This window comes from Heterodontus francisci, chromosome 11 (genome assembly GCF_036365525.1).
Source record: "Heterodontus francisci isolate sHetFra1 chromosome 11, sHetFra1.hap1, whole genome shotgun sequence".
Classification (NCBI taxonomy): domain Eukaryota; kingdom Metazoa; phylum Chordata; class Chondrichthyes; order Heterodontiformes; family Heterodontidae; genus Heterodontus; species Heterodontus francisci.
The window spans coordinates 50,924,312-51,068,490 of record NC_090381.1 but is presented as its reverse complement, the minus strand read 5'-3'; the positions used below and the strand labels follow the sequence as shown (position 1 = coordinate 51,068,490).

General features: G+C 42.3%; 2 protein-coding genes across 4 annotated transcripts in view; both read left to right on the top strand.

Moving 5' to 3' along the window:
* The window catches only part of serpine2 (serpin peptidase inhibitor, clade E (nexin, plasminogen activator inhibitor type 1), member 2), a 25,042-nt gene extending 7,836 nt beyond the window's left edge, over window positions 1–17,206 (top strand). For all 3 annotated transcript variants that reach the window (XM_068042139.1, XM_068042137.1, XM_068042138.1), the window contains exons 4-9: window positions 1–133; window positions 1,173–1,371; window positions 1,676–1,776; window positions 1,862–1,948; window positions 10,728–10,817; window positions 15,902–17,206. The exon at window positions 1–133 is cut by the window's left edge and continues 62 nt beyond it. In XM_068042139.1, the coding sequence (XP_067898240.1) occupies window positions 1–133; window positions 1,173–1,371; window positions 1,676–1,776; window positions 1,862–1,948; window positions 10,728–10,817; window positions 15,902–15,939 (648 nt within the window). In that variant the 3' untranslated portion in view covers window positions 15,940–17,206. The remainder of the gene's footprint in view (window positions 134–1,172; window positions 1,372–1,675; window positions 1,777–1,861; window positions 1,949–10,727; window positions 10,818–15,901) is intronic.
* Window positions 17,207–64,148: 46,942 nt separating this feature from the next.
* wdfy1 (WD repeat and FYVE domain containing 1) lies at window positions 64,149–131,571 on the top strand. Its single transcript, XM_068042136.1, has 12 exons — window positions 64,149–64,327; window positions 71,122–71,189; window positions 77,116–77,189; window positions 87,663–87,717; window positions 98,349–98,499; window positions 100,309–100,421; window positions 104,043–104,169; window positions 109,937–110,042; window positions 116,179–116,280; window positions 124,008–124,138; window positions 126,101–126,209; window positions 129,198–131,571. The coding sequence occupies exons 1-12, from the start codon at window positions 64,191–64,193 to the stop codon at window positions 129,255–129,257; spliced, it is 1,233 nt and encodes a 410-aa protein (XP_067898237.1). The 5' UTR covers window positions 64,149–64,190; the 3' UTR covers window positions 129,258–131,571.
* Window positions 131,572–144,179: the final 12,608 nt, after the last annotated feature.

The window sequence follows — 144,179 nt, the reverse complement described above, 5'->3', positions numbered from 1 at the left end:
AATGCTATTTTTTTCAAGGGTTTATGGAAGTCCCGGTTTCTACCAGAAAATACTCGCAACAGGGATTTCTATGCAGCTGATGGAACTGTGTATCAAGTTCCTATGATGTCCCAAAGATCAACATTCAATTTTGGTAAGTCTGGCATCATTACAACACCTGTGGCTTAGTTGGTTGGTCATTGGATTGGTGAATACATTTGGAAACGGTCCAATAAGTGTAGCAGCAACATGTGCCAGAGTATTGACCTGGTTTCATTCTTGCATTCTGCTGCATTCCTGGTTTTAAAAAGTGTACTGTTCAGTAACAAATTGGTAAGTTGTACATTGGGTCTGATCATATTTTGTATGTCCTCTCAAAAGACAAATTCCAAATGTTATGTCATACCTTAGTACAGTTAACAATTCACGGCATAATGGCTTCAACATCTGGTTCCTGGCTCAAATGCTGAGCAGGTGAAAAATGGAATTGAGAGAATTAATCTTTGAAAACTTGGGTGTAAGATTATTGAAGTCTATATCTTAGTATATTGATGGTGTGGAACATTAGCATTATTCCTGTCCCTCATCCTGGCATTCTAAGGTTACTTGTTGTGCTGTTACTGCCACCTTAACTAAGAGCAACTCAGCACAGACCAGCAATTGAGCTTTGGGACCTTTCTGATCTATGACTCAGTGACTAACTGTGATAACTAGTTGAGCAAGGGGGCTCGATATAAATTTTTAATATATTGATATTTTAGAAATGATCAGTTCTTCATCTCTGCAAATCTGACTAGCTTAATTGTTCAATGCAAACACCATTGTACTTTTAATATGAAAGGTAGTGATGGGTATCTTAGATAATGACAGTAATTAGTAAAAAAGATTAAAAACTCATTGCCATGAAAGTCACAATATTAAGAAAATGAGGATCGCTGATCTGTTCTCATTCCTTGCTTTGATGGCTTGAATGTTGCTGATTATTGCTTTATAATCACTGCTCATTCTGTCTAATCACCATCTATAAATTGAATGAGGTTAATGGCCAGTAGTATTTAATATGACCTTTGCTGTTTTTATAACATGAGATTATAGTGCATGCTAGCTTTGGCAAACCAAGTTTTGGACATTAGAATCCTTGAGTGCAAGAGATGTAACATGTCCAGTGGTTTAAATATGTTTTTGTTTCACAGGTATGGCCATCACACCAACTAACGTGAAATATTATATCCTTGAGCTGCCATACCATGGAGGCACTATCAGCATGTTTATTGCTGTTCCAGAGGAAATCGATATCCCACTGTCGGCAATAACTCCTCACGTGAATGTGCAGTCCATAAACAGCTGGAAGGGAATCATGCGAGAAAAGAAACTGGATATTGCTTTACCCAGGTAAGCGTGAAGTATTTGCTTTGAAACATGTACGGCAGAATACAAATACATTCCAGTTTTAATGCTTCTGTATTTGAAGCTTGTTATCCGTTCAGAGGCATAATATTGGTTTACCCAATAGATAAGTACTTTTTTGTGCACTACGTGAGATCTTTACATAAGTTAGCTGCCTGTCTAAAGATTTTTTAAAATTCTGGCTGCCCTTTCCATTTTTCTGCAATAAATTGACTGACTGTAAACATTGAACTAATTTACTGGCAAGCGTGTTTTTTGCGGACTTTTGCCTGACCGCTTTGTGTTGTAGATTCACTGCTGAGGCAGAGACCAACTTGGAGAGACCCCTTTCAGCTCTTGGAATTACTGACATGTTTGATCAAACTAAGGCGAATTTTGGAAAGATTTGCAGTAAGTAAGCTTTTGTGAAGAGAAGTTTTTTTTTCTAGAAACATTTTAAGTGTACATTTATTTAACTGGCTTTAATATGTTACAGGATCTGGTCAACTGTATGTTTCGCAGGTACTACAAAAGGCTAAGATTGAAGTAAATGAAGATGGAACTAAAGCTTCTGCAGCAACAGGCAAGTCTGTCAGCATTGTAAATTTGAACCATAGAAAGTCAAGTGCTTTTAGGTATATTCTCTAGTGATACTAATAATACACTTGAACTGAACATCACTCAACTGCAGTTGTATGATTGCCCTCCTCATTACACAGTGAGCTGAATATTTGACTTAATTTGTTCCTGGTGACCGTTGCAATGTATGTGTTACATAAACATGAAGTAACAGTTTACTCTCCAACACGTCCTGTGTTGCCAGAACAGACTCTCTTGGAGTAGAGTTTCTGTTTTGGTAATCGGTAAACCAAGCACAAATTGTGACCAAAAATGGACTAGTTTTGAGAAATTTTTTTTTTTCCCTCTAATTTCCACTCAAGCTCATTTACATATCGCCGAATTTAAAATCTGCCATGAGTCTGTGCAATCGGGCAATGTTGTAGATTTTTAAAAATTTTCTCCTCAAAGATATACTTTTGATATATTTGAGTGATAAAATGGTGCAACTTGATTAATACACCTGAAAATTGGTACATCAAGAAATAAACACTAATCAGTGTCTGGGCCACTATCAGTGAGTAACCCAATTTTAAATAACTGAAAATGACTTTTTAAAAATCTATACAGAGCTTTTTGCTGGTTATATTGGGGCACAGTAGTCAGTTTCTTAGTAAATATTTTTTGAAACTTGTATTCCAAAGTTTTTTGAAGTGTATATTTGTGCCCCTGTGCCTTTTAAAAAAGAAACTGAAAAACATTCCACAAATAAGCAAATTCAGCAGAAACTTCCAACAGTGGGGACGTGGTAAGTTTTATGGGTGGGGTTGGCTTTTTTTTTAAACTAGCGCAAGTGATCTCAAAATTAATTTGTATTAAATTCCACAATCCTTTGTGCTGGTTTTGCTGATTTTTGGGCAAATTGCACTGAAGGAACCAATGCAACCAACTGGAAATCCCAGGTCTAAGTTTTTTTTTTTTCCCCCCTCCCCATAATGACCAGCTTTTTATGTTCTCTGATGCAACATAAATAAGATGCATGGAGTTCAGTTGATTGAAGATCTCAAACAGGTTTATTAACAGCTAACAATTATATACAGTGCAGAGCTATCTATTTACATGACTTGCCTCTTGGTGTTAAAGTAGCAGAGAGAGACTGGCATGTAGTCACATGACTGCATCCTGGTATTCAGCTCATTAGCACACTAAGATCTTAAAGGGACATCAATCTTAAAGGTAATCACACAACATCCCCCTTCTTTCCAAAGATAAGTCTTGGATGCTAAAAACAAAAACATATAAAATTAGATAACATCAAAATTATTTACAAATGGAGAGAAATTGTGAAATTTTACGAATATAGAGGCTTAGGAGTCCATATATTGTTTCGGTGGTTTGACAACTGTTCCTGATCTGTTTGATATAACTTTCTGGGATATGGGTTTCGTCCTTGTTTGACCTGGGTTTGCAAGCATCTTGTTGCATTGGCTGCCGTCCTGTTGATCTGTCTGTCACCCCTACCGTCATCTCCATTAACGGAAAATAGATCAGTGATGATTTTGGACCAAGGGACTGATGGAATCTCGTGAGGGTGTAGAGGTTCTTTGCGTTATTGTCTGGTGGCTCTGACCTGCCTCGCACATCCTCACTAACCTTTCAATGTCATTATTGATCTCTGGCTAATAAACTGTCTCTTGCCAGTCATCCTGTTTGCTCTATGCCCGTATGGCCTTGAAGCTGTGACCAGATGTCCCCTCTGAGAATTCTGGGCACAATCAGTTGTCTTCTCTTGAAGGTGATGTCTCTCGAGATTCCGAGTTCATCTCTAAGGCCAGAAGCATCTGAGCCTTTCTGACATCTTTTACTGTGTCAAGCCAGCCTTCCATGATGACTCTCAGTTGCGGGTCATTTGTTGTTTGTGATTGTAATTGGTCGCATGTGTGCTGACCAAAATGTAATAAGTCTATATTTTTTTTCAATTAGTTAGTTAGAGATACAGCACTGAAACAGGCCCTTCGGCCCACCGAGTCTGTGCCGACCATCAACCACCCATTTATACTAATCCTACACTAATTCCATATTCCTACCACATCTCCACCTGTCCCTATATTTCCCTACCACCTACCTATACTAGGGACAATTTATAATGGCCAATTTACCTATCAACCTACAAGTCTTTTGGCACGTGGGAGGAAACCGGAGCACCCGGAGGAAACCCACGCAGACACAGGGAGAACTTGCAAACTCCACACAGGCAGTACCCAAAATTTGAGCACATCTTCCACCTCCATATCCATGCTGTCCACTTGTAGATTCAGTAGAACTTCTTCGTTCTTGCTTGGGTTTGGCAATCAGCTCAGCGTATCCGAGGTGACCATTTTGGGACCCAGTTTGTAGCAGACGTCGAAGTCATACCCCTGTACTTTCACTAACAGCCGCTGTAATCGGGGTGGTGTGCTTGTCAATGGTTTGCGCCAGATCATCTCCAGTGGTTTGTGGTCAGCTTCCACAGTGGACTGCTTACTGAACAGGTAGGTGTGGAACCTTGTGATCCCAAACACCAGAGCAAGTGTTTCATGCTCTGTTTGAGTAATTGGATTGTGCTGAGGATAAACATTTGGACTCAGGTTTGCCATCCTGTAGGATGCATGATCTGTGAGGTGTGTACTTCCAGGATGGTCTCTTTCCTTGGGTCATAATACGGCAGGGTACAGGTTTCTGCTGATCATGCTTGTTTGAGTGACTCGGACATTTGCTGATGGTCCTCCTGCTATAGAAATTGTACGTTTTTTTTTAAGAGCTCTCTGAGGTTTTGTCAGACAAACTTGAATGTATAGTGCCAAAAAATTGAAAAATCCAAGACCTCTTCTGGAGGTTTTCCTTGTCTTGTCATATGCCTTACATCTTTGATTTTGCCAGGGTCAGGATGGATTCTGCAATCTGAGTAGATGGAGCCAAAGAAATTGATCTGACTTGCATTCACCTGGCACGTCTTGCTGTTAAAAATGAGCCCTTCCTGACTAGCTAATACCATCAGGAAATGGAAACTTTGATATGTTCTTTGGTTTTGCACATTACCGCAATGCATATGCAGCCAGGCACATTTTTCTATAATTCTGTCCATATGCTGCTGAAACAGGTCTTGACTGACATAAGCCTAAGGGTAGTCTCTGGAAGTAGTATCTTCCAAATGGTGTCCTGAAGGTGGTGGAGAAGAATTTCACTCCTGTGAAATTGGGGTTCAATTCCTTTAATGTTGGGATCTTGTGGGAGCATCTCTTTAGGGAGAGGTTTAGATGCTTCAGATCTACACATGCTCTAATTTCTCCATCCTTCAGTACACGTAATTGAGATGCACCAGTCTGTGCTGATGCACATAATGGGATTATGTTGTTGTGTTCCATGTCTCCTAACTCGTGCTTAAGATTTTTTTTTTGTACGTGCATGCTGCATTTTCTGGGAGGTTTGGTTGACTGAACTGCATCCTCCTAAGGTGCAGTATAGCATCGCCTTCGAAATTTCCTGTGGCATCGAACCTATCTGGGTCCATTTGTTATAGGTTGTGGGCTGACTCAATGTAGGTACCCATGGTCTCCTGCTATAATGGTGACCTCGTGAATGGCTATGATGAGATCCTTCCACACTGGTAGTCCTGCCACTGCTGGTCTGTTCATATCTACTAGGTAGAATGTTTGTGGTTTACATGCTGACTTGGCATAGCTTCCTTGTATTGTTGTTGTGTCACTGCAATGGCTGGGTGACCTATTTAGATAGCTTGGCAGATGTCGGTTGAATCATTGACGTCCAACGACTCTGGTACATATCGTTGAGGGTATGGACTGGTAGGATATTTCTACTAGCGCCGGTGTCAGTCTTGACCTTGTGTATGCAAGCCAGCTTTCTTTGGGCACATGATAATCGTAGTGAAAGCTTCCAGTTGTTAGACTTCATTGTGATGTGGCAGGTTCACAATGTGGAATACCTGTTCATCATCTGTCTGAGAACTATTTTTCTCTGAGCCTTGTCTCAGGTCTGCTTTGCTGTGGAACCTGTGTATCAGCTAGCATTTACGCAGGTCTCTGATTCTTTCTTTGCTGCTGTTGCCCCATTGCTGCACCTGTCTTCTGTTGGCTCATGTCCTACCATGGCTTCTGGCTGTCTTTGGAGGCAGAATTCCTGCATAGGCAGGTCCAGTGTCCTTTGTACCGCATGCTAAAAGCCTGCTACACAACCCGAACCCGACAATGTGTGTTGGGCTCGGGTCAGGTCGCACTTCTGGGTCCGGCATTCGGGCTCGGGTCGGGCCGGATTGGACACGCTCTATCACCACCTCAGGTAAGTGACTCTAATGTTAATTTACTTTTTGGACTTTATAGGTGGTTTTGTTAGTTATTTTAAGTGTGTGCAGGTAAGGAACAAAGTGAAAAACGGAAGGTAAGTTAACTGATGGACGGGTGCGTGAAAAAATGGAAGGACTTGGGCCGGGCCGGGGTCGGATGGGGTTCTGTCAGGCTTGGCTTAGGTCGGGTCTCATTTGCAGACCCGGGCAGGCCTTTACTGCATGCCTTGCACAGATCTCCATGCAGAGCAATTTTGCTGTGAGTGGGACAGACTGCACTTAGCACACAGTTTGCTTGCTCTTTTTGACCTGGCTATGTTGCCGATACTAGTGCTTGCAGGTGCTGTTGTCCAGCTACAATGACTTCATACTTCCTGCCATCTTTCAGCAGTGCATCGATGCTGTGACCTTTTTCCCCAAGAGGTCTTTCTGAAATGCTTCAGTGGGTGTTGATACAATCACCAGCTCCATTATTCGGTCTGACAGCTCAGCTTCTGAAAAGTCTCATTCGTTCCCCTTACTATGTCATCTGCTGATGAACTGGGGTCTATTGATTCATGTGGTTGTTGCCTGGAGGATATCAATTCTAGGCAGTGAATTCTAAAATTCACTCCATCAGGGCTGATCTTCCAACACTTTCCATATCTTTGCAGGATCTTTCTGGTCCTGTTCAGATATGCCTGAAGTATTGATTCTGTGTAATCACTCATTTCCAATGCTATCATTATTTTTACAGTTTGCTTTCCTGATTATGTAATTACTTGGTCTGTGAAGCATAATTGCATTCTTTGTTTGAACAATTGGAACTCAGGTAGGATATCAATGGCGTTCAAGTTCATGCTGGGAAGTTTGGTATCCATCTTCCTGCTGTTTTGCTTAGAACTTGCTTTAAGACTCTGCAGTGTTTCATCTTTAAGAAAAACTGTCTGTTGTCTGGAGCAGCTGCTTTGATAAAAGGAAGTGTTTTGTAGTGCTTGTATGTTTATCAAGCTTCCAACCTCTAGTCTGTTTGCACAGCTGTGCAATAGGCATTTCAAAGGATTTTTTCTTTTAGGGCTTGTTTATGCAGCCGTTCAATTGGCAATTCTTCACGGTTGAGTGGTTTGAGGTTTTTTTTCCCAACTTCGGCCGAGTGAATGAAAGCTCTTCACGCTGGAATGGTTTAATGGTTTCTATTTATAGCTCTATCTGCAAGCTGCGTGAATGGAAAAATTGCACGCTTTTTGCTGTCGGGTGCCTCCTGTAATGGTACGGACCTGATTAGCATGGGGGAGCATTTGAAAACCGTCAATCAGCCTGATATAGGGATTGGGTTTTCTCTGTTCTTCTTTTACTGATACTTTTTTTTTAAATTGACTTTGCAAGCACCTCAAAGCTTTTTTTTAAAATTGGGGTTCCTGTACTGACGGTGCACTGACTCACCCGCTCACAGTGATTGATTTGCAGCCTGTCCTTCAGCTCTATCTTCTACAGCTGCAGGTGTGTTTTTTTTTCTTTACTCTGTTTGGGCCAGTGTTTCTTTCAATTTTCTGTCTTTTAGTTGTAGGTAGTTTATAAATCTGTTTTCCTATGGTCTTTAATCTTGGATTCTGTCTTCTCACCAGAGCTGCTACCATGTAATGAGAAGCTTTGTATTTTGTCTTATGCAACATAAATGAGATTATGGAGTTCAGCTGATTGAAGATCTCAAACAGATTTATTAACAGCTAGCAAGTATATACAGTGCCAAGCTAACTATATACGTGACTTGCCTCTAGGTGTTACAGTAGTAGAGAGAGACTGCAATGCAGTCACATGACTGCATCCCAGTATTCTGCTTATTAGCATACTAGATCTTAAAGGGACATCACTTAAGGCAATCACAGCTATCGGGCTTGCTTCGCCACTTCCCCTCTATTTCCCCTAAAAAAAATTAAAAAAAAATCCCTTGGTGCTTGGTGCTCTCGGAGGCACATAATGTCCATGGCCCCAGGTTGGAGAGGGTGTTTCCATGAGTGATGGGAATGGCATGGGAGGGGTGGATAAAATTATGGAATTAGTTAAGTATGGCAAGGACAATTATTTGATGCAACACATTACTCGAAAGCTATTGTTTGTGCTAAAATGATTCACTGCAATTGAATAACATTTTTTTAGAAAAGCTGTGAGTTGAATTAAAAGAATTCTTCAGCATTGATTCCATAGATGAATAAGCTAACAGTCAAAACCCTCCAGAGTTTCTACACTTGCTAACTCCAGTTGGCATGACACCACACAAACCTTAACGTGAGGAAAGAGCAGTAATAATGTTGCTTCGAAACTTGAATCCTAAACAAGGACTTTGTCATGGAACAAGATTGGTAGCTAGGAATAAAAGCGAAATACTGCGGTTGCTGGAAATCTGAAATAAAAGCCAGAAGTGCTAGAAATACTCAGCAGGTCTGGCTGCATCTGTGGAGAGAGAAGCAGAGCTAACTGTTCAGGTCTGTGACCTTTCATCAGAACTGGCAAAAGTTGGAAATGTAATGGGCTTTGAGCATTGGGCTTTGTGAAAGTGGGGAGGGAGGGGGAGAACAACAAAAGGGAAGGTGTGTGAGATGGGTCAGAGGGCAGGAGAGCTTAACAAATGATACAAAATACAAGGCAAAGGGAGTGCTAATAGTTGTGGTAAAAGACGAAGCGTTAGTCCAGAGAGCGTGTCAGTGGCAGAATAATGAACAGATTTGTCCAATAGCAAAAACACGAAAGACAGGTTTAAGACAGCCACATCGTTTAAAAAATGAAATTAATTTTTTTTTTTTAATTACTTAAAGTGGTTATCATGCTCTGTAATTCTTGAGTTCAGAAGGCTGTAAAGTGCCTAATTGGAAGATGGAAGTGTTTTTCCTCAAGCTTGCGTTGAGCTTAATTGGAACACTGTAGCAGGCCAAGGACAGAAATGTGGGCATGAAGAGCAGGGTGATGAATTAAAATGACAGGTGACCAGAAGCTCAGAGTCATGCTCGTGGACTGAGCGGAGGTGTTCCTCAAAGCAGTCACCCACTCTGCATTTGGTCTCCCCAATGTAGAGGTAGTTGGGAAGCCGTTTTCTTTGATGCTGAAATTACAACAGGCAGATTTCAAGGTAATAGTGTTTATTCCTCGAATAATGAGCCCATCAGATATAAACCTGCCTTTCGACTCTGGAGAAAACAGTTCCCAATTAGACAGTCATATTCCATGATAATAAACAGGTCACAAGCCCAGACTTTTAACAAAATTTGTATTATATTCCTAGGTCCGTTTTTACACATGAACAGCTTTATGTAGCTTTTCCCAAAGTGAGAAGTTTTGATTCTCTTGAAATCTTTGGTGAAAAAATAAACTAGAAATCCTGTATTTGAAGATCTATTGCAATAAGGATACTAATTTGACTGTAAATGTTTTGCAGGTCTCTATTAGTGTGTTTAATTTGCATGTCAAATTTTGGGATGTTATTTGTGCAGACTGCAGTGTAATCTCTGATCTAATCTGGGCTTCCATATTTAAAATTGGAGGGTCTCCTGATGACTCAAAGCATGCGCAGAGCGATCACCAACATCAGCGTGTCCGAACATTTGCCAGTATGGGTCCATGCATAAATGTGCCAATGTCACCCATGTAATGATGTCAAAGCGTTGCTTCACCCCTCAATGGCTGCGATCGGCATCTCCATCCCCTCTAACAGTACCCTGCTCCCTCCCACAAACAGTGCCTGCATTGCTGCTTCTCTTCACTCCCCCTCGCCGTTTTCTCCTACGCCTGCCTGCTCGAGACTGCTCCCGACTGTTGGCCGCTTGCTTCCTGCCTGGCCGCAAGCAGCCCAGTCGCCCGCATCCTTCCCCTCCCCCCCCCCCCCCCCCCCCCCCGCCCTGTGTCGCCAGGAGGAGTGGCAGGAAGGAACGGTGAGCAGACTGATGCAGCGGGAAGGAATGGCGTGATGGATCAGAGAGCAGTCCGGAGCGGTGAGAAGGCAGGTGCCAGGGAAGAGTGGGTAAGAGGAGCAGCAAACACAAGAGGGAGCAGGGTACTGTTGTAGGGGGGTGGTTTTTGTATGGAGCCAGCAATCACAGCCATTGTGGGCTAAGAGGATTTAGGTTCAATTCATTCTTTGTCAGATTGAGCAGTGCCATTTTTATTACTGGCAGCTGCCTGAGACGTTGCAGACAGTGACGTTTCTGTCAGAGTCTGCATTTGCGCATGTGCCAGTAGTGCACCACCTAGTGCTTGCATTGTCAGCAAACGCAGCCAACTATAGGCTAATACTATTGACTAGCTTCAATAAGCTGTTGCAGGTTACTTTGAAGAATATGGCAAGATTTCAGAGCTTTAGCTCGACCAAAATAATGTGAAGCAAAACCATTTAAAATAAACAATATATGGCTGGAGCAGTGATCTGCTTTGCAATACATTTTTGTTGACTAAGTGTCTAAAGTGCTGGGACTCTAACAGTTTGTTTCCATTACAGCTGCTGTTATTATGCTAAAATCATTCAGGATTACTCCTCCATTTGTAGTGAATCGACCTTTCCTCTATATTGTATGGCACAATCCTACAGGTAAGTAACTTTTTTTTTAAAAAGCTATGTTGAGTTTGCCACTATCAGAATCTTAATACAAAGTAGTCTGCTCAAAACATTTATATTAAGATTATTCATTTTAACACTTAATTGACAAATCTTGAGTAGATTACATTAAACTGAAGGAGGTTAATGTTTGGGAGCAGGTCCAATGGCCCATCACCATACCTAACTGCAGATTTTGTAGTAGAATCAAGTATTGGTTCTTTGCTATGTTTTTTGAGTTAAATATTACATAACATATGAATTAGGAGTAGGCCACTCGATCCTGCTCCACCATTCAACAAGATCATGGCTGGTCTGATTGTAACCTCGACTCCATTTCTGCCTACCCCCGATAACCTTTCACACCCTTGTTTATCAAGAATCTATCTACCTCTGCCTCAAAAATATTCAAAGACTCTGCTTCCACTGCCTTTTGAGGAAGAGAATTCCAAAGACTCACGACCCTCTGAGAAAAAAATTTCTCCTCATTTGTCCTAAATGGGTGACCCCTTATTTTTAAACAGTGACCCCTAGTTCTAAATTCTCCCACAAGCGGAAACATCCTTTCCACATCCACTCTGTCAAGACCCCTCAGAATTTTATGTTTCAATCAAGTCACCTCTTACTGTTCTAAATTCCAGCAGATACAAGCCTCGCCTGTCCAACCTTTTCTCATAAGACAACCCACCCATTCCGGGTATTAGTCTAGTAAACCTTCTCTGTACTGCCTCTAATGCATTTACATCCTTCCTTAAATAAGATGACCAATACTGTACACAATGCTCCAGATGCAGTCTCACCAAAGCCCTGTATAACTCAAGTATAACCTTCCTCCTTTTGTAATCAATTCCTCTTGCAATAAACTATAACATTCTATTAGCTTTCCTAATTACTTGCTGTACCTGTATACTAACCTTTTGTGATTCATGCATTAGGACACCCAGATCCCTCTGTATCTCTGAGCACTGCAATCTCTTGCCATTTAGATAATATGCTTTTTTATTCTTCCTGCCAAAATGGACAATTTCACTTTTCCCACATTATACTCCATTTGCCAGATCTTTGCACACTCACTTAGCCTATCTATAATCCATTTGTAGCCTCCTTATGTCCACTTCACAACTTGCTTTCCTACCTACCTCTGTTTCATCAGCAAATTTAGAAACCATACCTTCAGTCCCTTCATCCAAGTCAGTTATATAAATTGTAAGAAGTTTAGGCCCCAACACTGATCCCTGTGGCACGTAACTCGTTACATCTTGCCAACCAGAAAATGAGCCATTTATGCCTACTCTTTGTTTCCTGTAAGCTAGCCAATCTTTTTCCATGTCAATATGTTACCCCCTACACCATGAGCTTTTATTTTCTGCAGTGACCTCTGATGTGGCACCTTATCAAATGCCTTCTGGAAATCTAAGTACAGTACATCCACCAGTTCCCCTTTATCCACAGCACATGTTACTACTTCAAAGAACTCCAATAAATTGATTAAACATGATTTCCCATTCACAAAACCATGTTGACTCTACCTGATTACCTTGAATTTTTCTAAGTGCCCTGCTAAAGGTCTTTAATAATAGCTTCTAACATTATAAACTATTATGTCACCTTCAAAAAAAAAAGTCAGAACTAACTAAATTTAAAGTCAAAATACTCTAAGTACTCTAACAAAGCTAGTTCCAAGGTTACATGGAATATCCAGCTTTCTCTTGGAATCAGTTTGCACTTCCTAATACGCCACTGAATGCTCTTAAAACAGTGGCTTTGGAAATATTGAGGTACTGCTAGGGATTCCTGTCCTCTCTTGCAGAAGAGTGTGAGCTACCTAAAGGAAAATAATGCTGCTGAAAAGTATTATTGATCTACAGCAACAGAAGTAGCATGTTATTAAATCATCAAATACAAAATCAGACTCCTGGAATTCCCTTACATAAGTTCCATTATCTGGAGCCCTCCAGCACCTGAAAGTCTGTCTCTCAAAGTAAGCATGAAATGAAGATCTTGGTAGCTTTGCAAGTGCCACCTGTATAACTCCCTCTTGCGTGCAGTCTTTGTAATTCTACCACAAAATCTCATTAAACTGCATAAGCACATTGGCTAACTAGGACATCCAGTGACAGGAAAGAGGTACTGCACAAACTCAGATGGAATTTAAGAACATATCTTCAGTACTTTTCAAAATTTATACAAAAACAATTGCCTTTCCCAAAAATTAGAGTTGAGGTATTTCTGAGCTGAATTGAAGAATGTTTCAACACTGAAACTGGTCATCTGGTTCATCAAGTTTGGTGTTTTTCTTTTGATTCATCTGAGGCCATTCCCATTCTTTTAAAAGAATTTAAGGAGTTTGCTTCAAACATCAGCTTCTGGTAAACAATGCCACATTTTTACCAACCTTTTTTTTGGAAATTTTGCTCATCTCTCCTTTCATTCTTTTTATGGTCATCCAAAATTAGTTCCCTCCTGTTGTCTCACTGACCAGTAGAAATAATCCATCATTAAATACTCCTTACCATGACCCTTCATAGAGACCTCCATTATCATGTTAGCCTTTAACCTCTTCAGCTTTAGTGGAGATGGGAGCACAAACTTCTCATGTTTGGATAACTGAGCCCTCATCTCTGATAACCATGCTAGTGAATCTATGCACATCTTTCCGTATAATGGTTTGCCCATTTGCAGTATTCAAACTACAGCCTAACAATTTGCTAAAGGAGCTCAATGATGTTTCAAAAGCATTTTGCGGAATTCAGTTATTGGAGGAATATCGCAGCATGGATAGAAAGTTGGTTACATGCACGTGTGCATATATATTCGTGAGAGGGGGTACAAAATTTGAATTTACTGATGCCTAAAAATGCAGGGATTGGCAATAGCAAGGAACTCTTGTAAAAGATTTCAGGAGGACAGCTTTAATGTGAAGTAATGCAATGTGATGCATTTTAGAAAGAGAAACACAGAATGGGAGTACACGCTAGTAAAAAGGCACTGAAGGTATGGAAGAATAGAAAGATCCAGCAAATACATAATTCCCTGAACCTACAAGTTACAAAGTTTTATATTTTTTTTTTAAAAAGCAGTTTGGATTTTATAACAAAGTAAAAAGGCAATTGTAACTATACACAAAGCATTGGTTAGGTCATAGTTCGAGTACTATGTGCAGATACTGAAGGGTAGAGCGTACAGTCAGTTACTGCTATGGTCCTCAACTTCAATTTTAATTATTACTCTAGCTCCTCTTTTTTTTTTCTTGTCTTTCATTGATTTACATGCTAGTTTGGATTATCTTAGTTTAGTGAGTTCATTTTATTGCCGCCTTGCATCCTGTTTTTGTAAATCATTGTCCTGTAACTTTTCTCTATTTCCTTATTACATGTAAACTTGGGAACTTGCTTTCCTTTCCACTCTGTCTATTCTATTTTCTCTCCCTCTATTTCCCCCCCCCCCCCTCCCCTCCGCCCTACTACCATATCATTTTAAACCTTTCTCCCCAGCTCGACAATTTGTCCACAAGGCTGTCCCAGAATCCTAAACCCTTGGGGCTGATTTTGGTTTGCTGTGGTGAGGTTCAAACTATATTGGTTGGGCCTCATTACTATGCAGTCAGCAAAGGTGGGTAATCACTGACTGAGGAGGGTGGGAAATCTGGCAGCTGCTACACTGAGCCAGCCAATTGTGGGCCTGGATTGAGGGAAGGCAATCCTGAGAGATGGGGGCAAAGTTCCTGCTCCTCCTCCTGGCCCCAAGGCAATGAAAAGATAAAATTCTGCTGTTTGTAGAGCAGCCGGGAGCAGTCCCTTTTAAGGGCTGCTGACTTTGGAAGCTGCACGTCAGGAACTGATGGGTGGGACATGCACACAGCACAACCTACCCATTAATCTGCAAAAATAGTGTTGAAGTTGTATAATTGATACCACTAATCTGTTTTTAAAGTTGATAGCAGAGCTGCCTGCAAGTTAATTTTTAAATTACAACAGCACCATTCACGACTCCTCAGATACTGAAGCAGTCCATGTAGAAATGCAGCAAGACCTGGACAATATCCAGGCTTAGGCTGATAAGTGGCAAGTAACATTCGTGCCACACATGTGCCAGGCAATGACCATCTCCAACAAGACAGAATCTAACCACCTCCCCTTGACCTTCAATGGCATTACCATCGTCAAAGCCCCTAGGATGTTGATAGTGGGGGATACCATTGACCAGAAACTGAACTGGAATAGCCATATAAATACTGTGGCTACAAGAGCAGGTCAGAGGCGAGGAATCTTGCGGCGAGTAACTCACCTGACTCCCCAAAGTCTGTCCACCATCTAAAAGGCACAAATCAGGAGTGTGATGGAATACTCTCCACTTGCCTGGATGGATGCAGCTCCAACTACACTCAAGAAGCTCGACACCATACAAGACAAAGCAGCCCGCTTGATTGGCACACCATCCAAAAATATTCACTCCCTCCACCACTGCACAGTGGCAGCAGTGTGTACCATCTACAAGCTGCACTGCAGCAATGCACCAAGACTCCTTAGCCAGCACCTTCCAAAGCCACAAACTCTATCAACTCGAAGGACAAGGGCAGCAGATGCATGGGAACACCACCTGCAAGTTCCCCTCCAAGTCGCTCACCATCCTGACTTGGAACTATATCGCTGTTCCTTTGCTGTCGTTGGGTCAAAATCCTGGAACTTCCTTCCTAACAGCACTGTTGGTGTACCTACCTCACATGGACTGCCGTGGTTCAAGAAGGCAGCTCGCCACCAGCTTCTCCAGGGCAATTGGAGATTGGCAATCAATGCTGGCCTAGCCAGCGATACCCACATCCCATGAATGAATGAATAAATAAGATACATCTAGAACAAAAGCAATTCTAGCTCTAAGGTATATAGACTTTCATCATAGGCCTTTTACTTTTGTGGGAAAGTCAAATGCCTGCAAAATAAATACTCCAATTTGGAAGGAAAATGTTAAACCCTAAACAACTCTTAAACCATATTTGAGGTCTGTTTGACTAAAAAAGAAGCGATAATGTAGTATGATTTGCACACTAACTGCTTTTCTCTTCTGAATTGCTTATGCAGGTACAGTCCTTTTCATTGGACAAGTTTCAAAACCATAAGCCAATGCCAATGGAATGTTTCAAAATGGTTTTCCAATATTAATGGAAGAAATGGCAAATTGCTGCTTTCAAGTAGCTTGGTGATGAAAAGCAGTGTTATTATGTACAAACACTGACTTTAGGAATGGAACGGATATAGCCTTATAGTAATAAGTGCATTTTTGCCTTACATAGAATGTAATTACAATGTTTCATTGTAATTCAAGTATTAATAATCAGTATGCAATCATGTCTTTTTATACAAGTTTAGTATTGTACCTGAAAGGGACACAAAGCTTCTGAGAGTGTTTGGTCAAGTATTGCTATTGGAATCAAAAAGAAATTCTGAAATTTTGCATGAAAATGCTCAATAGCTGGCTGTTTGGAATGTGATTTAATTAGGGTTCCTCAATTTGGAAGAGGGAATATGCTCTACTTGGAGATAACACTAAATAATGTATTTAACACTTATACTGTTTTTTATGCCTCATATTCCCTTTGTGTCAAACTACTCTCTTGTTTGATTTCCTGGGAAATATTATCTACCGTTGCATTCACGGTGGGGCTTCGACACATAATTTCTTGTCAACAGTTTTTCAAAGGCCTGAAACAGGAAAATATAAATGTGTAAACCTCTACTTAAAATTATACAACACTTCAGAATACTCTCGTCGGGTTAAATTTTTGCCTAACTGGGGTTAAATGTTTTGGGGTGTAAATCCTAGAATTTGCAGAATTGCCTTGCTGTACAAGTTGTTGCATTGTATTGTGCGCCCAAAGGAAAATTCCTTTCAATACTTAGCAGCTCTAACTTTGAGAAAAGCCATTCAAATTCCTTCACTAAATGCTGGAGTAATCATGTATTAATATTTATTGACCAGCAAAACAAGGAATTGAATATAGTTTGCTCAATAATTGTAGTAAAGATCTTTCTCCATTTGAAGATCATGTTATGCAATTTGATTTATTTTTCATTTATGTTTAAGGAAAGGTTATTGTGATAGCAGAACTGGTGCTCTACCTGAATGTAACTGCCTCATTGCTCACTTGTTAAAGCGCATAAACCACAGGGAAGTATAATTTGAAGAAAGAAATGTAGTGTGAAGACTATTAAATGCTCTTCAAGATTTGTTTAATTTCAAATAGGAATACTGGTTCAAGATGTAGGTTATTTCTGTGTGACTGTAACCTATAATTTTGAAGGTGAAGTGTAGGACATTTACCATAAACGGTGGACACTTTTTAAATGGTTATTTTAAGTGTTTTAATAAAATGTGAATTTAGTCTACCATATCTACTTGACTGTCTTTTCTTGTCAGCCAAACACTATTTTAAGAAAAACAAAATTTTTTGAAGCTTATTCATTGCAAATTTTAGTGGAATTTTGAATAGTCAAAGCCAATTTTCTATCTGATTTGAGTCCAGTGTCCAAATTCCAATGTACAATGTCCAAATTTAAGCCTCCTTTTCTGGCACTGCTCCATTGTTTTGGAGGATAAAATGTATACAATATCAAAGATTACATTTTAAAAACTTGATGCATAGATACCCCAAGCTTAGAGTGGCATGTTACATTGTGGCTTTTTTGTCAGAACTTTGGAAAAAGTAACTTTAGTGTTATCAATGCCTGGGCATGCAGAAGTTCTGCATGCTAATGGTGCATGAGATTGCAAACTAGCATACAATCTGCAGAGCAAATTCCCTTTCTGACACCTGTTCAGCGAGTTGCAAATACTTTCGGACATCGTTTAGTAGTGCACATTAAGTGATGTCAAAGTAACTTGTAGATTTAGATTTTTATGGAGCTTCTTGCTTATGCCACTTGCACCAAAAGATAATTTTTTTTTAAAATGGAAACTAGCTCTGAAATAATGCAAAAGCCATTTGTGGTTTAACTTTCCATCCTTTTTGGTGTAATCTAAACCTACCTACCTTAAATGTGGATTTAAGAAGCAATAGGGGTCTAAATTCTTTAGCACCCAAAAACTGGCATAGGGGTCTCCGTGAAAGATTAATTCATACCTGTTGATTGCAATGAAGGCAACATGCCAATTTTGTGCTGCCTGCTCATTTCAATGATTTCACTGTCCAACCAGTGCTAACTGTTGTTGATTTGGCTGGACACATCAGGGAGCCAATATAGTGAGTGCCACTTAAAGCTAGCTGCACCTCTTAATGGAGAATACAAACAGAAAATATTGGAAATACTCAAGGACTGGGAGCATCGGTGGAGAGAGAAAGAGTTAACATTTTGGGTCAACAGTTCTGGACACTTCCGCTTCTCTACCTCCTGGTCCACAAGAGGTGCTGTAAAAGTTTCTTGCCACCTTGAGATGGAAGCTCCTGCCTCCATTTCTCAGGATGATGGCATTAGTGCTCCCACTTCACCAGTGCCCTAGCTGTTGCCTGTCAGCCAGCCTGCCAAAGCTGTTGCACCCATGCCAAGATGGTTCAGTCCACAGCCCGGCCTTTCAGGCCTAAAGCTGCTTGAGTTCATTCTACAAGGCCATCTGCAGTCTCCCCCACTGAGCGTCAACAGCCTGCCATGCTGTAGCCACTGGGATAGCACTGCATAGGAGCACTATGACAAGGAAGAAGGGTGCTAAGGGAATGCACAAGGGTGATTATTGACTTTTGTGTGCAGATGACATGATTTTCATAAATTTTGTTCAGAATGTTTATTTTGGGGTGGCTTTTATTTTTGCATTCTGGCCAAGTGGAAGCTGTGTTGGTCAGTGACCAAGGGAAGGTAAAGTGTGGGACTGTTGGTGAATGGGGAATTGGGGTTGCAGTTACTGGATTTGCACTTGAGTTTTTCATGGGCAGCCCAGCCAGAAAGGAACTCTATAGGTTGCCTGCTCCTCAAGTTTCTCAGCAACTTGCTGTATACAGTGGCAAAGGCTGTTCCCTTGTGATGGCAAAATTGTGCAGCATGCATGACACCGGCTCTGATTATAGCCGGGCTCCTGCAGAGCGGTTCAGGTAGCAGAAGCATTATTTAAGCACACCAATACTCTGTCACATATTGTGGGGCAGTATAACTTTCATTGCATGCATGCTGTGTATGTGGGTTGTGGATTGGAGTCATCAACCATGTGGTCAATTAATTAGCCCTTGTCACCCAGCAGCCACCTTTTGGTTTGCCATGATGACTCATGCAGGTGGTACAGCAGACTGTCACAGAATGAAGGCACCCTGATGGCTGCCAGGATACTAAGCATTGACCTTATGATCAGGTGAGGAGGGGTCACTAGGCTCTCCTTTGTCCCTCTCCTCATTTGACCGCAACAGGGTTTATTCCTTTTTAAAACGGCGGATGTGCTTACCACTTCAGTGAGTATTTTACCTTTTGATCTTTGTTGTGATCGTAAAAGAACCAATTGGACAAGTTTTCTTGAATTTAAACAAGAGGTGAGTTTATTGTACTTTTTTTTAAAAAAAAAACTAAAAATAAATCTACAGTACACTTTCACAGTCATGCACACCAGACTTGCACACAAATAGAGTACAGAGTGATAAGAAATAGTTTGGTTTGCATTAGAGTCTAGAACAAGTTTTTTTTTAACAGTCTGGGGTTGAGTAATTTTGTTGTCTTTTGGCTGAAGTTGTGATCTTGAAGTCTTTGGCTGGTAGAAGTGTGCTTTGTGGCTCACTGATCTGGTATAGATTTCTCTTGGAGATGGAGTTGTAGGTGGCTTTCCTTCCCGGGGTCTCTGTCGCAATGGTAGACTTGAGGATTCCACAACTACAGATAGGTTTCAAATTTTCATTGTTTTCTAGAGAGAGAGACACACTCACATACAGTCCCACTGTCATCTGGTCTAGTTAGCACTCAAAGCTTGTCTGCTTCAAAGTCTCAGGAGCTTGTCCTTTTCCAGAAGACTTTCAGTTTTTCCAAAGTTTGGGGGGGGGGGGGCAGTCACATGATTGTCCTGTGTCCTCGTTTGCAAGTGAATTAGATTAGGCATTTTCAATCTCTCTTGAGTATCATTGTTTCAATGTTCACCCCTTAGAGGTATGATTTCATTGTTAATGTTCCAAGATGACTTTGAATGCTTTGCATTAGAAGCAAAGCTGTAGCTGTTTCCAAATTCATGAGGCATTGTCCTGGATGCAACCTTGTTAGACATGTGTCTCTGGTTCGATGTCCTGGAATGTCAGGTATTTCAATGTAAATTGTGGCCATCTTGGCTGCCAGCATTTTAAAAAAAAAGTTAACTATAGGACCCCACTCTTTTTTTAAAAAAAAAGTTTAATGTAGGTTCCAACCGATGAATTAAAAATCCTCATTTGGTATGGCATGTTTTCTTGACAACCTGCATGATTTGCTGCCTATGGTTGCACACCAGCTGGATGTTGAGGGAGTGGAATCCCTTTTCAGTTTCAATACAGGGTAGAGTAGACATGCAGTGTATGAAAAGTGATGAGTGCAGTCAGTTGCATCCTGCATCGTGGGGAAACCTGCAATCCTCCATCTCATCCTTGCTCCACTTGCTGTCTGAGATAGAATGACATGTAGTCAACTCTCACTGGATCTGTGACTTCCCTTATGCAACAGTGGATAGGTGGAGTTGCGGCGATTGTGGGAGGGAGCAGGGACCATGAACAGGAGGGAGTGGAGAGGCAGAGCAGAGGGTTGGAAGCGGCAAGGCTGGCAGCGAGTGGCCCACAGGTGGGAGGGAGGAGAAGTGGCAAGTCAGGGAGTGAGTTGTCCACAGGTAGGTGAGGGGGCTGAAGTGAGGACCGAGTGGTCGAAGGGGGAGAAGTGGCGAGGCTGGGAGCGAGCGGCGAGCAGATGTTGCAATATGCGATGACGTTTTCTCACGCATGTACGAATTAGTTCTGGCAAGCCAGGTGCTTATGTGCATGTGCCATCCAATGCTGACAGCAAGAGTCTATTCTGCGCATGTGTGAAGCTGGGAGTGCTCGCATGACGTCAGCACTGGTCTGCGTTATCAGGAGTCACTTTGTATTTTATAAAGTGCAAGATAATGTACAATTCAGCATTTGTTCTTCAGTTCCTTGATAAGTACACTGTTTTACATATGTGGAAGTGATCCATTTATCTCTCCAAATTTCATATTAAAAAGCGTTCTTGTGGCTTTTGAACAACTCTGCATCCAGCACTTTTACTTGCTGAAGTGTTCTGGCACATGTTGCAACTTGGGCCCACATTTCCTCCTCCGTATATGTGCAGGAACTAGATTTCCTTGTGTTAGCAATTTGCACTGTATACTTGAATAGCTCTACCCATTAAGACCATATCACATTATATTGAAAAGTAATCACAGTATATATTTTTCATTTGTTACATAGTTCTATGAAATCTGTAGAAAATGATATCACAGCTAATACATTTCTAGAACTTAATGATTCCATGTAGGTTCATTTCTAGTAGACGCACGGCACACTTCTGAGAAAATATGAAAGAAAACACTACAAAGCATTAAAACTGTATCACATTCAATTTGAAATGAATGTTTAGCATGTACCATGCCACCCTCCCCCCACACCCCGTAAAAATTGAGTTCTGTAATTTTGTAATTTACCGCACAGGTGCCAATTCAATAACATTAGGTCTATAAAAAATGGGGGAAAATCTAGTCATGCAACAGCTAAAATTAGCATTAGTGTAAAGAAAAAAACTAAAATATATTGAAAATCTTGCATTCATATTTAGTGCTTTGTCGTCAGCATATTTCCGGCATTTTACAAACGATGGATTATTTTTGTCGTGCGCAATATTGCACTGTTGGCAACAATTGTATGACAATTTTATCACAGATCTTAGGACAGTTATTCAATATGTTGTGTAACTGTATACTTGGAAAGGGGATTGTCTTTGTTTTGTCAGCAGCTTTATGTCCCAGTAACTGTCAAGCCATATTGACTGCATTGCTTACAACACCTCTTTAACTACCACATGTCTTTTCGAAAAGATTTTGTTTATATAGATACTTTATGGTTGTTTGTTGGAAAAAGTCCACAGGCTTTTAAATACACCAAGGCTGTATGTGGGGAACATTCTAGCTTTAACTATTTCATTTGAAGTTCTTAGTTTTTTCACAGTACAACACACTTGTGATGCTCAGTCCAAACTGTATTATCCTATGTCACTTTTAAACTTGACTTTCTTCACATGATCTCTGTTTATTTCAAGTTCAAAATGAGATGTATTCGTACTGTCTTTGTTTATTTTACTGTGCCAAGTTCAAAAAATAAATAAGTCGTGAAGAGGTAATAATACGATTGGTTCTAGTCTGATGTCGGCAACAAAATCAGAGTCTCAACTTCAGTTAAGCTCTTGGCCGAGTGTTTGGAGAAGTGAATTAAAATTCTTTGTTATGTAATCAATGAAGGATTATAGGATTATGTCTTTTCGGCAATACTCAGACAATTTTATTCACAAGTGCTGTGTGTGTGTAATATATTACAGTAAGGCCAAAAAATGGGTTCATGTGAGCGTTTACAGGATGCACGGGTTTGGTCCTCTTCTCTTGGTGACCCAAAATTATGAAAGGCTTCGGTAGATTACGCAGAGAGAGAGAGTGTTTCCACTTGTAGGGAAGAGCAAAACTAGAAGCTATCATTTCAGAGAGTCACTACTAAATAGGGAATTCAGATGAAATGTTACCCAGAGAGTGATAAGAATGTGGACTTCCCTACCACAGGGAATGGTTGAGGCGAATAGTATAGATGCATTTAAGGGGAGTAAAACTATGTAAAATTGAGGGAAAAGGGAATAGAATGCATTACACCCCACCCCCGCACTGCCTTGTCATACCTGCCCCATCATATCACATCACTCCTCGCACCCACTTGCCTTGCAAGCACACCCATCCTTTTTCTGTGCACTTCCTCACATCCTGATCTATCAATCTGCTCTGCCAATCACCCTCATCCTTTTGCAATTTGATATCTCTCCCTCATAGTCACCCTCACCAAATGCTCTCCATCCATTCGGCGAACAAATGCCATTACAGTCACTCATAGGTATGTTCTTTCCCTCATTGCAGAAGACAGCAGAACATGCAAGGTGGTGGGGGAGAACCAGAGGTGCTCCTCCACAGATCTGCAGAGGAGGAAACGCTGGAGATGTTGTCTCTGGCCATTGGAGATAGGGACTCCACAGCTACCTGGTGATGGAATAAAATATAATGTGCACACATGTCATGCAACATTCAGTCATGTTGACTTGATTTTAGCAGCAAGTACAATACGATTTTCATAATTTGCAACATTCCTTCCTAGTATTCATATCATTTCTCTCTGCCAGGTCCTTCATGTGTGCAGCACGAGTCCACAGATCTCACGTATGATGAATCCTTATGAGGAGCTGATTCCTTCTGAGGGTGCACTGTTAGAGGACTCATGCTTAACACACACCAGTTCAGATAGTCACCAGTTAGACAGATAGTTGGGTTTTCATCTATTGACTCAAATTTCACAAATAAACAAGAACACATAGTGGTGGCAGGGACAGCTGAGGAAAGTCTGTGACAGACAGCACAGCCCTCTCCTCCAAGCTCTGCTCCACTGAAGACAGTTGGTATGCCCTAGGGGTCATTGCTGAAAAGGATAATCATTGAGGAGCACTGCAAAATGTGCGATGGAGAGACAGTGCTTTCCAAGCAAGCTGTCCACGATTGAAGAGGGAATCGAGGAGTCTGTCTCGAGCATAATTGGGTTGATGTGGCAGGGCATTGTGATGATGACTTCTCGTGTGGATAAAGTGGCCAACTCTGTCGAACATCAATCGCAGCAATCAAATGCAGGCCTTATCCACAGCAGTGCACACATTGAATGCTTATATGATGCTTTAAATAGGATACCAGATTGCTTAACCTTGGCCTTAACATACCTCACTAATCTGCATTGAAGTGTTCTCCAGCAGATTAGTAGCAGTTGGTCTGTAAGAGGGATTATGACAAAAGGGGACATGGAAGTAGGGACGCTGGTCAAAGTGCTTCCACTCCTCACCTGTTGCCTTCTGACCTTAGTCAGTAGCCAACATGCTGTCCCCTGACCCGATGGCTGAGTCTTCTCCTATTCAGGCAGGGTCCTCACAGGCTCCAAAACCCAGAGGTCATTGGCCAAGAGCATTTAGGGAATAAAAGCAGGGAACTGAGCAGCCTGCTTCTACCTCTTCTGAAGTCACAAGGATTGCACCACATAAGAGTGGTAGGAAAAGGGAGAATAAAGCTTTGTAGTTCACTAAGGGTATACATATGGTTGTATGAGAAAATTGATAGGGCTGCAATCATAAGCTCCATTGAAATAGTCTGTCATTCTGGTATTTGAATTTTTCCACAAAGGCTAGGGGGTTATGATCAGTATATACCAGTGTCTCCCTGTAGACGTAGGATACATATACTTCAAAATGTTTAAGAGCTAATAAGCCCAGGGTTTCTTTTTCCACTGTAGAGTATCTCTTTTGGTGTCAATTTAGTTTTTTGAAAAAGTATCCCAGTGGCCTTTCTATGCCCGATTCATCATCTTGTAACAGGACAGCACCTGACCCCCCAGGTCATTAGCATCAATTGCTACCTTGAAGGGCTTAGTGAAATTGAGGGCAGTGGTTTTTTCACTTGGCCTTACAGCTGCAGTCAGAGCTGCAGCTTGCTCTGTTGTACTCTCAGTCGGGGCCCCCTTCTCTGCATTGGCCTTGTGTACCCTAATAAGTCCCTTGGGTTTACCCCATAACTTCCTGCAATCTGCACAAATGCCTCCCACCTTGTTGTGATGGAAACACTGAGGCCTCTGGACCTCACTCCCACCCTCAGCGCTTTCCTTTCTTGCCTGAGGAGGAGATGCCGGTATGTTCCCAGCTGTCCCTTCTCGTCCCTGGCTACTTGCCTTCCTTTCACCCTTCCACCTTCTAAACTTCTTGGGTTTGTGGGGGTGATGGAAAAAGAGTTTGGACTTGTGGACAATTTTGTAATTATCAGCCCTCTCAGCTGCCTGTCTGGCTGTTGAAACCTTCTGGTTCTCTACATGGATTCTTACTAATGGAGGGAGTGAATTTTTAAATTCCTCCAGCAGAACTCTTTCTGTAAGGGTCTCATACATTGCCTCTACCCTTAGTGTCCACATCCAACGATCAAAATTAATTTGCTGTACCCTTTCTAATTCTATATATGTCTGCTCAGGCCGCTTCTGGAGGTCCTGAAATTTCTGCCTGTCAGCTTCAGGGACCAACTCATAAGCAGCAAGAATAGCCTTTTTTGCCATCTCATATTCTGCAGAAGCCTCCTCCGAAAGCATAGCATAAACTTCATGAGCTCTGCCTATCAACTGCTTTGCATGAGCAGTGTCCAGTTTTCTTCCGGCCACCTCACCTGTTTAGCTGGCTTTTCAAAAGAAATGAAAAATGCCTCTAGGCCCCTTTCCTCAAACTTTGGGAGGTCTCGCACAAATTGAAACAGCTCCCCACTGTATCCTGGGTTGGAGTCAGATTCTTCCTCATCCGAACTTTTCCTGAAGTCAAGGCCACCCTTTTGTTTTAGTTCCAGCCTTTTTAATTGGAATACTCTTTCTCACTCCCTTTCTTCTCTTTCTCTTGCCCTTTCTCACTCCTGCCTCTCTTCTCTTTCCCTTTGAAATGTCCTTTCTTTCACCTGCCACTCTGCTTGCTCCCTTTGAAATGCTCTTAAAGAATCACAATTTATTCCAGACTGCTGCACAATGCACTTGCATCAAAAGTAGCCATTCCAGTGATATAAGCTTTACACCAACACACAAGAAACCTAGTGGTTTCCTTCTCCCCTTTTCAATTATTATTACCCCACTTACAATTGTTGTTCATCGGCTTTGGGTTATCCTGACCGAGCACCCAATTATATGTTATGACTGAGGTTGGAGGAGTACACTGTCTTCCTCTAGTCCCACTATTCCACTGGTCACAACATATATTTGAAAATATTTTAACCAGTTATGGAAATGGCCAATTATATATTTTATCTATCCATTTCAGAATACAAATCCACCAACGAGGTTTCTTTAATAAACTACAAAATTATTAATTTATTATATAACAAGACTTATTCAATAAAGATGAGGCTCCAGCTGTTTACTTAGCTTAAAATATGTGACTTCCAGTGTTGGTTTTTAAACCAAACCCCAAGTGTCCTTCCAGTGACTTTTTAAAAAAAACAAGTTCAACATCTCCTCAGATATTTCCCACAGTCTTTTGAACACAAGTCCTCAAAAAATATTAATAATGGAAGCACCTTCATGACATCTAGGCATCAGATTTGGACATGGAAGAAATCTTACCACTGGATAGAATCATACATAGCACAAAGGAAGCTGAAGAGTCAGCCACTCACTGCAAAATACCCTCTGACCTACTCTTGTAGCCATTGTTTTTACATGTTTGGTCTGGTTAAATTTCTGTTCAATGGTAACCCCCATGATGTTGATGGCTGGGGGATTTGATGATGGTAATGCCCTTTGACCAGGGGTCAACTAGCTTAGTTGGCTAGATGGCTAGAGTGTGACACAAAATAATGCCAATAGTGTGGGTTCAATTCCCATACTAGCTGAGGTAATTCTTGCAGCCTGCTTCCTCAGCTTGCTGCAAAGTAATATCATGGTATAAGCCATGATTAGCAACCCTCAGCTAATGAGGATGCTACATAGCGAGTGAGAGAGACTTTGAATATCAAAGGGAGGTGGTTAGACATTCTATCATTGGAAATGGTCATCGCTTGCCACTGCCTGAATGTTGTCCAGGTCTTGCTACATGCAGGTACGAACTGCTTCATTACCAATGGAATTGAACACTGCAATCATCAGTGAGCATCCCCACCTCTGACCGTATAATGGTAGGAAGGTCATTGATGAAGAAGCTGAAAATGGTTGAACCTAGGACACTGCCCTGAGGGCTCCTGCAGCGATATCTTGGAGATAAGATGGTTAAACTCCAAAAAACACAGCCTTTGTGTTAGGTATGATTCCACCAGTGGAGAGTTTGCTATCCTATGCCTACTGATACATCTGGTTTTATTTTACCTTTTTGTGGCTTTCTGGGCCATTTATTGGGTCTGGAGTCACATATTCAACAGACCAGGTAAGGATTGCAGGTTTCCTTTCCTAAAGGATATTAGGGAACCAGTTGGGGTTTTACAACAATCTGGTATCTTTATGGTCACCAATACTGATACAGCCTTTTTATGCCAGATATATTATCTGAATTCAAATTCACAAGCTGTCATGGTGGGATTTGAAATCACATCTCTAGATTATTAGTCCAAACCTCTGGATGACTGGTTCAGTAACATAACCTACCAGTTTACAGAATTTATCTAAGGTGCAATTAATGTAATTTGACCTTCTCTCCCAAACCCTCTTATTTTTAGTTATTTGCATTACTCCTTGAGCCTATTGTAATAAGAAGTGTATGTATTAAATATTTTTTTATTTTAAAAACTATTCTGAATCAACACTTTTTTGTAACTATTTAACATTTTATCTGCAATGTAAAATGTGGCATATCAATTATCCTTTTTTGTACAAATTTAAATGATCACATTAGTAACCTGGGGAGCGAAGTTTATCAATGAACCAATCAGATGACTAATGCAGCAAAATTGAAGATGCAGTTGTGTTATGATGTTGGCTATATCTGTTCACTGAATATTGCTTTTTCTACATATTTTCTATTTTTACTTGAGGGTAGATTTAAAGAATTCACGTTTCCAGCATGGAGCTCCACATGCTGAGAGTAAATATGGAGAATTCAAGTGTGAAGTTCCGAAGGTCCCATAGGATTTCCTGTCCACTTGTTTTAATCAACAGAAAAACTCATCTTTTCACCCAAATTCCCCATGTGCACTTCCAGCAGGTGCAGCTCCATGTTGAGTGCAAATTCATAAAACCTACCCTCATGAGCACAAAAGGAACTGAGTGAAAAGTAACACCTGTGGAACTAAGACAGTGGTGTAAATAGTGATCAAAGTGAGGCAGACTTACTGCAGATTAAAGTGATGCACCATATTATAGATGTGACATTTCGTCAAAGCAACAAATTGTCTAAAACTCATGGGTTCTGCAGCTGTTATGATTGCCAAGACTGCAGAGACTGTTTAATTGATTACCTCAGATTCACTGCGAGTATGAATGCTGCAGGAACATTTTTTACTTAGCCTGGAATTTTCTGCAGCACCACTGTAAGGAAACACCTGTTAGAATTCAAATGTTCTGCACATTCTGAAATTAAAATTGTACCTTGCGGGTGTTAATCTCCACAGGAAAAACAATATAGCACTACATAAATTGTGTCCCTTACTGAAGATCTCTGTCACAAAGGGGAAAGCAATGCCACACTGATATATTTAAAATATATATTCTCATAGTTTAAATATATTTCTGCATGTTTTCTTTACATGTTTTTTTTAATTCTTTCATGGGATGTGGGTGTCGCAGGCCAGGCCAGCATTTATTGCCCATCCCTAATTGCCCTTGAACTGAGTGGCTTGCTAGGCCATTTCAAGGGCATGTAAGAGTCAACCACATTGCTTTGGATCTGGAGTCACATGTAGGCCAGACCAGGTAAGGACAGCAGATTTCCTTCCCCAAAGGACATTAGTGAACCAGATAGGTTTTTACAGCAATTGACAAAGGTTTCATGGCCATTATTAGACTAGATTTAAATTCCAGATTTTTTTTTATTAATTGAATTCAAATTCCACCTTCTGCTGTGGTGGGATTTGAACCCATGTCCCCAGAGCAATACCTGGGTCTCTGGGTTACTAGTCCAGTGACAACACCAGTGCGCCACCGCCTCCCCTATATGTAAATATGTTTTTATATATTTATAATGTTAGGCAAATCAGATGATTACAAATATTGACTGAATAATACTCAGAAGATTTCACAAGTAAATGCACATAAACGTTCCTCATAAAACCTTATTTAAATAGCAAAGAAATTCCTGTCACTATGACTTATTGGATCATAAATATTCACTCCTTCAAGGGAGATTCAATTCTTTGTAAATGTTCAATAATATCAATGTTTATTGATTCAGTCCTTCTAAATATGAGAATGGTAATTTAATTACATGTACAGGTTATACAGGAAAATTCAGAAATTTCGGTCGAAAATACTATCAAATCCTACTGCATGTTGTAAATTACTGCTAAAACAAAATCTTACAACATAAAATCATAGAATGGTTACAGCACAGAAAGAGGCCATTTGGTCCGTTCTGTCCATGCTAGCTCTCTGCAAAAGGAACTCACCTAGTCCCACTCCCCTGTCTTTTCCCTGTAGTCCTGCAATTTTTTTCTCTTCAGAGAATTACCCAGTTCTCTTTTAAAGTCCTTAATTGAATCTGCATCCACCACACTCTCAGGCAGTGGGCATTCCCGATTCCAACCACTCGCTGCGTAAATAAAGTCTTTCCTCATGTCATTGTTGCTTCTTTTGCCAGTCGCTTTAAACCAGTGTCTTCTGGTTCTGGATCCTTTAGCCAATGGGAACAGTTTCTCCCTATCTATTCTGTCCAATCCTCATGATTTTGAACACTTCTATCAAATCTCCTCTCAATCTTGTCTTCTCTAAGGAGAATAGATCCAGCTTCTCCAACCTATCCACATAATCATCCCTGGAACCATTCTCATGAATCTTTTCTGCACCCTCTCTAATGCCTTAAAAATCATTTTGAAAGTGTGGTGCCCAGAACTGGACGCACAAAAAAAACTTCAGTTGAGGCCAAACCAGTGTCTTGTACAGATTTATCATATATCAGAGTGACAGAGCATTGTAAAATCAAGTGTGCTTTTTATCATTTGACACCATATCTAGCATCAATAAACTTTATTTCTGTTGCATGTGGTGGAAAATTGCCAGTCTTGAGGAAGATCAAAAAGGATTCATCTCTCAACACAGCTGAATTAGTGCAACCAAAGAATCTGACATTATAAAGGGGCAAAAACATATTGGGGGTAATTTTGACTTTGTATGATAGTGTAAAATGGGCAATAGCAAATCAGCAGCCCCTCTACCATCTCTCCTGATTTTCATTTTTATTGACTTCAATGGAAATTACAATCAAGAGAGATATTAGAGGGACTGCTGATTCACTATTCCTCATTTTACACTATCACACAAAGTCAAAATTGCCCCAGTGTGCCCATTGGTAGTGGATTCTGTAAATATTTTAAAACAGTCCATTAGAATTTTTTAGACAGTTGAGACTGCGAACAAAAGTTTTGGAATTCAAAGTGCATTTACGGATTTGTGAAGCTTGATCTTTATAAAAATAAATTCAAACTCTTCTCCTGTGTATCAAGTATTTCCTTAGAATAGTCTGTCTACATGGAATTGACCAACCTCTGTTTCAGTGTTGAAGTAGGAAGTACCATTCCTGTTGTGATGCTGATGTTTGGAATTACTTTAATGTTGCTCATATCAGACTGTAAAAAAAAAACCCAGATCTGTAACATATGATTATTCTGAAATAACATAACATTTTCCATAAAGTGTTTAGAGATTTGAAAGCAATTGCAGTCAGACTTTGTGAAATGTTGTAATTTATAAATGATGGAATCAGGAAATGGCTTAGTTTATGGAGGAATAATTAGAGACAGCTTAAGGACAACTAAATGAGGGAACTACCCAGTTAGGATGAACAGTTGAACTTTGCTGGCCCCATGAACATAAATTATTCAACATTTGATTGCCGTATTTCAGATTAAAGTGGTAAAGATATGTCTGTACATCCTGCATTAGACTACAGTAATGCAAACTGTTTCTTTGACAATACACAGTTGTCGTTTAGCATCGACTCCTGAAATAATTCAATGACAGACAGTGACATCAGGCAATTGATTGTGGTTGATCATTAGTCTGTCTTAGACATGTACCAAATCGTTGACTTCACTGAGTGTAAAATTGGGAAGGGTGTAAAACAGACAATTGACCTGAGCCTACCTTGTTCCTGACAGGCAGGTAAGGTTAAAATTGAGGCTGAAGAAACAAAAGAATGTGCAAATAGCTTGACAGTGAAAACACATAGGAAATACCAACACCAGGAAACAGGCAAGAAACTGAGGAACATTTTGAAATGAAAATAGAAAATACTTGAAATATACTGTAGGAAATAATGGGCTATATCAGTAAAGGAAATTCTCTAGACATCACATATATAGATTTTCAAACATCGGTCAATAAGATGGGACATGGAGGCTTATTAACATGATTAAAGGACGTTGAAGGCAAATGGAAGTATGGATAAGAGGTTGCCAAAAGAAGAGTAACAGAGAGTAATGGTTTGGACACTTTGGGCTGGATCATTTTCTCCTCCCAATGGCCAGCTTCTTGGCGGAGTGGGGGGTGGGGCTGGGGAATCGGAGCGGCAGTGGCCGACACAGAACTGATGCATGAATTGTCGGTTCTGATCTTCCCAGGGGTGGTGAAGCTCTATGGCGGCACCTCCGCCGCTCTGGGCAGAACCCGAATTTAAATATGGAAGTACCTCTTTGCATCTATTTAAATGTAATTTGCTGCTATCCTGCCAGCAGTTTCCAATCTTGAGCTTAACATGCGGCACTCACATGCCTTCACCTTCCCGTCCTTGAACAGCTTGCCCCACCGAGGTGAGGGTCCTCGGTGCCTGCAAAGGTTGGTAAGTAATGTTTTGCTTTCCACCATTTTTATTGCGAACTCCGACACAGCAAGTTAAATCGTCAGAAGTAAGGGGGGGGTTGGAACTCTGCTTTGGTCTATTGTGGGGGGTGGGGGGGGGGTGGTGAAGGGATCAACTCTGCATTGATCTTTCATAAAGGGGAGGAGGAGTCAACTCTGCATTGGTCTATCATGAAGGAGGGGAAGGGGTCAACTCTGCAAGAGGATAAACTGTTTGCGTGGGGGTGGGGAGAGGGGGGCACAACTGGGAAACTGTTGTCAGTGGTCCAGTGCAGGCAACTCAAATGATGTAACGATGGTCAGGCTGGCTCACACTTATTTAAAGTTTGTGTGGGCAACGTCATGCCATACCATACAGCTTATGCTGGAACACTGCTGAAGCAGGAATTAGCATAACTCTCATCCTAGATAGGTGTACTTGACCTTTTGAAGGAATCTGAAGTTACTAGGAGCATAGAGATGGGTATGATCCACACTGTCTTCCTGGATCCCCTTGCTGTGATGAGGCATCTGCGCCAGAAGCGGGCCCAAGAGGCAGGTGCAGCCCACGAGGAAGCTCCCGGATGCGAGCAGCAGCTACCAAGGCGCAGAGTCACCCAGATACGCCAGCAAGTCTATAGAAATCGGATGACACATATCCAGATGTCAGAGCGCCAGTGTCAGAGACGACTGCGAATGTCCAGAAAGACCGTCACACACCTCTGGGCACTGCTGAATAATGACCTGCAACCAATGGGCTATGTTGGTCTCCCATATTCCTATGACCTCAAAATTACTGTGGGCCTAAACTTCTACATTTCTGGATCATTTCAGGGATCCACCAGTGACATGTTTGGGGTCACTCAATCCGCAGTGCACTGCTGCATCAAGGAGGTGACTGATGCTTTGGGCAGGAGGGCCAGCATCCACTTCAGAACAAACCCTGAGAGGGCCATTGGATTAGGAGCCATTGTGGGATGCAAGGAGTCATCAATTGCACATATGTGGCCATCAAGGCTCCCACAGAACAACCAGCCACCTTCATAAACAGAAAGGGCTTTCATTCCATTAATGTGCACCTAGTGTGCGACCACAGAAAGTGCTTCCTGCAAGTGTGTGCCTGCTTCCCAGGCAGCTGTCATGACTCATTCATCCTGTGCCAGTCCCAGGTGCTGCTTCTTTTCACTCTCCTCACTCACCTTCAGAGGTAGATTCTTGGGGATAAGGGCTACCCCTTGATGACATGGCCTCTGGCACCAGTGATGAAGAACGCTACAACGCCTGCCCTGGCTTTACCTGAGCTACCATCGAGCAGGCCATTGGTATGCTGAAGATGCACTTCTGCTGCCTCAATAGATCTGGTGGAGCCCTCCAGTATGCACCAGACGAAGTTGTGCGCATTGTTCTGCACAACATCACAGTACAGAGGGGGGAGGCCTTGCAAGATGAAGAGGTACGGGAGCAGGACATATCCTCTGATGATGACAACACAGAGGGCCACCAAGAACAACCACTCGTGGGAGCACAGAAAGCAGTGATGAAGGGCCGACATGGCAAGCAGTGAGCAAGGGAGGCAAGGTAAAGACTGATTATTGAATGTTTCCACAATCCCTGAAGTTCAACAAATGTTCCTCAGAGCATAACCCACCATCACGCATCTCGTCTGAAGTCTTCTGCCTCTGTACATCCATCTTTCCAGCATGACTGGCAGCAGCTAACTGAGCCATTGCACATGTGACTTCACTCGTGCAGTGTCACATCATGCAAATTGGCATGGCAATGATGTTATTGCTTACATTGGCAGTACTGTCAGGCTTATGATGTAATTGAAAGACACATAATCAGTCCATGGTAGCCTGAGTTATTCAGACAATAAAGGCTGTTGATTGGCAGGACAACACATTTAATTAAAATAAACATGACATATCCGACTCACCCATGAATACCCATATGTGTCAATGTGTCTTTTTAATACATTTGCGGGGGCTCCTTCTCTGCACTAGCAGCTGTACTGGAGGCAGGCTGCAGATCAGGACGCCCTTTAGCCTGCGATGACTTCGGCGGTCGTCCTCTGGTGCCTGAGGCCTGGAGGGCCCCGGCTGCCTGATGGCCTCCTGCACCAGTGCAGGGCTGTCCTCAGTCATCGCAGCTGCTGGAGCTGGACTCACTGGTGGAGAGGCTGAGGAGCCAGTGTCCACACTCGGATCGCCCTGAGGGGAGGCCACAGGTGTGGAGCGCAGCCTATCCTCCTTTCCCTCAAGGTTTGTTGGAACCTCCCTGCTCTCTGGTGGAGGACCAGGGTGGGAAATATCTCCATGCTCCTGATCCTTCGTTCGCCCGGCCACTGCTGAATTTCAGTCATGCCTAAGGCGAGGATTTGCAGGTCATGGTGCATCTATGGAATGTGGCTCTACATGAGGGTCGCCAACCACTCAGTGGTTCAAGCCATGCGCTCGTATTCCTGGGATATGGCAGCAGTCATTGCATGGATGGGCCCCTCCATCATCTGCTCATGGCTGTGCATGAACTCTGACATCTCTGTCAGATGTTGCCTTAGCTCTCCCTGCAACTCCAGCATGTCCTTTTCTGCTGACACCAGAGGTTCATCATCAGCCTGGGGCTCAGCATAGGCTTGGACACCCACAGTCCTCCAACTGTCAGAGGTCTCAGCTGTCTCAGTCTCAGCCAGCTGCTCAGGTATGTGTGTGGTGCTCTCACCAGTTTGTGACCCAAATCTATTGCCAATCGCATATCCACCAAGGTGAGAGCATTAGCGCTGGTGGAAAGTGCAAGAGTGTCATGGGATGGTGCATCCTCTGATTGTATCTCTTCCTCAGAGGTGGTTTTCATTCTGTCGGTATCCGGCGGCATTGGCGAGCATCGCCCTGCAAGATTATTCTTCTTTGGCCTCCTTATCTCGAGAGACAATGGGTAAGTGCCTGGAGGTGGTCAGTGGTGTGTGGAGCAGTGCCTGGAGTGGCTATAAAGGCCAATTCTAGAGTGACAGACTCTTCCACAGGTGCTGCAGAAAAATTTGTTTGTCGGGGCTGTTACAGTTGGCTCTCCCCTTGCGCTTTTGTCTTTTTTCCTGCAAACTGCTAAGTCTCTTCGACTCGCCACACTTTAGCCCCGCCTTTATGGCTGCCCGCCAGCTCTGGCGAACGCTGGCAACTGACTCCCACGACTTGTGATCAATGTCACAGGACTTCATGTCGCGTTTGCAGACGTCTTTAAAGCGGAGACATGGACGGCCGGTGGGTCTGATACCAGTGGCGAGCTCGCTGTACAATGTGTCTTTGGGGATCCTGCCATCTTCCATGCGGCTCACATGGCCAAGCCATCTCAAGCGCCGCTGACTCAGTAGTGTGTATAAGCTGGGGATGTTGGCCGCCTCGAGGACTTCTGTGTTGGAGATACGGTCCTGCCACCTGATGCCAAGTATTCTCCGGAGGCAGCGAAGATGGAATGAATTGAGACGTCGCTCTTGGCTGACATATGTTGTCCAGGCCTCGCTGCCATAGAGCAAGGTACTGAGGACACAGGCTTGATACACTCGGACTTTTGTGTTCCGTGTCAGTGCCCCATTTTCCCACACTCTCTTGGCCAGTCTGGACATAGCAGTGGAAGCCTTTCCCATGCGCTTGTTGATTTCTGCATCGAGAGACAGGTTACTGGTGATAGTTGAGCCTAGGTAGGTGAACTCTTGAACCACTTCCAGAGCGTGGTCGCCAATATTGATGGATGGAGCATTTCTGACGTCCTGCCCCATGACGTTCATTTTCTTGAGGCTGATGGTTAGGCCAAATTCATTGCAGGCAGCCGCAAACCTGTCGATGAGACTCTGCAGGCACTCTTCAGTGTGAGATGTTAAAGCAGCATCGTCAGCAAAGAGGAGTTCCCTGATGAGGACTTTCCGTACTTTGAACTTCGCTCTTAGACGGGCAAGGTTGAACAATCTGCCCCCTGATCTTGTGTGGAGGAAAATTCCAAAAAGTGTGGGTGCGAGAACACAGCCCTGTTTCACGCCACTCAGGATAGGAAAGGGGTCTGATGAGGTGCCGCCATGTTGAATTGTGCCTTTCATATTGTCATGGATTGAGGTGATGATACTCAGTAGCTTTGGTGGACATCCAATCTTTTCTAGTAGTCTGAAGAGACCACGTCTGCTGACGAGGTCAAAGGCTTTGGTGAGATCAATGAAAGCAATGTAGAGGGGCATCTGTTGTTCCCGGCATTTCTCCTGTATCTGACGAAGGGAGAACAGCATGTCAACGGTCGATCTCTCTGCACGAAAGCCACACTGTGCCTCAGCATAGACGCGCTCGGCCAGCTTCTGGAGCCTGTTTAGAGCGACTCGAGCAAAGACTTTCCCCACTATGCTGAGCAGGGAGATTCCACGGTAGTTGTTGCAGTCACTGCGGTCACCTTTGTTTTTATAGAGGGTGATGATATTGGCATCGCGCATGTCCTGAGGTACTGCTCCCTTGTCCCAGCACAGGCATAGCAGTTCATGTAGTGCTGAGAGTATAGCAGGCTTGGCACTGTTGTTTATTTCAGGGGTAATGCTGTCCTTCCCAGGGGCTTTTCCGCTGGCTAGAGAATCAATGGCATCACTGAGTTCCGATTTTGTTGGCTGTATGTCCAGCTCATCCATGACTGGTAGAGGCTGGGCTGCATTGAGGGCAGTCTCAGTGACAACATTCTCCCTGAAGTACAGTTCTCGGTAGTGCTCAACCCAGCGGTCCATTTGTTTGCGTTGGTCAGTGATTATGTCCCCTGATTTAGATTTGAGGGGGGCGATCTTCTTGATGGTTGGCCCAAAAGCTCTCTTAATGCCATCATACATTCCTCTGATGTTTCCGGTGTCTGAGGCCAGCTGAAAATGACTGCACAGGTATTGCCAGTCGTCATTTGCGCAGCGCCTGGCTGTTCTTTGTGCAGTGCTTCTGGCTGCTTTAAGTGCTACGGATGTTAACTCGCTGGGGGCTTTCTTGTAGTTCAACAGTGCAATGCGCTTAGCGGCTCTGACAGGTTCCAGCTCTTCATTATGAGATTGAAACCAGTCTGCATTTCTCTGCAAGATACAATGTGAAGAACAGACATTGAGATGTTCTGGTACACATGTCACAATGATGACAGCATAGCATCTGCATAGGAGATGTAATTTTGAATCATTCTGTGTTTGGCAATAATCAATCTCTTCAACTGCGACCCCGAGCTCCATGTCCGATATAGCACGTACTCCTTGGCTCCCGGCTAACTCCAGCGCTTCCTCCTTGGCTTGCGACAGAGGCCTCAGGTCGGGCACCCTGCCTCCAGTCCTCCACGCCTCCCTACTGTTTGGGCCCTCTTCTCCTGAAAGAGCAAGGATGCAGATATTGAACATTGCCAAACATCAACATCACGGTTGTACCAATATGTGCACTTCATCAACACCTGGGGGATGCTTAGTCTGGCATACTGACTCACCCTGTCATGCGTCTGACGTGCTCTGAGGTACTAGCAAGGGAGACCTGATTCACATATGCAGTCAGTCATCTGCCATCAATCTTCCCTGACCTCCCTGTCTCTGCAATGGCAGTATTACCCATGTGCCATACTGTAGTGACAACCAGATCACACCGAGCAATTTTGAAATGTTCCACTTACTTTTGATGAATAAAGGAGGTCATTAACCCTTTTCTGACACTGGACCCAGTCTCATCAGGTGACCCCCCTATGGCTGCTAACCTTCCTCTACGATCTCCATTCAGGCTTGCTTGATCAGGCGGGAGGACCTCTTCTTGCCATCTCTGGGGAAAAGGACCTCCCAACTGTTGTGGAGCAAATCTAGCTGCTCTCACGTCCACAAGAAGTCCCACTTCATGCCTTTCTCTTGCAGCCTGGAAGAGAATATGCAGGGACCGTCAGTGAACCGTAGGCCAACCTTATCCGGACCTCTGCCATGACCAGAGGGTTGCCCAGTGGTGCCACTGCTGACTGTTAGATTTTTGGAACACTCCTGAAATGTTGCTCCGAAAAGCTTCACTGCAATGCCGGGAGAAAGCGAATGCAGGGCTGGCAGCCTTTTTTAGGATGGCAGCAACGCCTTCTCCTGCATCAGGTGACGCCATTCACGGCGTCGCCAATGCCACCCGCCACGTGATTGGGAGGGGGAGCGGCCACTGTCAATATGTTAAGTGGCCCCCCTCACTGCGTAATTGTGGTGGCGCGGCTGTGTGGATCACGTGTGGGATGGCGCCATGTTCCACACCTGCTGCCATACCTGGTAGCGGGACTACAAAATCCAGCCCATTGTGTGACCGACCCTGAATTGAAAATGGTAAATCCTTACCTTTTCCATTTATGCCTGTCATAAATACCTTCATTGATCTTCTGGAATTAACTAAACATTTTAGACACAGAGGGCTGGATCTTGTCCTCCTCCTGACAGAGAAGCGGAGTGGCAGTGACTGCCACGGAACCCGATGCCAATTCCAATCATCCCAGGGGTGGCGAAGCTCCGTGGCGGCACCTCTGCTGCTCTGTGATGGGACCCTACTTTAACTATGATAAGTAGCTCTTTGCATTGATTTGAATGGAATTTGCCCGATCCTACCAGCAGTTTCCAATCTTGAGCTTGACATGTAGCAATCACGTGCCCTCACTTTCCCGTCCATGAGAAACTTGCGTCACTGAGGCGGGGAAGGGGTCAAATCTGCATTATGTGTTTGGATGGGGGGGGAGGGGGAAGGGGCCAACTTTGGATTGTGCAATTAGATAAGGGGAAGGAAAAGGCAGCTCTGCATTTGGATACACTTTTTGCAGGGCTGACAGCCTTTAAAGATGGTGCCAGCACCTGCTCTTGCATCAGGTGACGCCATTCACAGCGTCGCCAAAGCCGCCCCCACCATGTGATTGAGGGGCACGGCCACCGTCATTTTGGGAAGTGGCCGACCACCACATAATCACGATGGCGTGGCCGCGTGGGTCACATGCCGGACGGCCACCATGTTCCATGCCCACCACCGCTCCCGGCAGCAGGAGCACAAAATCCAACCCACACTGTTGTCATCTGGACTGAATTTAACAGCATATCTGTGTCTTATACAGGAAAGAAACATGGAATATAACCTCCATGAGGACATTAGAAACTGAGTGCAAACTGCTACCCACTTGCTGACAAAACATAGAAAGATGAGTGAAAGAAGTAAGCAGCTGTTGCTTGTTCTGTAGAAGTTAAAACATGTTGGAACTTCTTATTTTTTTATATAAAGCCAATATTTGGAACAAGCAGCATAAAGAAAGAAATTTTCACTCACTAAGTGACAGGACTGTCAACTGCCTTAGACTTCAATGATGAGTAAAGATGAGAAAAACCATGACTCACCTCCTGTCCACCATCTACAAGGCACAAGTCAGGACTGTGATCGAATACACTTTACGTGCCTGGGTGGGTGCAGCTCCAACAACACACAAGAAGCTCAATACCATCAAGGACAAAGCAGCCCACCTGATTGGCACCCCATCCACCACCTTCAACATTCACTCTCTTCATCACTGACGCATAGTGGCAGCAGTGTGTACCATCTACAAGATGCACTGCAGCAACTCACCATGGCTCCTTCGACAGCACCTTCCAAACCTGTGACCTCTACCACCTAGAAGAACAAAGGGAGCAGATGCATGGGAACACCACCACCCGCAAGCTCCCCTCCAAGCCACACACCATCCTGATTTGGAACTATATCGCTGTTCTTTCACAGCTGCTGGGTCAAAATCCTGGAACTCCCTTCCTAACAGAACTGTGGGTGTACCTACACCCTAAGGACTACAGCGGTTCAAGAAGGCAGCTCACAACCACCTTCTCAATGGCAATTAGGGATGGGCAAGAAATGCTGGCCTAGCCAGTAACGCCCAAATCCGACGAACAAAAAAAAATTTCAGAATTTTCTGAATAATAGAATCTATGAATGTATTGACCAACTTTTGGAAATATAAAGTAAAGGTTGTGTTCTCTCACTAGCAGACTGCTGACAAGGCAAAACTTCCTGGCTCAAACTAGGAAGGCATATCTATAGGTAAAGAAGTGCTTCAGAATGTGTACATGTATAAATAGGATGTAATTTACACAATATTATTATATAACCCAGGAAGGTGGCAGAATAAACAAAGCTAACATGAGCATTACATATACAAAAAACTTCCCAGCCAACTTCTCAATGACAGGAAAGGCAGACAAATCCTTGTGAATAGTCATTGTTGTTGCCAATTGTTCTTATTGAAGATAACCTTTTGTAATAGTTCAAAATGGCATAAAACCTCTGCTAATACAAAGCTATGTAACTCTAGAAGAGCTATGGACACATCATCCTGATAACAAAAGGAGGTTCCTATGATTAGACATTCTGGAAGAAACTTCCCTTAAAATACAACTCCTGCCTTAGAATTTTCAGACAAATTATGTATTACCATCTAATATGTTAAGATAGTGCTCCAAATCACTATTTAATTCCACTTGTGGGTAAACATGCCCACATGGAGTTCAACCTATCCTCAAATTATTGAAAAAGAATTGGAGCACTTCAAGTGGAGCACTATTATTTCATATTCATACTTCTAATATATACATATTACACATGTGATACTGAATGTCATATTGCTGAAAACAGAGACATTTTGTCGAAGCTTTTCGTCTTGCAGGCATCAAGACAATTTGCAAGAACACCAATGTAAGGGGAAGCAAAAATTTATACTGTATGAGAATAGAGTGCTGATTGGTCGGCAAGTGGACTCTAATTGGTAGATTGGTAAACTGGTGCACTGGAAAATGCACCAGTTTATGCTGACTGACAGTTAACTGCCAAGCTTTGTTTGAAATTTAAACCAGGCAGCTTGACTCTGGTCAAGGCATTGCCTTGAGGAATGAACGAGCGATAGCTGTCACTTATTTCGTTTGGCTGAAACAGACGCAATGTGTGTACATGTTCTTTCTGTCTGCAAAGAACAGGGCCCTGTGTACTAATATATGCAGCTTCCAGTACACGCGAATGCGCCGCACTGCGAGCCCGACTGACAATCTTAAATTGGTTGTAAGCATAATTCTTAGCGCACTGAGGATTATTTAGCAAATCTGAAACACAAACAAGAAATGCTGGAAATACTCAGCAGGTCTGGCAGCATCTGTGGAGAGAGAAGCAGAGTTAACGTTTCAGGTCAGTGACCCTGCATCAGAATTGGCAGATATTAGAAATGTAAAAGGTTTTAAGCAAGTAAAGCAAGGATGGGGCAAGAGATAACAAAAGAGAAGGTGTTGATAGGACAAGGTCACAGAGAATAACTGACCAAAAGGTCATTGAGCAAAGGCAAACCATTTCCTTTGTTCCATGACCTTCTGGTCAGTTATTCTCTCTGACCTTGTCCTATCAACACCTCCTCTTTTGTTATCTCTTGCCCCATCCCTGCTTTACTTGCTTAAAACCTTTTACATTTCTAATATCTGCCAGTTCTGATGAAGGATCTCTGACCTGAAACGTTGACTGCTTCTCTCTCCACAGATGCTGCCAAACCTGCTGAGTATTTCCAGCATTTCTTGTTTGTGTTTCAGATTTCCAGCATCTGCAGTATTTTGCTTTTATATTATTTAGCAAATGTTGTTCAATCGCGGAATCACATCTAATGTTGGACGCTGTGTTTTGAGTTTTGCAAGCACAGGCTGGTTGGGTCTGGTCTGTACCTTGCCCGTTGCGAACAGCGGAAGGGACATGTTGTTTGATACGATCCGCCTGTCTTTGGGACGTACAGCCTATATAGCTAGCATCACACTGGTTCTTTTGGGCCTCCTTATCTCGAGAGACAATGGATACGCGCCTGGAGGTGGTCAGTGGTTTGTGAAGCAGCGCCTGGAGTGGCTATAAAGGCCAATTCTGGAGTGACAGGCTCTTCCACAGGTGCTGCAGAGAAATTTGTTTGTTGGGGCTGTTGCACAGTTGGCTCTCCCCTTGCGCCTCTGTCTTTTTTCCTGCCAACTACTAAGTCTCTTCGACTCGCCACAATTTAGCCCTGTCTTTATGGCTGCCCGCCAGCTCTGGCGAATGCTGGCAACTGACTCCCACGACTTGTGATCAATGTCACACGATTTCATGTCGCGTTTGCAGACGTCTTTATAACGGAGACATGGACGGCCGGTGGGTCTGATACCAGTGGCGAGCTCGCTGTACAATGTGTCTTTGGGGATCCTGCCATCTTCCATGCGGCTCACATGGCCAAGCCATCTCAAGCGCCGCTGACTCAGTAGTGTGTATAAGCTGGGGATGTTGGCCGCTTCAAGGACTTCTGTGTTGGAGATATAGTCCTGCCACCTGATGCCAAGTATTCTCCGAAGGCAGCGAAGATGGAATGAATTGAGACGTCGCTCTTGGCTGGCATACGTTGTCCAGGCCTCGCTGCCGTAGAGCAAGGTACTGAGGACACAGGCCTGATACACTCGGACTTTTGTGTTCCGTGTCAGTGCGCCATTTTCCCACACTCTCTTGGCCAGTCTGAACATAGCAGTGGAAGCCTTACCCATGCGCTTGTTGATTTCTGCATCTAGAGACAGGTTACTGGTGATAGTTGAGCCTAGGTAGGTGAACTCTTGAACCACTTCCAGAGCGTGGTCGCCAATATTGATGGATGGAGCATTTCTGACATCCTGCCCCATGATGTTCGTTTTCTTGAGGCTGATGGTTAGGCCAAATTCATTGCAGGCAGACGCAAACCTGTCGATGAGACTCTGCAGGCATTCTTCAGTGTGAGATGTTAAAGCAGCATCGTCAGCAAAGAGGAGTTCTCTGATGAGGACTTTCCGTACTTTGGACTTCGCTCTTAGACGGGCAAGGTTGAACAACCTGCCCCCTGATCTTGTGTGGAGGAAAATTCCTTCTTCAGAGGATTTGAACGCATGTGAAAGCAGCAGGGAGAAGAAAATCCCAAAAAGTGTGGGTGCGAGAACACAGCCCTGTTTCACACCACTCAGGATAGGAAAGGGCTCTGATGAGGAGCCACCATGTTGAATTGTGCCTTTCATATTGTCATGGAATGAGGTGATGATACTTAGTAGCTTTGGTGGACATCCGATCTTTTCTAGTAGTCTGAAGAGACCACGTCTGCTGACGAGGTCAAAGGCTTTGGTGAGATCAATGAAAGCAATGTAGAGGGGCATCTGTTGTTCACGGCATTTCTCCTGTATCTGACGAAGGGAGAACAGCATGTCAATAGTCGATCTCTCTGCACGAAAGCCACACTGTGCCTCAGGGTAGACGCGCTCGGCCAGCTTCTGGAGCCTGTTCAGAGCGACTCGAGCAAAGACTTTCCCCACTATGCTGAGCAGGGAGATTCCACGGTAGTTGTTGCAGTCACCGCGGTCACCTTTGTTTTTATAGAGGGTGATGATGTTGGCATCGCGCATGTCCTGGGGTACTGCTCCCTCGTCCCAGCACAGGCATAGCAGTTCATGTAGTGCTGAGAGTATAGCAGGCTTGGCACTCTTGATTATTTCAGGGGTAATGCTGTCCTTCCCAGGGGCTTTTCCGCTGGCTAGGGAATCAATGGCATCACTGAGTTCCGATTTGGTTGGCTGTATGTCCAGCTCATCCATGACTGGTAGAGGCTGGGCTGCATTGAGGGCAGTCTCAGTGACAGCATTCTCCCTGGAGTACAGTTCTAGGTAGTGCTCAACCCAGCGGTCCATCTGTTTGCGTTGGTCAGTGATTATGTCCCCCGATTTAGATTTGAGGGGGGTGATCTTCTTGATGGTTGGCCCAAGAGCTCTCTTCATGCCATCATACATTCCTCTGATGTTTCCGGTGTCTGAGGCCAGCTGAATATGACTGCATAGGTGTTGCCAGTAGTCGTTTGCGCAACGCCTAGCTGTTCTTTGTGCAGTACTTCTGGCTGCTTTAAGTGCTGCGGATGTTAAATCGCTGGGGGCTTTCTTGTAGTTCAAAAGTGCAATGCGCTTAGCGGCTATGACAGGTTCCAGCTCTTCATTATGAGATTGAAACCAGTCTGCATTTCTCTTCGCACTTTTGCCGTAGGTGGTCAAAGCTGACTCATAGATGGCGTCTCTGATGTGGGCCCACTTGGTCTCAGCATCCCCTGTGGGAGTGTTTTGAAGGGCTGTTACAAGTGAATTTAGAAATTTTTGTAACAGCTGTGGGTGAGAAATTCTGCTCGTGTTGATGCGCGGGTGGCCCTTCTGCTTGGAATGATGCAACTTCTTTGGTCTGAGTCTAACCTTGCTGCACACCAGGGAGTGGTCGGTGTCGCAGTCCGCACTGTGGAAGCTGCGTGTGATTTGAACACTGTTTAAGGCGGCTCGCCTTGTGACAATGAGGTCTAGCTGGTGCCAACGACGTGATCTTGGGTGCCTCCATGAAACCTGGTGACAGGGTTTAGTGTGAAAGAACGAGTTGGTGATGCAGAGGTTATGATAGGTACACAACTCAAGCAGTCTCTGCCCGTTCTCATTCATCCTTCCAACGCCATAGCGCCCAAGGCAGGAGGGCCATGAGTCATGGTCGGCCCCAACCCTGGCATTAAAGTCCCCCAGCAGGAATAGGTGTTCGGTGTTGGGGATGCTGCTAATGATGTTATGGAGTTGTTCATAGAACTGGTCTTTAGCTTCAGGTGCGGAACAGAGTGTTGGAGCATAGATGCTGAGTAGGTGTACTGGACCAGAGGTGGTGAGCAGTCGGATGGACAGTATGCGTTCCGAGCCATTTGAGGGAGGCTCTATCATGCTGAGCAAGGAGTTTCTGATGGCGAAGCCCACTCCATGCTGTCTTGGTTCTTCAGGATCCCTGCCCTGCCAGAAGAAGGTGTAGTCTTGCTCTGCTAGAGAGCCACTCGCGGGGAGGCGAGTCTCCTGAAGTGCTGCAATGTCCACATTGAGTCTACTGAGCTCGTTGTTAATGATGGCGGTCTTCCGAGAATCGTTGATTTGTGTAAGGTCTTCCGACAGGCCAGGACACATAGTTCTGACGTTCCAGCTTGCAAAGCGAAGGGCTGGTACCTTCTTTCCTTTTTTCATGTTGTTTGGTGCGGTGTATCAGTCCACCTTTCGGGCAATGACCCTGAGCTCCAAGCACCCATTGAAGCAGGCAGACTGTGGCGGGACAGAACCTTATTGACCGGGGGCTGCCCGGTTTGAGGCGGGCGGTAGCTGTCCAGTGAGGTGCAATGACCTCTCCCACCGACAAAGGCAACCCGTGGCGCCCAGTTTCTACGCCAATTTATCTGGACTTATAACCCGTAACTGCTGCCTTCCGTGTTGTTTCAGTCGCTGTGAGGCAACTATGGAGTGACCTCTCCATGGCGCATGCCTGGGCAAATTTATGGAGGTTGAGAGTTGCCCAGTCGTCAAAACCCCCCTCTCGGCCTTTCTGGTGGGGTCCAAAGGAGTGCAGGACACGACGTTTGGCACCAGTATGGCTGCAGGAACTGCCGGAAACATGCCAAAGGTGACACATGACCGCCTACGGGGTTCCGCTCCGGATTTTCTGTTAGGGTTTACTCCCTTAGCCTTGGTCTCTCCCGAGACGCCCACAAGGCAGTTGGGTTGTTGGGGCCCCTACACAGGTGTAGGATGGTGCCGGTGGGAGGAGGGGATGCAAGGGGGAGGGGTAGAGGGAGGGGGTGGGGGGGGTGCAGGGGAAGGGGGTGCGGGGTGAAGATGGTGCGAGGGGGGGGCGGGCTGGGACGGGGTTGTGAGGGGGTGAGCTGAGAGGGTGGAGCAGGGAAGGGGACGGGGGTGGGGGGGGGTGGAAGGGGGGTAAAGGGGGGGGGGGAGGGGGGGTGGAATCTGGTTATCAAGGTTTTCAAGATGGCTCCTGGGCTGGAAGCTCCCTTGCTGTTCAACTCTATCCATGGCCATCTGCTCCCATCCCTAACGTTTTCTCCCCCAATCTGCCCTCTTAAACTGTTTAAATTCCCCTGGCTCTTTAAATCAGTTCATTTTAGCCCTATCTAAAAGTTAACAGTTAGTTTAGTGTATGTTACCTGGGCCCACTGCCCTCCCCCAGCCACACCTGCTCTTTGTTTTCTCAATGAAATTGATCCGGATGAAACTGACGAGAACAGCTGCCGATACTTTAATCTCCGATCCTGCTGTCTTCACAGTCCAGAGTGTCTGCAGCCACGGCATGCGGTAAGTCCATTGAGGTGAAGAAGGAGCTGCGGGACCCGAGAGAAGTCCTGTGAAAAGGTGCCCCGAACACCCAAAACACACACTGGTATTGAAATTCATATATCACATTACTCATTTATGTGATAGGCAGGATGTCTTTTTGGCTTGACGGGAGCATCCTGTTAGTGGCAAACATCACACGTGTTGCTACTGCATAGTAGCAGCATGAAACAGCTAGCTTCACCTGTTGCTCAAATATTTGGGATACATTAACCTTCCAGGATAATTTGAGGTAGACTGGGCACTTTTCACAGAATCACAGAATCATTATAGTGCAGAAGGAGGCCATTTGGCCCATTGTGTCTGCATTGGCTCTCTGAAAGAGCAACTCCCTCAGTCCCATTCTACTGCCTTCTCCCCATAACCCTGCACATTCTTCCTTTTCATATAACTGTCTAATTCAGGGCTGAAAATGACGGCCTTAGGCCCGTTCATAGGTTTGCGCGATATACGGTGAGAAATGATCTGATCAGTGTAGCCATTGTTAAGCAGGATGCCTTTGATTCACCTTATTTCAGCATCAAGCTTGTATGGTGAGCAAATGGCCCTGACCCTATTTGCGAGAGGGAAATTACGCTCTGATGATGATGATGGCAGATTCTTTGCAGGCAAGGATCGTGGGAAGACTTGTGTTTGTGGTAGTTGGCATGATCATTGATGACTGAAGAGGCCAACTCTTGATCTGTAGACTCTTGAGCAGTTTGGGCACGAGAACTCCTGGTCAATGTTGGTCAATGTCAGCCAGAGAGAGCTGTCATTTCAGATGGTCTTTAAACTGTTTGCAAGGTGCACCTTAATCTCACTTACTGGAGCATAGTTCACCATAAGGCACTGCTTTTGGCATTCTGGAATCCTCCATGCATGACATATCTCTTGTCGACAGCAATTGGCATTGTAAGAGAATTGGCATTCAAGGCTAGGCATATTGGCTCTGTTGAGGACTTCATTGTTTAAGATAATGTTCATGATGGATCGAAGACAGCATTGATGGAAGCACTCCAGCAGAAAATTTGTTTTCTGTACAGAACCCATGATTCTGATTCATAACAGAGGGTGGTGATGACAACCACTCTGTATACTTGAATTTTAGTAGAGATGCGTAATAAATGCTTTCACCAGGCATGCTTTGAGAGGTGGCCAAACTCCAGAAAGTCTAGCAGTAAAAGTGTATCAGTGAATTGTAATATAAATTCAGTGAGCTATTAATATAGAATGAGGATAGTAGACTTTGGGTCCAAGTAACAGGAGTTTATTTACAGGGGTCTTCTCATTAAGGTATCTACATGAACACTATGTCCTTGTTGACAGCAGCATCCTTTGAGATAATGCTACCTAGTGTCATGAAGGTGCTTCCGTTGTTAATATTTTTTGAGGACTTGTGCTTAAAAGACTGTGGAAAATACCTGAGAAGGTGCCTGGACTTGTTTTTTTTTTGAAAGGTCACTGGAAGGCCACTTGGGACCTTTTTAAAAAGTCACATGTCTTAAGCTAAGTAAACAGCAGGAGCCTAATGGACTTTGAAACTGTTTGGACTTAGAGAAGTCACATGTCTGGATTTATGGCTGTCGGGAGTTTTAGTTTCATTTTTGGATATTGTTTGGAGTTCCCATGCTGTTGCAGCCTGCTAAGAGAAAAGCCACCCAAATCCTCCTTTTTTACCTGCTTTGAAAAACCTTCTGAGAATCCAGTGTGATAGCTGAAACCACAGATGCAGTAATTTTCCCGAAAAGCCTGCAAGACTACTCCTCAAAGTCTCCTGAGCAGAACGGCTCCAGAAAGGTCCCAGTGACAGCCATCTACGTGTATCCAATGTTAGGGTCTGAAGTTCTGTTAATGGATGATAAATACCTGTTAGTTCAAGATAATAGGTTGAACAGGTGTTGGGTGTCAATTAGTTAATTGTGTTCAAGTGTGTCTATATAAAGAACAGCGAGCCAGCACTGCTGGTGGGTGTTGTTAGGAGTACAGAAGTAAGCTCTGTGACAAGCAATAAACAAACTCCATCAAACATCCTAGTTTCAGTGTCTTCTTCACAAACAGGTTTGGAAGTTTTGGTAGCAGAGGATGGTTGCCTAAAAGTAAAGATTGGTGACAAAGATTTGTTTTCAGACAGGTGATAAGAATTGAAGTCTTTTTTTTGAGAAGGCTGTAATTGGAGTTTTTTTTTGAAGAACGATGACTGATACCAAGTGTAAGGTGTCTGGATATGATTTTTGACTGCTGTTTTGTGAAGCCGAGCCTTACGATCATTGGAAGAATGATGTTGATCTATGGACATGGGTTAAGCCTTTACAAAAAAGGAAGCAAGGAATAGCCCTTGCACTTTCATTTCCTGCCAGAAGCAAGATCAGGGGCAAACTGTTCTTGGAGCTAGAGGCTCATCATTTGGACAATGAGGAAGGTTTGGACAATCTCTTGAAATTTATGGATAAAATTTATATGAAAGTCGACTTATTGAGCACCTATGAGGTGTGGTTGGACTTTGATAAATTTAGAATAATGGATGGTTCTTCCATAGAAGAATATATTATGAAGTTTAACCAACTATATGCAAGGTTGCAGCGATTCTACTTGGAAATTTCTGTATCGGCACTTGCCTTCAAACTGTTGGATTGTGCTAGGATATCAAACATGGATAGGCTCTTGGTATTAACTGGAGTTAGATTCAAAGAAAGAGATATGCTTTTTGATCAGATGTCTGATGCCCTAAAAATTTTTTTGGGAAAACCTTCCTTTCCGGCCGCTTTCATCATGCAAATGGGCTCTTCAGCGGTGACACTGAAGGTGGAGGATACAATGCTAGCAGCAGTTCGAGACCGTCTAAGTATGGGGTCCAAACATCAGTATGAAAGGAGAAATACACACAAGATGAATGAGCATAGAGACTCTTTTGGCAGCTATAACAAATGGCAGGAATTGGGCAATTATGGCAGAAGGATGATCCCCAGGAATAACCAAGGGGTGGTCAACAGGTATTTCCGATGTGACTCAAAGTATCACTGTGTTGCATTGTCCAAAAAGGAATAACTGGGTTTTTGAGATGACACATGAAGTGGAAGGTTTGGAAGGCAAGGTTGACACTACTGATCAATCAGAAGGAATTGTACTGGTCATGAGAAGCTTCAGACCAGTAATGAGTGTCCTAGTCGCAGATTCGTTCAATTGCGCAGTACTAGACAGTGGGTCACAGTATGTGGAGTGGCTACATAAGGTGTTACATGTCTTCTTTAAGTAAGGAAGACTGAAATAAGGTCAAAGAATATGACAGTTCTACCTGTTTCAGGTTTGGGAATGACAATATGTTGAAATCACTAAAAAGAGTGGTAATTCCATGTAAAATAGCAGGGGTAAACCATTTTATTAGTATGGATGTAATATCCAATGATATACCTTTGCTGTTAAGTAAACCATCTATGAAAAAGGCTCAGATGAAATTGGATATGGAACATAAGGCGATTGTCTTTGGGAAATCTGTAGCTTTGCACTTTACACAATCGGGACATTATTGTATTTCTTTAGCGAGACCTAACATCTCTAAGCAGGATGTTAAAGAAGTATTAATGGCATCCAGTGGTGGGGATTTAAAGGAGAAAAGGCAAATTAATTCAAAACTACATTGACAATTTGCACATCCATCTTGTCATAGGTTGAAGATTCTGTTCAAAGATGCAGGGGTAATAGATGATGACGACACCTAAACTTATCTAAGATATCAGAGAAAAATGTGATATCTGTTTTTAAAAAAAAAGATACAGGAGATGCCATCGTGACCCATAGTGAGTCTCCCATTAGCCAGGGACTTTAATGAAACCATAGCAATGGACTTGAAGGTATGGGATAAAGACAAACCTTTTTCTTCTACACTTTATAGACGTAGCGACGAGATTCAGTCTGTCGATGGTAATTTATAGTAAAGACAAAAAAGTAATATTGGACAAGATAATAGAAAGGTGGGTAGGAACGGGACTGGGAGTGCCAGCTAGGTTACTAACTGACAATGGAGGAGAATTTTCCAATGATGAATTCAGGAGTATGTGTGAAAATATGACTATTGTAGCAATGCACACAGCAGCAGAAAGTCCTTTTTAGTAATGGGATTTGTGAGAGAAATCATGCCATGGTTGATGAAATGCTTTGAAAATTTTTTCCGACCAGCCATATTGTAAATTGACTACTGCTCTGCAGTGGGCAGTACATGTGAAAAACACGCTTCAAATGGTTGGGGGCTACAGCCCCTATCAATTAGTTTATGGCAGGAATCTGAAAATACCTTCGGTAATGTGGGATCTTCCCCTGGCTTTCGAGGGGACTACAATTAGTTCAATTTTTGTGGAATGTTTGAATGCCATGCATGCAGGGAATAGAGCATTTATTAAGGCGGAAGTTTCAAAAAATCAGCAGTGCTTTGAGGTATCTGATCAGGCCATCTGAAAAGAATTTTGATACCGAGGATATGGTGAATTACACAAGAGAAGGGCAGAAAGAATGGAGAGGCCCAGGAAAAGTTATACACACTGATGGCAAAATGGTAATTTTGCAACATGGCAAACAAACTGTTTGAGTACATTCCTTGCGGCTTATTGGCACTGATTATGCATTGACAGAATCTGAACAAATGATGGGCACTGATGATACACCATGTACTTCGCATGCACATTTGTTGGACATTTGTGAGCAACAGATTGTGACAGATATGGGCTGACTGAGCGTGGACCATGATGAAGATCCAGATAAGGCCATTAATGCCAAAGGTCAAATATCGAAAGTTGGGACTACAGTGACATATGTGCCAGAAGGGACTAGTGAGTGGAAGGAAGCCACCATTATAGGAAGGGCAGGAAAGGCCATAGGGAAATACAAACATTGGCTGAATGTGCAAGACAAGGGACAGGATATCAGGCCTATAGATTGGCAGAAGGAAGTGAAAATGTGGAAGGCCAGACAGGTTCAGACAGTGGGCTTGAAGATGATTATAGTCCAAGGAAAAGGTCAAGAACTTGTGAAAGGAAGTCTGGTTGTAGGAGGGAAGGTCGAGTAGCAGTAGTCCAGGAAGGGATAGGAAATCTAGTAGGGGATGTAGTTTCACAAGAGCAAGGACCAGAGAGCAGGTGAGGGGTGCCACAAGAAGTAGGAGCCCTCACGATAGAGAAGCTCTCGTGGCTATTAACAAGTTAGATGGTAAATTGATAAAGGATGCCAAGCAAAAAGAGCTTGACAGTTGGAGAGAGTTTGGTGTATACACAGATGCCAGATAGAGGACAACCAGCCTTGTCCCATAGATGGATCTGTACAGAGAAAGTACTTCCCGATGGTACGTATAAAGCAAAGGCCAGACTCGTAGCTCGGGGATTTGAGGAATGACTAGGCGACCAGAAAGTTAGAGTGGACTCCAACAGCAGGAAAAGCAAGTTTGAGGATTTTCTTAGCCTTTTTAGCGACACACTCATGGGAATGTAAGTCCATTGACATTAAAACAGCATTTTTGCAAGGGGAGAAATTTCAAAGGGAAGTATTTTTAAAGCCACCAAAAGAAACTGGAGATATAGAAGGGAAATTATGGAAGCTAAACTGTGTTTATGGGCTAAATGACACATCCAGGGTGTGGTATTTTTCAGTTAGGTCGTCCTATTAAATGCTGGTTGTATTTAACTAAAAGTGGATCCGGCAATGTTTTATTGATACAATGAAGAAAAACTAACAGGCATTTTCTTGATGCATTTGGACGATTTTTTGTGGGGAGGATCTGAGGCATTTGAGAAATTCTGCAGTAATTTAAAATTGAAGGTCAGACTTCCAGAGCTTTGAAATATATAGGGATGAAGATTATGCAGACTAAGTTGGGGATAAACCTAAATCAACAGTCTTACTTACAGAATGTTAATAGGATCCCAATAAATCAGGCCAGATCCTCAGAAAAGGAAGGTTCTGCAACCAAGGAAGAAGTAGACCAGTTAAGGAGCTTAATCGAGCAGTTGAACTGGTTGTGCACACAAACTAGGCGAGGTGCTTGCTATGATGTGTTCGAATTGAGCACCATGCTGAAACATGCTACTGTTGGGGAAGTGCAGAAAGCAAATAAGATGTTGAAGAGATTGGATTTTGACAAATGTATACTGAATTTCCAGCATTGGGTGACTCCGAATAAATGAAATTAGTCATTTTTAGTGACGTCTCACATGCTAATCTTCCGGATGGTTATTCATGCACAGCAGGGCTCATTAGATTTTTGGTGGGAAGAAATGATAAGTGTTGTCCGTTAGCCTGGGAATCAAAGAAAATAAAGAGGATAGTTAAAAGCACCTTTGCTGCGGAGACACTTGCACTGATGGAAGTGATAGATATGGGTATGTATTTTAAAGGAACTCTTGTATAAGGGCAATCAGAGAAAGGGTTTCCTATAGAATGCTACATTTTCTCTGGGACAATGATCATTCGATAAGAAGTATCATGGAAAAGAGGTTGAGGATTGATATGAGCATAAAAGAAAAGTTGCAAAGAAAAGAAGTTTCCAAAATAAAATGGATTGACGCAAGTCATCAGTTGTTGGATTGTTTCATGAGAGGTTCTTATACGAAAAAATTGGATGTCCTTGAAGAGGGCCATCTTGTGTTATGACAAGTTAGGAAAAGGTGGACATTTTTTATGATCTGTGTGTGTGTGTGTCTTCATTACTGGATAAGTCTTGTCTGATAATTTTATTGTTTATTAAAGAAACCTGATTGCATTTTATTCTGCGATGAAGAGTAGAGTATATGATTGCATTAGTCATTTAACACTTAAATATATATTTTGACCTGTGGAGAAGTGGAACTAGAAAAGACAGAGCACTCCTCCCACCTCGGTCATAACAATCAACCTGCTTTGCATGAGCAGTCTCCAATTTTCTTTTGGCCACCTCATCTGTTTAGTTAACTTTAAAAAAAAAAGAAAGAAAAATGCCTCTATACCCTATCCTCAAACCTTGGGAGGGCTAGCACAAATTTTAAACAGATCCCCACTGGGCCCTGGGTTGGAGTTAGATGCTTCCTCGTCAGAATTTTCCCTGGAGTCAAGGTCACTTTTTTTTTTAGTTCCAGCCTTTTGATTTGGAATACTCTTTCTCACTCCCTTTCTCTCTCCTGACTTTTTTTTCTTTTTCCATTTCTAGTTCCAGCTTCTGAAATGCTCTTTTTCCTTTTTCCATTGCTCTTTCTCTCTCTCTCCTGCCGCTCTGCTTGCTCCTTTTGAAATGTCCTTTCTTTTTCCTTTTTCTCCCTCTGAAATTCTAACTCTAACTTCTTCCTGTCCAACTGAATCTGTGCCAGTGTTACCTTTTGTCTTTTTCTGATTCTACTAGTCCCTCTGGCTCTTTCACTTTAATCCTCAGCTGTCTGGCTACTAGTCTCTGAATTTCAGATCTCCTAGTTTTTGATCTAATATCTACCTTCAAGTGCTCTGCCACACTTAAAGGCATTGTCCCCTGGCGAGCTGTTAAAAGAATCATAATTTATTCCAGACTGCTGCACAAATGCACTTGCATCAAAAGTAGCCTGTTCCATAATATAAGCTTTACTCTAATGCTCAAGAAATCTGGCATTTTCCTTATCCCCTTTTCAATTATTATCCCACTTACAATTGCACTTCATCGGCTTTAGGTCATCCCAGACCAAGCCCCCAATTATATGTTACGACCAAGGTTGGAGGAATGCACAGTCTTTCTCTAGTTCCTCTACTCCACTGGTCACAATATATATTTAAATGTTTTACCCAGTTAGCGATATGGCCAATTATATACTTTATCTATATTAGTTTCAGAATAAAAATCTACCAAGCAGGTTTCTTTAATGAACAAAATTATTATATTATAAAACAAAAAACTTATTCAATAAAGACACACACTCTAAAGAAAAAATGAAAAAAAGCTCTACAGAGACCAACTTAAAAAAAAAAAAATTGGTCAAGTTATTGTCAAGTCTTGAAGTAAAAGCATAAGATAGGGAATGTTCCAGAGGTCCTTTGGTTGGGCCATTGGATGTTACAGAAACTGCCAAGCCTGTTTGTGAAGAAGACAGTGAGACTCGGATGCTTTGGTGGAGATTGTTTACTTGCCACAGAGTTTACTTCTGCACTCCTAACAACACAAACACACTCTCTCTCTCTGCAGAGGTCTATTTAAAAAAAAAAATGCTTTGGCCAAGTATTTACTAATTCTTGAAGACAGGAGAAGATATGGAAGTTGTCCCGATTGATCTGTTGTCTGGGTATACAGAAATGGATTACTGGGATCTTTTCAGAATCAATTCGTTCTTCAGCTGTCGAGAAATCATCTGGTAGGCTTTCCAGGACATGTGGCATCAGGAGTTTCAGCCAACACACACTTGAAATGTAGGGTTTTCCCAAAGTCAGGAGGAAAGAGGAGCTGACACACTGGCCTTCTCTGGATCTCTTAGAGAGGTGCAGATAAAATGAGCTGGGGTTTCTTTTTCGTTGGCAGGCAAAACACCTTCAAAACAGTTCACACCCCCACTGAACTGAAAACAATATCCGAATCACAAACAGAAAGTCGAGCTCCTGACCTCATTAAACCTTGCCACGTGGCTTCTCTGTAAACATGTTCCCCAGGTCACCAAGGTTTCTGTTATTTACTGAGCTTAAAGCACATTATTTCTAGCAAAGGTTGTTTTCAAACAAGTTCTCAAGTGTCATTTCAGTGAGCTTTATAAAAACAAAACACGTCCATGGAAACTTTTCAGTTTTAAAACACAAATCCTCAAAAAAATTAACAAAATATGGAAGCACTTTCGTAAAAATCGACAGAGCTCATAAAGTTTATGCTATGCTTTCTGCTGCAGATTGTGAGATGGCAAAAAAGGCTATTCTCACTGCTTATGAGTCAGTCCCTGAAGCTTACAGGCAGGAATTTCGGAACCTCTGGAAATCGCCTTGACAGACTTATTTGGAATTTGAGGGGATAAAGCAAATTAACTTTGATCGTTGGATGTAGGCACTAAAGGTACAGGCCATGTATGAGACCCTTAGGGAAATCGTTCTCCTGGAGGAATTTAAAAATTCACTCCCTCCATTAGTAAGACCCATGTCACGAAACAGAAGGTTTCAACAGCCAGACAGGCCTCTGAGATGGCTGATAATTATGAGCTTGTCCACAAGTCCAAACCATTTTTCCATCACCGCCACAAACCCGAGAAGGATAGAAGGTGGGACGGTGAAAGGAAGGAAGGCAAGTAGCCAGGGATGAGAAGGTACAGCTGGGAGCATACTGGCACCTCCTCCTCAGGCCAGAAAGGAAAGTGCTGAGGGTGGAAGTGATCTCCAGAGGCCTCAGTGTTCCCATCGCTACAAGGTGGGAGACCTTCGTGCGGATTGCTGGAAGTTATAGGGTAAACCCAAGGGACTTACTGGGATACACAAAGCCGATGCAGAGAAAGTGACCCTGACCAAGACTACAACAGAGCAAACTGTAGCTCTGACTGCAGCTGTAAGGCCAAGTAAAAAAAATGCTGTGAGTGCTGGGAGCATGAACAAGATACCTGAGAATTATAGGGGATTCTTGTGAAAAGAAAAAGTAACTCATTATTGCTCAAATAAGGCAGGTAAACCTATCGTTATACTTAGAGATAGAGGAAGCCACCTAAACTCTTTTGCTGGGGAAAGGCATGACTTTTCCACCAGAGAGCACATTGAATGCCAAGTTTTTAGTGAATAGTATTGGTGGGGAGTATATACCCATACCTTTGTATCGAGTGCACCTAGTGTGTGACCTAATGTCTGGAACAGTAACTGTAGAAGTTGTCCATAGTTTGCCTGTAGACGGAGTTGACCTAATCCTGGGGAATGATTTGGCTGGAGTGAAGGTAGTTGCTTCTCCAGTAGTCATGGAAAGACCAAGTGAAGTCCAAGGAGACAGAGCAGTTGCAGGAAAAGGTTCCAGGAATTTTTCCTTCATGTGTAGTCACACTGTAGGTGCACCCGATACAAAGGTATGGGTATATTTAGCAATGGCTAAACAAGTTCCATTGTCAGAGGTCAAATCTGAAATTTTTTTTGGCTGATTTGGATAATCCAAAGGAAATGTTCAGTAAGTCTTCTCTGATCGAGGCTCAACAAACCAATCCAGAGTTAAGTAACATGGATCAATTGGCTCAAACCAAAGCTGACACAAAGGGAGTTCTGGAATGCTACTATATTAAAAATGGGATTCTGATGAAGTTGGGACCTCCTTACAGACCTGCGGATGAAGAATGGATGGTGGTTCACCAGATAGCGGTACAGCCCAAGTATCACCAGGAAATATTAAGGATAGCCGATGAAATTCCTATGTGGGACATGTAGTGATGCAGAAGATCCAAGCACGTATAAGTTGACATTTTTACTGGCCAGATCTTCACAAGGATGTTGTGCAGATTTGTAAAACATGTCATGCGTGCTAGATTGTGGGAAAGTCGCAACCTGCAATAAGACCGGCACCTCTAATTCCCATACCAGTTTTTGGGGAACTATTTAGCAGGGTGTTGGTAGACTATGTGTGACCTTTACTGAAAACAAATGCAGGACACCAATATATACTCACTATTATGGATATGGCACTCGGTTCCCAGAGGCCATTCCCTTGAGAACAATTTCTGCTAAGATAGTGGTAGAGAAGATAACCCAATTCTTCACTAGATATGGATTACCGATTGAGATTCAGTCGGATGAGGGTTCCAACTTTTTATCTAAAATTTTTCAGGCTGTTATGAGTAATCTGCATATAACACAATTAAAGTTCTCAGCATACATAGACACAAGGGACTTTAGAATGGTACCATCAGACCCTCAAAACGATGATCAGAGAATATTGTCATGAATGGCCCCATGATTGGGACAAACAGCCTGAATTTCTTTTGTTTGCCACCAAGAATTTACCTAATGAGTTTACCGGTTTTAATCCTTTTGTATTAGTTTATGGAAATGAGGTAAGCGATCCTCTGAAACTAATCAAAGAAAGGTTTCTGGAACAGAGGGTTGAACCTTCTGTTTAAGATTATGTATCCGTGTTCTAGGAGCAGCCCACGAGAGCCTGCAAAGTGGCTCAGGAACACCTTAAAGCTTCCCAAACAACCATGAAGAAATAGGCAAACAAGCATGCCAAGACCCGAACATTTCAACCAGGGGATGAGGTGTTAGTATTTCTGCTTTTATAGGGTAAACCGCTGAAAGTATGGTTCAGTGGTCCATGTAGAGTAGTCAAAAGGATTGGTAAAATAAATTATTTGATTGACACCCCAGATCTCCGAAAAAAGAATCGACTATGTCACATCAATATGTTAAACAATACTGCTGGGAGGGGGATAAGCAAGCACAGGTATGTCAGGTAGTAAGGACAATGAAGGATGAAAGGGACAGGAGGATGAGACAGAAGGAGGCCTAGACAAATCCCGGATTGAACCTCCGACTAGCCGGTTAGCTAACACTGAATTGTTAGGGTGATTAGATACTATGCTTTCATATTTAGATACGGAACAAGAGGAGACCTAACAGGGCTACCCACAGCACTTAAAGGAGTAGGGACAACCCAGAATGTACAACCTTAGCCATAAATGATGCGGATGTAGGAGAATCCTCTTCCATAAAACAGCATTTTTATCGCTTAAGTCCAGAGAAACCGACACAGGTGAAAGCAGGCATCCAATACATATTCAAAAACCACCTAAGTGAACCAAGTCAAAGCAGTTGGAGCTCCCCAGTCATGTTAGGTGCCTAAGCCTGATGGTTTAACTAGATTCTGCATAGTCTGCAGAAAGGTTATTGCAGTAACAAAGGCAGACTCCAACCCAATTCCTTGCTTGGAAGACTGTAATGACAGAGTAGGCAATGCCACGTTTCTCACCAAGATAGATATGTTAAAGAGATAAAAGCAAAATACTGTGGATGCTGGAAATCTGAAATAAAAACAAGAAACGCTAGAAATACTCAGCAGGTCTGGCAGCATCTGTGGACAGAGAAGCAGAGTTAACGTTTCAGGTCAGTGACCCTTCCTCAGAATTGGCAGATATAAGAAATGTAAAAGACTTTAAGCAAATAAAATGGGGGTGGGGGAAGAGATAACAAAAGAGAAGGTATTGATAGGACAAGGTCACAGAATAGCTGACCAGAAGGTCATGGAGAAAAGGCAAATGGTATGTTAATGGTGTGCTGAAAGACAAAGCATTAGTACAGATAGGGTGTTAATGGACTGAAAACTGAACAGCCACAAGCACAAACATGAAAAAAAACACAGTGGGTAGGCACAGTAGAAACAAACTGAACAAACTAAAATAAAATAAACACAAAAAATAAAAAAAATAACTCAAAATAAAAGTAAAATGGGGGGCCTGTCATGCTCCGAAATTATTGAACTCAATGTTCAGTCCTGCAGGCTGTAGCGTGCCTAATCGATGAATGAGATGCAGTTCCTCGACCTTGCGTTGATGTTCACTGGAACACTGCAGCAATCCCAGGACAGAGATGAGAACAGGAGGGTGTGTTGAAATGGCCAGCAACCGGAAGCTCAGGGTCATGCTTTCGGACTGAGTGAAGGTGTTCCGAAAAGCGGTCACCCAGTCTGTGTTTGGTCTCTCCAATGTAAAGGACACCACATTGTGAGCAGCGAATACAGTATACTACATTGAAAGAAGTACAAGTAAATCGCTGCTTCACCTGAAAGGAGTGTTTGGGGCTTTGGATAGTGAGGAGAGAGGAGGTAAATGGGCAGGTATTACACCTCCTGTGATTGCAGGGGAAGGTGCCGTGGGAAAGGGACGAGGTGGTGGAGGTAATGGAGGAGTGGACCAGGGTGTCGCAGAGGAAACAATCCCTTCGGAATGCTGATATGGGAGGGGAGGGGAGGGGAAGATGCCTTTGGTAGTGGCATCATGCTGGAGGTGGCGGAAATGGCGGAGGATGATCCTTTGGATATGGAGGCTGATGGGATGGAAAGTGAGGACAGGGGGAATCCTGTCGCGGTTCTGGGAGGGAGGGGAAGGGGCGAGGCTAGAGGTGCAGGAAATGGGCCGAACATGGTTGAGGGCCCTGTCAACCACAGTGGGGGGGAATCCTTGGTTGAGGAAAAAGAAAGACATATCAGAAGCGCTGTCTGGGAAGGTAGCATCATCAGAGCAGATGCGTCGGAGACGGAGAAACTGGGAGAATGGAATGAAGACCTTACAGGAGGCAGGGTGTGAAGAAGTGTAGTCGAGGTCGCTGTGGGAGTCGGTGGGCTTATAATGAATATTAGTAGACAGCCTATCCCCAGTGTTGGAGACAGAGAAGTTGAGGAAGAGGAGGGAAGTGTCGGAGATGGACCGTGTAAAGGTGTGAGTAGGGTGGAAATTAGAGGCAAAGTTGATAAAGTTTTCCAGTTTGGGGCGGGAACAGGAAATGGCACCGATACAGTCATCAATGCACCGGAAAAAGAGTTGGGGGAGGGGGCCTGAGTAGGACTGGAACAAGTAATGTTTGACATATCCCACAAAAAGATAGGCATAACTAGGGCCCGTGTGGGTCCAGCCAGGTGGAGGAGGGTGGCGGTGGATAGGTACTGGTTGGGCCTCTGCTCAAGGAAGAAGTGGAGAGCTCTCAAACCATCCTGGTGTGGGATGGAGGTTTAGAGAGATTGGACGCCCATAGTGAAGAGGAGGCAGTTGGGGTCAGGAAACTGGAAATTGTCAAAATGACGTAGGGCGTCAGCAGAGTCACTATTACTTAAAGATTATCCACATTGCAGAGAAAAACAATATAATTGCTGATGCTTTGTCTAGAATTTAACTCTGCTTTGAGTTATCTGAATACGAAGATGGTACAGGGCATAACTGTATTAGTTACAGGTAAAGAGTGAATGAGAATGAGTGTGTAAATGTGTTTTAATATTTGTTTATATTTTGTTTTTTTGTCCACACTTTATCATGAAACACATTTAAAAATGGTGTTTCATTCCTCCAAGTGTGGAGGTGTCATGAAAGTGCTGCCATTATTAATATTTTTGAGGACTTGTGCTTAAAAGACTGTGGAAAATACCTGAGAAGATGCCTGGACTTTTGTTTTAAAGGGCCACTGGAAGGACACTTAGGACTTTGTTTAAAAACAAACACTTACTGGAAGTCACATGTCTGAAGCTAAGTAAACAGTTGGAGCCTTATGGACTATGGAACTGTTTGGACTTAGAGAAGTCACATGTCTGGATTTATGGCCGTCAGGAGTTTTGGTTTCGTTGTTGGATATTGTTTGGAGTTCAGTTGCTGTTGCAGCCTGCTAAGAGAAAAGCCACTCAACTCATTCTGTTTCACCTGCTTTGAAAAATATTCTGAGAATCCAGTGTGATAGCTGAAACCATGGATGCAATAATTCTCCCAAAAAGCCTGCAAGACTACTTTTTGACCTCTCCTGAACAGAACTACTCCAGAAAGATCGCAGTGACAGTTAGTTACATGTATCCGGACGCCAGACCAAAGGGCCATCTGGAACATTCCATATCTTATCCTTTTTCTTCAAAAATTGACAATAACTTGGCCAAAGTATTGTTTTAAACTTAATCTCTGCAGAGCCAGTTTTTTTCATTTTTCTTGATTCTTTTTTTAACGTGTGTGTGTGTGTTTGTGTGAGAGAGAGAGGATATTTCAGAAGGGTTGATATTTATACTTTCATATTTCCGTCTATGTGTTCATAAGCTTTGCATCTTTATTGAATAAATCTTGTTTTATAACAAATTAACAATTTTGTTGTTTATTAAAGAAACCTGGTTGGCAGATTTTTATTCTGAAACTGATATAGATAAAATTGGCGATATCACTACCTGGGTAAAACATTTAAATATATGTTGCGACCAATGGAGTAGTGGAACTAGAGAAAGACAGAGCATTTCTCCAACCTCTGTTGTAACACTAGATAGGAAAATTGTTCTGCTACATCGATGTTGCTATTGTCAATGCTGATCTGTGTTTGATTGTAATTTCCTCAGAGCCGTGGTTGGTACACCAGTTCTGTTTTCTTTAGGCTAATGGTAAGGCCAAAGGTATTTGCTGCGCTGTATTACATTCTCTGTGTGTGCCAGAAGGGCACAATCATCAGCCAACAGAAGCTCCACAACAAGCTTTTCTGTGGTTTTGATATGTGTCTGTAGTCATCAGAGGTTGAAGAGACTATTTGGAAGCAGATGTATATGCCCTCTGTCAAACCTGTTGAAGCATCATACTGAAGAAAATAGAGAAAATGGTTGGTGTGAGAACACATCCTTGCTTAACACCATTGGAGATAGGGAAGCTGTCTGAGAGGGCTCCATTCTGCTTGACCTGCCTGACCTTTCTGGCCTTTTGTGCAATTGGTGGAGAATGATGAGGAACCTTAGAGGGCACCCCAGTTTAAATAGTATCTTCTAAAGTCTGTCTTGGCTGACTCTTTCAAACATCTTGATGAGATCTACAAAGTAGCACATAGGCCCATGTTTTGTACTCTACACTACACTTCTCCTGCATCTGTTTCAATTCAAAAATCATAGTTTAGTTTAGAGATACAGCACTGAAACAGGCCCTTCGGCCCACCGAGTCTGTGCCGACCATCAACCACCCATTTTATACTAATCCTACACTAATTCCATATTCCTACCACATCCCCACCTGTCCCTATATTTCCCTACCACCTACATACACTAGGGGCAATTCATAATGGCCAATTTACCTATCAACCTGCAAGTCTTTGGCATGTGGGAGGAAACCGGAGCACCCGGAGGAAACCCACGCAGACACAGGGAGAACTTGCAAACTCCACACAGGCAGTAGCCAGAATTGAACCCGGGTCGCTGGAGCTGTGAGGCTGCGGTGCTAACCACTGCGCCACTGTGCCGCATCATGTCTGTAGTTCCCCTATTGAGTCTGAATCTGCGCAGAATTTCAGGCTTTCTTCAGCTATTGTTGGAACAAGGCTATTTTGAAGCACTGTGGCCAAGATTTTGCCTGCAATGGAGAGTAAGGTGATGCCTCTGTAGTTTGAACAGTGAGACTTCTCTCCCTTATTTTTGTAGAGGACCACAATCACTACATCTCGAAGGTCCTGAGGCACTGTCCCTTTCTCTCAGCATACTGTAAACAGATCTGTAAGCCTATGAAGGATAACATATCCTTCCTGTTTACAGACCTCAGTTGTTCTGATAATGCACAATTTATTTTCTATGAGGGTCAGGGGTTATGCATCTCCCAGGAAATTTGACTTTTCTTTATGCACTTTGAAACATTGTCCAGCATTTTGAAGCATATGGTGATTCTGAATTTGAAGCTATTAATTTATTTTTGTGTTTTTAATACACAAAAAATTCAACAGGCACTTGGAGAGGTTTGAGTTTATTAAGGAGAGCCAACATGGATTTGTAAAGGCAGATCGTGCTTGACTAATGCAATTGCATTTTTTGATGAAGTAACAGGGAAGGTTGATGAAGGGAAAGCAATGGATGATGGATGTTGTGTATATGGATTTTCAGAAAGAATTTGACAAGGTACCACATAAAAGGATGGTGAACAATATTGAGGCTCATGGACGAGAAGGGTCAATGTCAGCTTGGGTAAAAATTGACTTAAGGACAGAAACAGGTGAGTAATGTAAATGATTGTTTTTCAGATTGGAGGATGGTAGACAGTGGTGTTCTCCAAGGGTCAGTGCTGGGACCACTGCTTCTTTTGCTATATATAAATGACTTGGATCTTGGAATACAAAGCATAATTTCAAAATTTGCCAATGACATCAAACTTGGAGGTGCGGCAAACAGTGAGGATGATATAAACAACCTGCACCTGGGCATAGATAGGCTAGCAGAATGGGCAGACAAGTGTCAGATGGAATTTAATACAGAGAAGTGTGAGGTGATACATTTTGGCAGAAGGGACAGGGAGGGGGAGTATAGACTTAATGGCAGAGTTCAAAAGAGTGTACAGGGACAGAGGGACCCGGGGTACATTGACTAGGGGATGCAGATGAAGAATTTGAGCAAGAGATGCAAGGGGGTGTGAGGAAGAACTTTTTTACACAGCGAGTCGTAATGACCTGGAACTCTCTGCCTACGAGGGTGGTGGAAACAGAGACTATGAATGATTTCAAAAGGAAATTGGATGGGGCACTTGAGGGAAATAAACTTGCAGGGCTACAGGGATAGAGCCGGCGAATTGGATTGATTGGATTGCCCAACAGAGAGCCGGCATGGATTTGAGGAACTGATGGACCTCCTTCTTTGCTCAAATAACTCTATGAATCTCTATATTAAATGAAAGTAGTTGTAATGAAGAATGATTGAAACCTGATTTTGGCTTACTTGCATCGTTAAAAAAAATTGAACCCATCAATAGTCGAACATTTTGATATAAAAGCATTGATCGAAAGAATATAACAACTTGTATTTCTGTAACACACCTGGTGGAAAAAAGATATCTTATTGTTCTTTAAATTGAGGGACAGGACGTTATCATGTAAACATTTTCCACAAACATTTGAGCTAGCTCCTGTTTTTCCTTTAAGCATTTCACAAATCATTCTACTGCTTTTATCTGTGTGTGTCTGTTTCCACTCTCACTTCTGCTTTTCTTTTTTAAATGCTGTTGATCTGTGATTTCTTTCAGTTCGGATGAAGGGTCTACATGTGAAAGATTCATTTATCTGTTCTCACTAAAAATGCTGACTGACCCGGGGCTTTCCAGCATTTCCTGTTTTTTGCTATAAATCCTTGCCATTAATACCAAATGCCAAAGTTCATTTGTTGCAAACTGGAAGCATAGCTTAATAGTGTTGTCATTGAATAGTCTCTGCAAACGTTTTTTTTTTGGTTGATGTCCGTCGATTCGCGCTGAAACATGTCAATGTGTGTTAAGGAAATGTAATTATGTCACACAGATATTCTAGCATGACAAAATTAACACTTCCCTGGCGAGTTGGTGAGCCAATTCTAAATAAGTATTTAAATGAGAAATAGCTTGCACCTTAAATAAGGGCAAGATTATGCTGTGCTGTGGCATCTGGAATTTTTAAATTTTAATATGTTATTCACTAACTACGATTCCCGTATTAGCAAAAAATAATGTGTCCTGTTTTTTCCAACACCATCTTTAAAACATAATTGCATATAATTTCAAACACCGTTATGGAGGTGGAGGGTAGATTTAGAATAGGGAGAAAATGAATAAATGGGAAATTGCAAGATGTATTGGAAAATGTGTCTAAAATAGATGGCGACGTGACTATTGCTAAACTTATTATGAGCTTTTCCGGTCCACACCAAATCTTTATTCCGAAAATAACACATCTGTTGTACGAAACGAGCTGCCAATCATCTTCTAAGCCCATCCCTTGCAAATGCTGAATCCCGACCGTCTCTATTTCAGTGAATACGGTAAATACAAAGTAAAAACGGAGCGTGTCAGCTGATTGCTTTCCAAAAAGCAGAAAGATGGCGGCAGAAATCCACTCCCGGATGCAAACCAGTCGCCCAGTCCTGTTGAACAAAATCGAAGGGCACCAGGACACGGTTAACGCGGCCGTCCTGATCCCGAAGGAAGATGGGGTGATCACAGTGAGCGAGGACAGGTAAAAAGCAGCGCTGCCCCCGCGGGCAATCAGTATATATATGTTTCTGCAGATATGCTGCTGGAATACAATGTTTCCTTTAAAAAAAAGCAAGTGTTGAAAGCTATAACTCTGGTAACAGAAATGTGTGTGTTTCACTGATGGGGGAATTTCTTTGTGTAATGAACTCGGTCCCTGCAGCGACTTCGCCGCTTTCATTGGGGTTTGTTTACATGTTCGTTCGCATCCGATGACCCAAAGCTTTCAGCTCCTCAGGGTCCTGTGAGCAAATGTGGATGAAGTTTGCTTTTGTAAGAAGCCGATTTACATGGCAAAAGAAGGCTAATCCTCTACATTTTTGTTTTGTGTTTATGTCGACTGTAAACTTTTTCATGGGGTTAAAGTCAGTTTTTCGAGCCTAGAATGGATGTAATAAAGAAGTTTGACTAGGAAGCCAGATTGCGTAAGCAAGGTTCATAAGCAAAAAACAGTCTTATCAGAGTGCTAACCATAATTTTGAAAATAACATTACATATTTTACAAAACAGTTCTGGTTAAGTATGTGGTTGTGACATTGTTTCCCGGGGAGAAGAAATGCTTTAAGAAAGAGTTATTGTATCATTTTTGACGGCAGGATGACATTACATCAAGAGCTTTTCGTGTTTACACTTTTAGGAAAATGCTGCCCTTTTTAAAATCATAATGATTAAAACTCCATGGAAACTGCTATGAGCAGGTGGAATGAGATTTACAAAGATTCATCATATTTTATCTTCATTGTTGAAATTAAACAACATACATTTTTTGGCAGTTACTCCTCCACATACGGAACGTTCTGTTTTACACTCCGATTTTTCAACACGCTTAAATCATCTTTTGAGATGTTTGAGGGATTATGTAGAAGTAACAATGTATTTGTACACTGTCATCTTTTGAAATGTTTTGACATTTTGGGAACTCTTTAGTACAGTATAAACTGTCTAAAGGACACAAATGTTAACACCATTTCACTAGATCAGACTGTATACATTTATCCCAATTAAACAATATGTTACATATGTGAATTGTATAAAGTTTCCACATAAAAACATAGAAAATAGGAGCAGGAGTAGGCCATTTGGCCCTTTGAGCCTGCTGCACCATTCATTATGATCATGGCTGATCATCCAACTCAGTAACCTGTTCCCATTTTCGCCCCATACCCTTTGATCCCTTTTAGACCCAAGAGCTATATCTAACTCCTTCTTGAAAACATGCAATGTTTTGGCCTCAACTGCTTTCTGTGGTAGCGAATTCCATAGGCTCACCACTCTCTGGGTGAAGAAATTTCTCCTCATCTCAGTCCTGAAAGGTTTACCCCGTATCCTGAGACTATGACCCCTGGTTCTGGACTCCCCCACCATCGGGAGCATCCTTCCTGCATCTACCCTGTCAAGTCATGTTAGAATTTTATAGGTTTCTATGAGATCACCCCTCACTCTTCTGAACTCCAGTGAATATAATCCTAACTGACTCAATCTCTCCTCATATGTTAGTCCTGCCATTCCAGGAGTCAGTCTTGTAAACCTTTGCTGCACTCCCTCTATAGCAAGAACATCCTTCCTCAGATAAGGAGACCAAAACTGCACACAATATTCCAGGTGTGGCCTCACCAAGGCCATGTATAATTGCAGCAAGACATCCCTGCTCCTGTACTCGAATCCTTTCGCTATGAAGGCCAACTTACCATTTGCCTTTTTTACCACCTGTTGCACCTGCATGCTTACCTTCAGCGACTGGTGTCCGAGAACACCCAGGTCTCGCTGCATATTCCCCTCTCTCAGTTTAAAGCCGTTCATATAATCTGCCTTCCTGTTTTTGCTACCAAAGTGGATAACCTCACATTTATCCACATTATACTGCATCTGCTATGCATTAGCCCACTCACTCAACTTGTCCAAATCACCCTGAAGCCTCTCTGCATCCTCCTCACAACTCTCCCTCCCATCCAGTTTTGTGACATCTGCAAATTTGGAGATATTACATTTAGTTCCCTCATCTAAATCATTAATATATATTGTGAATAGCTGGGGTCCTAGCACCGATCCCTGCAGTATCCCACTAGTCACTGCCTGTCATTCGGAAAAAGACCCATTTATCCCTACTCTTTGTTTCCTGTCTGCCAACCAATTTTCTATCCATCACAATACACTACCCCCAATCCCATGTGCTTTAATTTTAAACACGAATGTCTTATGTGTGACTTTGTCGAAAGACTTCTGAAAGTCCAAATAAACCGCATCCACTGGCTCCCCTCATCAACTTTACTGGTTACATCCTCGAAGAATTCTAGTAGATTTGCCAAGCATGATTTCCCTTTCGTAAACCCATGCTGACTCTGCCCGATTCTACCACTGTTCTCTAAGTGCTCTGCTATAAAATCTTTGATGATGGACTCTAGAATTTTCCCCACTACTGATATCAGGCTGACTGGTCTATAATTCCCTGCTTTCTCTGTACCTCCCTTTTTTAAATAGTGGGGTTACATTAGCTACCCTCCAATCTGTAGGAACTGTTCCAGAGTCTATAGAATCTTGGAAGATGACCACCAATGCATCCATTATTTCTCGGGCCACTTCCTTAAGTACTCTGGGATGCATACCATCAGTCCCTGGGGATCTATCGGCCTTCAATCCCATCAATTTCCCCAACACCATTTCTCTACTAATACTGATTTCCTTCAGTTCCTCTCTCTCACTAAGTCCTGTGTTCCCCAACATTTCTGGTATGATATTTGTGTCATCCTTTGTGAAGACAGAACCAAAGTATGCATTTAGTTGGTGAGCCATTTCTTTGTTCCCCATAATAAATTCCCCTGTTTCTGACTGTAAGGGACCTACGTTTGTCTTCACCAATCTTTTTTTCTCTTCACATACCGATAGCAACATTTACAGTCAGTTTTTATGTTCCCTGCAAGCTTGCTCTCGTACTCTATTTTCCCATTCTTAATCAATCCCTTGGTCCTTCTTTGCTGAATTCTAAACTGCTCCTAATCCTCAGGTCTGTTGTTTTTCCTGGCAAATTTATATGCCTCTTCCTTGGATCTAAAGCTGTCTCTAATTTCCCTTGTAAGCCATGGTTTGGCTACCTTTCCCATTTTACTTTTGCACCAGACAGGGATAAACAATTGTTGCAGTTCATCCATGTGCTCTTTAAATGTTTGCCATTGCCTATCCACCGTCATTCCTTTAAGTAACGTTTCTCAATCTGTCATGGCCAACTCGCGCCTCATACCTCCGGAGTTTCCTTTGCGAAGATTCGGGAATCTAGTCTCAGAATCAACTACGTCACTATCCATCTTGATGAAGAATTCTATCATATTATGGTCACTCATCCCCATGGGGCCTCGCACCACTAGATTGTCAATTATTTCCCTCACATTACACAATACCCAGTCTAGGATGGCCTGTTCTCTAGTTGGTTCCTCAACATATTGGTCCAGAAAACCATCCCGTATACACTCCATGAATTTCTCCTCTGTGGTAAAGTGACTAATTTGATTTGCCCAATCTATATGCTGATTAAAGGCACCCATAATTACAGATGTTCCTTTATCGCATGCGTCTCTAATTTCTTGTTTAATGCCATTCCCAACATCACCACTACATTTTGGAGGTCTATATACAGCCCCCACTAACGTTTTTTGCCCCTTAGTGTTTCTCAGCTCTACCCATACAGATTCCACATCGTCAGAGCTAATATCCTTCCTCACTATTGCGTTAATTTCCTCTTTTTAACCAGCAATGCAACTCCACTGCCTTTTGCTTTTTGTCTGTCCTTCCTAAATACTGAATACCCCTGGATGTTCATTTCCCATCCCTGGTCACCCTGCAGCCATGTCTCCGTAATCCCGACTATATCATACCCATTTACATCTGTTTGCACGATTAATTCATCCACTTTATTGTGAATGCTCCGCACATTAAGGCACAAAGCCTTGATGCTTGTCTTTTTAACATTACTTGTCTCCTTCCCACAATTTTTCACTGTGGCCCTGTTTGATTCTGGCCCTTGGTTTCTCTGCCTATCACTTTTCTTATTCCCCTTACTGTCTTTTGTTCTTGTCTTTGATTCCACCCCCACCCCGACTCCTGCAAAGGTTCCCATCCCCCTGCCATTTTAGTTTAAACCCTCCCCACCTACTCTAGCAAATACTCCCGCTAGGACATCAGTCCCAGTCCTGCCCAGGTGTAACCCGTCCAGTTTGTACAGGTCCCACCTCTCCCAGAGCCGGCCCCAATGTCCCAGGAATCTAAAACCCTCCACCTCACACCATCTCTTCAGCCACGTATTCATCTGATATATCCTGCTATTTCTACTCTGACTAGTATGTGGCACTGGTAGTAATCCTGAGATCACTACCTTTGAGGTCCTACTTTTCAACTTACTTCCTAACTCCCTATATTCTGCTTTTAGGACCTCATCCTTTGTTTTACCTATGTCGTTTGTACCAATGTGTAGCCCGACCACTGGCTGTTCACCCTCCCACTTCAGAATGTCCTGTAACCGCTCTGAGACATCCTTGACCCAAGCACCAGGGAAGCAACATACCATCTTGGAGTCTCTTTTGCGGCCACAGAAATGGCTATCTATTCCCCTTACAATTGAATCCCCTATAATTATTGCATTCCCACACTTTTTGCTCCTCCCCTGTGCAGCAGAGTCAACCATGGTGCAATGAATTGGGCTGTTGCTGCTTTCCCCTGAGAGGCCACATGTACACTGATGACACGCAGTTCTACCTCATCACCACCTCCAGTGCCTCTAAATTGTCAGCCTGCTTGTCCAACATCTAGTACTGGATCAAAAGAAAATTCCTCCAATTAAATATTGGGAAGACCGAAGCCATTGTCACAAACTCACAGCCTCCATCCCTCTCCCTGGCAACTGTCTGAGGCTAAACCAGACTGTTCGCAACCTTGGTGTCATATTTGACCCCGAGATGAGCTTCCAAATACATAGCAGTGCCATCACTAAGATTGCCTATTTCCACCTGTATAGCATTGCCCAACTCTGCCCTGCCTCAATTCATCTGCTGCTGAAAACTTCATCCATGCCTTTGTTATCTCTAGAATTGATTATTTTAATGCACTCTTGACCAGTCTCCTACATTCTACCCTCAGTAAACTTGAGGTCTCCGACACTCTGCTGCCCGTGTCCTAACTCGGACCAAGATCCGTTCACCCATCCCCCACGTGCTCGCTGACCTACATTGGTTCCTGGCTAAGCAACACCTGTTAAAATTCTTATTACATTTTATTACGTTAAAGGCGCAATGTGAATACAAGTTAATTTATTTTTTAATTCTGTGGAGCTGTCTGTTTGTTGAATGAATTAATACTCTACCAGTGTGAATGCATCCCAGACATTATAAAAGATGATTAGAGTTTTCTGGAATTCTGAGCTATCGAACATAACAGACTCTAGCGTGTTATCTTCTTTCTGTTGCATAATATCTCAAGGCAAGATCAAAATCACTTGCAACTGATTGTCCTGATAAATATTCTGCTTTTATGTTTTAACAAAATGGTTTCCTGGCCTTGAAGCAGCTATTACTTAATATTTTAGGTTAGAAAATGTTCTAAAACTTGGTTATTTGTTATTGATGGTACTGACTAATGACTTATAAAATGACGATTAAATCCATAATCTAATGGAATGTTGGGGATCCCTAGATAGACATATGTTGTGGTTTTGCTCCATTAATTTAGAAGATGTTCAAATTACTGATAAATCTCTTCTTTCAGCTCCAAGCAGAACTTTTTTTTTAAACAAATATTGACTGCTTTTGAAGAGTCATGCTAATAGGTCTGAATGTAACTGAAGTGACCACGTTTTTATGTTAGAATTATTTTTTGTAACTCATTTTTATAGTAAAATTGTCATGAAAACCATACATTGAGGTGAATTTTTAAAAAAAAGTTTTCAATATCCAAAATGACCATGCTAGAATTGATTCACTCAAACAATTTAAAAATAAATGCTGCTTATTTTTGATTTTGAAATTTGCCAGCAATATAAATAGATCAAGTTTGTTTGTTGGATTTAACTGTTTTACTGTCCTTTCATGGTAGTCACACTGAGACTGTTGAATAATATTGAAGGCAGTAATTTTTGTTTAGCAATTTGGCCCTTTAATCCCTTCAATAGCCATCAAAATTTTTTGGGGAAAACATGAGCCTGGCTAATTTGAAAACAAATGGGGTCTAGTTGAAATATTTGCATTGATTGGGAAAAGAATGTATTTGGGATCTTTAAATTGATTTTTTATCTTCATTCTGCTCATAACTGAGAATTTTTGAAGCCTTCGATTCTTGTGCTGTTCTTATTTGCCTAACATTCTCTCTATGACAAGATATGTCGACTCGAGACTATGAATTTTCCATACTGACCTAACTGTTTTCCTATAATTAAGTTGAATGCATTGCTGTTAAAACTGAAGTGCAAGGGTTAATGTAGAAAGAATACATCCCTTGCACACTTATGCTTGCATAGATTTGTGCTGGATAGTATGAAATTCCCATATTAATGGCCTGACGCTCTTGCCCTAGTTTTAAAATGCTAATTATGTGTGCTGAACTGCAGGGAAAACTGTAAATGGCTTTTGAGTAGAAGAACTCTCCAGCTTTTTCCCCTAAAATGAAGAAAATGTGAGTTGTATGAGGCTGATAGATTCAATTTGTGGTGATTGAAGCTATTATTTTTGAAAGGATTATGAATCCAGGTTCGATTCTAATGGGAATGTACATGTTTGTGCCCTTTGCTCTTTTCTGCAGAACAATACGTGTGTGGTTGAAACGAGACAGTGGTCAGTACTGGCCAAGCATCTTTCACACTGTATCAGGTGAGTAAAGTATCCAAATTAAGAGTAGTTTTAATGCAGTATTCACTGACATGACTCTTCCCAATTTCAGGTTGATTTGAAGAAGTTTCTTTTGCACAGTATTATAAGAATAAGTGTGATATATGCTGTTACGACCAAGTGAGAAAGGTGTCTGGGGTCCCTCTCAACCTTCACTTGGTCTTACCGTAACAGGGTTTAATTTTTAAATCACCGTGTTTTTTTAGCTCCCCCTTGGTGAATCCTTGTTCACTGCTTTCCAATTATAAGGCAAATAAACCAGCACAAACAGGCTTTCTTAGGTTTAAAGAAGAAAAGTTGAAATTTATTAATATTAAACTTAAACCCTAATTTGGTTAACGCTTATGGATACACGATGTGCCCACGCCAGCATGCACACGCGATACACACATGCAGATAGAGACAGAAAGAAAACAGAAGAAATAAAGTGGAAAAGTTTGGAGCAATATCTGAGGAGGTTTTTTTGTGTTACTGTTCTTTTTGAGCTCCCTGTAGAATCCTTGATTGTAAGTAGATCTTGCTTTTCGTTGGGGCCCAGCATTCTTCTTAAACCTTGTTCGCTATAAGAGACTTTTTTCTCTTGGGGTTCATGTGTCTTCAGAGGCTTGTGAGAAAGAGATGGAAGCAGACAGGAGAGATCTTCTCAGTCCAGGAGCAAACAGACACTCTGCCTAAACTGTTGGTACAAATTCAAAAAACTCAGGTTGCCCAGCAGGTTAGTCATGTGACTAGCTGGTTTGACCATGTCCGTTTGTGTATTCGGCTATCTTAGCAGTCATCCTGGAATGCGAGCTCCCCCACCTTCAATGTCTGGTGATCAAAAGTCCATTGTGGGTTGAATGTGTCAGGGAATGCTGCTTTGTCCTTCCAAACACTGTCAGTTAATATGCAAATGTCTTTTCCAGTCATGGCTGATCTGTTTAACAAATACTTTCTTCACGCCAGTAACAGTTTATAATCAATGTTCGTGACAAAATTAATGTGCCTCATTCCTGGCAGGTAGGGGCCTAGCATGGTGATGCGCACCCTTGGTTTCTACTGGAACCATGAGAATTTTCCTTCATTTGTCCAATCAGTGTATAGAGGAAATAGGATTTGTCCACTGTTACTTAGTCAACTGATCTTTCTCCCATTTTTGTCATGATTATGAAGTCTCCGAATGATCAAAATAATTCTAGAAACCTATACCATCAGATGTACATAATGTAGCACTCAGAATATGAAGATAGATTTCTTATAGGCTGCACCATGTTCTGACTTACAGGGTGAGATTACTGCTGCAGCACTGGCTTTGAAATGTTTAAGTATCTGATGTTGGTTTTGAAATGATTGCAATCACAAAGATTGTCTTTGTGACACAATAGACATTGAGATCTGTTGAGACATCTCATTGTGACAGAATGTCTCATCAGGTCAGAGAGATAATGCCCAGCATAAACTAGACTGCAGTGCATTCATTGGTTATTTCTCTTGTCTCAGCAAACACTTAGTTGGCAACCATGTTGGTATAGGCGAGGAGACAAGTGTTAAAGTTGAAATGTGAATTTAAAACTTTTTAATCTGCTAGCCTGTTGGCTCCCTTTAGGGCCAATCCAAGGGGACACCCTATAATCAGCTCAGTTGTCTGCCTACTTGGCTGGCTGCTTCCCAACCTGTTCTGCCTGCTTGGTCTTCCCATTAACTGCATAATCAGGCATTTTTGTGCTCACCCATTCGATTGTCCATTTCTCAAACTACCTGCCTAGACTATCCCTTCATATCGCAGCTCCTACACCTTTAACATAGGTTTTCTTGAATTACTCCACCCCGTGCCACCCATTTATCAGCAAATCTATCTTTACGTTCCCTCTCACACCATAGCATTTCAACCCTTCCTGCAAAATGGCCACTTTCTACCCCACTGAGTGTCATATCAACTTGTCTAAATGCCCTCTTTCACACTACCTTGCTTCCCTTTTTTTCACACTGAGCATTTGTTCCCATCTCCACCGACTAGCATTTCAGTCTCTTCCGGCCTCCCGCTAATCAGCACTTCATCCTCTGCACTTCTCCCAACTGAAAATGGGATTCAACTCTGGCCCATTGCTGCCCAGCCCCACTGCCCCTTCTCCCACTTCATAGAGCATCAAAATAGGCCCTGGGAAGCTGATCTTCTAGACATTCTCCCCTCCCCATCCCCTCTCGCTCGCCCCCATTACTCTCCTCCTCCTCTTAAGAGGAGAAAGGTGTTGACAACGTGGCAGCTTACGAACATATGAATTAGGAGCAAGAATAGGCTACTCGGTCCCTCGAGCCTGCTCCGTCATTCAATAAGATCATGGCTGATCTGATTGTAATCTCAACTCCACATTCCTGCCTACCCCCAATAACATTTCACTCCCTTGCTTATCAAAAATCTATCTACCTCTGTCTTAAAAAATATTTAAAGACTGTGCTTCCACTGCCTTTTGAGGAAGAAAGTTCCAAAGACTAGCGACCCTCTGGGAGAAAAAATTTCTCCTCATTGCTGTCTTAAATGGGCGACACTTTATTTTTAAATAGTGACCCCTTGTTTTAGATTCTCCCACAAGGGGAAACATCCTTTCCACATCCACCCTGTCAAGATCCCTCAGGATCTTATGTTTTAATCAAGTCACCTCTTACTCTCCTAAGCTCCAGCAGATACAAGCCTAACCTGTCCAGTCTTTCGTCATAAGACAACCTGTCCATTCCAGGTATTAGTCTCGTAAACCTTCTCCGAAATGCTTCCAATACATTTACATCCTTCCTTAAAGAAGGAGACCAATACTGTACACAGTACTCCGGATGTGGTCTCACCAATTCCCTGTATCTGAAACATAACCTCTCTACTTTTGTATTCAGTTCCCCTCACAATAAACAATACCATTCTATTAGCTTCCAAATTAGATTAGATTAGATTTAGATTAGATTAGATTAGAGATACAACACTGAAACAGGCCCTTCGGCCCACCGAGTCTGTGCTGACCATCAACCACCCATTTATACTAATCCTACACTAATCCCATATTCCTACCAAACATCCCCACCTGTTCCTATATTTCCCTACCACCTACCTATACTAGTGACAATTTATAATGGCCAATTTACCTATCAACCTGCAAGTCTTTTGGCTTGTGGGAGGAAACCGGAGCACCCGGAGAAAACCCACGCAGACACAGGGAGAACTTGCAAACTCCACACAGGCAGTGCCCAGAATCGAACCCTGGTCCCTGGAGCTGTGAGGCTGCAGTGCTAACCACTGCGCCACTGTGCTGAACCAGCATTAATAACCTTTTGCAATTCATGCACTAGGACACGTAAATCCCTCTGCACCTTCTGGCTGGCTATTTTATTTTTCTATCAAGTGTTTCATTCTGCTCTTTCCTTTTTGTGTTTTCGACTTCCCGGCAGGCATTGCTTGCAATTTCTGTTGTTGCTTAAGTTTGGCTCATTTGTAGCATTCTCCACTCCTGAGTCAGCAGGTTGTAGGTTCAAGCCCTCCTCTAGGATTTGAGCACATAATCTAGGCTAACATTCTAAGAAAGCATTTAGGGAGTGTAGTGATACCATTGGTGCCACCTGATCAGGTGGATGTAAAAGTTCCCATGGAATTATTTGAAGAAACCCAAGCTACTCTTAGTCCCTCTTCTAACAGCAGCAAAATAGATGAACTTATCTATATGGGATCTTGTTTGTAAATTGCTGCATTTGCCAACAGAACATCTTCAAAAGCAACTTGTGTGCTATGAAGTACTTTTGGGTTATCCCAAAGACATGAAGGAAGCTACTAAAATGCAGTTGTTCATTCTTTTAAAAGCACAAGATTATTTTATTGTTCAATATACTCAGACTTTGATTAGAAATATCAAAGAGAACTATATTCCAAAGTCACTGTTAATGGGATAATCCTCACTGCACTGGAAACACATTTTTTATTACTGTGAAGAGCCACTTGATTTTCCAACCCAGATTTAAAGGGTTGTTGCAGACGTGGCCGGACAAACTGAATTTGGATTAATACTGGGGTCCAAAACCTGCAACTATAGGGATGTGAGGTGAATATCTGAGGTAGGCCTATTCTTCATTTTGTTTTTTAAAAGTAGAAATGCTCTTGCTGCCATTAATGGTTCTAACACTGGTCTTCCAAACAAACTGATGATTCTTTTAAGCTATAGGGGTTATGATATGTTATCCTTTGATACCATCACATGAGACAGTTATTTCTGGCTGTTTGAATATAGTTACTTTGAAATGATTTGAAAAAAGCACTATTGCAACTACAGTCCTTCAAGTGCCTCTTATCCCATCTTCTGAAAGCCTGACTTTGAAACCATATCCTGGGAAAATTGCAACATTTTGTTAACGCTCCAAGATCAGTTGTTTGGACATAGTGTAGCAAAAGGAAAAGTTAAAAGCTGTAATGATTTATTACAGCAGTTTGCTTCTCCCCTAGAAACAATGCCAGTTTAAACAAAATTCAATAATATTTTGAAATGATGTTGCACCATTTGGTGCAGATATCTACTTGTGGTCGACAGCACTTTTTAACCCCTTGCAGGTACCATGGCCTGGAGTTGCACATAATTTTTGCTCAGCTATCTGCTTAACCTGAGCAGTATCAAATCCAATAGCACTAAAGATTGCGGAATTTTAAGCGGAAATGATTTGTGGGCATAACTGCTTGATGCTCAAGATCCACTGTCTTCTTTTACGCTGGTTCAAAAATCCAAAAGTCTATTCACCTGAAGGAGTCCCTGCCCTCAAAATTGGGCATGCGCCAGGTTGTAATGGTGAGCTTCTGCTGATTTGTGCTTGATTTGAGGGGAGGTTTGGAAGTTGGGTGAATCATAATGTGCCCAAATTCACGGGCACTTTGGCACCTGTGATCACCATTAATCCAGTGTTACTCACCTGTATCTGCAGTGACCAGCAGTCAGTTGAAGTCACTGCTTCAGGTCTGTTTCTCAACAATGTATTTAAATTCAGTCAATTGATCTGTCCTTTTGCTACATAGGACCTGTGATCAGCTAGTTGAAGCCACAAGTGTGTTCTGCTCTGCTGCTGCTGCAAAATAATTGTTAATTGAAGATAGCAGTGTCCAGCAGTCAGTTGGACAGAAAGAAAGGTTTGCTTATCTTGTGATACCCGGCCTCCCTCTGGCGGGGATTTTATTTTTTCCGCCTTGCCTTTTTTACCTTATTTTGGGGCTGGGTTGGCTTTGTTACAGTCGCAAAGTGATTATTTTCAGGGAAACTTAAGTGTAACTTCACCTTGATAACTGGTTCAGTGTTTTGGCACATTCTGCTGATGATGCCCCTAGCGGAAACTCCAGGCTCGAGTCTGTACAGAAAGACAATGGTTGAACCTGCAAGGTGGTCACTCCAGGGATTCTGTCATTTCCGGAATTGGCAGAGAATTCTTCCTGCACAAAAAGTTTTTTCAATTTCAAAGAGTAATGCTGCATCAAATGTGATATCTTGATGGATAATTTTTTTTCACCAGATATATTTTGGAGTATTAGAAATGTAAAGCAAATATCTTTGAGGGTATCGAGTGATTTAAAAAAAAAGCATGGTAGGGCAGCACAATATTAAAGTAAGATATTATTTGAATTCTGCATCTTGCTCTGTTTGGAAATTGGTGGATTAGGCACTCTGTCCAGCACTCCAGTGTTGTTGCCCTGTTTTTTGATCAGTTTTCTTTTAGTCAACATGGTAATGATTGCATAGATCCAGGAAGGTGAAACAGCCGTGGATGCTAGAAAACATGTCATTATAAGCAGAAATGGGTATCAGCTTTATTTTTCCAAATAGGTTTGTGAATGCTCCTTGGAGTATTCCTTTAAAGAATATGTCGATGTTATCTGATCTGAACAGCTAATGTGAATTGCCAACTTTTATTTTTAAAGCACCCTGCTCTGCCATTTCCTACAATCCTGACAACAAACGGATTTTTATAGGGCAGGATAATGGAGCGATTGTGGTATGTATGCCTGCATTATCTCCTATCTCTGTTCTATTCATAAGGATTAGGATTACAGTTCTTGTTTCTTGCTGAAACAAAATCAGGGATAATAAATTTTTTTAAAACTTGCTGATTTATGTTGTGTTGGGCATAATGATCATTTGATTGCATTATTAGGGCATTGCTAAGCCCCGAAGTACACTAGTTTAGATGTCATGTTTCATGAAATTATTTGTATTTTTCCTGCTCTGTGGTCTGTCTGTTCCCCTCCCACCCTTTCTCAGTCCTCAGTTGAGAAGATGACCTACTTCAAAGGATTTTCAGTGTTCCACTTGAGCCAGCTATTTTTAGTCAATTACGGTACAGAAGGAGGCTATTTGGCCCATCAAGTCCATGCCAGCTCTCCACAGAGTCCAAATCCACTGCTCAATTCCTGTAGCCTTGCAAGTTTATTTCCTTCAAGTGACCATCCAATTTCCTTTTTAAATCACTTGATTGTCTCTGCTTCCACCACCCTTGTGGGCAGCGAGATCCAGGTCATTACCACCCGCTGTATAAAAAAGTTCTTCCTCACATTCCCCCTGTATCTCTTGCCCAAAACCTTAATTCTGTGTCCCCTAATCCCTGTACCATTAGTTCATAGGAACAGTTTCTCCTTGTCTAACGTATTTAAACCTGCCATAATCTTGTATACCTCTATTAAATATCCCCTCAATCTCCTTTTTCTCTAAGGAGAACAATCCCAGCTTTTCCAACCTAACCTTGTAACTAAAATCGTCCATCCCTGGAACCATTCTGGTAAATCTCCTCTGCACTCTCTCAAGGATCCTCACATCCTTCCTAAACTGTGGTGACCAGAACTAGATGCAATACTCCAGTTAGGGCCGAACCAGAGCTTTATAAATGTTCAGCATAACTTCCCTGCTTTTGTACTCAATACCTCTATTTATGAAGCCCAAGATCCCATATGCTTTACTAACCACTCTCTCAATGTGTCCTGCTACCTTCAAAGATCTATGCACATGCACCCCAGGTTCTTCTGTTCCTGCACACTCTTTAGAACTGTGGCATTAAATATCTATTGCCTCTCCCTATTCCTTCTGCCAAAATGCATCAACTCACATTTGTCAGTATTAAATTCCAACCACCACCTGTCTGTCCATTCTGCTAGCCTATCTATGTCCTGTTGCAGGTGGTTCATATCATGCTCACTGCTGCACAGGCAAGTTTGGTGTCATCGGCAAATTTTGAGATTCTACTCTGTATTCCAAGATTCAAGTCATTTATATATAGCAACAAAAGCAGTGGTCCCAGCACTGACCCTTGGGTAACACCACTGTCTACCATCCTCCTGTCTGGAAAAACAACCGTTTACTATGATTCGTGGATTTCTGTCCTTAAGCTAATTTTTTTTATCCAAATGGACACTGACTCTCCTATTCCATGAGCCTCAGTTTTGTTAATCAGCCTTTTATGTGGTACCTTATCAAATGCTTTATTAAAATCCATATAGACACACTCCACCGCATTCCCTTCATCAACCTTCTCTGCTACTTCATCAAAAACTTCAACTTCAACAGTCAAGCATGATCTCCCTTTTACAATCCTTGATGACTCTCCTTAATCAACTCAAACTCTTCCAAGTGTCTGTTGATTTTTTTTTCCTCTGATTATTGTTTCTAAAACCTTACCCACCACTGATAAACTAACTGACCTGTAGTTGCTAGGACTGTCCATATCTAGGAAAGAATGGAAGATTGTGGCAAGTCCTTCCACTATCTCCATTTCCTTTAGCAACCTGGGATACAAGCCATCCGGATGTGGTGACTTATCTACCCTAAGCATAGCCAGCCTTTTTAGTACCTCCCCACTGTCCATCTTTCTCCTATCCATTGCCTCTAATGTTTCTGCTTCTACCGATATTTTGTCAGATTCCACTTTCTTAGTGAATGCTGATACAAAGTACTCATTAATTATATTAGCCTTGTCCTGTGCCTATAAAGCATATATTACCCTCTTTGTCCCTAATAGGACCCACTCCACCTCTTACTACCCACTTACTATTTACATGCTGGTAGAAGATTTTTGGGTTCCCTTTTATGTTGACTGTCATTCTATTCTCATATTCTCTCTCCACCTCCCCTCAACTTATTGTATATGGTCTGGTTCTCACTTGAAGAATTCACCTGACATGCATCATATACCCTCTTGATTTTGTTTCATCATAATCTGTATCTCCCTTGTCATCCAAGGAGCCCTGGTTTTGGTTCCCTTACCTTTTGCCCTTGTTGGAATATTCCTAGCCTGTACCTGAAGCATCTCTTCCTTAAAGATAACCCATTGTTCCGATAACCGCTCTTGCAGCCAGTCTTTGGTTCCATTTTACCCTGGCTAGATCCCTTCTCATCACGTTGAAGTTAGCCATCTTCCAATCTAGATATTCTACTTTATTTTGTTCCTTGCTTTTCTGAATTACTAGTCTAAATTTTTTGATACGATAATCACTTTTAACTTAAGTGCTGCCCGACAGACACTTGGTCCGCTTGGCCCACCTCATTTCCCAGCACCAGATCCAGCAATGCCTCCTTTCTAGTTGGGCTGCAAACATACTGATCGAGGGAGTTCTCCTGAAAACATTTCAGAAATTCATCCCCTTCCTTGCCCTTTACTCTAAAAATTATCCCAATTGATATTTGGGTAATCAAAGTCGCCCAGTATCACCACGCGATAATTCTTGCAAATCCGTTCCTTGTTTGCAGATTTTTCGCTCTCTCCCGCGTGCGCACTCTCGCTCTCTCTACCCTTTTGCTTCTCAACTTTAACCAAATGGGTTCTGTCCTTGCCCCCTCAAGGACATCCTCCCTTTCCAACACTACATAACCTTCCCTAATCAGTACTGACACCCCACCTTCCTTTTCTCCTTCTCTATCTTTTATGGACACCTTATATCCTATATTATGTGCCCAGTCCTCACCATATTAAGCCACGTTTCCGTATTGCCACTACATCATATTCCCATATTGATATTTGTGTTTGTAGCTCATCAGCCTTATTCACCACACTCTGTGTTTACGCACGTGCATTATAATCCTGTCTGTACATTTCTCATAGTACTTCTCCGTCTGCTCCCGTCTTATGTGGAACTACTTCCCTCTCTAGTACTGTCTAACACTCTCGCATTATGCACCTTATTCCTCTTTTCTACTTCTACATGCTGGTGCCCATCCCCCTGCCAATTTAGCTTAAACACTCCCCAACTACACTGCTGAGTCTCCCCGTGAAGACATTAGTACTAGTCCTGTTGGGGTGCACCCTGTCCCTTTATGAATAGGTGATTTCTGCCGCAGAACTGGCCCCAATGCCCCAAGAATCTAAAGCTCTCCCTCTTGCACCATGCATCAAACCACTGTATTGATCTTGCCTATCTTCCTATTTCTACTCTCACTTGCACGTGGCACTGGGAGTATTCCAGTGAACATAAGAAACAGGAGTAGGCCATTCAGCCCTTCAAGCCCACTCCGCCATTCAATGAGATCATGAGATCAATACCATTTTCCTGCACTATTCCTGTAACCCTTGATGTAGAAGTCTATCGATCTAAGTCTTGAACATACTCGATGTCTGAACTTTCACAGCCCTCTGGGGCAGAGAATTTCAAAGATTCGCCACCCTCTGAGTGAAGAAATTCCACTTCATCTCAGTCCTAAGTGGCCTGCCCATTATTCTGAGACTGTGTCCCCTAGGTTTGGACTCCCCAGCCAGAGGAAACATCCTTCCTGCATCACCCCTGTCGAGCCCTGTAAGAATTTTGTATGTTTGAATGAGATCACCTCTCATTCTACTAAACTCCAGAGAATAAAGGCCCAGTGTATTTAATCTTTCCTCAAAGGACAATCCCTCCATCTCAGGAATTAGTTTGGTGAACCTTCGTTGTACTCCCTCTATGGCAAGTATATCTCTCCTTAGGTAAGGAGACCAAAACTGCACCCAATACTCCAGTTGCGGTCTCACCAAGGCTCTACATGATTGCAGTAAGACATCTTAACTCTTGTATTCAAATCCTCTTATAATAAAGGCCAACATATCATTTACCTTCTTAACTGCTTGCTGTACCTGCATGTTCGCTTTCAGTAACTCATGAACAAGGACACCCAAGTCCCTTTGAAGTTCAACACTTCCCAGACTTTCACCATTTAAGAAATACTCTGTGTATTTCTGTTTTTCTACCAAAGTGGATAACCTCACATTTCTCCACATTGTATTCCTTCTGCCAAATATTTGCCCACTCGCTTAGTCTCTCCAAATCCCCTTGAAGTGTCTTTGCATCCTCCTCACAACTTCCACTTCCGCCTAATTTTCTGTCATCTGCAAACTTGGAAATATTCATTTAATCCCCACATCCAAATTGGTGATATAGAATCTGAATAGCTGGAGCCCAAGCACTGATCCTTATGGTACCCCACTAGTCACAGCCTGCCAACCTGAAAATGGCCCATTTATTCCTACTCTTTGTTTTCAGTCCTAAACCAGTTCTCAATCCATGCCAGCATATTTCCCCTCTTCCTCCCCCCACCCCCACCCCCATTCCCATGTGCTCTAATTTAGTTCACTAATCTCTTGTGTGGGACATTAAAAGCTTTCTGAAAATCTAAAAATACCATATCCACTCATTGCCCCTTATTTGTTCTGCTAATTAAATCCTCAAAGAAACTTCCAACAGGTTTGTTAAACATGATTTCCACTTCATAAATCCATGTTGACTGCCCAATCCTAACATTATTTTTTAAGTGTCCTGTTATCACATCCTTTATTATAGATTCTAGCATTTTCCCTGTGACTGATGTTCGGCTAACCGATCTGTAATTCCCTGTTTTCTCTCTTTTCTCTTTCTCTCTCTCCCCCCACCCCCCCCGCCCCCCCCCCCCAACTTAAATAGTGGGGTTACACCTTCCAATCTGCAGGAACCATTCCAGAGTCTATAAAATTTTGAAAGATGCCTTCCAATGCATCCACTACATCTACAAGCCATCTCTTTCAACACTCTGGGATGTAGATCATCCAGTCCAGGGAATTTATCTACTTTAAATCCCATTAATTTCTCTCATACGTTATTTTTTACTAATATTAATATCTTGCAGTTCGTCATTTACACTAGTTCCTTGATTCTCCATGATTTCTGGGAGGTTTTTAGTATTTTCCTCTGTGAAGACAGACACAAAAGTTTTGTTTAGTTTCTCTGTCATTTCCTTATTCCCCACTCTAAATTCTCCTGACTCCTCTTGTCATGGACCCACATTTGTCCTGGCTAATCTTTTCCTTTTTACATACCTATAGAAGCTTTTACTGTCTGTTTTTACATTTCTTGCTAGTTTTCTCTCGTATTTTCCTTTTTTTCTCTTGGTCCTCCTTTGCAGAATTCTGAAATGCTCCCAATCTTCAGGCTTACCATTTTTTTTGGCAACTTTTCTACGCCTCTTCCTTGGCTCTAATACAATCCTTGATTTCTTTCTTTAGCCATGGTTGGAACACTTTCCTTGCTGGGTTTTTGTGCATTTAAAGGAATGTATTTTTGTTGTAACCTATATAATAGACAATGGTTAACATTTCCAATTCCACCATAGCCAATTTGCCCCTCATACTTTCATAGTTTCCTTTGCTTCGATTTAAGATCCTAGTTTCTGATAGAATTTTACATTAAGTTTGAAAGTGCTGTAGTTCAATCATATTATGGTCACTCTTTCCTAAAGTCTCCTTTACAACAAGGTTATTAATTAGCCCTTTTTCATTGCGCTAAATTGATCTAAAATAGCCCGTTCCCTAGTTGATTCCTCAATGTACTGCTCTAGAAAAGCATCTCGCATTCGTTCCAAGGATTCGTCCTCCACAACATTAGTACTAATAAAATTTACCCAGTCTATATGTAGATTGAAAACCCCCCATGATTACTGTATTTCTCATTACATGCATCTCTAATTTCCTGATTTATACTGTGATTTACCTTACCACTGTTTTTTCGCTTATGAACAACTCTGACCAATGTTTTCTGCCCTTTGCTGTTTCTTAGTTCCACCCAAACTGATTCTACGTCTTGATCTTAGAACTAAGGTCATCTCTCGCTATAATACTAATGCCCTCTTTAATTAACAGAGCTACCTCACCACCTTTTCCCAGCTTCCTGTCCTTCCTGAATGCCATGTACCCTTGGATAGTCAGATCTCAGCTTTGTTTTCCTTGTAGCCATGTCTCTGTAATGGCAATCAGGCCATACATATAAATTTCAGAAAGTACTACATTCGAGGTCCTACTCCTTTAACTTCCTCCCTAGCTCCTGAAAATCTGACCGTAGGACCTCAGTACCTGTCCTTGCTATGCCATGGCCACCAAGGCGTACCACAACTACTGGCTCAATCCCTTCCCCCTGCACAATATCCTGCACCCTTTTCGTGATGTCCTTTACCCTGGCAGCAGGGAGGCAAGATACTATGCGAGACTCCCGATAATGGTTACAGAAATGCCTATCTGTCCCCTTGACTATGGAATCATTTATAACAACTGCATTTCTGCACTTTGATGCTCTCTCCTGATGATGCCCATTGGTGCCATGGTCTGGACTGCACCCCTTCAAGGTGTCAACGTTCCTAGCCGTCTCCAAAACTGAGTACCGGTTTGAGAGTAGCACACACCCCGAAGACTCCTGCACTTCCTATTCTTCTGAATGGCCACCCACCTACTATTCCTGAACTACTGCATGTAGGGTGACCACCTCCTGGAACATATGATCCTGCTTGCTGATCTGCAGTGATTCCAGCTGCTCCTCAAGCTCTGAAATCCTGAGTGTGAGCTGGAGACGCTTCCTACACGTGTGGTCACCCAAGACAAGTGAAGTGTCCTGAAGTTCCCAAACAGTGCAGGAATTGCCAGCAACGGGTAGCAGCAACCTATCTATGATCTAAATAAAACCCACTCCTTTTTTTAAACAATCTATTTAGTACTCTGTTTAAGCTATCAATTTTAATTATTACTCCTAGTCCCGCTCTCTGTTTATACTCTTATTACAACGCTAGCTGTTATACTACCCCAATTGAAAATATTTAATTTTCCCACTCCTAATTTGAACCAATGCCCTAGTTTAGAGAGAGAAAAAAGGGAAAAATACTCACCAACCAATCATTTACCTTCTTCCCTGTGGTGCCACACTTTGATTTACTTTTAGAACGCAGTCAGTTGGCACCTCCCCCTTGGTTCACTCCCTTATACTGCTACCGGTCTCACTGTGCTCCCCCTCAGTCCACTCCTTTTATACTGCCGCCAGTCTCACTGTGCTGTCTCTCGGGCCTAGACTCCCCTTCAGCCTGTTCAATTATCCTGCCACCGGTCTCGCTGTGCTCTCTCTCAGCCCGCTCCTTTATACTGCTGCCGGTTTCCTCCAAGAATGGCCTTAACTCATTTTTTCTGGCGGGAGAAACAATTTGTGTATCTATTTCCAGCTCCCTATATTATCCAGTTTCAGGACATCGCTACAGTAGTTCCTCAGGGGAGTGTCCTAGGCTCAACCATCTTCAGCTGCTTCATCACTGAACTTCCCTCCAACATAAGGTCAGGAGTTCGGATGCTCGCTGATGATTGCATGGTGTTCCGAAACGTTCGCAACTTCTCAGATACTGAAGCAGTCCGTGTCCCCAGCAAGACCTGCACAACATTCAGGCTTAGACTGATCAGTGGCAAATAACATTCATGCCACACATGTGCCAGGCAATGACCATCTTCAAAAAGAAAGAATTTAACCATTGATATTCAACATCATTACCCTTGCTGGATCCTCCACTATCAACATCCTGGAGGCTGCCATTGACCAGAAACTTAACTGGACCAGCCATATAAATATTGTGACTACAAGAGCAGGTCAGAGGCTGGGAATTCTGTGGTGAGTAGCTCACTTCCTGACTCCCCAAAGCCTGTCCATCATCTACAAGGCACAAATCAGGAGTGTGATGGAATACTCTTCATTTGCCTGGATGAGTGCAGCTCCAACAACACTCAAGGAGCTCAACATCATCCAGGACAAAGCAGCCTGCTTGATCGAACCCCATCCACCACTTTAAACATTCACTACCTCCACCACAGACGCACAGTTGCAGCAGTGTGCATCATATACAAGATGTACTGCAACAACTCGCTATGCCTCCTTCAGCAGCACCTTCAAAGTCCACAACCTGGAAGATCAGGGCAGCAGAGGCATGGGAACACCACCATCTGCAAATTCCCCTCCAAGTGGCACACCATCCTGACTTGGAACTACATTGCTGCACCTCCAGCATCGCTGGGTCAAATTCTTTCTCCCTAACAGCACTGTGGATGTACCTACACCACGCGCTCGACAGCGGTTCAATGTGGTAGCTCACCATCACCTTCATGGGGGCAATTAGGGATAAGCAACAAATGCTGGCATTGCCAGCATGCTCACATCCCAAGAATGAATACAAAAAAGTAATCTGTATCCATATCACAGTAATAAATACTAAATTAGTTGTTTCTCTCCATAATAAAATACACTATTGAAGGAATACACATTTTCTTTCTTTGGTCAAAAATCCCCACTATTACCATTATATAAAAAAAAAACAGTTTATGGTGTACAGTCTGATCTGAGTCTTCACCTGAGTCCTTTGGTGTAGTTATTAGTTCAGGGCCATGACACTGCAACATGGACGGTGACAAATTGAAAGGGAAACTCTTGAGTGTAACAAGAATATATGAAATAGGATCAGGAGTAGACCATACGGCCCCTCGGGCCTGCTCTGCCATTCAATATGATCATGGCTGATCTTCTGCCTCAACTCCACTTTACAATCCGCTCCCCATATCCCTTGATTTCCTGAGACCAATAATCTATTGATCTTAACCGAGAACATATACAACAATGGAGCTTCCACAGCCCCCCGGGGTAGAGAATTCCAAAGATTCACAACCCTCTGTGAAGAAATTTCTCCTCATCTCAGTCCTAAATGGGATGTATCCTTTATAATGTGAAATATGGGGAGCAGTTACAGCGAGATAGAGAGGACTTTAGCCTATGTTAACTGTCACTGATTTCCTGGAGAGGGAACCAGCCTTTGCCAAACCTCCTCCGCTTCAAATCTGAATTAAACTGTTGGTGAGTAAATGTGCTGTGGCCTGGAGGTCTAGGACATCAGGTTTTGTGAATAACAACCAAGCATTGTGGAGGTTCTTTCACCTTGCTGAAGGCAAATGAATGTCATATAGTTCATGAGGAAACTCTTGGATGAACAGCTGCTGAACAGCATACTTGCAGGCTAACTATGAGAACCTGTGTTTGAAAATCTAGAGCTCAGGACCAAGTCACATCACATTTTAGCGAGGTGAGTGGCTGTTCGAACCATCATTCAATAAGGCATGGTGTGTGTCCATGCTGTAGTCAAGAAGACAGTTTGGGTCAAATCTCTAATGCTAGCAAATTTCTGTCAGATTTTTTTTAAATAGAAAGAAAGCCAAGCATTTCCAAAGCATGGCGGCGCAGTGGTTAGCACCACAGCCTCACAGCTCCAGCGACCCGGGTTCGATTCTGGGTACTGCCTGTGTGGAGTTTGCAAGTTCTCCCCGTGACCGCGTGGGTTTCTGCCGGGTGCTCCGGTTTCCTCCCACGGCCAAAGACTTGCAGGTTGATAGGTAAATTGGCCATTATAAATTGCCCCTAGTATAGGTAGGTGGTAGGGGAATTGAGGGAAGGTGGGGATGTGAGAGGGTAATGGGATTAATGTAGGATTAGTATAAATGGGTGGTTGATGGTCGGCACAGACTCGGTGGGCCGAAGGGCCTGTTTCAGTGCTGTATCTCTAAATAAATAAATGGCGAACATTTTCCACCACAGAGAATACATTCTAATTGACTTGATTTATACTTTAAAAAAAAAAGTAGTCAAAATTCTGACCTCTAACTGACTTGAGGGTTTGTTTAATAACAAATAGCCTTTAATTAGCCCAGGAAGGCACTTTATGACTGCAAAAAGATACACACCAGTTGTGCACAGCTGTACTTTAGCAGAAGAATAATACATTGTATAGTATGGAGTGAACCTTTGGCTCAGTGATAGCATTCCTGCCTCAGAGTCAGAAGGTGCAAAGGTTTGAACACTGCTTTGGACATTCACAGCAAGTGGAGACCAGAGCTTTGGCTCTGAATTCCAAGTTGGCATCCAGCAGAATACTCACATCTGGTGGGTATGGGAGCCCATAAACTCTCCCTCTGTACAGGACGAACCACCCTACATGCTGGTTATAAAGATGTCTGTGAATCTTTCTACTATTACACACTATTCTCTAAGGGAAGGAACAAAAACAAAAGCATTAGATGTTATGGTACTCCTGTTCTTCTAAAACTGCAAAGTCTCAAATCTATATAGATCTGCTGTAGTGCTTTAGGAGATCTGCTTGGACTAATTTAAAATAAGCATTTATATGTATTTCTTTTTAGGAGTTCCTCATAGCTGAAGATTTCAATAAGATGACTTACGTTAAGACTTATCCAGGTATGTTATCATGGTATCTTAAGTATTGTGTCACTAAACCTTACTTCACTGTGCACGTTTTGAGACAAATGTCAGCAGTACCGAGAAATTTATTTTTTTTGATTCTCTTTAGTTGGGAGCACATTGCTGTAGTGATAAACCTACTGGTGTATTGTGATTATTCCTGGGTTTTAGCTGACTATGAAAAGGTAGATTAGGATCTTGTATTTGCTGTAGGAAAAACTTAGCACTCTTAATGTTATTGTTTGAAATTTATATCAATAAAAATGGCTCTCTTGGAAGATTTTTCTACTTTTAATTTCCTTTCTTTGCCATAATACTGACATTATGCAGTATTCTTCAAATGGTGGCTTAAACAGGTGACTACTTCCCAGAGTATCTGTCAAAGCTGCTTTGCAAACCGCTGCTAAGTGGCCATTTTCAGTCTTTCCTAGCTCGCTGTTGGTGATCATGCCATTGATGGGGATTTAATGTTGGATGTTTAGGATGAGAAAAGGCCATTACAACTGGACATTTTTTTGCTGAACTCATCCCCATGTACCTAACTTTTCATTTCCTGCACCCACCCACCTGCCCCCACAACCTCCTGGGAATTATTTTAAAGAACAACACAGACTTGTAGTCAGTTTGGGTATTGTCTGCTGAAAATTCTTCTCTGCTCTGACGTCTCAAAAATGATTAGACCAGTTCCAGGTGATGCCAAACGTGTTGATTTTTTTTTTGTTGCAATCTTGCCTTTCTTCCACTATGATCATGTTGTTTTTCAAGAATACACGTATACCTTCTTGAAGAACTACAAAGTGCTCATCTTCCACCAGCACCAAGTCTTGTGTCTTTATTTGTGATGCTAGCTCTCTTTAAACAAGATACAAAATTCTGCTGCCTATTCAGGATAAAAACCATAAATTCTGGAACACTTCGCAATTTGAGCAGCATCTGAGGCAAGAGAAACAGAGTTACTAGCCTGGATATTAACAAGGGTGGATTATGTAGGTGGGGATGTAGAATTTTGGATGGGAAACCAGGAAGTTCTGGTTTTATCATGTAACGGTTAGAATATTCAATGATTGTCAGCATCTTGTATTATTTGTTTTCTAAAATAATTTTATTTGCTCTAACTGCATGCTGTGGAGGTTTGAGGGGGGTGGGGGAGGGGTGGGATTAGATCCCTGATTCCGGTCCCAACCCTGGGAGTCTTGAACGGGGAGGAGAGGGGAAGCTTGGTGGGTCGGGGGGAAGCATTCCTGCTTCTCCTGGCCCACAGGAAATGCTGTGAAGGAACTTGCCTTTCCCCAAAGCTGTCATCGCTTTGCTTCAGCTGCTCGGTTTCCTGAGGCTTTGGAAACCTGGCTGCCCAGTGTAAAATCTGCAAAGCAGGTAAAATCCTTTGCGAGCCTCATTAAAATATTTAAATTGCCAACCCACCACCTGGGAGCAGGTTTGCTGTCCACCCCTTGTCCGCCTTCGTAAAACCTGGAAGATGGTGGGTTGGGCTCGGGGTTCAGATTTCTAAATTTGTAACATCTGACCTGAACCCAATCCACCTGTTTTTGTGTGTTAAAATTCAGCTCAATGTTTCAAGTTGATAACTTTTCATTAGAACTGGAAGGTATTGGAGATGAGCAGCTTTTAATCAAGTATAGAGCTAGGGAAAAGGTTTGGGGGGTGGGGTGGGGGGGTGCAGTGTGAGAAGGTGGCAACAGGAAAAGAACAATGTATAGGGTGGAGGGCAGGAATGGTTAAATGACAGAAGTGAAGATGGTAAAAGGCAAAAGGTGGGGGGGAGGGGGCTTCGGGGAAGCAAGCAATAATTACATGGAAACTACATTGGTTTGTTTTAATGAATGCATTTTGTAGGTTATGCAGTAATCTAAGATGGAATATGCCTGTCCCTGCCTTTCAAAGTGTACTTGTATACCTTTTATTATAATTGGATTGGTGCACACACAGATGCCAGTGGTAATGTGAATTCAGTGTGGCTGTTACACTAACTGTATTTATGGGAAGTTTTAAAATACGTTGTCAGTGGAGTAATATCTTCTCTTTGAGATGAATGGTGATGTGCTGGATGTATCAGCAGGTTTGAGGACTGCTAAATTGCTGGGTTTTTTCTGTAGCCGTTCTTGGTCCTTTAAGAAATAAACTTTATGTTGTGGAAGAATTAATCTTTGAAAGGTGGCATTCAATTTTCTTTCTAACAATGGTATGTGATTGAAGGGCATATTTAGAATCTGAATACTGTTTACTGAGTGAACTGAAGCTGCTATCACTGTCTTTCTTTTGGAACTAAACTGTATGTAAAACATCAGAACTTACAGATAAATGCACAAAGTACTTCCACTGACCAGTAAAAACACCCCGTAAAAATGTATCTCTACCTGCAAAAGCAGAATAAAAAGCAGGTTGTACTCCTATGCCTTTGTCTTCATTGTGATTATTCCTGATCGAAGTCAATCTAATCACCTTGAAGGTTTTTGTTGTTTGATGCTTTCAAGCCCCATTTGTTTTGCTGTGCTATCTGAACAGTAAAGTCGCTGGGAAAGAACTCAACATTTCCTTCTTTGGGAGGTTACTTACCCTTGACTCCCACCCAAAATACCTGGGTGTCACCCTAGACAGGATTCTTGCCTATTGATCAAATCTTATCAACATTGGCCGAAAAGTAAAAACCAGGATGAACCTGGTCCAGAATCTCAGTGGGACATTGTGGGAAAGCACAACCAGATCTTTTCACAGTGCAACAGTGGCCCTAGTCTTTGCTGTTGCAGAATACTGGCAAGTGGGAGGCTTTTAAAAGTGAGATAGGAAGAGTTCAGGGCCAGCATGTTCCTGTTAGATGGAAGGGCAAGTTTAGGGAACCTTGGTTGACGAGGGATATTGAGGGTCTGGTCCAGTCAAAGAAGGAGGCATATGTCAGGTACAGGCAGCTGGGATCAATTGAGTCCCTCTGAGTAGAGGGGATGTAGGACTACGCTTAAGAAGGAAATTAGGAGTGCGAAAAGGGGCCATGAGATTTCCCTGGCAGATAAGATAAAGGAGAATCCTAAAAGATTCTTTTAGTATATTAAGAGTAAAAGGGTAGCTAGGGAGAGAGTAGGTCCCCTTAAGGATCAGTGTGGTAATCTATGTGTGGAGCCACGGGAAATTGGCGAGGTCTTAAATGAATACTTCTCATCTGTGTTTACTGTGGAGAAGGTCATGGAAACTAGTGAGTTCAAGGGAGGGAACAGCAATATCCTGGAGCAATAAAAACAAGAAATGCTGGAACCACTCAGCAGGTCTGGCACATCTGTGGAAAGAGAAGCAGAGTTAACGTTTCGGGTCAGTGACCCTTCTTCGGACTTCCAGCATCCGCAGTATTTTGCTTTTAATATCCTGGAGCATATCAACATTACAAAGGAGGAGGTGTTGGAGGCTTTGAAGCGCATTAAGGTGAATAAATCCCCAGGGCCTGACCAGGTGTATCCTAGGATGCAATGGGAAGCAAGGGAGGAGATTGCTGGGGCCCTGGCAGAGATTTTTCTGTCATGGTTAGCCACGGGTGAGGTACCGGAAGACTGGAGGATAGCTAATGTTGTGCCTTTATTTAAGAAGGGCAGCAGGGATAAGCCAGGGAACTACAGGCCAGTGAGCCTTACATCAGTGGTGGGAAAGTTATTGGAAGGGATTCTGGGAGACCGGATTTATATGCATTTGGAAAAGCATGGTCTGATTAGGGATAGTCAGCATGGCTTTGTGGGTGGGAAATCATGTCTCATGAATTTGATTGAGTTTTTCGTGGAGGTGACCAAGAGGATTGACGAGGGCAGGGTGATGGACGTTGTCTACATGGACTTTAGCAAGGCCTTTGACAAGGTCCCGCTGGTCCAGAAGGTTCGAACACATGGGATCCAGGGTGAGCTAGCCAATTGGATACAAAATTGGCTTGGTGATAGGAGGCAGAGGGTGGTAGTGGAGGGTTGTTTTTCAGATTGGAGGCCGGTGACCAGTGGTGTGCCGCAGGGATCGGTGCTGGGCCCTCTGTTGTTTTTCATATATATTAATGACTTGGATGTGGATGTAGGGGGCATGATTAGTAAGTTTGCAGATGACACCAAAATTGGTGGTATAGTGGACAGTGAAGAAGGTTGTCTAAGGTTACAACAGGATATAGATAAACTGGGAAAGTGGGCAAGGGCTTGGCAAATGGAATTTAATGCAGACAAGTGTGAAGTGATGCATTTTGGGAAGGTAAACCAGGGCAGGACATATACAGTGAATGGCAGGGCCCTGGGGAGTGTTGTTGAGCAGAGAGACCTTGGGGTGCAAGTCCATAGTTCCCTGAAAGTGGCAACATGGGTAGACAGGGTTGTGAAGAAGGCGTATGGCATGCTTGCCTTCATCGGCCGAGGCATTGAGTACAAGAGTTGGGATGTCATGTTACAGTTGTACATAACGTTGGTTAGGCCGCATTTGGAGTACTGTGTGCAGTTCTGGTTGCCGCACTACAGGAAAGATGTGATTAAGCTAGAGAGAGTGCAGAAAAGACACACAAGGATGTTGCCTAGTTTGGAGGGCTTGAGTTATAAAGAGAGATTGGATCGGCTGGGTCTGTTTTCCCTGGAGCGAAGGAGGCTGAGAGGGGACATGATAGAGGTATATAAAATTATGAGAGGCATAGATAGGGTAGATAGCCAGAATCTGTTTCCTATGGTAGGGGTGATTAAAACTAGAGGGCATAGATTTAAGGTGAGAGGGAGGAGGTTTAAAGGGGATCAAAGGGGTAAATTTTTCACACAAAGAATAGTGGGTATCTGGAATGAGCTGCCTGAGGAGGTGGTGGAGGCAGGAACAGTAGCAACATTTAAGAGGCATCTGGACAGGTACTTGAATGAGCAAGGCATAGAGGGATATGGAATTAATGCAGGCAGGTGGGATTAGTATAGATGGGCATTATGGTCAGCATGGACGCGGTGGGCCGAAGGGCCTGTTTCTATGCTGTACGACTCTATGACTTTATGACTAATACTCCTCTGCCTCGTGGTTCTGTAATCACCATACAAAGAGCATGGACTTGCAGCTAAAAGCTGCCTCGAGGACAGTGCCAGGGACATTTAAAGCTATTCCAATTGAGTGGCTCCTGGTCCTGTTGCACATTGCCCTGTCTGCCATTTGCTGTGATGCCATCATACTCCATGAGATGGAAAAAATCAAGAGTAACACCGACCTCCCTAGTCACAAAGAGTTGAAAAACCTATTAAGAAAGCGCTTAAAATGCCGGCCATTCCGGGAAACAGCAACTAATATTCATGTAGCTGGTATTAACCCACTATCCAGATGGATGGAATTGTGGGACACATGCAGCATTAAAAAAACAACACCTCATCACTGACCCAACAGCAGAGATCCCTGACTTCAACTTTCCTCAAAGACAGTGGACAGCGTTTTAGCCAATTCTACAGAGGGCATGGATGGTGCAGCCAGCTGCTCCATTAAGTAGACCTGTAGAAATGTGGTTTACTCTTAACTGCTCTCTGAAATGACCTAGCAAGTCACTCAGTTGTATCAAAGCCGCTACAAAAGATATTAGAAGAATAAAACGAGATTGACCACTAGGCATCGGACATGACAAAGGTACATCCAGCCCAGTCAACCCTGCAAAATTCTCTTTACTGTGCCTAAATTCGGAGAGATGTACCGCAGATTAGTCAAGCACCAGCCTGAGTCATACTCATACGATCAGATGTTTCAGTCAATGTCACAGTCTCCCCTATCACTATCCCTGGATACGTCTTGGCAGCAGCATAGTGGTATACATTTGGGTGGGAGTTGCCCTGGGCGTTCTCAAGCTTGACTCTGGACCCAGGAAGTTTCATGGTATCAGGTCAAACATGGGCAAGCAAATCTCCTGCTGATTATCACCTACTGCCCTCAATCAACTGATGAATCAGTACTCCACCATTTTGAGCACCACTTGGAGGAAGCACTGAAGATAGCAGGGTACAGAGTGTACTCTAGGTGTGGACTTCAACGTCCATAACCAACACTGGCTCGGTAGCACCACTACCGGCTGAATTGGCCGGGTCCTAAAGGACATATCTGCCAAACTGGACCTGCAGCAGGTGGTGATGACAGAACCAGCACAACGGAAAAGCCTACCTGACCTCTTCTTATCGACATACCTACCGCAGATGCATCTGGCCATGACTGTGTTGGTAGGAGTGACCACAGCACAGTCCTTATGGAGACAGAATCTGTTTTTTGCATGAAGGACACCATCCATCATGTATGTGTGGCATAACTGCCTTGCTAAATAGGATAGATTCAGAACAGATCTGGCTGCTCAAATGGGCATCCATGAAGTGCGGTGAACCATCAGCAGCAGAATTGTATTCCACCACAATCTGTAACCTCATGGCCTGGCATATCTTGCACTCTACCATCACCATCAATCCAGGGAACCAACCACAGTTCAATGATGAGTGTAGGAGAACATGCCAGGAGCAGCACGAGACATACTTAAAAATAAGGTATCAACCATGTGAAGCTACAACACAGGACTACATGCATCCTAACCAGCAGAAGTGACTTACTATAGACCGAGCTAAGCGATCCGACAAGCAATGGATCAGATCAAAGCTCAGCAGTCCTGCCACATCCAGTCATGAATGGTGGTGGACAATTAAACATCTAATGGGAGGAGAAAGCTCCATGAACAGCAGAACCCAGCAGGAGTGCAAAAAAAAACAACAGGGCTGAGACTTGCAACCATCTTCAGCCATCACGGCCTCCTTCTGAGGTCCCCACCATCGCTGAAGTCAGTCTTCAGCCAAATCAATTCGCTCCACATAATATCAAGAAATGATGGGGGAGTACTCGATACAGCAAAGGCTATGGGTTCCAACAACATCCCAGCTGTAGTGCTGAAGACTTGGGCTGCAGAACTAGCTGGACCTCTAGCCAAGCTGTTACAACAATGACATCTACCTGACAAAATGGGAAATTGCTCGGGTATGTCCTGTCCACAAAAAGCAGGACCCAATCCAACCTGGCCAATTATTGCCCAATCAGTGCACTCTCAATCATCAGCAAAGTGATGGAAGGTGTCATCAAAGTCCTTTAGGGAAGGAAATCTGCTGTCCTTACCTGGTCTGGCCTACATGTGACTCCAGACCCACAGCAATGTGGTTGACTCTTACATGCCCTCTGAAATGGCCTAGCAAGCCACTCAGTTGTCCCTAACCGCTACAAAGTCAATAAAAAGGAATGAAACCTGACGGACACCCGGCATCGACCTAGGCACCGGAAACGACAACGGCAAACCCAGCCCTGTCGACCCTGCAAAGTCCTCCTTACTAACATCTGGGGGCTTGTGCCAAAGTTGGGAGAGCTATCCCACAGACCAGACAAGCAACAGCCTGACATAGTCATACTCACAGAATCATACCTTACAGATAATGTCTCAGACACTGCCATCACCATCCCTGGGTATGTCCTGTCCCACCGGCAGGACAGACCCACCAGAGGTGGTGGTACAGTGGTATACAGTAGGGAGGGAGTTGCCCTGGGAGTCCTCAACATTGACTCCGGACCCCATGAAGTCTCATGGCATGGGTCAAACATGGGCAAGGTAACCTCCTACTGATTACCACCTACCGCCCTCCCTCAGCTGATGACGCAGTACTCCTCCATGTTGAACACCACTTGGAGGAAGCACTGAGGATGGCAAGGGCACAAAATGTACTCTGGGTGGGGGACTTCAATGTCCATCACCAAGAGTGGCTCGGTAGCACCACTACTGACCGAGCTGGCCGAGTACTAAAGGACATAGCTGCTAGACTGGGTCTGCAGCAGGTGGTGGGGGAACCAACACGAGGGGAAAACATACTTGACCTCGTCCTCACCAATCTGCCTGCCGCAGATCTTTCTGTCCATGACAGTATTGGTAGGAGTGACCACCGCACAATCCTTGTGGAGACGAATTCCCGCCTTCACATTGAGGATACCGTCCATCGTGTTACGTGGCACTATCACCGTGCTAATAGGACAGATTTTGCCCAGATCTAGCAATGCAAAACTGGGCATCCATGAGGCGCTGTGGACAATCAGCAGCAGCAGCAGAATTGTACTCAACCACAATCTGTAACCTCGTGGCCCGGCACATCCCCACTCTACCATTACCATCAAGCCAGGAGACCAACCCTGGTTCAATGAAGAGTGCAGGAGGGCATGCCAGGAGCAGCACCAGGCATACCACAAAATGAGGTGTCAACCTGGTGAAGCTACAACACAGGACTACTTGCATGCCAAACTGCGTAAGCAGCATGTGATAGACGGAGCTAAGCGATCCCATAACCAACGGATCAGATCTAAGCTCTGCAGTCCTGCCACATCTAGTCGTGAATGGTGGTGGACAATTAAACAGCTAACTGGAGGAAGTGGCTCCACAAATATCCCCATCCTCAATGATGGGGGAGCCCAGTACATCAGTGTGAAAGATAAGGCTGAAGCATTTACAACCATCTTCAGCCAGAAGTGCCAAGTTGATCCATCTCAGCCTCTTCCTGAAGTCCCCAGCATCACAGATGCCAGACTTCAGCCAATTCGATTCACTCCGCGTGATATCAAGAAACAACTGAAGGCACTGGATACTGCAAAAGCTATGGGCCCTGACAATATTCCGGCAATAGTACTGAAGACCTGTGCTCCAGAACTAGCCGTGCCCCTAGCCAAGCTGTTCCAGTACAGTGACAACACTGCCATCTACCCTGCAATGTGGAAAATTGCCCAGGTATGTCCTGTACACAAAAAGCAGGACAAGTCCAACCCGGCCAATTACCGCCCCATCAGCCTACTCTCAATCATCAGTAAAGTGATGGAAGGTGTCATAAACAGTGCCATCAAGCGGCACTTGCTTAGCAATAACCTGCTCAGTGGCGCTCAGTTTGGGTTCCGCCAGGGCCACTCAGCTCCTGACCTCATTACAGCCTTGGTTCAAACATGGACAAAAGAGCTGAACTCAAGAGGTGAGGTGAGAGTGACTGCCCTTGACATCAAGGCAGCATTTGACTGAGTATAGCATCAAGGAACCCTAGCAAAACTGAGGTCAATGGAATCGGGGGGAAAACACTCCGCTGGCTGGAATCATATCTAGCTCAAAGGAAGATGGTTGTGGTTGTTGAAGGTCAATCATCTGAGCTCCAGGACATCACTGCAGGAGTTCCTCAGGGTAGTGTCCTAGGCCCAACCATCTTCAGCTGCTTCATCAATGACCTTCCTTTAATCATAAGGCAGAAGTGGGGATGTTCGCTGATGATTGCACAATGTTCAGCACCATTTGCAATTCCTCAAATACTGAAGCAGTCTGTGTCGAAACGCAGCAAGACCTGGACAATATCCAGGCTTGGGCTGATAAGTGACAAGTAACATTCGTGCCACACAAGTGCCAGACAATGACCATGTCTAACAAGAGAGAATCTAACCATCTCCCCATGACATTCAACGGCATTACCATCACTGAATCCCCCACTATCAACATCCTAGGGGTTACCATTGACCAGAAACTGAACTGGAGTAGCCATATAAATACCGTGGCTACAAGAGTAGGTCAGAGGCTAGGAATCCTGAGGCGAGTAACTCACCTCCTGACTCCCCAAAGCCTGTCCACCTTCTACAAGGCACAAGTCAGGAGTGTGATGGAATACTCTCCACTTGCCTGGATGGGTGCAGCTCCAACAACATCTTTCCACACTGATTTTCTTTGAAAGAATTACTAAGTCAAGCACAATCTTTTAAAAACTCATGTTGACTGATTAGCCCATGTCTTTCCCTGTGTTCACTGATCTCATGTATTATAATAGGATCTGGTAGTTGTCCCACAACTAAGGTAACACTAAATCGCCTGTAATTTTATGGCTTATCTACTTCTCCTTTCTTGAAATGGGGTGTAATGTTTGCCATCTTTCAGTTCATTTGGCATAATTTCAATTTCCTGATGCTATAACAGAAATATTGCAAATGTCAGCTTGGCTCAGTGGTTGCGTGCTTGCTTCTGATTCAACAGGCCATGGGCTCAAGTCCGTCCGCAGGACTTGAGCACATAATCTTGGCTGGCATTTAGTGCGGTACTGAGGGATTGCTGCATTGTTGGTGGTGCTGTTTTCAGCTGAGATGTTAAACTGAGGCTTTGTCTGCCTGTCCAGGTGGGTGCAAAACATTCCATGTCACTGTTTGACGTTTAGCAGGAGAATTCTCCCAGTGTCTTGGCCAATAGTTATTGCCAATCTATACCACCAAAAACAGATGATTGTTTTGGGGACATTGAACATTTTACATGACTGCACTTTAAAATAACAATTTGGCTTTGAACTACTTTGGGACATCCTAAGGATGTGAAAATTCAAATGAAATGCAAGCTCATTCTTCCATTCTTTATAATGTTCAGCTGGGGAGACCTCTCTTCTATTCCTGTGAGTTTAAAGTGGAAAGCTTATTTTATAATTCTACTGACATTTTCATTAATGTTAGTACATGGAGAAAAAAAAAATACCCTTTTGTGTTGTAGATAGAGTAATGGCTTACACGCATATTTCACAAGTTTGCTTTATAATTATTAACATTTCATAATGGTGGCTTTTTCTTTCCCTCTGCAGCACATCAGAATCGTATTTCAGAAGTCATATTTTCTGCAGAGACTGAATGGGTTATAAGCACAGGACATGACAAATACCTCAGCTGGATGTGTACCAGGAGTGGATGCTTGCAGGGAAGACACTGTTTTAGTGCATGGGCTTCATGCTTACAGTATCCTTAACCTTTGCCCTGTTGCTCTTTTAGTTATGTAGGCAAATAATCAATATTAGGATTGGCCAGTGAGAGACCCTTATGTGGCAGGATTGAACCAAGTGAAGTTACTGTAAATACTGTAAATAAGGCGGCGCAGTGGTTAGCACCGCAGCCTCACAGCTCCAGCGACCCGGGTTCAATTCTGGGTACTGCCTGTGGAGTTTGCAAGTTCTTCCTGTGTCTGCGTGGGTTTCCTCCGGGTGCTCCAGTTTCCTCCCACATGCCAAAGACTTGCAGGTTGATAGGTAAATTGGCCATTATAAATTGCCCCTAGTATAGGTAGGTGGTAGGGAAATATAGGGACAGGTGGAGATGTGGTAGGAATATGGAATTAGTGTAGGATTAGTATAAATGGGTGGTTGATGGTCGGCACAGACTCGGTGGGCCGAAGGGCCTGTTTCAGTGCTGTATCTCTAAATAAAAAAATAAAATGTTCTAAGGACACACTTTCCTTGTCCTCGTCATTTAACCAATGTCTGTGCACTCTCCACGATTTCATCAGCTGGTCTCCATTTTAGTTTAAAGTTCATGCTATGTTATACATACAGGACAAAGTTAATTTTTGATGCAGCAGAAATCTTTGAGGCCATCATCCTTTTCAATTGAAATGCAATACTTCTCCGTTCTTGAGCGAGTGTAGTTTTGGAAATGAGGGTAGAATCACAGCACATAACTAGATCCTGCTAAAATGATGCTACAGATCTTTAAAGCATCACACTGAATAACAAACATGTCTTTGTCCTCAAATCTGGAAATACAAATAATAATGATGCAAAAAGCAAGGCCTTGGTGTACAGTAGCTCCTACTGTTGACCTCTTTTTAAAATGATGCATCATATTTTACTTATCTAACAGCATTTCTTGAATGTCTAACTGAAAGCTTCCCCAAACTATTATTCAACCCTTCAAGAGATCCAGCTTTCTGTATTTTTTTTTTTGTTCTCCCATTATTTTCCTACCTGCCTTGGAAATATTTTTTAACCTTTTTTTTTTACTTAATGTGTTGATATTTAGTTTCCATTTTAGGCATCCAATCAAATTCTGTTAGAGTTCACCTTATCTACTGAACCAAAATGACCAATTATCCTTTTTGCTACCACCAGCTGATAATTCTGGCAAGCAGAGAAGGCATTTCCATGTAGATCGCCTAACATTTAACTATCCTCTTCTACAAAACCAATTTTTAATTTAGTAATTACAAACTGATAATTTTTCAGATTTCATGCATTTACTGTTACCTGGAATTTGTGCTGCAGTTGGTTCTGGAATCAGGTTAGGTGCTAAAACAGATATTTTAAAGTACAGAAATCAATGTTAGACAGTGTGATGGAAACTGAACTTTTGTGCTTCATTTTTCGGAATTATGTTTTCCTTGCAACTTTGTAGCTGGGCGAGAGTTCAGTATTTAAGAGGAAACTGCTTCTGAAAGGATTTCTTTGTCTTCATTCTTGTCTATAGAGGGTCTGTCTGCAACAAAAAGACAGTAGAGTCAGCAGTTAACTATTAATAATAAAGGAAGGCAGTCTGCCTTTGTCATTTCTGCAAAGATACTTTCATTGAATCAAAATGTATTAATTGTTCAGGTTTTTAAGAAGATATTTTGATATAAATCCATTTGAGCATTAGTGCAAAGTGGACGATAGCAATCCGAGAGCCATTTTACGCTCTTACCAATTTTCGTTTCTATTGAAAAGTTATACTTGTGTAGCTAGTCATGGGAGGAGATTGGCGTCAACTTTTATTCTTTTTGACTAATTATTTATTCAGATATGATGTAGAGACAAGTCATGCATTTGTAGGTGATTACTCTGGACAGATCACATTATTAAAGCTTGAACAGAATTCTTGCAGTATCATTTCAACATTAAAAGGACATGAAGGTAATGTGTACATATTTGCTGCAGCTGCTAGAAGCTGCTTGACTGTGCTTCATGTCTGTCTGTCTGTCTGTCAGTCATGAGTTTTTTTTTGACCAATCAGGTCATCACCAGAGGCCACTATCCCTTGAATCAATCGCTTTTCAGAAAGCATTGTGCTTTCAAATAATCTGATTCCAGGACCAAATGGGATCGCAGAACTATCTCTAATATTATTTCTGTTGGGTTTTAGATCATATACTACCAATATTTTGTATGGCATACAGCCTACATATACCTCCCTTAAAAATAAAATTCATGATGGAATACAGAAGAAAAATCACAATTTATAGATAATTGCAATGATATGGAATGGTACAATAACCCCAACTATTTCTTCTCTGCCTTGTGCATCCTTTGGGCCTCACTGAGTTCTGCGCCCTGTACAGCATAGAAACAGGCCATTTATCCCAGCTAGTCCAATCTGGAGGTTGGACTCTGCCGAGGCTCCTCTCAACCCTCTTTTTCATCTAACCCTATTAGCATAACCTTCTCTTGCATTCTCCCTTGTGTACTTGTCTACCCTTTCCTAAAGGCAGGCAGGATTAGAATTACTTACACTCCCTACTTCATGATTCAAATGTTGTGAAAAATCATTGCAGCATTTAATTTTTAAAAGACTAAAGATCTGGAATTGACCTTTTTGAGGGCTCTGGCCTCCCTCTCGCTCTCATCACCCACCATTAACCGAAGGGCAGCCAAGGAAGGGACTGATCAATTGCACGAAAAACTGTAATTCCTTACCGATTCTGTGTCTGGGATCTGGGATAAAGTTCTGATCAGACTGATGGAAATAGTGCTTCTATGGTATGGGAGTTTGGACAATTTCAAGTCATGTTCTGTTGGATGGAAATTCACAATGTGGTGCTGTCGATAATTCAACATAAAATGGCAATTAAATTTTGATACCTAAGGATGTCTCAAATGGAAAAAGGAGCAGGGGAAACCACACTGATAAGGAACGGGAGTACTGGTCTAAGGAACACATTTTTGACACTGAATACAGGAAACATTAATCATGGAATGATACAGATTTCGCCCACCCTGTGCCTATGCCAAATCTTTTGAAAGAACTGTCCAGTTAGTCCCATTCCCCTGCTCTTTCCCCATAGCTCAGAAGGTTTTTCCATTTCAAGTATTCAGTTCCCTTTAGAAAGTTACTATTGAATCTGCTTCCACCACTCTTTCAGGCAGTTCATTCCCGAGCACAACTTGCTATGTAGTTTTTTTTTTTCCTCCTGTCCCAAATGTTTTTTTTGCCAATTGCCTTAATCTGTGTCCTCTGGTTAACAACCCTTCTGCCACCGAAAACACACTGTGAATTTCCATCCAGTAGAAGATGACTTGAGATTGTCCAAACTCCCAACCCACAGAAGCACCGTTTCATCAGTTTGATTGGAATTTTAACCCAGATCCCAGAGACAGAATCGGTAAGGGATTTCAGTTTTTCATGAAATTGATCAGTGCCTTGGTAATGGTGGGAAACCATTTTTCCTATTTACTCTATCAAAACTCTTCAGGAATTTGGACACTTTTATCAAACCTCCTTTTTTACCTTCTCTGCCCTCAGGAGGATAATCCCAGTTTCTCTAGTGTCTCTATGTAACTGAAGATTTTCAACTTGGGTACCTTTCTAGTAAATTTCTACTGTACCCTCTCTAAGGCCTTGACATCCTTCCTAAAGTTTGGGGTGGAAAATTGCATGCAGTACACCAGCTGAGGCCTAAACAATGCTTTGCAAAGGTTTAACATAACTCCCTTGCTCTTGTATTGTACTCCTGTATTTATTTATAAAGACAAGAATCCATGTGCCTTTTAACAATCTTCGCAACTTGTTCTGCCTCCTTCAAAGACTTGTGTATATGCACCCCCAGGTTGCTTTGTTCCTGCACTTCCTTTTAAAGTTGCACCATTTAGTCTATATTGTTTCTCTTCATTAATCCTACCAAAATGCATCACGTCTCTGCACTAAATCTCTGCTGCCATGTGTCTGCCCATTTTACCAGTCTGTACTCCTGAAGTCTGCTACTGTCTTCCTCATTGTTCATTACATTTCTAAGTTTTGTGTCATCTGCAAACTTTGAAAATATGCCCTATATGTCCAAGTCTGGAAAAACAACTCTTCATCACTGCTCTCTGCTTTGTGTCCCTTAGCCAATTTCATATTCACATTGCTACTGTCCCTTTAATCCCATGTGCTTTTTTTTAACAAGCCTATTAAGTTGTACTTTGTCTAATGCCTTTTGGACGTCCATGTAAACAACAGCAACCGCACGACTTGCATCAATCCTCTGTTACTTCATCAAAGAACTCAATCAAGTTAGTCAAACATGATTTGTCTTTCATAAATCTGTGCTAGCTTTCATTTGTTACCCTATATTTTTCCAAGTGCCGATTAATTTTATCCTGGATTAACCTCTCAAAGTTTCCCCACCACTGATCTTAGACTGACTGGCCTGTTGTTGTAGGATTTATCCCACTCAGGCTGCTCACAACTTCAGTGTCATATTTGATCTCAAAATGAACTTCCAACCACCTATCCACGCTGTCACTAAGATTGCCTATTTCCACCTCTGTAACATTGCACAATTCCACTTCGTTGTAGCTCGTCTGCTGCTGAAATTCTCATCCGTGCCTTTGTTACCTCTAGACTTCACAATTCCGATGCTGTTCTGGCAGATCTGTCATGTTTCACCCTTCATACACTTCAGCTCATCCAAAACTTTGTTGCCCTTAGCCTAACTTGCACCAAGTTCTGTTCACGTGTCCCCCTTTTGCTCGCTTACCTACAGAAGCTGCCAGTTGAGCAATGTCTCTGTTTTAAAATTCTCGTACTTGTTTTCAGATCCCTTCCTACATCTGTAACCTGTTTGAGCCCTATTACCATCCAAGATATTTGTGCTCCTCAAATTCTGGTCTAAGCTCTGGAACACCCTTCCTAAACCTCTCCACCTCTCTTTAAGAAGCTCCTTAAAATCTATTTCTTTGACTATTCTTTTGGTCATCTCCCTGATCTCCTTTTGTGTGTCTTGGTATCACATTTTGTTTGGTAACCCTCTTTTGAACAACCTTGGGATATTCTATGTTAAAGGACCTATATAAATGCAAGTTGTTGCAACTCTCAGTTCTCTGGTTCCATTTCCATACCTAATGAGGATTGGAAGATTGTGGTCAGAGTCTCTGCAATTTCTACCTTTTTACTTCCCTCAGCAACTGAGGTTGCATTCCATCTGGACTGGTTGACTTTTCTACTTTGAGTGCTGCCACTCTTTTAAGTATCTCCTCTTTATCTAGTTTGCATTTAATGTACATCAGAATATGGTGTGCTGATCTGGAGATGCTTGAGTCTGATGCTTTTATGTCTAGTGTGGCAATGAGTTCCGTTTTCAAACACTAATGCAACTTCTCTCCCACTCCTGCAAGCATTGAGCCTCAACCTGAAAATAAGCCACTATATAAAGAATGACATATACTGTGTTGATGTATGCTGTGCCATAATGATTTTCTTGCTGTAACATTTTATATTTTATTCCAAGAAAGTTTGATTTGTGGGATACATCATTCCTTTGCTCTTTGTTCTAACAGGCAGTATAGGAGCACTTTGCTGGGATCCTATCCACCGCCTACTGTTTTCCGGAGCATCTGATCACAGCATTATCATGTGGGACATTGGTGGGATGAAAGGCAGAACTTTACTGCTTCAGGGTCATCAGTAAGTAATGAGTCATATTCATGCTGCTATCACACTCTTGTGTTACTGAAAACTGCTGTGTGTCATCTCTCTCTCTAATTGAATGTTCAAAAGTCCCATTCCAGTCTAAAATATTGATTGATGCTGTCTGTTAATTAGCAAATATTCTAAATTAGCTTTGTTGGTTTGAATTTTAGATCATTTTAAGTCTCTCATTCTCTCTCTTTACACACGTTTCATGCAAATATTTGGAGAAGTTTTGTACTAGTCATGATAGATGACATTGCACATAAGTGAAGCAGTAATATATTTGATGTGATATAGTCATAGAGAGACACAGCACTGAAACAGGACCTTCGGCCCACTGAGTCTGTGCCGACCAACAACCACCCATTTATACTAATCCTACATTAACCCCATATTACCTATCACATCCCCACCTTCCCTCAATATGTATTGCAAGGTTGTTTGTTTGAATTTGCCAAATGTTTTCTTGAAGATAGTGCTGCTTATTATTATAAAACTATCTTTTTCCCTGTGCAGAAGCCAAGTAAAGTTGGATATGTTTACTGAAATACAGTTTGTCCTTGTGGATTAGGATATTGCAGTATTTGCTGCATCAAAATGCTATCCTACAGATTGTAATGCACTAGGTTACACTCTACATTTTCCCATCTCAATTGGGATAATCATCATGGAGATAAAGTGCTTTTCTGCCTGAAGATACAAAGCCTGAGAAATGAAATCAATTCTGAACATCCAATGCCCCAACAGCTGAGGAGTGACACTGGGAGAAGTTTAGGAAGAAGGCACCTACTCTCTTAGCTAGGGAATTGTTTATTATATAGAGAATCTTAAGCAGATGAAATATTAGATTAGAATGCAACAATCCAAGTTATCCTAATGGCTCAGCAAACAAGTAAGTGTACCACTGATACGATAATGAGCTTCACAAACTGGATATGGCACAATTTTCATCTTGTGTCAATGCCAGATTGCCAATAATAATTCCATTTACATGGCATGTTTTCATGGCAGCAGAACTTTACACAAATGAATTCTCAAATATATTAAAAGCAAAATACTGCGGATGCTCTCAAGTATATTGATTGCTATAGAGATATACTCAGTTGGTGTTGCTACATTTAGCTTCAATGTCTTTTGAAATAACAAGGGAGGAAATGTTATTCTGGGTTAGTTTTGATTGTGACCCATGGACTTCTGGAAACATTTCTATAGAGGTAGGATAAATGATACTCATAGGGCGAGAAGTTAGCTCACTCAAAACTTATTCACACAGAGTTAAAATCAGGCCCATAGTCAGGCTTTCCTGATTCTTGTTCCCTTTACCCTCCAGCTTAAATCACCATAAGCTCTGAAGATCTAAAATTAGTGCACAAAGCAAAATTAAGTTGTTTATTTGTTCCTCTGACTCTGGCCTCTTCCACTCCTGACTCTGGCCCCACTTTTCCCCATCTTTCTTTTAAATCTACCTCTTGGACCAAGCTTTGAATCACTCCTAATATTTTATCCATTGGCTCAACATCCTTTATTTTGTGCCTCTGTAAAACACTTTGGGATGTTTTTCTACATTTTAAAGGCATTGTAGTTGTTAACTGAATAATTCTATTATACTTTCTGTAGTGGTTAATAATCTCCAGTGACCAGCTTGTTTGCCAGGATATGGTATTTTTAGCCATAAATGAAAAAATGTGGATGAAAAAATTCTTTCCACCCTTCTTAGCTTGCCAGTCTCAAATTAGACTGGAAAAAGCTAGTCACTCACAGCAGCTCTTGCCAAATTCCTAATGAGGCTGACATTAAGCTTATCTTCTTGCACATCCCTCTTACTTTTCCATTTCAAAATTGTTTATTCTTTCTGTACCACTATGATCCATCTCCTTTTCCAGCCCACAAATTCTGACATCTCATATTTTAATGGGTGATATATTTATGGATCAGCATTAACAGTCACCATAACCTTCAAAGCTATGAACATTTTGTTCAGTGTCTGGTGAAGCTGTGGTGGAATCCTTTAACAAGGAATGGTTGTGCCAGAGAAATAACTATCTCAATTGATTGTTGTTCCTTGTGCATTCACATTGACTTGTGCCTCACTTGCTTTGCTGATATACCCGAACGTATTTGGTGTTTCTCCTCTTCCTTCTACAGTCCCTATAAAAACTGCACATTGTTTGAAGTGTGGTCATTTCATGCTTGTAATCATAGAATGATACATAGCAGATGGAGGCCATTCAGCCCATTATGCCTTCATTGCATGCCCTTCCAAAGCAGCAAAAGAGGGAACTTTTGTGTTTCATACTTTTTTAAAATCCACATCGTCATACCAGCGCAACCTCTGTACAAAAAATATTTTAATTTTTAATCACGGTAAATGTTAACCTAATTTATTCATTATATGGAAAATATAACGTATATGATTGTGAAGCTGAATTTACTTAAACTTTTTGAATGGGTATTTATTTTTCTTTTCAGAATAAATTACACCTTCCACTATTCAAATATAAATCTTCAGTGCAGCAAAAGACCTCCTGATTTTCATATTTAAAATGGTGTTCTGAAACATAAGTAACATGTAAATAACTATGATCTTAGTTTTGGCCTATTGCACTGAGTATGTTCCGAACAGACACGTTACTAAACGACTCCTACAGGAAATTTCTATAGAGAGATGATTTGTTTTTCTAGAACTGGATCTTCAAATAATAGCAATGCATTAATATACCAAGAAATGTCATATTGTTGGTTTCTAAATGCATTTTCCAGCCAGTTCTTCATGAAACAAACTAAACTTCCTCTCCATGCATTTCTCAGAAATAAAACAATTATCATACAAGTTTGTGTCCTAATTTGACCATTTTTTGACCAAAAATGTTAAGCTCAGTAAAACTGGTTACAGGTGCTAATGATGTTGGGTATTGTTACAAAGAGAGTTTTTTTTTTACAATTTGTAGCATCTAACACAAAGGTCTGTAAAATAACCCCATTGAAATTTGTGTTCTTATGGAAACATCTAGGCAGAATTCTAGTGAAAGCATTAATGACAGGCTGTGTATAATATGCAAATAGGCAGCTTTATGCGAAAGAAACTAATAGAAAGCAGAAGCCAAGTAGGTTTTCACTTAAATAAAAGAATAAAAGCAAAAACTGCAGATGCTGGAAATCTGAAATAAAAACAAGAAATGCTGGAAATACTCAGCAGGTCTGACTGCATCTGTGGAGAGAGAAACAGAGCTAACGTTTCAGGTCAGTGACTCTTCTTCAAAACTGACAAATATTAGAAGTGTAAAAGGTTTTAAGCAAGTAAAGTGGGGGTGGGGCAAGAGATAACAAAAGAGGAGGTGTTGATAGGACAAGGTCCCAGAGAATAACTGACCAGAAGGTCATGGAACAAAGGCAAACGGTATGTTAATGGTGTGCTGAAAAACTAAGCATTAGTACAGAGAGGGTGTGAATAGACTGTAAAATGAACAGCCCTGGCTACAACCACAAACATTAAAAAAAAACAGTGGGTAGGCACAGTAGAAACAAACAAAAATAAAACAAACAAAAAATTTAAAAAAAATAACTAAAAATAAAAAGGGGGGCCCATCATGCTCTGAAATTATTGAACTCAATGTTCAGTCCGGCAGGCTGCAGCGTTCCTAATCAGTAAATGAGATGCTGTTCCTTGAGCTTGCGTTGATGTTCGCTGGAACACTGCAGCAATCCCAGGACATAGATGTGAGCATGAGACCGGGGTGGGGTGGGTGTTGAAACGGCCAGCAACCAGAAGCTCGGGGTCATGCATACGGACTGAGCAGAGATGTTCCGCAAAGCGGTCACCCAATCTGTGTTTGGTCTCTCCAATGTAGAGGAGACCATATTGTGAGCAGCGAATACAGTATACTAAATTGAAAGAAGTACAAGTAAATCGCTGCTTCACCTGAAAGGAGTGTTTTGGGCCTTGGATAGTGAGGAGAGAGGAGGTAAATGGTCAGGTATTACGCCTCCTGCAATTGCAGGGTGTAGTGCCGTGGGAAGGGGACGAGCTGGTGAGGGTAATGGAGGAATAGACGAGGGTGTCGTGGAGGGAATGATCCCTTCGGAGTGTTGACTGGGAGGGAGGGGAAGAAGCGTCTAGTTGTGGCATCATGCTGGATGTGGCAGAGGATGATTCTTTGCATATGGAGGCTGGTGGGGTGGAAAGTGAGGACAAGGGGAACCTTGTCGCGGTTCTGGGAGGGAGGGGAAGGGGTACTTAAGCTGTACTGAAAGTAACGAGGCAAAGCAATCTCATGGAATTCTTAAATAAAAAAAGAGTACTGAAAATACACAATGGGTCTATGGACATCTGAAAGATAAACAACAGGCTTAAGTTTTGGACAGAACCTTTTTTTCAGAATTCGTATGTGCTAGGCAGAACAGATTAAAAACAGATGAGAACAGTATGCCGTCAGAAGGAGTATAGAGCAGTTAATATTTTATAAAACGACAGCTCTCAAAAGTGCTATAAAGAGGAAGGTATGTATTCTTGATCTATGGGTTATTCTCCACATCATCTCCATCCTTGTTTAGTTCAGCCATATGAACCTTTGAGAATTTCTGCACCGTCTGGCTCCACACAAGTGTTTGATGAGTGTGCTCCAGCAGTCCCTTTTAAGATGCAAGCTCTGCCTATCTGCATCTGATTTTGCATTGGAGTTCTACAACAGATGTATGATCCCATAAAGCAGCCTTATTCAGGCAAGCAGGTTGCTCACCCATTTATGGGCCTACCGGCTTGTGGCATGAAGCAGATCTTGGCCATTAGTGTGTTTGGCGAGGTGCCCTACCCCTCCTGATTTTCAGCTCCTGCCTACTAATTTGAGGTGTATGTCTGAGAGTTGAATTTCTCCCCCAAGGTGTCCATTCATCCTAATATAAATTGGATTGTTGATTTAAATCACACATGGCGGGATTGATGGAAGTTGGAGATACTTTCTGTACAAGCTACTTGTTCTTAATACTTGGCCTAAAAATCACCTTGTCTGGAATTATGTGCATTATTTTGCTTCAAAGGAAATAGCTTAAGAAAAAGTCTTGTAGCTTCATGATGAATTTTGGATTTTCTTGAGATGGAGGCTTATACAACTTGAGAGTATATTGTTTACGTCATGCTTCAATTCCAATTAAAATGCTGTGATGATCAAATCAAACAAAACCAACTATCAAGAAAATGAAAGCAAAACACTACAGACGCTGGAAATCTGAAATAAAAACAAGAAATGCTGGAAATACCCAGGGGGTCTGGCAGCAACTGTGGAGAGTGAAGCAGAGTTAACGTTTCTGGTCAGTGACCCTTCATCAGACCAGTTCTGATGAAGGGTCACTGACCTGAAACGTTAACTCTGCTTCTCTCTCCACAGAAGCTGCCAGACCCCCTGGGTATTTCCAGCATTTCTTCATTTTATCAAGAAAATGATCTTTGTATAGCTTCATTCTTCACCATTGGCTCAGCTCCATATAACAATTGTTAAATGGTTGAAAGAGGAAAAAAAACTTTAAAGTAATATGGTGTTTTGGTGGCAATTCTTTAGTCTGAGGGTCGGTGAGTAAAGGGATCTTCACTTTGGAGAAAGGGCGACATGTAACCAGTCTTGACTTAAGTGCTGACTTTGGTTCACAATTGTTATTGTGACTGCCAAATGCTGCTTCAACAATAAATGCACTAAATAATGGAATTCAATAGATGAATATTTTACTAATGGGAGTCTCCGTATTTAAGAGATTTCTGATTTATTTACAGTGACAAAGTACAATCTGTGTGCTACTTGCAGCTAACACGGCAGCTGATTTCCTGTGCAGCTGATGGGGGTATTGTGGTTTGGAACATGGATGTTCAAAGAGAAGAGGTAAGCACTTAAGTGTTATTTCAAACATGAACATAGTATCCTAAAACATTCTGTTGCACCTAGTCACTTTTCAAAACTTTCAAGATCTGTATTTATTTAAAGTGAACAGATGTTGGGCATGACTTATTCACAGATGGACTAAATGTAATCACCTCATTCGTTACCAAGTTTGGTCATAATAGCTGCTAAATGTCTCTGACTAATTTCACCAGCACGAATCCATTATTTGGAATTAATGTGTGGAACTTTACTTCTATAATAGTTTATTGTTACTTTGTGGTGATCAGAGCCATATTGGTGAAACTAGTCCAAAATATAACAGTTGCAGAAAATGTGATAACCAATTCAAATACTTATGGTGATGAGGAGCAATATCCACAACAGTTCTATAGCTCAGTATGAAAACATTAATGTCTGGGGTCAAAATAGGTCTGCAATTTTAACACTGGGACTTTTATTGCCAGCTTGTGACATAATGGGAAACAATAAAATCTCCTCTGTGCTTATTATAATCCTTAATTAAACAAATGCATCTCTGCACGTAAATTGTAGATGTGGAATACATAGTGGACACAGAGTTATATCCAGTTCTTCCACTAGGGGAAACTGTGACAAGAAACTGTGGACAAGTTCGCCAGAACTGGCAGGCAGCCATAAAGACAGGGCTAAAATGTGGCGAGTCGAAGAGACTTAGTAGTTGGAAGGAAAAAAGACAGAGGCGCAAGGGGAGAGCCAACTGTGCAACAGCCCCGACAAACAAATTTCTCTGCAGCACCTGTGGAAGAGCCTGTCACTCTAGAATTGGCCTTCATAGCCACTCCAGGCGCTGCTTCACAAACCACTGACCACCTCCAGGCGCGTATCCATTGTCTCTCGAGATAAGGAGGCCCAAAAGAAAAAAGAATACTGGGCAAGTTTAAAAACATTGAAGACAATTCCTTGTGCCTGATGGCATATATCAAGGAATGTTGAAGGAGATGAGGGAAGAAATCATTGTGGAATTGTTGATCTTTGTAGATGCTAATGAAGTTCCAACAGAGTGTAAGCAAGTAAATATTCATTTTTAAAAGGGCTGACAAATCTGATCTGGGCAACAACACACCTATTACCCTAACTTTAATACTATTCCAAATAATGGAAGTCATTCAGTTAGATTATTATACATGTACTCCTCTAGCCTACTAAACAAGAGAGGGCAAATATAAATTTAGAAGGGGGAGACCATGCTTCCCAAATATCCTCTATTTCCTATAGGCACACAAGATGAATTACAAACATACGAATTAGGATCAAGAGTAGGCCACTCGGCCCTTTGAGCCTGCTCCGCCATTCAATAAGTTCATGGTTAAACTGATTACTCCACATTTCCACCTACCCCCGATAACCTTCCACCCCCTTGCTTATCAAGAATCTATCTACCTCTGCCTTAAAAATATTCAAAGACTCTGCCTCCACTGCCTTTTGAGGAAGAGAATTCCAAAGACTCACGACCCTCTGGGAGAAAAAAATTCTCCTCATCTGTCTTTTTAAAACAATGACCCTTGGTTCTAAATTACCCCACACAAGGGGAAACATCCTTTCCACGTCCACCCCGTCAAGACCCCTCAAGATCTTGTATGTTTCAAGTCGCCTCTTACTGTTCTAAATTTCAATGGATACGAGCTTAGCCTGTCCAATCTTTCCTCGTAAGATAGTCCACCCATTCCAGGTATTAGTCTTGTAAACCTTCTCTGTACTGCTTCCAACGCATTTACATCCTTCCTTAAATAAGCAGACCAATACTATACACAGTACTCCAAATGTGGTCTCACCAATGCCCTGTATAGCTAAAACATAACCTCCCTACTTTTGTATTCAATTCCCCTCGCAAAAAATGATAACATTCTATTAGCTTTCCTAATTATGTGCTGTACCTGCATACTAACCTTTTGTGATTCATGCACCAGGACACCCAGATGCCTCTGCGTCTCCGAGCTCTGCAATCTCTCACTACTTAGATAATATGCTTTTTTATTCTTCCTGCCAAAGTGGACAAATTCACGCTTTACCACGTTATACTCCATTTGCCAGGTCTTTGCCCACTCACTTAACCTATCTATATCCCTTTGTAGCCCCCTTTTGTCCTCTTCACAAGTTACTTTCCGACCTATCTTTGTGTCATCCAGCAAATTTAGCAACCATACCTTTTGGTCCCTTCATCTAAGTCATTTCTATAAATTGTAAAAAGTTGAGGCCCCAGCACAGATCCAAGTGGCACACCACTCGTTACATCTTGCCAACCAGAAAATGACCCATTTATGCCTTCTTTGTTTCATGTTAGCTAGCCAATCTTCTATCCATGCCAACATGTTACCCCCTACACCATGAGCTTTTATTTTCTGCAGTAACTTTTGATGTGGCACCTTATTCAGTGCCTTCTGGAAATCTAAGGACCGTACATCCACCGATTTCCCCTTTATCCACAGCACGTGTAACTCCCTCAAAGAACTCCAATAAATTGGTTAAACATAATTTCCCTTTCACAAATCCATGTTGACTCTGCCTGATTACCTTGAATTTTTCTAAATGCCCTGCTGTAACGTCTTTAATAATAGCTTCTAACATTTTCCCTAAGACAGATGTTGAGCTAACTGGCCTGTAGTTTCCTTATTTCTGTCTCCCTTTTTTAATAATCGAGTTACACCTGCTATTTTCCAATCTAATGGAACCTTCCCCGAATCCAGGGAATTTTGGAAAATTAAAACTAATGCATCAACTATTTCACTAGCCACTTCTTTTAACACCCTAGGATGAAGTCCATCAGGACCCGGGGACTTGTCAGCTCGCAGCTCCAACAATTTGTTCAGTACCACTTCCCTGGTGATTGTAATTTTACTGAGTTCCTCCCTCCCTTCCTTTTCCTGACTTACAGCTAATACAGGGATGTTACTTGTATCATCAATAGTGAAGACCAATGCAAAATATCTGTTCGATTCATCTGCCATCTCCTTATTATCCATTATTAATTTCCCAAACTCACTTTCTATAGGACCGACACTACTTTGTTAACTCCTTTTTAAAAAAAATATCTATAGAAACTCTTACCATCTGTCTTTATATTTCTAGCTAGCTTTCTCTCATACTGTAATTTGCCTTCCATATCAATCATTTAATCATTCTTTGCTGTTTTTATATTCTGTCCAATCTTCTGAACTTCCCATCTTTGTGCAAATATAGCCTTTTTCTTTAAGTTTTTTACTATCTTTAACTCTTTTAGTTAACCACAGATGGTGGGTCCCACCCTTGGAATTTTTCTTCCTTGTTGAAATGTATCTACTCTGTTTATTCTGAAATATCACCTTAAATGTCTGCCACTGCATCTCTATTGACCTATCCTTGAACCTGATTTGCCAGTTCACTTTAGCTAGCTCTGCTTTCATGCCCTCAATTGCCCATATTTAAGTTTAAAATACTAGTCTTGGACCCACTCTTCTCTCCCTCCAACTGAATGTAAAATTCAATCATATGATCGCTGCTACCTAGAGGCACCTTAACTATGAGGTCATTAATTATGACATAGAAACAAGCGATTCAGCTGAACCAGTCCATGTTGGTGCCCACACTGTTCCCATAACACTTTATTCCCTTTTCCTTCAGCCACCTGTCTAACCTATTTATAAATGTGGACTTGTTCTCTGCTTCAATAATTAACTCCAGTAGCATATTCCACAGCCTCACAATCCACTGTGTAGAAAGTGTTTCTCCTCCTCTCTGTCCTAAACCACTTGCATTTAGTTTGTATCTTATGTCCCCTAGTTCTAGACTTCTCAATCATTGGAAACAATCTATCAATGCTATCAATCTACTCTGCCCCATCCCTTCATTATTTTAAACATCTCATCAATTCACGCTTAAATATTTTTCTTTTTTTCAAAATAACAGCCCCAATTTTTCAAGGCTATGTATTTATATTTTCTCATACTGTACAGTATCCTTGTGAATTTGTCTATGTGCTGTGCCCTCTATATTGATGAAGTAGACAGTGAATTCCCTTGAATATAATTTTTGAACTTTCAGAAGGCTTTCAATATCAATACAAATAGAAGCCTTCTACTTAAGTTCATGGACATGAAAATCAAGTGCAGAATATGGGACTGGATATGAAATTGGTTAAAATTTAGGAACCTGAGTTCTCGTGAGAGCTGTAATGTCTGTCCACAAGGAGCTGTTGAGCAGAGTCCCACAGGAATCTGTGCTTGAATCTCTGCCTTTTGCTATTTATGTAAATAGCCTGGATACAGAAAATAAATTAGGTACTAAAGTAGAAAGTAAGGATGTGTGTTAAGATTTATAGAAATTTAAGGCAAAAGAAATTATTAAATAATAAAAAACCCCAGAAAATCCTGGGTACATCCACCAGGTCGGGCAGCATAGAAAGAGAACAACAAAGTTAACTTTTAGGGGCGATGACCTTTCATCAGAACTGATTTACCCATCCGGAATCCTTTGATAGTTACTATATTGAGGACTCCTATTATTCCCCACCACCTCTTCTCCTCCTATTATTATAAGGAATGCTAAACACCTTGTCTTACCATCCTTGGTATTAATCTCACATTAATCCTTAATTCCCTTCTCAACAGCTGGCAGTTTGACTCCCTTATTAAAGAAGTCAGTTAACCCCAGTCAATTACTTTCTCAGAGTTTATTCCAAATGGGCACTATCTAGTGGGTGGAAAAGTTTATTTTTGAATCAAGACTTGTGCATTTTGTATTTGTGTTCTTCAGTGTTGTGCTCCTTTTGTCCAATGTATATAATTTGCTTACTTCAACCATATCTACTATTTTTTATTATTTTAACCATTATATCATGTTCCCATTGTCATCTTTTCCCCAAAGAATGAAAAAGAATTGGCACAGAAAAATTAAGAAAGGGACCTGGGAATAATAGTGAATTCTGCACTGGTATATCCAAATTTAACTGGGTTAATTAGAACACCACTCAACATCTGGGTTTAGGTTGCTCTGGTTACAGATTTTATCTGTCTGCCTATCTCTGCATTACCAACTTTGTTCAATTCTGGAGCAAAAGACGTCCGAAACCAGACACATTTGACTTAAATCCTTTTCCTTAGTTTATTTACTGTTGCTGTAATTTACAATTCATAATGCAGTATTATTCTCAAGTAACATTTAACACTGTGCCCTCCCAGGCACAATGAGCCTGCATATCCAAATGCTGGCTTGCTCCAGGGTTTACCAGTAATCCTGTCTCGATGTTTCTGGTTTGCCACTGGTGTCTCTTGTCCAATTACAGCAATTGCCCCTATTTTCCTCAAACTTTAATAGCCCACTTGTTTACTAACTGCATTATTCCCAGTCTTGGTTTTAACCATTCTCACTGTTGTTTACTTAGTATTTTTCCAGTTTATTATTTAAGAATTAATTACATGTTTTATGAACACAGATGTTTGCTGTCTGCATATCAGAATGTTAAACATTTTGTTTTTTGGTCAGCAATGCCCTTGTTACAATTTTACTGGAGTCTTTTGTATCAGTGATATCCTTGGTTTGCAGCCATATAGACTCCAACTAGCATGGGAACTTAAGCTTTTCCCATATAGTTTAATTTGGCATGTGTATTTAACCCATTCCATGCAGTTCAGTTTATTGAAACTTTATAAACATAGCACAATAAACATCCATATAATATGATGCACATCATCACTGGCAATGTCTAAACCGAAAGTTAACCAAATGCTGGTATATATATTTAGAACAGTGGGATCCAAGTTTACCAAAGCTCTGATTGAACTAGCTCACTCTACAACTGAGAGTAGTGGGAGAATTTTCTCACTATTTTCAGTGTTATTTTAGTGCATAACAGGAAGATGGGATAGAAGTCATCTCTGCTGGTTTTCTGCTACAAAGTTCCACTGAATTCTCTCATGCTTTCTGGCTCTTTGCATAATTCACCCACAGAATATAAATAAAAAGCCCATTTAACTATTGTATAAATTGAGGATGCCGTGTTATGATACACTAATGGAAAAATGATGGATCATCTTGTTCCTGACTTTCCTCGTGTTCTTATAATAGCAAGCACATCCATTTGTTTGCTCCATTTTTAAAAAAATGTTTCATTGTTGTTTCATAGGCTCCACAATGGCAGGAAAGTGATTCTTGTCAAAACTGTAAACAACCATTCTTCTGGAACTTCAAACAGATGTGGGATACAAAGAGCCTTGGTTTGCGACAGGTGTGTGGTGTAGCTCTTCATAAATCTAAAATATTTCACAACTTTATCAGACGCTGAACACTGTGAATGCTTATATCAACATATTTCAGTTTTCCACAAATACATGTGGCTTTAGGGCAGCACTGTTCAAACTACTGCCTGTTGGCTGCATATGCCTTCCTTGGCTGACTTTTTGAGATGTTGAGGGCTACTTCTTCAGGTCAACGTTCTAAAGTTTGGGGGCCCATTATTTGTCATTGATCTCTTGTGGTGGTTTTGGGTTATCTCCTTTTTTTAAAAAAAATGTAAAAGAATTGACTAGTTGCAATTGTGAAGATGATATGCAGTATGGCTGAAGTGGCAGCATGCAGCCATAGTGTGTGTGCTGACGTCTATGTGCAACAGTTAAATGCATTTAGATGGGAGGATAATTTTGCACTGCATGTTAAAGATATAAATGTTGGGACACATCAAGATGATGGCCTTTTCTGGTACGTTTATGTAACACAGTGTGAGGGGGAGGTGGTTTTAAATACCTATCATGCTTTGTACATTGTACTAGGGCAAAGTTACAGTGGGTTCTGATCCTTGGCTGATCATCAACCTTTTCCTTGCACTATTCCCTAGTATGGTGGGGGTGGCATTCCTCCTGGGCTGCTCTTGAGAGACTGTGGTATTAACTGCTAAAGAGACGCCCCCTCCCCTGCATCATTTTCACTGGACCGGTCAGGAAATAACTCCACTCCCTCCAGACTCTCCCTTGTATTAGAAGCTTCCTTATTTTTTATGTTTTAACAATCTTAATTGCTGCCTCTTTAAACTGCTGTAGAATGTTATATCCTGCATCAGTACACAATTCCTACCCTCAACCTATCAATGGGTAAAATCCTAATTGGAAATGGATCAGCTAATGCGATTTGCACACCTGGCTTATATATCTGATTGGGAAATCTACACCACATTAACTCTCAAACTCCAAATCTATATAAATAGTATTGCCATTCATAGCTAATGTTAATTGGCACAGTGGCGCAGTGGTTAGCACCGCAGCCTCACAGCTCCAGCGGCCCGGGTTCAATTCTGGGTACTGCCTGTGTGGAGTTTGCAAGTTCTCCCTGTGTCTGCGTGGGTTTTCTCCGGGTGCTCCAGTTTCCTCCCACAAGCCAAAAGACTTGCAGGTTGGTAGGTAAATTGGCCATTATAAATTGCCCCTAGTATAGGTAGGTCCTAGTATAGGTAGGTGGCAGGGAAATATAGGGACAGGTGGGGATGTGGTAAGAATATGGGATTAGTGTAGGATTAGTATAAATGGGTGGTTGATGGTCGGCACAGTCTCGGTGGGCCGAAGGGCCTGTTTCAGTGCTGTATCTCTAAACTAAACTAAACTAGTTTCAGCAGTTATTGATTAGCTGCCTATTGGGCTTTTTTGCTGATCTTCATAGAACAGAGTTGACCCCTTTTTATAAGTGATTCAACTCGAACCTGAAAGTAGCCTTTCAGTAGTTTAGAGTAACTAAACGGAGTAAGTATGACTCTCTTGGCAAAGCACCAATCTGGATAGCTACTGACTCTTGGAGGAGCGTCAATCTGGACAGCTACTGCAGCTGTGGCTGTCTTTTTCATGTACTGGATGAGTAATCCAGAGGCCCAGACGAATGCCCCAGAGACATGAGTTCAAATCCCACCATAGCAGCTGGTGGAATTTAAGTTCAATTAATAAATCTGAAATAAAAAGTTGTTTCAGTAATGGTGACCGTGAAACTACCGGATTGTTGTAAAAACCCATGGGGTTTACTAATGTCCTTTAGGGAAGGAAATCTGTCATTCAAACCTGGGTCTGGCCTACGTGTGACTCCAGACCCATAGAAATGTGGTTGTCTCTTAACTACCCTCTGAAATGGCCAAGCAAGCCATTTAGTTGTGTCAAACTACTAAAGAAAAGTCAAAAAAGAATAAAACCGGATGGGCCACCTGCCAGTAACCTAGGCATCGGAAACAACAAAGACACCCTGGCCAGTTGACACTGCAAAGTCCTCCTCACTAACATCTGGGGACTTGTGCCAAAATTGGAAGAGCTGTCCCACAGACAAGTCAAGCTACAGCCTGACATAATCTTACACACTGAATGATACCTTACAGCCAATGTCCCAGACACCACCATCACCGTCCCTGGGTATGTCCTGTCCCACTGGCAGGACAAACTCACCAGAGGTGGTGGCACAGTAATATACAGTCAGGAGGGAGTGGCCATGGTAGTCTTCAACATTGACATCAGACTCCATGAAGTCTCATGACATCAGGCAAAACATGGACAAGGAAACCTTCTGCTGATTACCACCTACCACTCTCCCTCAGCTGATGAGTCAGTACTCCTCCATGTTGAATACCACTTGGAGGAAGCACTGAGGGTGGCGAGGGCACAGAATGTACTCTGGGCGGGGGACTTCAATGTCCATCACCAAGAGTGGCTCGGTAGCAGCACTACTGACCAAGCAGGCCAAGTCCTGAAGGACAGATCTGCCAGGCTAGGCCTGTGGTAGGTGCTGAGAGAACCAACAAGAGGGAAAAACCTACTTGATCTCGCCCTCACCAATCTACCTGTCACAGATGCACCTGTCATTGACAGAATTGGCAGAAGTGACCACTGCACAGCCCTTGTGCAGATGGTGTCCTGTTTTCACACTGAAGACCCCCTCCGTTATGATGTGTGGCACTGTGCTAAATGGGATAGATGCGAAACAGCTCTACCAGCTGAAAACTGAGCAGTCATGAGGCACTGTGGGCCATCAGCAACAGCAGAATTGTATTCCACCACAATTTGTAATGTCATAGCCCGATATATATATCTCTCTACCATTACATCAAGCCTGGGGATTAACCTTGGTTCAATAAGGACTGCAGGAGAATATGGGGCATTGGCAGCAGTACTGGGAAAAGTGGGAGCTGTACCATTGGGACAGCCTTCACCTGAACTGGGACCAGTGTTCTGGCAAGTCTATAACTAGGGTAGTAGAGAGGGCTTTAAGTTAAATAGTGGGGTGAGGGAAGACGTGATAATTTAAAGAGGCAAAAAGGCAAGAGAGCAAGATAGCAATAAAGGTAATAATCCGAATGTGGCAGGAAGGGACAGAGCATACAAACTTGAGTGTGCCAGAGGTCATGAACTAATTGCGGTGGGGGGGAAGAGTGGGGGAGGTTGGTGTGCAGTAAAGGGAGATTTAGAAATCCAAAGAGAAAGGTTGAGGCATTGGAACAGTATGGCATTGTGGGTAAAGTCAAGGACGGGACAGAGTTTAACAGAAATTGTACATCAGTGAATAAGGTCATTACAGGGAATGGAAGCAAAAATAAAATGAAATTAAAAGTTCCTCATCGGAATGCGCAAAACATTTGCCATAAGATAGATGAACTAGTGGCACAAATAGTGGCAAATGATTTAGATTTAATTGCCATTGCAGAGACAGGGTTACATGGTGATCGAAGTTGGCACTGTGTACGTACAGGGTATGCACTATTTCAGAAAGACCAGCGGAATGGCAAAGGAGGAGGGGTAGTCTTGATTTTAAAAGATGACATAAGGACATTAGTGAGAAAGGATCTGGTCTCAGAAGATCATGAAGTAGAATCATTATGGGTGGAAATTAGAAATAGCAAGAATCAGAAAACACTGATGGGAATAGTTTTATAGGCCCCCTAATAGTCATTACACCATTGGACAGAGCATTAAACAAATTATTGGAGCTTGTAACAAAGACAATGTAATAAGTGAGGAACTTTAATCTTCATCTAGACTGGGAAAATGAAATTGGCAAGAGTGGTCTAGGAGATGAGTTTGTAGAATGTTTTTGAGACAGTTTCTTGGAGCAATACATTTTGGAACTGACTAGGGAGATAGCTCTCTTAAATCTTGCACTGTGTAATGAAGCAGGATTAATGATTAATGTCATAGTAAAAGATCCATTGGGAAATAGTGATCATGATACTGTTGAATTCCATGTTAACTTTGTAAGTGACATACTCCAATCACAAATGAGAATCTTAAAGCCAATTACATAGGTATGAGGGGAGAACTGACTAAGGTAAATTGGGTAAATAGACTTAAAAGGTATGGCGGTAAATGAACAGTGGGAAACCTTTAAAGAAACAATTCAAAATGTTCAACAAAAATACACTCCAGCAAGAAAGCCCCATCCGTGTCTCACTCAAAGTTGAGGATAGTATTAAATTAAAATAAGAGGCTGGCAATGTTGCAAAAAAAGTAGCAAGTCTGAGGATTGGGAGTGTTTTAGAAACCAACAAAGGGACACCAAAATGTTGTTAAAAAAGGAAAGAATAGATTGAGTAAACTAGCCAGTAATATAAAGGCTCTTACAATCTGTTTTTATAGGTATATAAAAAAGAAGAGAGTAGCTAAAGTAAATTTGGTCCCTTAGAAGCAGAGACAGGAGAAATTATCATGGGGAATGAGGAAATGGCAGATGCATTGAACAAGTATTTTGTGTCTGTCTTCACAGTGGAAGACATAAGTTTCCAACCAGAAATAGACAGTAACCTAGGGGCTAAAAAGATTAAGGAAATTCATATCAGCAGAGAAGTAGTACTGAAGAAACTTGAGGGACTAAAGTCTGACATCACCGGGACCTGATGGCCTACACCCTAGGGTTCTAAAAGAGATAGCTGCAGAGATGGTGGATGAGTTAGCTATGATTTTCCAAAATTCCTTAGATTCGCGAACAGTCCCATCAGATTGGAAGTTAGCAAATGTTGCGCTGCTTTTCAAGAAAGGAGGGAGAGAGAAAACCGGGAACTACAGGCCTGTTAATCTAACTAAGTAATTGGGAAAATGCTGGAATCTATTATTAAGGAAGTCTTAACAATGTACTTAGAAAAGCACAGTATGATCAGAACAAGTCAATGTGATTTTACTAAAGGAAAATCCTGTGACAAATTTGAGGATGTAACTAATAGGGAAGATAAAGGTGAACCAGTAGATGTTATATACCTGGATTTCCAAAAGGCATTCTATAAGGTGCCACACAAAAGGTTAATAGGCAAGATAAGGGCTCATGGAGTGGGGAGTAATATATTAGCATGGATAAAGGATTGGTTAACGGACAGGAAGCATAGAGTGGGTATAAATGAGCATTTTCAAGTTGGCAGACAGTGAATAGTGGAGTGCTGCAAGGATCGGTGCTGGGGCCTCAGCTATTTACAATCTATATCAGTGACTTAGACGAAGAGACAGGGAGTGATGTATCCAAATTTGCTGATGACACAAAGCTAAGTGGAAAGGTGAACTGGGGAGGACAGAGGCTGCAAAGAGATATAGACAGGTTAAGTGAGTGAGCAACAAGATGCTGGATGGTGTATAATGTAGGAAAGTGTGCAGTTATTCGCTTTGGTCATAGGAACAGAAAAGCAGAATATTTTGTAAAGGGTGTGAAACTTGTAAGTGTTGATGTACAAGCACACCCAAGTCTCTTTGAACAACCAAATGCAGAAGTTAGCATGCAGGTACAGCAAGCAATTAGGAAGGCAAATGGCATGTTGGCCTTTATTGCAAGGGAATTAAGAGTACAGGAATAAAGAAGTCTTGCAACAATTGTGCAGGGTTTTGATGAGACCACCTCAGGAGTAGTGTGTGCAGTTTTGGTCTCCACATTTCTGAAAGGGTATGCTTGCATTGGGGGCAGTACAGCGAAGATTTGCTAAATTGGCCCCTGGGATGAGGGGGTTGTCCTATGATGAGAGGCTGAGTAAATTGGGCCTTTATTCTCTGGAGTTCAGAAGAATGAGGCGATCTCATTGAAAGATTCTGAAGGGGCTGGAGAGGGTAGACACATTGTTTCCACTGGAATCTAAAACACGGGCACAGTCTTGGGATAAGGGATGATCATTTTGGACTGAGATGAGAAATTACTTCAGTATTGCTGAAAATAGAGACATGTTGTTGAAGCTTTTCGTCTTGCACTGATCAGGACAAAACGCAAGAATACCAATGTAAGGGAAAACAACAACTTTATACTGTATGAGAAGAGAGTGCTGATTGGTTGACAAGTGAACTCTGGTTAAAGGCGTTGCCATGGAGAATGCACCAGTTTATGGTGACTGACCGTTAACTGCCAAGCTTTGTTTGAAATTTAAACCAGGCAGCTTGACTCTCATTGGTCAAGGCATTGTCCTGAGGAATGAACCGGCGAATGGATATCATTTATTTCGTTCAGCTGAAACAGGCGCAATGTGTGTACGTGTTCTTTCTGCCTGCAAAGAACAGGGCCCTGTGTATTAATATATGTAGCTTCCAGTACGCGCAAATGCTCCTCAGATACTGAAGCAGTCCATGTAGAAATGCGGCAAGACCTGGTCAATATCCAGGCTTGGGCTGATAAGTGGCAAGTAACATTCGCGCCACACAAGTGCCAGGCAATGACCATTTCCAACAAGAGAGAATCTAACCATCTCCCCTTGACATTCAACGGCATTACCATCGCTGAATCCCCCACTATCAACATCCTTGGGGCTACCATTGACCAGAAACTAAACTGGATTAGCCATATAAATACTGTGGCTACAAGAGCAGGTTAGAGGCTAGGAATCCTGAGGCGAGTAACTCGCCTCCTGACTCCCCAAAGCCGGTCCACCATCTACAAGGCACAAGTCAGGAATGTGATGGAATACTCTCCACTTGCCTGGATGGGTGCAGCTCCAACAACACTCCAGAAGCTCGACACCATCCAGGACAAAGCAGCCGGCTTGATTGGCACCCCATCTACAAACATTCACTCCCTCCACCTCTGACGCACAGTGGCAGCAGTGTGTGCCATCTACAAGATTCACTGCAGCAATGCACCAAGGCTCCTTAGACAGCACCTTCCAAACCCGCGAACTCTACCACCTAGAAGGACAAGGACAAGGGCAGCAAATGCATGGGAACACCACCACCTGCAAGTTCCCCTCCAAGTCATAGACCATCCTGACTTGGAATTATATTGCCGTTCCTTCGCTGTCACTGGGTCAAAATCCTGGAACTCCCTTCCTAACAGCACTGTGGGTATACCTACCCCAAATGGACTGCAGCGGTTCAAGAAGGCAGCTCACCACCACCTTCTCAAGGGCAATTAGGGATGAGCAATAAATGCTGGCCTGGCCAGCGACGCCCACATCCCATGAATGAATTAAAAAAAAAATGCACCAAACTGCAAGCCTGACTGACAATCTTAAGTTGGTTGTCAGCGTAATTCTTAGCACACTGAGGATTATTTAGCAAATGTTCAATCGCGGAATCACATCCAATGTTGGACATTCAAAAAATGCACCTTTATGATGGAACTTCCATTGCAGAGTGTTATTAAATGGCCAGTCCTAAACCTTTACCACGCCATGTAGATGATTTTCGCTTTGGGCAAACCCCTAAGGCTGTATTGGTGACAAATTTACATCATGTTGGAAAAACAATTCAAACATTTTGCAGCAGTCAGTTGTTAAATTTAGTCTAAAACACGATAAGATTGCTATTAATTTTTTTAATTATTCAAATTAATTCAGAGAAGGTTGATTTCAAAATTTTTACTACTTCTGTTCAGTTATTCAATAGAAACTTGTTGATCTAAATCTGAGGACTTGTCATAGGTTTGGGGGTCCATTAGAAATACTGCCACTGTTTGAAGAATGTTTCTACTCTATCGGAGGTAGAGTGGAAATTTATTTTAATATTTCCTTCAAACCTTTTTACACTTTTTTATATTTAGCATCACTGCAGAAAGTGTGGCAAAGCTGTATGTGGGAAATGCAGCACTAAGCGTACCACCTACCCTGTGATGGGCTTTGAGTTTCAGGTACGAGTCTGCAATGACTGCTTCGACGCAGTCAAGGATGAAGAGTGAGTATTGTTCATTTCAACTTCTGTCTGGTTTTCAGACTGTATCCCCTCGCAGCTTTTTACTATTTGGGTTGGGAATGTTCTTTGAAACAATTTGGGCTGTGAAATAAATAAAAAGTAATGGCATTTTACTTGGAGAGGCAGTACAATAAACTAATTTGTAAGATACTAACAGCTCTGTTTGAATCATTCCCTACCTCGTGGTTATAGTTTGAGTACCTGTTGCTTGACCATGGACTGTAATGGATTAATTTTGTTCATTTTAGTTAGGATCATTCAATTCAATATTTTCTAAATGCAGAGAGAGAAATACTCCATTACACCCTTGATGTAGGCTGATTTTAGGGGAGAGGGAAAATTAATTTGTGTGAAATACTATCTCTATGTTAAGTGTGACTTCTTCTCTGGATCAGAAATCTTCAATGTTAAATATTTTCCCTAAATCCCTCACTTTTCATTTTGTAATGAAGTGCCTTTGTTGGCAGATTCCTATTTCGTAAGGGCTTGAAAATTTCTTTTAAGTGTAGGAGTGCTTTACTGTTGGTGATTAAATGGTGTGGCATTATTAGTGCCAAAGTGTACAACAACTAAATCCAAGGTCTGAGTTTGCAGCCATGTTCCCCATGGGGGGCAGGTGGTACTCTTAGTTGTGCCGTCATTTTGAAAGGGAAGAGGGACTCGGTTGGATTACCCCTGGCTGATCCTATGTATTTGCAAGGAGTGGGCATGTGTGATATTGGGAGCAGGTTACCTAAGCTAGGATGAGGATGGTATGCATGAAAGAGGGGAATAATGATTAAAAGAAAGTATTGAAAATTATAAAAAAAATACAGACTTGAAATTTTGAATTCCTTGGGCTTGAATGAATCACTATCTTAGTTTACTGAGTTCACCTGGTTCTTTTAAAAATGGTTTTGGAGCCAAGCCATAAAGAATATTTTGAATAAAGTCCAAGAAGCAGTGGTGCTGGAGACCAGCTTGCAAATTTTTGGCCAGAATGGAAAAGTTATATATAGTTTAGTTTAGTTTAGAGATACAGCACTGAAACAGGCCCTTCGGCCCACCGAGTCTGTGCCGACCATCAACCACCCATTTATACTAATGCTACACTAATCCCATATTCCTACCACATCCCCACCTGTCCCTATATTCCCCTACCACCTACCTAAACTAGGGGCAATTGCTAATGGCCAATTTACCTATCAACCTGCAAGTCTTTGCCTCTGGAATTTACACTTAAAAGTAAAATCCAAGAAATACAGATAGGATACCATTTTTATCGCTGGTAATGCCTGAAATTCTGCTTTACAAAAGAATTTCTTAACCTGGGGTCACAGAATAAAGGCTTGATCTGTTATCCATGTGTAGGAATGTAGGAGCAGGAGTAGGCTCTTCTGACATTGTTAGATCATGGCTGATTTGCATCAAAGCTCCATTTACCCATCTTGGTTCCATATCCCTTAATAAACTTGCTAAACAAAATTCTATCAGTCTTAATTTTGAATGTTTTAATTGGCCAAGCCGTCACAGTTTTTGGGGGGACAGAGTTCCAGATTTCCACTACCCTTTGTGTTAAGTGCTTTCTGGCTTCACCCCTGAATGGCCTAGCTCTACTTTTAAGATAATGTTCTGGACTCCCCCACCAGAGGAAATAGTTTCTCTCTATCTACCCTTAGAACTGTGTTCAAATGATAGTTTCTCCTCTATCTGGATCAATGGTTACCTATTCGTGAAGCATACTCTTATTAGTTTCAGTGGCAATTTTGGTGGCATTTGTTAATTTGCCTATTGGTAAGACAAATTAATTTTTCTTTTAAAGGGGCATTTAAGGTAAATGATTCAAGTGCTATTTATTATCTGCAAATATTAGTGAAAATTTGTTACAATAGCAAAAAGATTTTGTCAAGTAAATTTTTTCTATTGATGCTGACACTGACATTGTTGCAATACTTATTATTCTAGTCGGACTTCTTTGGCAACATTTCATGAAGGCAAACATAATATTGCACGCATGAATCTGGATAACGCAAGAGGACTGATGGTAACCTGTGGAAGTGATCGCATTGTGAAGGTATTTTTCCTTCTAAATATCAGCTGCCTGTTGTGTTTGATTTCTTTATCCTCTCAAGAATCGGAAGGGGGTTGGTTTAATACACTGAACAATGTTTTTTCCATTATTTGTAAAGTACATTTGTGACCAAAATGATATCTTCACACAGGACACTGAATACGTGAAATAATGGACCAAACTTGGGTGTAGCAGGGCATCTAATGGCATCTTCCATTAGTTAGACTTGCCCCTGCACCATCAGCTCATTTAAAAAATTACCCACTAAGTTTCTGGAAGTGTGAGTTGATAATTGCGAAGCAAGGAAAAAAGCATCTGAGTTAACAGGGAAACCAACGAGTTTCCCTTTAACCAATGAGATTTAGGGATTGGAAAATAAAAAGAGGAAAGACTGAGAAGGAGAGTGAATTAAAGGGGTGAATTCACTGTCAAGTCGGATACAAAAAGAGGAGAGAAAGACTGGATTAAAAACAAAAAAAACGACGGAAAAGAAAAGTTGATTGCACAATGTTCAGCACCATTCACGACTCCTCTGATACTGAAGCAGCCCATGTCCATATGCAGCAAGACCTGGACAACATCCCGGCTTGGGCTGATATGTGGCAAGTAACATTTGTGCCACACAAGTGCCAGGCAATGACCAGCTCTAACAAGAGAGAATCTAACTGTCTCCCCTTGATGTTCAATGGCATTACCATCACAGAATCCCCCACTATCAACATCCTGGGGGGTCACCATTGATCAGAAACTGAACTGAACCAGCCACATAAATGCTGTGGCTTCCTGAGCAGGTCAGAGACTGGGAATTCTGCAGTGGGTAATTCACCTCCTGTCTCCCCAGTGCTTGTCCACCATCTACAAGGCACAAGTCAGGAGTGTGATGGAATACTCTCCACTTGCCCAGATGGATGCAGCTCCAACAACATTAAAGAAGCTCGACACCATCCAGGACAAACCAGTCTGCTTGATTGGCACCCCATCCACCACCTTCAACATTCAGTCCCATCACCACCAACGCAAAGTGGCAGCAGTGTGAACCATCTGCAAGATGCGCTGCAGCAACTCACCAAGTCCCTTTGACAGCACCTTCCAAACCTGTGACCTCTACCACTTAGAAGGACAAGGGCAGCAGATGCATGGGAACACCACCACCTGCAGGTTCCCCTCTGACTGCAGCAGTTCAAGAAGGCAGCTCACCACCACCTTCTCAAAGGCAATTAGGGATGGGCAATACATGCTGGCCTAGCCCACATCCCCCAAACGAATAGAAAAAAATTAATTTTTTTTTTTGACGGTTACATTTTTAAAATCTCCTGAAACAATTCACACCTGAAGGCATGACACTCCACACTTGTAGCAGTTAACTTTTAGTGCCAGATGGGTTGATTGGCAGTAATTAACAGTTGTTGGGGTTTGTTGAGCAGTGGTACCCTTTATTTTCTTTTACTGTCCATTTAAAATCCATGGTTTTTCTCAATGTGCTGCTTGTGAGCATCACTCCTCACTGACAGCATGCAATCAGCTATCCTGTCTAAATGATTAATGGTCAATTAGATTCTCTGCCATTTGAAGTACTTTTCACTGTATGCAGAGGTGTTATATAGTTGTATGGAGAAGTCACATTTCAGGATTTGTTGGCAATTTTCCCACAATGTATTTACATAGGTTTTTTTTCAAATAGGTACTGAGACAAAAGGTAGTTTAAAAATACCAATGAGGTTGTTTCCTCCAGGTCTGTAAACAATAAGCCATTCATTAGCCTGTCTCAGCAATTGATGATTTCACACCCATTCTGTTGGGAGAACCCTAGTCCTGGGCACTCAAAAAAAAAAGTTGTCTGGTTCAAGCCCTCCTTTTGGAGTTAATGCACACCCAGATGGAAATTTGGAGATGCAACAACATACAAGTGAGAAATGACCTGGAAGAAAGGACCATGACCAAGCTCAATTTCCATATTTATTATATTGGAATTTTAATGTTTTGGAATCCGATTCCTTAATTCAGCTTGCTTTTCCTCGAAAACTAAAATCCAGTCGTCTCACGACATACAAAATTATATGGTTACAATATGTACTTGACACAGCTTAACCTACAGCTATGCCCAATATCCCATTAGTTGAATTACAGGGGAAAAGTTAAAGTACTCAAGATTACACAGTTGTAAACTGTCCACTCTTTGTGTGGATGGCTGGCTTTGCCACCCACATCCCTATTTATTCTATTTGTGTGGTATCTGTTAAAATAGTAGTTTTGGTTTTAGCCAACTCTGGCAAATACAGTAGTTTCTGGCATGTCAGGAATTGCATAAGCTCCAGTGTTCTCCATTTCAAAATGATAAACACTGATGGTCAGCCGGAGTTTTCATTTCCTCTGCAACAAGATTAGTTGAATGGTACAGAGAGTGGATGTGCATGGCCGAGTGAGGCAGAGGAGCGAGCACAGCATGTAATGTCTGCTGGAGATTAAATTATCAGAGGCTCTGGGGAAGGACAGGCCCTGGCACACAGTTCGAGACCGAATAGGCAGTACATACCTGGTGGCAGGACAGTCACAGTTATATACTGTTTTGTCTTGTCCTGTCCTTCCTCTGTGTTCTAGGGTCTGGCGTGCTCAGTCTTATCTCCGAGGCTCTGATCATGTGTCCCTCGGCAGACATTTCCACCTAACTCTCCACTGATAAATGAGAAGCATTCACCACTTGGGCCAAAAGGGAGGATACCTGCTACTGGTTTGCCATTTTAAATTGGAGAACAATGGAGGTTCGTGCCATCCACAATCTCCAAATGCCAAAAACTGGAAGAGCCAGGTCAGTTCCTGAAATAAACATCATGCAAAGGGGTGAATGGGAGATGAAAAAGCTAACTGGCTGCTCAGAAAGTGAACATTTCAGCAGCTATAATATTATAACCTATATCTGTGAGAGATTATTATTGCTAATGGAAAAAATTGCCTCTTTGCTATAACATTTTCTTTATTTTGCTTTTTCTGCAGATCTGGGACATGACACCAGTTATTGGCTGCAGTCTGGCAACAGGTTTTTCTTCCCATTGACCTCTGACCTCCTATGACACTGCACCTTTCACCTACACAGCTCAAAACTAGTCCTATCTATATGTTACCATGAGACAGTTCTATTAAAGTTGAGTAGAGATTCTGGTGATAAACTTCCACTTTGCCCAAAGGACTGAGTAAATATTCACTGAGTAAATACAGTTTGTGCCCAATGCTTTAAGCACAGTGAAAACTCAGCAAAAGATATTAAAAATAAAACTACCTTTTCTGACTAATTGTAAAATAGCACCAATATTACATATAGAGTATATTTGTTCTATATTTATTCTGTGCATAACCTAACATGATTTAATTAATGTCTTTAATGAAGTAAAACTCTGCAGGATAATTTTTAGATATGAAAACAGTGATTTATCCTGGTCATAATGCAATTTAGACATTGTAGATTATAGTGATTCCTGGTCTGTTTACAGTACGATGGTTTTCAGTGTTTGATTTAGTTGTACACTGCAAAATCTTGTCTAATACAGTTTGTGACCAGGCATGGATAAACAGGGGCACTTTATGGGGAATGTAAACTGCATTTTTATAATGACACAGGAAATATTTGGGGTTTAAAAAAACTTGTGCCCATCAATCAATTTACTTCTCTTTTTCCAATGGTAATGAACCAAGAGCAGTGTTTTTCTTTGATGCCTACATAAGTGAGTACACTTCCTTTTGCAGTGGAGCACATGACCTAATAGAGGGATGAAAGAGTCCTAGGTTTATACTGATCATAGTATTTTGAAAGCACCATATAGTCAAGTTCTTTAGCAGCATCATGAACCCTTCGAGGACTCATTGCAATTTTGCTGAAAATATTTTGAAATGAAGAAACCTCCACTCAGTTTGAGATGTTTTGAATTACAATCTCTGTTTAGCTATGTTTTAGTTCATGCTAAGATTGCAGAAGTAGTCATTATTCATTTTATGCAGGTTATAATTCCAATAAAAGCACATACATCTTTTATTTCAGATGATGCAGTTAGAATTTTGATAATATTTGTGAGTTACTGCTTCGTGATCTCAGATGTTTGCTATAGTTGGCCTAGCTAATATCCCCAGGCTCAGCAGAACTGACTACTACATTGAGCAATGCATTGAGCAATTTACGGAAATGGAAGAATGGTGGAAAATACACCTCCTATGCTTGGGAGTAAACAATGTATAATTTTTAAAAGTGTGCAGTTGAATGATACTCTGCAAACTTTGCACTACAATATGTTATGTGCTTCTAATAGTCCTTCAGTGTAGAAATTACTTCTCTCCTGTTTTTGCTCTATTTTTTAAAATTTCAGTAAACCTTGTTTGCCAGAAAATTTTCACTGGTTTAATTTTAGGGAGCAGAAACTCAAATGAGGTAATGACCTAAGAATGCTGTTGTCTTGTACTGAATTCACACGCTGGTCAAGGTTAGAAGTGGTGACAAAGCAAGCCACTTCAAAAATACTAAATTGCACCTCTGAATCTTTCCAAGTAACTAAATCTCAACATGGGGCTGTTTAAATGTGCACATTTGTCCAAAGTGAGCTTTATTGTCATCCCGTCAATTGTTCACCATTCCCTCCATTTGGATAGTTAGAATATACATATATTAATATTTTGATCGATAGGTTTGACGTTTATTTTCAGATGTGCACTATACCAAGAGTTAAGTTCTTTTTTTAAATACTCTGCATTTTTAAAAAATATTTCATTTCAAATGTGTGTTGGGAGATAGAAGGAAAAGTGAAAATATGTTAAATATTAAAATGAGAAACCAGTTCATCCCTCAAAAGGTTGAATTTTGTATTTACCACATGTGTGTTGGTACTTAAAGGTCATTGGGTATAGAACACTTTCCCATCTCCTCCTCCTTTCAACACTGACCCAAAAATTCTACTTTGCAGAGTAACCTAATACTTGAAATCTTTCCTCCTGCTGAAGTATGTTATACATCATGTTGAAAATACGCCTTCTTGCCTGAAGCTTGGAAAATGTATTTTGTGCAAAGAATTTCTGCATTGAAAAAATATGAATGAAACTGTATTGTTGAAGGCTGTACACAAAAGGCATCGCCAAACGCAGAATTTTAACTATTGAAAGAACATCTATTACGGTTGTGTTTTTAAACCGTACATTTGAATAGTCTCTGTAAGGATACATTCTAAAGAATAGTATTATTGCTTAATGGCTTGGTATTTCACATAGAAATCACCAATTACGTTATGCTCATGATACTGAATTTCATCATTTCTGCTCTGTTTATACGCTATACATCAAAATTATCAGTACTTACTGCCATAAAATAAACTAGCTTCTTAATCATGAATTTCTTGAGTATGTTATTGTTCTGAGTGGAATGAATGACACCAATCAAGTGGATCTCCTAGGGGTCCGGCAACAGTGATGTCATCAAGCAGGGTAACAGCCAATCACCTTTGAAGTATTCTCACAGCAAAGCAGGAAGTAAAATACGCTGATTATCCTTCACCTTTTTACAATAGATTTTAGAGCAAAATAAATTATTGGGACATTAGAATTATTGAGATATTAAAAGTGAAATATCAAACTTTTAAAACAAAATTAGAACACTTGGAATTTTTCAAAATGGAAAACTTTGACACAAGGTTTTTCAGCAGTTATTAAGGCTGTTTTTAAAACCCCAGTTGCATCGCATTAATGATTAACATTTTAGGGTTTTTAACAGCAATATTAGTGTAAAAGGAGAAATTATAATTTCTAATTGATTATGATCTGTGGGAACTTCAGTGAATGCTAAGGAGCAGCATAGAATCATTGGCAGCTTCTGGATTTTGCTTTTAACTATGCATGTGCAGACACCAGAAGTTGCTGTCAGTTTCAGAGGAATAATGATGGTAAAGACTGACAGCAAAATCCAGGCCTTTTGTATTTCAATGCATCACAAAGGGTGTGTTAATATGCAAGAACACTACCAATTTTCTCCTCTCTTGGAGGCTTTGCCTTCTTGCAGTGATGGTGTTGTGGTGGTGGATTTCACGAATCACCACCCAGAGTCTCAGAAGTCAGGTCAAACAGTAGCTTTATTCTCCAACATGTGTGAGGGAGGCCACGACTACAGAGTAAGCTCCAAAGTCAAGACCTTCCGAAAAACTGATACATCCACTTTTATATTTTTACGTCACGGTCGCATCACCCCACATGATTTCATTTGAAATAATATATTTAGGTTGCGTCACACAGAGATTTCATTTGAAACAAACAACATCTCCAATCACAAAGTGTTCCAGGCTTCGTTCTTAACACATCCCCCAGTCTATCTAAAGCTGATCTTGACTAGTTTCTGCTAACTCGGTTAGCTGTTTCCCCAGTTTACAGTTCAGCACCTATGTTCAAAGTGCTGGCTGTTTGACTCTAGGGGTGTTATGTGATTGAGTCTCATCCTGTCCTCGCCTGATGTCCATGTATGTACTTCAGTAAAGGTTGCTGGATGGTCATCAGGAATCCTAATGGATTTTTTCCTTCCTCTTTCACCTAAACATGATCATTGATCAATAGAGAATTTACTGAAGCATTAAATCACATGACTGATGTAATGTCACAACTACATATACTAAAGGATATAAGTCTGTGTACACCATTGATGGGTAGAAAAAAGAAAATGAAGGTAGAGGAGGGATAACATCATATTCATGCTTTGTCCACTGTTTTATTTGAAGTGAATATAAAGTACTTTATATTCATAACACAGATGCCTGATTTTACATGCGTCACAGCAATAATAACAAAAGTATGACCATCTTCCACCACTAGATGGAGACTAGTATCTATAACTTCAGTAAGATTTGAAATTGAATGGGCTGGATTTTACTGTGGAAATAACAGTGAAGTTAACAGCATGAAAGCTGTTGAATATTCTACTGCAGTTACCGTCACAACAAAAGGTTCTTAGTCCTGCAACACTGCCTTCTGTGAGATCCTGGCTCAACTGGTTTCAAATAATTAGCTTTAATATATAAGAATGATTAAAGAGTATTGTTATACAAAAGTAAAATGCTGGAAATCTGAAATAAAAACAGAAAATGCAGGAAAAAGTCAGGTCAGGCAGCATCCAGGGACATAGGAACAGAAGACTTAAGAGCAGGAGTAGACTATTTAGCCCTTCAAGTCTGCTCTGCCATTCGATAAGATAATGGCTGATCTGATTGTAGTCTCAACACCACTTTCCTGTCTGTTCCCCTACAACCCTTGACTCCCTTGTTATCAACAATCTTTCCAACTCCGCCTTGAATAAATTCATGACCTAGCCTCCACTGTTTTCTGGGGAAGAGAATTCCACAGACTAACGATCCTTTGAGAAAAAAATTCTCCTCATCTCAGTCTTAAAAGCGAGACCGCTTATCCTTACTATGTCCCCCAGTTCCAGTCTCCCCCACAAGAGGGAACATCCAGTGTCCACCTTGTCAAGTCCCCTCAGGATCTTATATGTTTCAATAAGACCACCTCATTCTTCTAAACTCCAATCGGTACAGGCCCAATCTGTTCAACCTTTCTTCATTAGCCCTTCATCCTCAGAATTAGTCGGGTGAACCTTCTCTGAACAGCTAATGCAATTATATCCTTTTTCAAATAAGGAGACCAAAACTGTACACAGTACTCCAGATGTGGTCTCACCAAGGTCCTGTACAGCTGCAGTTAAACTATCCTACATTTATACTCGATTCCCCTTGCAAAAAATTCCAACATTCCATTCGCCTTCCTAACCACTCGCTGTACCTGCGTACTAACCTTTTGTGATTCATGTACCAGGACACCCAGATCCCCCTGTACCACCAAGTACTGCAATCTCTTTCCATTTAAATAGTATACTGCTTTTCTATTCTTCCTGCCAAAGTGGGCAAGTTCACATTTTGCCACATTATACTCCATCTGCCAATTTTTTGTCCACTCACTTAACCTATCTATTTCCTTTTTTAGGCTCTTTACCTGCACTTAACAACTTACTTTCCTTCTGAAGAAGGGGTTCTGAAGAAGGGTCACTGACCTGAAAGGTTAACTCTGCTTCTCTCTCCACAGATACTGCCAGACCTGCTGAGTATTTCCAGCATTTCTTGTTTTTATTTCAGATTTTCAGCATCCACAGTATTTTGCTTTTAACTTACTTTCCTTCCTATGTTGCTGTCATCGGCAAATTTAGCGACCATACGTTTGGTCCCTTCATCCAAATCATTGACAGAAATTGTAAATAGGTGAGGCCCCAGCACTGATCCCTGTGGCACTCCACTGGTTACAGCTTGTCAACTGGAAAATGACCCATTTATCCCTACTCTCTGCTTTCTGCTGGCTAACCAGTCCTTAATCCATGCTAATATGTTATCCCCTACACCGTGTGCTCTTGTGTAGTAACCTTTGATGTGGCAGCTGTGGAGAGAGAAACAGAGATCAATAACCTTTCATCTGGTTGTTATACACCTGTTCTACAGTGCTATATTATAAGATGACAAGAAAATGACATGCAAATAATACAAGCTGATTGCTAGATTATGGAGAGATCAATTCTGGCTGTCTAGGCTACCTGCCCAGTGGTGAGCTTAGACTGTCCTGAGAATTCAGTAGCTTTTGGGAGAGAACAGGCTTTATCTATATAGTATTCAACTACCTGGGTTGCATGAACACATCTCCTGGTTGTTAAACCCACCCCCATGCTGACTTGGTGTTAGCTGACACTGTGGCTGCTACATCCCGTATCTGATTGTATAAAAGTTTAGCCCTTTCAGGAGTATGTGTGATTCTGTTATTAGAATACTAATTACTTTATGGATGTCAAATCCTACAAGTGAGAGCAGTTTCTCATATTAGGTACATAGGTCTCCAAGCAACTAGTTTTCTTACCTAGGTAAGGATCATCCTCTTGACCTGGGAGTTGCAGCCAAAGGGAAGCTCAGCATTCGTTGTTTCTAAGCCTCCTTTATTCTCACACAGCAAAGGTTCTACCCCATGTGGTGGATGTCCTGCTGACAAGCAACTTTCCAAGCAAAACCCCATTTGAAATGTCCATAGACAGTGCAAGTCTAATGGTAGTTGCTCGCACCAAAATCTGCCCCAGTAGCACTGAAAATGTGATTATATAAGGCTGGGTTTTCCTCTTCTATTACCTTACCTTACCTTTGGCCTCCTTGTCTCGAGAGACAATGGGTAAGTGCTTGGAGGTGGTCAGTGGTTTGTGAAGCAGCGCCTGGAGTGGCTATAAAGGCCAATTCTAGAGTGACAGACTCTTCCACAAGTGCTGCAGATAAAATTGGTTGACAGTGCTGTTACACAGTTGGCTCTCTCCTTGCGCTTCTGTCTTTTTTCCTGCCAACTGCTAAGTCTCTTCGACTCGCCACACTTTAGCCCCGTCTTTATGGCTGTCCGCCAGCTCTGGCGATCACTGGCAACTGACTCCCGTGACTTGTGATCAATGTCACAGGACTTCATGTCGCGTTTGCAGACGTCTTTAAAGCGGAGACATGGACGGCCGGTGGGTCTGGTACCAGTGACGAGCTCACTGTACAATGTGTCCTCGGGGATCCTGCCATCTTCCATGCGGCTCACATGGCCAAGCCATCCGCCCAGGCATGCGCCATGGAGAGGTCACTCCATAGTCGCCTCACAGCGACCAAATCAACACGGAAGGCAGCAGTTACGGGTTATAAGTCCAGCTCAATTGGCGTAGAGATTGGGCGCCACGGGTTGCCTTTGTCGGTGGGAGAGGTCATTGCATCTCACTGGACAGCTACCGTCCTCTTCTATACCACCCAAGATAGAGCAGTATAGCAAAAATTGGGCTGTGAGGCCTATGAACACTGCCCCCTGCACTACCCCTCCTAACCTACCACCCAACCCCTCCCAACCAGCAGGGAAGGCCACAAGACATCTCTTCCCCACCCCTTGCATGTAAATCATAATAAGGAAGTGAGGTGTATGGCAACCTGAATGATTTCCATGCCTTCCTCTACTGCCAGCAGAGGGGTGTTGATAACCCCGAAGAAAGTCAGTCAATCTCATAAAAATAAAAGCAAAATACTGCAGATGCTGGAAATCTGAAATAAAAACAAGAAATGCTGGAAATACTCAGCAGGTCTGGCAGCATCTGTGGAGAGAGAAGCAGAGTTAACGTTTCAGGTCAGTGACCCTTCTTCAGAACTGGCAAATATTAGAAATGTAAAAGGTTATAAGCAAGTAAAGCGGAGGTGGGGTAAGAGATAAAAAAGAGGTGTAGACCTGCAATCTGCATGATTTTACAGTACAAGATATTACCATGCACCATCCAGAGGAGGAAGGTAATGGCCACTGGTTAGCAGACAATGTGGGTGAGATAGATTAGATTAGAGATACAGCACTGAAACAGGCCCTTCGGCCCACCGAGTCTGTGCCGACCATCAACCACCCATTTATACTAATCCTACACTAATCCCATATTCTTACCAAACATCCCCACCTGTCCCTATATTTCCCTACCACCTACCTATACTAGTGACAATTTATAATGGCCAATTTACCTATCAACCTGCAAGTCTTTTGGCTTGTGGGAGGAAACCGGAGCACCCGGAGGAAATCCACGCAGACACAGGGAGAACTTGCAAACTCCACACAGGCAATACCCAGAATCGAACCCGGGTCCCTGGAGCTGTGAGGCTGCAGTGCTAACCACTGCGCCACTGTGCCGCCCCAAATAGGGAAGCCACTTTGGCTGATTGTTGTGGTTCAACAAGCTCTTTTTGCTAAATAAACGTGCCTGTGAAATCACTCCACATGGAACCACTTCATTCATGATGCTGCAGTTCTGCAAAAAGGTGACTGATCTCACATAAGGTGAGCCAAGGTAGAGATCTGACTGTCTCCATTATAATGACATATATGTAATGTGTGAGACAAATATGAAGCAGCTCTGTCTGGTTTTGGTCCCTTTGGATTAGGTACACTATATAACACCTGGAATCGCTCAGCCTATTGTACTATATAAGTTACAAAGTTTCTCGATACTGTCTCCCTGGTAATGGGCTTGAGAGAATCTAACATACATTTCAAATTGATACAGACTGTGTGATTGGTTCAGTTACGGATATGTCATGTTATTTATTAAATAAGATTGACGGCTAAAAAATGAATGATATTGTTTCTTCTTTTCCCTGGAGAGTGAAATGCTGTATACATTAACATTACCCTATATTACAACAGTGACAACACTTCAAAGTACCTCAATGACTGTAAACACTTTAGGATGTCACGAGATGAGGAAAATCACTGTATAAATTCAAGTTCTTTCTCCTTCCTGTGTTTCCTCATAGTTGCCTATGATTTGGAAAGCAGCCATCAGCTTGGTTTCCTGGAACAGTCATTATGTAAACTTATCAATGAAATGAGCCTTTCTTTAGCTAAGCTTGGGACTTTGAGAACCATTTAAGAAATATACCTGGAGGGTGAGAATGCAAAGAAATAAAATTGGATGGGTGGGGATTGTTCAGATAATTCTGGAGGGCAAGAGTTACAAATAAGTCAGGGATAATCCTGAGGATGGAACAGAATGCTTTGCTAAAATTGAGACTGATAATCAAATGTGTTGTTGCTAGGTTAAATGTGTTCACTTTCGGACTCCTGGTGGACCTGGAAGATGACTCATCTGCTGAGTTTATGGGATCAAGTGATGATCTTTTGGGTCAAGGAGGAGTTTGGAAGCTTATTCTAAATGTGATTCTGAACGATTCTGATATCTGTTTAAGACCCTTAGGACGAAGCTGATGGTTTATAAGGCCTGTGTTCTCAGCACCGTGCTGTATGGCTGTGAAACAAGTGCGATTTAGAGCTAGCAGGAAAAGAAGTTCAGCAATTTCCATCTTCGCTGCCTGCAATGCATTATGGGTATATGCTAGCAGGACAAAATCACAAATGTGGCAGTCCTCTCAAAGGCAGAGCTCCCAAGTGTGTTGGCACTAATCAAACAGAGGCGGCTTCAGTGGATCCGAAACATCCGCAAGATGGAGGATGGTTGCATACCCAAGGACCTTCTGTATGATGAGGTAGACGGGGGCCAGACAACCAGTGGTGCGCCCAAAGCTCCACTTCAAGGATGCTTGCAAGCATGACATGAAGGCCCGAAATGTCGACTATTGCACCTGGGAGTCACCAGCTGACGGAAGAGGGAAATGGCGACACATCCTGTGGACTGGTGTGCACTACCATGATGGCCAGTTGCTACAGCAGCTTGGCAACAGGTGCCAATGTCAAAAACAACAACTCACAGCTTCACTTGCAGCACTTGTGGCAGAACCTGCCTCTCAAGGATTGGCCTTCACAGCCAACAGAAAAGGTACACCAAGAGAAGACACCCCGCCTAAATGGATTGTTTGCTGCATGTCCATCATCTTTCGTAGACGGAAGGATGCCGAACTATGAATGAAATGGAGAGGTGGAAAGTGATTTTATGTATAACTCTGCTCCTCACAACATGGAAGAATTGATTTTGTCTTGATGCTTTTGGATAAAAGTATTGCTATCATCACAGGGCCAGATCATGAAGAGCCTCCTTATATCAGTTCTAAATCTTCCATTTATCAGTTTGAAACTGTGGCCTTTCTTCTACTCTTGCAATTTAAATTCACTTTCTGGATATATCTTCCTCAAGTAAGTGACAGGACTGAAGGGATCATTGAAAGAGAAGGTAATATTAGGATACTAAAATGACAGGAGATCAAATTAGAGCAAGTAGCTGGGTGGAGGGTATGGAGGGAGCCGGGAAGTGGGGTGGGAGAGAGGATGGGAAGGGAGTGCCTCCATAAAATGCAGTTTACAGCCCTCAGGATCTCTTTTCCTCACCACACCACACAATGCCTCTCCCCACCTCCCCCCGCCCCCCAAGAAAATAAAAATGCAATCACAAGCAGAAGAGAACAACGAGACAAGCAAAAGAAGATATAGAGAGAAAAACAGAAGAGACAGACTGACATACAGCAACACAAAGGCAGGAAAGAGAGAGACAAAAATCCCTTACCATATACAACACCAAGGGTGATCCAATAATATTTAAAAGTATTTACAGATTAAGAGACAGGTGGAATGAAATGATGCAAATTAAACCAATTAGCAGTTGCTGGTTTGGAAAGGTCTCTGGAACAGGTCTCATTTTATATCTGAGTCTTATATAATTTGTGGGGTTTTAGAGGGGAAATGTTTCCTTCACTTATAGGGTAGTATGAAGCACTGATCTCAAAACATACTTTTGTAATAAAAGCTTCCTATGATACCAGTTTCAGATTATATAAGATTTTGAAGTCCAACAGATTGAAAATAAATTACTATTTTATACTTCTCAAGGATTTCGAGATGTGAAATGTGTACTTTAAATCTATAATATGGGATTAGAGTCATATCTTTGTGTACCTGGAGAAATGGTAGCAAGCTCCTACTGCAGGAATGAAATTCTATCTATGGGCAGCTTCAGTTTATAAAAAAAATGAGCTATGAAGAACAGTACAGATGCATTCATAAATGCAGTGTTTGTTAATCCTTTTTTAATTGCAGATTATCTGAGCCGTCCCCACGCCCCATCTAACGGTTAAGTTAAGTAGGAAAAGTGATATCATGTATAACACAACAATGGGAACATCGGGCAGGATTTCAAATCTGGGGTCAGGACCCCGACGTCACATTCACTGCCGGGTCCCAACCCTGCACTGCATTGGCAAAACACATGCATTGCAATTTTAATTGGGAAAGCACTTAATTGGCCCAGATTTGCATTTGCAATTAGTGGCAGTGGACATGGGAAAGAGGCAGGTCACAGGAAGGAATGGAGTCGATTTAAAGGGTGACCAGCAGCTATTGCCATTCACCTCAATAATGGAAGGAGAAGCTGAGCAGAGGGCAGTGGGGAGGGAGGGCCCCTGTGCCAGGGCAGCTCCCCCCCACCCGTTTTTTCTGACACCTTACTTGAGGTGCTGCTGGAAGCAGTGAGAGCACGGAGAAATATCCTGTTTTCTGCCAGTGGCACAAGAAGGTCTGAAAGGCAAACCAAGAAGGCATGGCTGGAGGTGGCTCATGAGGTCAGCAGCAGAGGAGTGGTGAGGAGGAACTGGGTGCTGTGCAGGAAACGTTTCAATGACCTGCTGAGATCTGGCAAGGTGAGTCCAAAAATAGAACCAGAATCAGATTGCCACCTGATCAGCAGTGATCAGAATGCAAAAGAGACGGGCATTCTGAAGGTGCATAGAGTTCTCCTGACCATAGGAGAGATGTGAGCACTATTGGACAGTTAGCTAAAGGGAAGTCTGCTACATCATATGCAAGTGAAAAGCTGAAAGTAGTGAGGGAGAGAGGCATTGTCATAACGGCATCTTTCTTCACTTCACAGGCAAAATGTAAGAACAATGCCAGGGCCAGCAAAAGGGCATGCTTGGATGGTGCTGTGCCCCAGCTCACATCACTAACACATTTCAAGGAGCTGGCCCTTGATCTGGCCAGGGTGGCAAACCACCGGGCTGCTGGAGATGGAGAAACAGGAGTCCAGCACAGACAGGGTGAAAAGATTCCAACATCTCCAGGTTCAGGGGATGCATAGCCATACTCCCTGTGTAATGAGCTGTCAATGCATAACCTGTCATTTCATTATTTTCAGCAGCAGAAGCATCTGTTGATTGTGCCGATATCTCATGACCACCTTCTCTTATGTCTCCCACAGGGCCAGCTGCGGAAGGGGAAGAGTCAAGACACCGCCAAGCTGTTCTGGAGGAATCAGAGGAGGAAGACCCCTCGGAGCCTGCACTCTCCACCAGGGCAGACACTCGCCTCTTGGTGGATTGTCGTGCATTATTAGAGACGGTGGCACAGGGTGAAATGCACATCCCTTCAGAGCAGCAAGATACAAGAGAGACAGAGTTGGCTGTACCCAGTCCCCATCGGAGGATAGAGGACATACACAGCCCTGTTCAGCAGAGTGGAGATGCAGAGCCTTGGGAGTCAAGAAGCAGGCAGTTTTATCTGGAGAATCAGCCCGAGGTGTGTGCCCACATGTCGGTGTTACCTGAGGCACTGTGGAGTCATGGGATGAGAATGGAGGAATCCATTCATCTCATGTGCACCACGATGTCTCAGTGCTTTGAGTGCATGAGCTCCTCCATTGAGAGAGTGGCCAACCTAATTGAGAGCCAGATGCAGCAGCACTCAGAGTGGATGCAGGAACAGCACAATGACATGCACGGAATACATGCTGCAGTGAGTAGCATTGACCCATCTGTTGCACAAATGGTACAAAGAAGTATGGAGTGCTCTGCACCAGCAATCAAGGATGGCATGAAAGGGCTGAGAAGACAACAGATGGTGATGAGGGGGCCACAGGGCTCCATTGTCATCAACTGCCTCCATGGCTTCTCCGATGGATGAAGCATCTGTAGAGTTACGCCCTGTAGTGATGCTGATGCAGCAGCCTTTGGAAGTGCCTCCTGGCACCTCCACACCAAGGGCAACCATCATGGACATCTCAGTCCTAGACAGGCACTATCGAGCAGTCTGCCACCACTTCATCCTCAGCCACAGGGGGAGCAACCTTTAGGAGTGGCTGTGATCACAGGTCACTGCGGTGGTAATGTCACTTTATGGGTTACTTGGGTGTTTCTGTTGTACATGACATCAAAGACACAAGAAAAACTCATCCGTGAACTTCTTTTTGCCAATAACTGTACTCTGCTGGCCCACAGCCAGTCAGACCTGCAATGTATAACAACACATTTTTCCAAGGTGACACAACTCTTCAGACTAAAAATCAGTTTAAAGAAAACTGAAGTCCTGTATCAGCCTAAACCCCAAGCATAATATAGACCACCAAGTATTGTCATCGAGGGAACCAAGCTGAATACCATCAAGCAATTCACCTATTTGGAAAATGTTATCTCATTTGATGCCACCACAGACAAGAAGTGGACAATAGGCTTTCAAAAGCAAACAGTACATTCAGCAGACTCTACAAATGAGTGTGGAGCAACCAGAGCCACAGAGCACAGACCAAACTCAAAGTGTACAAAGCCGTAGTCCTCACCACCCTTCTGTATGGGGCCGAGTCATGGGTCCTATACCGCTGTCATTTATGCCTTCTAGAGCACTTCCATCAGCACGGCCTCCGTATCATCCTCAAGATCCGCTGGCAGGACAGCATCACAAACATTGAAGTCCTGGAACCAGCATCGAGGCCATCTTCCTGCAAAGCCAACTGTGTTGGGCAGGTCACGTTGCCCGGATGGACAACAGTCGACTGCCAGATCGTGTTGTATGGAGAGCTGATCACTGGTAAAAGGAACAGAGGGACCCCATGCAAACATTTCAAGGACTCCCCAAGATGTCCCTCTCTGTGTGCCACATTGATCATCGCCAGTAGGAAGTGCAGGCCATAGGTCATGATGCCTGGAAATGCTACATCAGGAGTGCTACAGACATCTTGGAGACTGAATGAAAAACCAGCGTGAAAGAAAAAAGGAGAAGGATAGATCCAATTACCCCCTGCAGCAACTACACCTTCACTTGTACCCGTTGTGGGAGAATCTGTTGGTCACAGATAGGCCTGACTAGCCACCAGCGGGCCTGCAACCAATGAGTACAACCATCCTAAAATCTTCATCCACGAAGAAATGCCAAGAAGAGGAAGAAGAAGACATCACACTATTATGTGATAAAGCATTGGGCATGTTGTTGCACTAAGGCAGTCTTGTATGTTTGCATTTCATCATGGCGAAAGGCAAAAGAATGGAAAATAAGGGTTTGCAGGGCAAAGGACTCTGTTGGGGAAGAGTGTGTCAGTTGAAGTCTCTGGAGCCTTGCAGTGTTTGTGCCAGTGGAAGGTTGCTAACTTTTGTTCTTAACAGATGCTTGCTGTCACTCAGACGAGAGAGAGTCTCCTCTTCAAATGCCCTGCAGACTGTGTGTCACTCAGGTGAAACATGTCTACATCAGAATGGCCCTAGTATACCTGCATTCATGGTGAGCACTCCATCTCCTGAGCATAACATGGCGACATCCCTGCAAAGCATGAGGACCATTCTCCAGCTCTCCTTCAGCCTCCTCCTCTTCTCATTCTTTTCCTCCTCCGAGGAGCTGTACCGTTCCAATGTTTCTCCCTCTTTAAGGTCCATACCTCTCTGGAGGGCCATGTTATGAAGTGCGCAGCAGACCACCACAACGCGTGAGACCCTTGTGTACTGGAGGGCTCCAGCCGACTGATCAAGGCACCTGAACCTCATCTTCAGGAAGCACACACCGGATGTTTAAGGAGTGGAATCCCTTCCTTTTGAGGAATCTGTCTGGCTGATCAGTTGGTGCCTTGATGGTGTTACGGCCTCAGTGAGACCATTAACGTTAAAACACAAGATATGAACTCCCCAGACCAATTTAAAGAATCACACAACAAGATTTCGCGTTTTAAGACTTTTACTATAACAACCAAACAAATCAACATTAACTAATCAGTATTTTGCAAGTAGCTAATATACTATATTACAGAGAAAGGTATTTCCCTTTAACTTATTAAAACACTTGAAAACCCCACACCACATTTATACATTACACAATGTCCTCACTGAAGCGATATCTTTGCAGTTAAAAGTCTCAAACTCATCCCAGTTGTAATGGGTTGGATTTCCCAGTCCTTCTCAAAGTCAATATCCTCGTCACTCACTTCATCTGAGCATTTTCGACCTCGACTTCCATGAATAAGGTGATTTTTGGTGACCCCATTGGTCTTATTTCCCTCCACAAACCTCAGCTTTCGTATTGGATTCAAGTTTTAGAAGCCTTTTGCTGTATCAGTGTATTGAGAGCAGATAGTTTCTCTCTCTCTCTCTCTTCTGCCAGTGATGGTCTTTGTCTTCTGCTCTTCCTTATAGCCTCCTGACCCTGAAAGTCTGTTGAATTTATCCAAAAACAAAAGTCAATAGC

Coding starts and splice junctions, on each gene's coding strand:
- wdfy1 (XM_068042136.1), top strand. CDS start 64,191: ATGGCGGCAGAAATCCACTCCCGGATGCAAACCAGTCGCCCAGTCCTG. Junction 64,328..71,121: donor ATCACAGTGAGCGAGGACAG/GTAAAAAGCAGC, acceptor TCTTTTCTGCAG/AACAATACGTGTGTGGTTGA. Junction 87,718..98,348: donor TTACGTTAAGACTTATCCAG/GTATGTTATCAT, acceptor TTCCCTCTGCAG/CACATCAGAATCGTATTTCA.